This window comes from Anguilla anguilla, chromosome 17, assembly GCF_013347855.1.
Source record: "Anguilla anguilla isolate fAngAng1 chromosome 17, fAngAng1.pri, whole genome shotgun sequence".
Taxonomy (NCBI): Eukaryota; Metazoa; Chordata; class Actinopteri; order Anguilliformes; family Anguillidae; genus Anguilla; species Anguilla anguilla.
The window spans coordinates 18,814,516-18,936,411 of NC_049217.1; the positions used below are offsets into that span (position 1 = coordinate 18,814,516).

Consider the following 121,896-nt stretch of genomic DNA (forward strand, 5'->3'; position numbering starts at 1 on the left):
CCCTAGATTGAGCTAGACATACAAACGCAGAGACCAACTACAATTGGTCAAAAGGAACTGAGCAATTCACACCCCCTATCCATCTGGGGGCGAATGCGCTGGGCCTCGCTAAGCTCCGCCCCCTACTTTGGCAGGTCCAGGACGGGCAGGTCAGATGAATCAGCCGGCCCTCATCCACGCCTTTTAGCAGAGCTCCGCCCTCACACACCCTGTCAGTCAAACGCACCCACAGCCCCTCCCACAGCTTTCGGAACACAGCAGCGCACACCTGGATCCCACGAGGCTGGCGGGGGGGGGCTGACGCGGCTCGGGGAAACGGGGCAGACAGTCTGCTGGCGGGGTAACCACGGTGGCCGCTGAGCAGCGACACGCCGGAATATTCTGCAGATGCTCTGAATGCTGGCGGTTTCCACAGCAGCAGATTTCTGTATCTGGGGCAACCGGGACTCAAAGCTCTGACTCAGCTGCAGAATCTGAAGCTGTTATGAGATATGAGAGCTACTGCAGTCTGGAGGAGGAGTATAATGGAGAAATATAATGCTCCTCTCCTCCTCCAGAGTTCAGCCGCCCTACCGAAGAGATGCTCAGGGTGTCAGCGATGCCTCAGTCGGGCTAATCCTGAGCAAAGCCGCAATGAGTTACAGGATGTGACATCAAGCTAGCGCAGCTCCTGGTCGCCATGGCGATGTGCAATGGCGCAGCTGTATGGCGGAGAGCGGATGTGCCCTCGACCGCGTCCATCTCATCGTCTTTCAGCTGACCTGGGAGCAGCGCCCCCTGGTGTTCGGGGGAATCTCTGACCCCATTGTGAGGCCTGCACACCTGTGCTGGGAGAGGAGTGCAGAGTGACCCCTCACTCCGACGCCCCGGATCTCTACGCCAGGCGCCAGCACCCACAGGCATTCTGTGCTGTGCGTCTGCACTGGCTCCCACTGGAAAGGGAACACGCCAGGATTGAGAACGAGTCACGATTCCTCAGCCTGGCTATCAGTAGGAATCTCTCTCCCCCTCTCTCTCTCTCTCAAACACACTGCATTCCAGAAACAGTTCTCTCTCTCTCTCTGACTGCTTACTGCTCCCCACAGCAGCTCTGAGGAGACTCCAGCACACCAACACAAGCTATGTGTGTGCTATGCTGTGGACTCAAATCCAAACAGGCCAACAGTGCTCTCTGCAGCTACACAAAGCGGCCTCACTGTGTACAGACACAACTGCAGCCGGGCTCACATGCACACAGTGACACATGCACACGAACATAAACATATGCACACACACAAACACACACACACACGCATACACACACACGATATGGCACAGACACGCCTCTTGTATATCCTAACCGACACGGTCATGCCACAATTATCCTTTTAGTTCTCCGTGTGGAACTGCACCAAAACACTGCGGCTCAAAAAATGCATTAAAAATCGGCCCGTCTGAATATTTAATTATTTTTTATTTTTTTTAACTGGGTAAGTGCAAGTTTATGGTCCATTTGGTTTATCTCTAATGGCGTCTGAATCAGTGTTAGTGCAGCTCTAAGCCTCTTGCAGGACAGATGTGTGGTGCAGCGGAGCCACCGCAGGGGGCCGGGCAGATCAGCTCCTGCAAGGACGAGCACTGAGGGTGCCATTACATCATAATTTATTAGCTGAGCTGAAACTCTCCAGAGCCAATTAGAACACCTGCCATTTGCACCAAGTTGAGTGAAATATACAACCCACTGTAGTGTGCTCATGTGCACACCCACTAATAAACCAATCAAGTTTGCTTTTGTCACATGCAATAGGAGCAGCACTAAATCTGCCAAACATAAAGTGCCATGCAGCAGGTTCAGAGATGGTGGGGGTGGGCGGGGGGGGGGGGGGGGGGGGGGGGGGGGGGGGGCCAGGAAGCAGAATTAGAACCTGGCTCAGGCGTCGGCTGGCCCATCTGACCTGCTGAACTGGGTCCAGCGAACCGCGGCGTTAACACACGACCGTGCCTCACAGTCGGTCTGTTCTCTGTCAGTGCTGCCCTTAAATCTGTCTGTTCTCTGTCAGTGCTGCCCTTAAATCTGCCTGTTCTCTGTCAGTGCTGCTCTCAACTCTAATCGGTCTGTTCTCTGTCAGTGCTGCTCTTACCTCTAAGCATATATTTTCTTTCCTCTAAGCATATATTAGCATATATTTCCTAATTATAAAAGCCTTTTGTGATCCAAAATATTAATTACAAATATGTGCATTAATTTCATGGGATATTAAATTGGAGCAGCTTGATGTTTATTAGATCAGACGGTTAGAGGCGTTCAGTAACAGCATGACCGTACTGAGACTCACCAGGAGCTGAACACATACAGGGCAAGAACATGACCGTACAGAGGCACACCATGCGCTGAACACATACAGGGCAAGAACATGACCATACAGAGGCACACCATGGGCTGAACACATACAGGATAACAGCATGACAATGCTGAGGCATGCTGGGTACAGCAGTGTACTGCAGGATCTGGGAAATCACAAGAAGCTTTCACTTCCAAACCATTTTCTAAAGGAATATTTCTCACACAAAGGTATCCAGTGTAACCTGTGCCGCATATACCTGTCCTGCCATTTTATCTGTACGGTAGCTGTCCGTGGTGCTGAAACCATTACAGGGCCAAGAATGTACATTTGACTAGAGTTATTGGTAGAATAATGAAGGTTCATAGCTCAAGCAGAGTATTACTTTTATACCCTCACGCTAAAAGATAAATTTGAATTACAACCGACATCCAGCTACAAGAACTGATTATATGTGAATATATATACACCCTGGACAAGAGTGTAGAGTCTCAGATTTACTGCAGAGAGAGAGCAGCGGCCATATGGAGCTGCCTCCCGTCCCTGCTGACTGACAGCAGGAAGCACGCGGTTACCTGCCGAGAGTAGGGAACAGGACCAGAAAAACGCCATGACGGATGAGGTCATCACCCATTCAGAGTGCAGACTGCACGCTTAGACACACCCCCGGGTGAAAAGCAAGCACAGGCTATGGAGTGCTATGCACTGTTCGGCAGGCAGGGGGCACCGTCTTTCAAAATCATAGCCAATCAAGGAAGCCCAAAGGAAATGGTGACTGCAGGGGTGATATTACTGGATTTCAGGCCAAGAACAGCAATATCAGTACACTACACCTAGTTCACAATGGCTAGTGAATATCGGGCTAGACTATAAAGTATATGAACCAGGCACATTCACATGTCAGAGACCAACTACTGCTCCACCGCAATAAGGTTTAGGCAAAGGTCAAAGGTCAGAGGTGAGGGGACAAACAGTAAACCCCCTTCCGCATGTCTGCCGTGTCAGTGCCGATTCACATCATTGCTTTTTCTTCCCCTCTGCACAATCACAGGCATTTCCATCCCAGCAGCCCCAGGTAAAAATAACACAGCACAGCAAAAGGTCAGTGCTGCTGTGGCTACATAAACGGTCGCCTGCTCACCCCCAGGAATATTCCCACCGGCTTAACACACGCCTAGACTCAATCTCCTCATACCAAGTCACTGCTGGGACAAAGACTGTTGGGTATTAATTCACTGAGGAAAACAAAGTGATCGGTCCTCAGTCTCTGAGCATTCCTTTTTTTTTTTTTACTTTTAGTCATTCATAAAAACACTTCCATTACGACACTTCCGAATGACTCTTCCTGCCTTGGCACAGTGTTTTGCAGAAATATAAATACCTTCCAGCACACAATTTCTGGTAACTATTTCAGTTAGTACTCAAATATCTTCAAGCATCTTCGTTTTCTTCAACTACCCGGTACCACAGAAATTATGTCCCACAGTCAAAGCTGCTGCATCCGGCCAGCACCACAACCCGAGTCAGGGTTAAGCTACAGATCCACAGGCTCTGCCCCTCTGGGCCACCAATACATTGTTCGCACTACAGTCCCTGTAGTGTCATGCGGCAGTACTTTATGATGTAGGATTTACGGTGATGTCCATTATGGCGCACACACAGCTATGTTCACCGCCTGACTAGGGATTAGGGTGCCGGGCTCTCTGAGATCCATAAACATGAAATGTACAAAACACAAAACCGTCCACAGAGACATGAAAGTATGAAATATTGGATTTTTGATAGCATGGCGGAAGAAGCCATATTTCTGCTGCCATTAAAGTGAAATTCATTTGCCCCCAGGGACAGGGTGTCCAGCCAACATGTAGAACTGAGGCCTCCGACCTCAGAAATCAAGGGCTCTGAAGAGTAATGTTTGCCTGTAAGCAACGGTACAGCCCATGCGAGAGGTAAGAAGCAGGAGAGCGAGACTGCGAGCGAGTGTGAGTGTGACTGAGTGTGAAAAAGGCCACAGCAGAGATTCCAGTGGTTACTCTACAGTGCAGGGGCTGTAAACCGCTTCACTGAGCACCACCAGGACGCACAGAACGCGATCAGGACACACCGTCGTTCCAGTCCGATGAAAAATAGCGAAACCACAGCCTGTTCCACTCACACGACAGTGCCACCTGACACAGGCACCTCACAAACAACTCCCTTCTACATTAGATCGGGCCGTCGCTGCTCCACCCACCCCCGAGGGGCTGATAGTGTTGGCAAGGCAACAGTTCCCATGACTATGAGTCACTCTGGAATAAACACGGCCATGTTGGACCTTCAGCGGAGGCCTTCTGCCCGTACAGCAGGACACTGTGCTGCGGGATCGCTGCTGCCTGGGCCTCCATCTGGCTCCGCAAAAGCCCCGCGCCGTAGCCATAGCGATGCGCCAGAATCTCCCGGCGGCCCGTCCGCACGCGCCCCGATCACGCGCTCCGATCACGCGGCTCCACGAGGAGGCTCCGCCCCCGGGGAACCGGAGCAGAGGCGGGATTCCGCCTCGCTCGCCGCACGTTCCCTCAGCGCCGCCGACGCTGGAGATGAAACACTTTTTTTTTTTTTTCCTGACACCCACATCTCCGTCTGACCGAAGACGATACTCGTCATCCGTGAGCCAGCACAAACCGCCCTGAACAGCCATCAGATCAGCATTAATCTCGAGCGGTGCGTTCAGCAAAGCCTGAATATGCAGGACTAAGTGTGAAGTGTCTGTGAGAGGGTTAGCCGGTTACACTGTGCTGCTGGTGTTCCGGAGTGAGAGAACAAAACCGGTGAAATGCAGACATTTCAGGATTTGGCGAGCCCTCCCTTTCTGAAACGGCAGAAAAGCCGGAATCATTCTGTGGGGAATGTCGGGCCTGCGGTTTTCCCTTTTTCAAAGACTGCACACAAACACGCGCGCTGTGCAGGCCTCTTCGCCGCCACCAGCAAAGGCTGCCTGCGGGGCCAACTTCAGGAGCCGAAGCCGCTCCGCACTTTGAACTCAGAGGAGATGAATCCCACGGCGCACTATAATCCCCCGCTTTAATCTGTCAGCGTCAGAACAGAATCAGAACCAGTCTAACAGGCCTCCTAGAAACCCAGCAGATAATGGCGATAACCGCGGACTCTGGGTACAGCCGGAAATTAATGGTTACCAGGAATTCGTCAGTGATTATTCCAGGGTGGCAGGACGTCGGGGGGCTGGCGGGGGCGGGCGGGGCTTATCAGGGAGGCAGTGATTGGTCTGCAGTGTGGAATCTCCCAGGAGTGCTGTGCTGGAATGCAAGTGGTTCCGTGTGTGACTAATGCTCCAGGATTTCAGAGGGAGACGCAGGGAGCCCAGCCTGAAGGAGCTCGTTCACTAACGCGCAAACACGCACGCACGGCCACAGGGTCTCCGTTTTACTGCAGCGCCGGCTTCCATCTCCTCCCGTCACCGCCCAGCTCTCCACCCCTGTTTGCTGCCCCTTAGCTGCTGCTCTTCCCAAGAACCAATCAGGACAATTATCTCTGCTGCTTCCAAGGAAAGCAGAGTCCCCAGTCACAAATAACGCAGCGGCCTGGAGCGCTATCCAGACGGGGCTCACTGCCTCTGGCTCTCTCCCGCCTCTGACTCTCACTCCCACCTCAGACTCACTCCTGCCTATGACTCACAGTCACACCTCTGACTCACTCTTGCCTCTGACTCTCACTCCCACCTCTGACTCACTCCTGCCTCTGACTCTCACTCCCACTTCTGACTCACTCCTGCCTATGACTCACAGTCACACCTCTGATTCACTCCTGCCTCAGACTCTCACTCCCACCTCTGACTCACTTCCGCCTCTGACTCACTCCTGCCTATGACACTCACTCCCACCTCTGACTCACTCCTGCCTATGACTCACAGTCACACCTCTGACTCACTCCCGCCTCTGATTCGCTCCCACCTCTGACTCACTCCCACCTCTGACTCACACTCTCGCCAATGATTTGCTCTCGCCTCTGACTCACACTCCTGCCCCTGAATCACACTCCCGCCTCTCATTCACTCCCGCCCCTGACTCACTCACGCCTCTGACTCACACTCCCACCTCTGATTTACTCTTGCCCCTGACTACCTCCTGCATCTCACTCAGTACTGCCTGGTAACTATTTCGCTGCTAAATATTCAAGCATCTTCTTTCTTTTATCTACCTGGCACCACAGAAATGATGTTCATCAGCATTGCTAAATGTGGCCAGCACCACATCTTTCTTTATAGCTTTGTCCTTCATAAATAGATACAATCAGGTAATGTGAATCACAACACTTCCATTTTTGAAGTTTTGGGTCAATGAGATCAGGCCCTCACAAATCAATACATGCATATTTCTAGTGATCAATATGTGTACCGATTTTCTACATGCATATTAACACTTTACTTTGTAGAAACACACATAGATCAGTGTGAGGTCTCGCCCTTCATTAGATGACTAAAGCCTTCGGTTCAGATGGGATTAATCTCTAAAGTAGTGTGGACTAATTAGGATTCAGTTCGACCACAAAGTAATCTAATCAGGGTCCAATCCTTGAACCGAGTCCGATGTCCGCAGACGACCGTTCACATGTAACTGCGAAAATATAAAAATAAAACTCAAAATAAAAAGTGGAGAAACTCGGGACTCTGGGAAAACTGTGCTGAAACAGTGAAAATCCCAGCAGAATTAATTATGCTCAAGAAAAAGAAAACAGCAGAGCGTTTCTTTAATCATAAATAATGAGCGCAGTGGCGTATGCGTCCTCTCAGCGCTCAGCCCCTCCCCCTCTGCTGTTCCGCACCCATCGGCCGTTACCTGAGCCTTTCCCTCCCAGCTGTGATTCATCCTTTCTATTTCCAGAACTCTCTCTTCTGTTTCTAATCGCTCTACGGCACCCCCCATTAGGACAGGGGCGTCAAATATTATCCAAAAAAAGGTCAGTGTGGGTGCAGGCTTTTGTTTTAGCCCAGCACTAACACACCTGATTCTTCTCATCAAGGTCTGGATTGAACCGTGATTGGTTCATTAGTTGAAGCAGGTGTCGTACTGCTGGACTAAAAAAAAAACCTGCACTCACACCAGCCCTTTTTGGATGAGACTGGACGCCCCTGTATTAGGAAAATGGGCTTCTGTAATTTACTTGCCCTTCCCCTAAATTGCTGTGGGTTGATTGGCAGGTACCCTGCACTTTAGCTGTACATTACCAGTATAAAAGCCCAATAGAAGGGCATGTATATTCATGTTACTTGCTTTTTTTTTCACCAAAAAATAAAAACAGAAAATGTACCTCAGGTTACCCCTGTACTACTCACTCCCACAGAAAGGGCATTCCAGGAGAGTGAACACTGACAGAACAGGAAACACGGACAGCAGGGGAGTGAGCACTGACAGCAGCAGAACACTGACAGCAGGGGAGTGAGCACTGACAGCAGCAGAACACTGACAGCAGGGGAGTGAGCACTGACAGCAGGAGAGTGAGCACTGACAGCAGCAGAACACGGACAGCAGGGGAGTGAGCACTGACCGCAGCAGAACACTGACAGCAGGAGAGTGAGCACTGACAGCAGCAGAACACTGACAGCAGGAGCGTGAGCACTGACAGCAGGAGAGTGAGTACTGACAGCAGCAGAACACTGACAGCAGGAGAGTGAACACTGACAGCAGCAGGAGAGTGAGCACTGACACCAGAAGAGTGAACAATGACAGCAGGAGAGAGAGCACTGACAGCAGGAGAGTAAACACTGACAGCAGGACAGTGAGCACTGACAGAAGCAGGAGAGTGAGCACTGACAGCAGGAGAGTGAGCACTGACAGCAGAAGAGTGAACACTGACAGCAGCAGGAGAGTGAGCACTGACAGCAGGAGAGTGAGCACTGACAGCAGAAGAGTGAACACTGACAGCAGGAGAGTGAGCACTGACAGCAGCAGGACAGTGAGCACTGACAGCAGAAGAGTGAACACTGACAGCAGCAGGAGAGTGAGCACTGACAGCAGCAGGAGAGTGAGCACTGACAGCAGCAGAAGAGTGAACACTGACAGCAGCAGGAGAGTGAGCACTGACAGCAGGAGAGTGAGCACTGACAGCAGCAGAAGAGTGAACACTGACAGCAGCAGGAGAGTGAGCACTGACAGCAGCAGGAGAGTGAGCACTGACAGCCTGCGGGAATGGGCATGTCATTGGGGCTCTGTGCCTTCTTGGTGATGCCACATTGTTATATTCCTGAGAGTGATGTACCCCACTCCGCTACACCTGCTAAGGGACCTTAAGGTAATGAGCTGGGAGTGGCCAAACTATGGAAGGACAACTGCGTCCTGAAACCTTTTGTGCTTCCATATTGACAAGGTCTTTTTCCATCCAATCTGAATGCTAAAACGTATCTGCATTATATAGCATAAATCCAGCATAATTTCAAGGTCAAGGGCATTGGCTGTTCTTTGTTCAGGCAGCAGTAAGCATTGGGGCTGACGATTGGCAGACAGCAGACAGCGATGCAATCTCAGACATGCAAACACACACACTGTGGCCATAATTTGTGCAGCTTTTGGCAGCTGTGTCCTGTACTCTGCTTGGCTATTTGTTCCGTTTTCTCTCTCCCTCCAGTGATCAGGTTTGTCTGTCAATCACTGTGCGGCTCTTTGAGCACTGAGCACTACAGCAGATGAAAAGCACTGCTTTGTGTGCTGAGTCCACAGGCAGGTCCATTACTGCCACGCTTGATAAAGACAACCAAAAAACTGCTGCATAAAATAAACAACACAGGAAAAGAGCTGCCTCACATAGCTCAAAAATGGGAAAATAATATTCTTTAATGCTAAAACAGTTGTTTAGAGGAAAAAGTTTTGATTTAATACGGAATCTAGAAGGACCTATAGGTACATGTACGTGCAATATTCAGGCAAACATAAATTTTAAACCAATAACCAGAAGTGATTCGTTGAGAGCAGTGAGATCACACTCGTTGTATTGAAAAGATTTGGTTGAAAAAGATAGGACCGTCAAAAATAGCAAGGGGGCAGAGCTTATAAAAAACTTTCTTCCTCCACACCACATAAAATTGCTGTATAGCACATCTATGACAAATTACCACTGCACTAGCTGCATACCTGCAGTTTTTTCCCCATTAGGGAAACAATGCTTTCAAACTATTGTTTTGCCAGGAAATCCAGCTTTGAATTCCCACTGTGAGCTCTCAGGCCATCTTCTAAAGGGCAAGAGATAAAAGAAAACGATCTTAGCACAGTTAAAGCACTTTGAAAATGCAGCCACTGTGCTACTGGAGGGCCGCTAAGCTACTGCAGGGCCACTATATTACTGCAGGGCCACTAAAATACTTCAGGGTTACTATACTACTGCAGGGCCACTATACTACTGCAGGGCCACTAAACTACTGCAGGGCCGCTAAGCTACTGCAGGGCCACTAAAATACTTCAGGGTTACTATACTACTGCAGGGCCACTATACTACTGCAGGGCCACTAAACTACTGCAGGGCCGCTAAGCTACTGCAGGGCCACTAAAATACTGCAGGGTTACTAAACTACTGCAGGGCCACTATACTACTGCAGGGCCGTTAATATACTGCAGGGCCACTAAACTACTGCAGGGCCACTAAAATACTGCAGGGCTACTATACTACTGCAGGGCCGTTAATATACTGCAGGGCCACTATACTACTGCAGGGTCACTAAAATACTGCAGGGCTACTATACTACTGCAGGGCCACTAATCTACTGCAGGGCCACTATACTACTGCAGGGCCACTAATATACTGCAGGGCTACTATACTACTGCAGGGCCACTAATCTACTGCAGGGCCACTATACTACTGCAGGGCCACTATACTACTGCAGGGTCACTAAAATACTGCAGGGCTACTATACTACTGCAGGGCCACTAATATACTGCAGGGCCACTATACTACTGCAGGGCCACTAAAATACTGCAGGGCCACTAAAATACTGCAGGGCTACTATACTACTGCAGGGCCACTAATCTACTGCAGGGCCACTATACTACTGCAGGGCCACTAAAATACTGCAGGGTTACTATACTACTGCAGGGCCACTAAAATACTGCAGGGCCGCTATACTACTGCAGGGCCGCTATACTACTGCAGGGCCACTAATCTACTGCAGGGCCACTAAACTACTGCAGGGCCAGTAAAACACTGCAGGACAGGCTGGGGCATGCTGGGTTTGATTTAAGAAGCACAGAGAGCCATTGTAAGCGGACAGACGGTGGCCTGCCTTCGATCCCCACTCTCAGGCAGGGCGAAAGGGGCGCGCTCTGACTCGTTCCCCGTGGGTGGCCCCGTGGAGAGGCAGCAGACTGACTGCCCTCCTCATTAGGGGCTTCCCGTTCCTCAGTCACACACAGCCCGTCTAATGAGCCCCACCGCTGCCCACTGTCTGGACCTGTAATTGTGAGTCAAATGACTGGATACAATTGAAAACATTTGTGACAGGTTTAGCATATTGTACGTTATTATTAGTAGGGCTGTACAAACGCTCTGTCTGCACACGGGCCACTGCAATGGCGAGGGATGTGACTGGAACCCTAATGCTTCAGGGGCATGGCTGGGGCCCGCCCCATGGTGAGGTGATGTGACTGGTACCCCTGATGCGGAGGAATGTGGCTCGGCGATGTCTTAGCGGCGGATCAGACCCCTAAAATAGGCCACGAGGTGTCAATCACATGGCCATGTTAAAAAAATTAGGATGGCTGATGTAACATTCACCGTCGATTCCCCTCTAAAAATGGTGAGCATTTCCCAAGCGGATACAAAACTTTATATCACCAACAGGAAGCTACAGACAATTTAGCAGAAGATTTTATATAACTGGGTCAATTGGGTGATGTGGGTGGGTGATGTGCTTATTCGGGGCAGGTGTGCATAGCACCTATTTATACAGCTGGGCAGAAGTACCTGTGGGAGAACTTGTTATAGTTCTTAGTTAGAACTTTACCTCTTCAAGAAAAATCCTTTTTCTAAGAGAGTAGCATTTGAAACACAAACTGATTACTATCTGATTACATTCTGATTACTAGACCAGTCACGCATAAAACGCCATACAACATCTGCAACTACTGGGAACCACAAACAAAACATGTTGAAAAACACTGCTGTAACCCTGAGCACAAAAACAGCTGAGCACAGCTACTGTGCCTCAGACCAACAGCACATCTTAGCACAGCCACTGTGCCTCAGGACAACAGCACAGCTTAGCACAGCCACCGTGCTTCAGAACACTGTAGCACAGTTGTGCACAAAAACGGATGCGTGTGTAATTACACTGTACACAGCTGAAAGTGTAAAGGGGCAATGTGACCGTGATCAAGCGTGTAAAGAGACAGAGAGCATGATCACACGTGTAGAGACAGAGAGCATGATCACGCGTGTAAAGAGACAGAGAGCATGATCACGCGTGTAAAGAGACAGAGAGCATGATCACGCGTGTAAAGAGACAGAGAGCATGATCACGCGTGTAGAGACAGAGAGCATGATCACGCGTGTAAAGAGACAGAGAGCATGATCACGCGTGTAGAGACAGAGAGCATGATCACGCGTGTAAAGAGACAGAGAGCATGATCACGCGTGTAAAGAGACAGAGAGCATGATCACGCGTGTAAAGAGACAGAGAGCATGATCACGCGTGTAGAGACAGAGAGCATGATCACGCGTGTAAAGAGACAGAGAGCATGATCACGCGTGTAGAGACAGAGAGCATGATCACGCGTGTAAAGAGACAGAGAGCATGATCACGCGTGTAAAGAGACAGAGAGCATGATCACGCGTGTAAGGGAGTGCAGAGAGAGTATGATCACGCGTGTAAGGGAGTGCAGAGAGAGTATGATCACGCGTGTAAAGGAGTGCAGAGAGAGCATGATCACGCGTGAGGCACTACGCACCCCTCAGTGCATTGATCAGCATCAGCCCATCTCAATGTGACCTTCATGTGAAAGTTTCCTACACTGACCTTTAAATAGCTCCCTGTGCAATACAATCTGCAGCCCTTAAAATGTTGAAGAATAGGAGTTAAATTAAGCGTTCTCCCTCACAGGAAATGTGAGTTCTATTTCTGACTGCTGCTATTTCTGAATCATCAAGTCCGTTTTTACTTGAAACCCACATATCCCTGACAAACACCGCCTGTCTCATTCCGCTCATGAAAGGGATATGGCAGGAAGTGTGTGTGTGTGTGTGTGTGTGTGTGTGTGTGTGTGTCTGTGTGCTTCTGTGTGTGTGTGCGTGTGCATGTGTGTGTCTGTCTGTCTCTGTCTCTTTGTCTGTGTGTGCGTGTGTGTACTTGGCAAGGCTTGTGTTTTGATGGTAAAGCTGACCATTGACTTTGACCAGGATGGCTGTTCAGGAGGAGTCTCAGATCAGGAGTGCTGACGTAGGATCAGTTTTATTTCAGCGTATAGCGGATAAGGTTAGGACACGGCCGGGGGAAACCTGTTCCCAGATCAGCAGAGTTTTACGAGGGCCGGGGAGTGTGCAGCGCTGTCCTGATGTGAGCCATGTTAGCTCCTCCCACAGACGGCAGGGTCAGTGAGTGAAGCGCTTCTCCACTGAAAAGCACAGACTGTCCTGAAGTAGCAGTCTGCACTTCCTCAGAGTCAGCGACAGCACTGGAGGGCTGTATGTGCCTCAGCCGCTGAACTACCATGGGTGTGAAGGGCAGAGTGATTACACACAGCTGGAGATACAAGCACAGAGATTACACACAGCTGGAGATACAAGCACAGAGATTACACACAGCTGGAGATACAAGCACAGAGATTACACACAGCTGGAGATACAAGCAGAGATTACACACAGCTGGAGATACAAGCAGAGATTACACACAGCTGGAGATACAAGCACAGAGATTACACACAGCTGGAGATACAGGCAGAGAGATTACACACAGCTGGAGATATAGGCACAGAGATTACACACAGCTGGTGAGAGAAGCACAGAGATTACACACAGCTGGGGATACAGGCACAGAGATTACACACAGTTTGAGATACAAGCACAGAGATTACACACAGCTGGGGAAACACGCACAGAGATTACACACAGCTGGGGATAGAAGCACAGAGAATACACACAGCTGGGGATACAGGCACAGAGTTTACACATTGCTGGGGATACAGGCACAGAGATTACACACAGCTGGGGATCTAAATTATGGAGAAAACAGTGGGAAACTATTTAAACCAGACCAGGTCAAAACCTAGTATATGGCTGCACCTAACACACGTGACCCGGTGGGCACTGTATATGGTATATGGTGGGCACTGTATATGCAACACACATAATATATAAACTATATATACATACATATGTTGAGCTGTTTGTCAATGTATGCAGAAAAAACTTTGTCCCTGGCCAATAAGGTCAAAGCAAAGAGCAAAAAAAACCCAATCAGACGAGCAGACACATTGCACAGTGGTATTATCTGCGACATTGTCCCCTTTCTACAGGCGAGCATATCGGAGAGTTCGTGCGACTGGAAAAACACTTTTATCAAACCAACACAAGACACCGGAGTTAAAATGTGCCATTTATCACACATGACCGCCTTCAACTCTGTGTCAGCAATTTCACGATCCTTTTAACTGGCAATAGGGGCCTACACAAGGATGACCGGCCAATTAAAGCAGTTCAGAGATGATAACAATTCATTAAATGCGGGGGGGGGGGTGACTTTAACTGGCTATTTCTCATTCGGTGGATTAGTCTGCCATTGGCTAACGCGGCTTTAAATGTCAAATGAAGCAGCAATCGGGTAATAAAGCGGAGTTGCCGGCAGAGGGCCTGGGGGCATGGCAACCAACATGGATTCATCTCTGAATAAATACGCACAAGCGCGACTCCTGCTTTCTCATCCTGTGGGTGGGAGATAATCAGGGAAATGCAAACACCAAATCAGCTGCAGAGGCAGTCTCTGAGAATAAAGACGATTAACCATTGGGCAGCCACACCTGTTCACCTGTTCACCTGTAAACCTACACACCCTGCTGTACATCACAAAGCCTGCAGCGCACTTCACAGGAACTATGTGCATTCAGTAAGATTAAAGCAGCGCCACAGTGATCATTTATAGCCTGTTTGATAATGCGAATGATTGGAGGGGACAGTGGACAGCGCACACACGGTTGGTTATACCATCTGCCGATGCACTTGCTGTAAAGGACACAAATAAACTGGTTTTTATTTTTTGTTTGTTTTTGACGACCAACATCATCAGACAAGGAGGCCAACAGGTTCGCTTTCTGTTAGAAAACTCCACTATCCAATATTCCAGAACCTTCACTGAAGAGATTTAACCCATTTTGTACATATATATAGATTTTATCTAGATGTGGAAAAATCGTTTTTTTGATTATCTGGCTCACAGCAGCACTGCTGTATAGTATATCCATATCTCAGTGTGTGTGTGTCGCAGGCTGCGAGCACTTTGATCCCAGGACCCAAGGGGTGGGGACTGATGGGAAATCTTCACAAAGTCGAATCAATAGGCCTAGCTTTAGCTAAAGGGAAACAATCAGCAGGCCTCTGTCCCAAATATCTCGCTGCTCCACACACACACCATCTCCCTGTATCACACACATATAATGGTTTGGATTGACCCGGCAAATTGTATGCACACACGTACACACACTCACACACATATAGAGAAACACACAGGCATACACACTCATGCAAACACCATAAGCGAGCTACACTCTCCTTTGCATACAGCAAGCTTTGAGCTGAGCGGTTGCTTGGCAACCAGGTAGTTTCTTCTGACTGCCTTTCCTTGGAGAAAACCCCCAGTCCGTGGCACGCAGCGTAAGGCTGAACACTCGACCAGACCTAGACCGCGGTCCCTTAGACCGCTTGACCAAACGCAAGTCAAACTTTCCAAAAAACGTTAAAACTTTCAGTGGAGCTCAGAGATATTCTTTATAACCGCTCTTATAATGACCGCAGTTCCACAGCGGACTGGACCGGTGGTCGCCGGAGTGAGGCGGCCGGCTGTCATTCAGCCTGTCACACACGACGCACAACCTTCCGGAGGCTTCCGGGGGGCCGGTGGAAGCTGTGGTATGTACGACTGTTCTTCTGAAACGTCAGCAAAGTCCCACCCTGGCCCAGTGCCCGTGTTGCCACGGCAACCTCCTCTTCTAGCCAACACATTCACAGTAGTAGAAGTTTTTTTTTTTTTTTTTTTTTTTTTTTAACAGATGCAGTTTTTTTATTTATTCATTATTGCATTACATTATTTATTTGCTGTGCAGGCATCCTCATCTGGGAGAACATCCAGAACACGGGCTTATATTTTACACATTGAGCATCCATGCATTTGGGCTTCTGGAACATAGGCTCATATTTTACATATTAAGCATCTGTGAGTTTCAGTTCACAGAACATAAGACTTATATTTTACACAGTAAGCACCCGTGCCTTTGGGCGATGCCACATACAAGCAGCTTGTGGCAAGTGGCTTGCTGCAGGAGAGCAAACCTGCAACCTTCCACCAACAACTGCGATCTGAACCCGTCGCAATCTCGACCATCGTGATCCCGACTCATCGCGATCTCGGGCCACCGCGATCCTGGCACAGTGTGATCTCAGCCCATTGTGACCGTGGCACACAGCGATGCCCGTTTGTGTTTAAGGGCTTTGTATTCCCGCACTCGCCGGGCTCCGGGGGAGGGCCAGCGTGGTCGGCTCGCGGCCCTGACTGGCAGAGCAAACAACCGGCTGGAGGCTGCGTGGCAAGGGCGCTTCAACCACGGGTACACACCACGTCAGGTTGCCTAGCAACGCCGACTTCAAATAACAACCGAATGTTGCACAAATCAAACAGACTGAGCATGCCATTACCATTTATTGAGTTTCCACATTTTGATATTTTGAAACATGCTTTTTCTTCGCGGCACAATGGATTCTGGGTGCTTGTGTTTGGAGAAGGGGGGAGGGGGACTTAACAGATGCTAAAGCAATCGGGGAAATTTACTGTAATCCTAAAAACACAGATTGTGCCAACATGGTAATCCAGAGGGACTGCTACATTTACTGCCGCACTAAATAAAACCAACATTACTTTAAGTAAACCGCTATAGGAAACTAATTAAATTTATTGATATTATAATATTGGCTAATAAAATAAGCCATGTGATTCATTCAGTGAAGCATTTCCTGTTGTTTCCATGCCCTCCCAAACTCAGCATAAACAAAGCCCAGTACACCTCAGAAGCTGGGAGTAGAGCTCTGCTTTGAGGCATCTGATCTCAATCTCAACATCACAACGTCTAACCTTAATCCTAATCTTAAACTCATCTCAATCACAGCATCTAACCCTAACCTTAACTTCATCTAAACCACAATCCTTACAGCAAAGAGCCTGTTTTTAGATAAACCTAAATTCAAATGGGAGCTAAAACTATACAATGATGAATACTGCACAATTGCCATCACTAAATAATGAATTCAACTTTATAATGATTAAAACTATTTAACCCACTACATGGGCTTTTCCCGTTCCTACATACAGCACCAATGACACAGCTTCCCACAGGAAGCCAGACCCACGCTCACATCCCCCAGTCGGCCACGCCCCACCCAACCGGGACTGTCCACAATGCCAAAAATCCTCAGAGCCGAAAGAAGACACAGGCCAAGCCCAGCCCTGGACTGCAGCGGGGGGGCCGTGAGGACGGGGGGGGGGGGGGGGGGGGTGAATGCCGAGGCTGAGGAGTCAATGGCCGCTTCCGTTTTCATTTACACTCGCTGTGTTTACCGCTGGCAGCGGAGGACAAATCAGCCCCAGGGACTGCGCTCGGCCCCGTCAGACACAACACAGGCTGATATTTACTGGGCCCTAGCAACAGCCACGCACACACCTGGGCGGAATACCTCCCACAGACAGGCAGGAGAGCACGCGTCTCGCCTCACACGGCTCCTCCCCTTGTTTTCCACCAGACCGGGAGCTCAGACCTGGGCCCGTGGGCATAAAGAGCCTCAGAGCAGGAGAGCTGCACCTTGGGCCAGTTTCCCTGGTCCATATCCATGACCTAATAATCCAGTATGAGCCAAAAGACGAAGCTGATCCCTAGATCAGCACTCAGCTCTGAGACGCTTAATTAATACAGGCCCAGGTCTCTCCTAACACTGCAGGTTCTACTGCATGACATGAGCAGGAGACCAGATAGGACAACAGAAACAGGAGATGAGTCGGATTCACAGAGCAGGAGTAAAACATTTTAGAGAAAACGAAGCAGAACCCATTGTCTCCAGAACAGAGCTATTCTGCCCGAAGTGCCATGGTGCACTCCTCAGCGGGGGGGGGGGGGGGGGGGGGGGGGGGGGGGGGGGGGGGGGGGCATTAAAATCCCCCTGGGCTTAAAAGGGCGTACGTACCGCGGGATTACAGAACCCTAAGAGCGGCTGCTTTGGGGAAGGAGGCTTAGTGATCTGTCCTTCCCCAAGGACAAGCAGAAGCACCGCTCAGAGCGAGGGGGAATCAGCACGAGCGCTGGTGGAGACGGCCGATCAGAGATCCAAACCAGCAGCTTTCAGTCCCCTCCTCCCTGACATGCAGACCAGCGCTGCGAGCCTCCAACAGCACCTGAGGGTCTGAGCTTTCACCCCAGCACATCCCAACCCCCCCCCCCCCCCGCGCACACACGCACACGCACACACAGACGCACACACACACAGACGCACACATGCACACATGCACACACACACACAGACGCACACATGCACGCATGCACATACACACACATGCACACATACACACAGCTCGTTACCTTTCTCTGAAAATCTGATAACTCGCATTACAGTGCTCTGGAGGAAAAGGACTGCTTGTTTTTCGATTGAATGTTATTATAGTTTCAGTTTGTAAATGTGCATCCAGCTGCATGTCTTTTTAACACCATTATTCAATGCCTTTCATATGTTTGTTCTTCCATCAAGCAAAGAAACTAAAAGTTAAAGGATCAGGATCATGGAAGAATGTTGGAGGTAACATGAAAGAGGTAGAAGCAGATGAATCAGTAGGTAATAAATAGCAGAAGAGGTATAGAGAGAGAAAGAGGGAGACAGAAAGAGAGAAGGAGAGAGAGGGAGAGGTAGAAGGAGAGAGATGGAGAGACAGAGTTCTACACTCGGGGTTACGTGGGTGAAGCTGGCCTTAGTATTAGTGACTTGTTGCCACGGTAACTGCTGCTAGTTTCCCGAGAACCTGCCTGGATGGTTTACAGGAGCCCCAGAGATTTAATAGCAACAGCAACCATGGCGACGGCCACGGAAACAAAAAAAACATTTATATTGTTGTCATCACTACCATGCAACGGAGGAGGGATGCCCCTGGCAAACAGCCGCCACCAGACCAGCCTCCTCAAATGTAAGGTTGCTGTGACACCCCCGCACGCAGGGGCAGGAGGGGGTCCGGCTCGCCCCCGCCTCCCCCCCCTCCACGCGACTCCCGCTTCTGCTTTCACAGCTCGTCTCTGCACTGAATAAAAAACTAAAAACTCCCCTGATGCTCAATCACTTGTCAAATCAGTGTGTCCAACCGTGTCCAGAACTCCCGGTAGTGTGCTATAACAGCAGCTATTCAAACCCAAAAGAGATGCTCCGATGCTCACACAAGAGGAGGAGAGGAGAGGAGAGGAGAGCAGAGGAGAGCAGAGGAGGAAAGAGGAGAGGTTCAAGAGGAAAAGAGGAGAGAAGAAGAGAGGTCAGAATAGAGAGGAGGAAAAAGGAGAGGAGAGGTTTGAGAAGACAGGAGAGGAGAGGAGGAAAGAGAGGAGGAGAGGGAGGGTCCGAGAGGAGAGGAGAGGTCCGAGAGGAGAGGAGCTCACACTGTGCTCCGCCTACTGGCCACGCTCCTCTTTGCTCCCTCCTTGTGAGGCGCAAACCCAAGCTGCTGTCGCTCCAAACTCAGATGACTCAATGACTCACTGTACAGAGGAGGCCACTCAGACTGCCTCCCTTCTGCAGAGCCGTGTGTGGAGGAACACAGAGCAGCGCTGGAGCGAAGGACAGCCTGCCTACAGCAACAAGCACACACACACACATGCCATGCACACATGCATGCACACACGCAGTCACACACGCACACACACACACAGATGCTCACACTGACGACAGCCTGCCCACAGCAACACGCACGCATGCATGCGCAGAAGCACAGCAAGTTTCTTCACTCACATACAGCAAAACTCGTGTCTTCTCCTGGCTCTGACGACTGCTGCCATGTTTGGCAGTACTCCCTATGATCACACATTTTACAGAATGTGAGCTTGGCTATATCATCACAAATTACCACCTGCTTTCAGTTCTTAAAATCAAAAGAGGAGAGCTGCAATGTTTTAGTAAATCAGACTGATTACCAAAGTGACCTGATTTACAAAAATCTCCACTGCTTCAGCACGTTCTCCCCAAGTATCCATATGCATGATCGCATTCAACTCTGTTCAAATGGCAAGTCACAGTGACTATAGTGATTCTGACCCACTGCAACATTCAGTAAGCGCGACATTGATATTGTAGCATTGCAGCGACTGCACTTGCATTTGAAAAATAAACACAATCCTTTAGCAAATCTGGCCCTGACACTCCATATGGCCTTTTGGCTTTTATCTGCAATCTTCACTCCACGACTCCCCCACCCCCCCAACCCCCCACACCAGCCACTTCTGACTACAGGAAGTTCCTGTGGTTTGTCTGAGAGGGACAGAGCCCAAACACTCCATTCCGCAGTCACATGACTGAGGTGCCAGATTCTCCTGAATGATGGAGGAAATTCATGGCTCTGACATGTCAGAAGGAAACACCACTGCATGCTAAAATGGAGGTGCTGTGTAAAAACCATAGATACACAACTCAACTAGTGAACACACGTAATGCACACACATACACACGTACGCACGCACAAACATAAAAAACATGTACTCACACACACATAACGTACATGTAGACACACATTCACATAACATACACACATACACACACACATGCACACAAATACGGGTTTCACATTTGTATGTATACTTTATACTTCAGCCATTCCAGCCTTCTATGATTAACAAATAGCATCATATGAAGAAAATCCTTTTAGTAGGAATTGTTCTTAGCAATAAACACCATGACTTCAAACAAGAGCTGTTTTTGGAGGCTTGGCAAGGAAGTAACTACTGGCTGAAATCCTGAGTTGTCCATGGCGCTGAGTAAGGTGCAAAACCCTTGCACTTTCAACGGTTTGCTCTCTCTCTGGGGTGATAGAGATTGACACTTACCAAAAAAAGAACTGCTACGCTTCTCCAATTTACTCACTTCATCCCACAAAAGCCCCTCTGGACAGGCTGTTAAATCAGCTGCCGGTTAAGCCGCTGGGAAGTCATTGCTTTTTTAATGAAAAGGGCACACTTCGGGGTTAAGCAGCCTGCCACCCAATTTATACCCCCCCCACAGGAACAAATCAAGCCCCATTACCGACATCTTTGCCCATTACAGAGGCTGGGAGGGACAGAGCACCACAAAGGCCCTGCTGATAAAGACAGGAAATAACAAACTTCCTGGATACTGTAGAAATCAATGAAATTCATCTGTTCACCTGCCAGACCTGAGAAAAATGAGCGTGGCTGCAGATCACAGGACAGGTGGGCTCAGATGGCCCAGGTGTCACGCTTCCTGGTTTCAAAGCCAGGCGACGCCTAACCCTTTAAGGTGTGAGACGTGTGACTAGAATGTTTTTAACTTTCTAATACAGATGTAACAATCACCTCTGGTAACTGAAACCAATATAGTTCTAGAACACATAAAATTTTAAAAAAACATTCCAAAAACCAATTCTTGATAGGGTTAAAGGCATACCATTGCAGGATTTTTATCATTAAAATATTATAAAATAACCATGCCCAGTGACGTCTATGCACTGGCAATCTCTGTCTCTGCACAGGTTTGTCGAATCCGTGCTCCTCTGACTGCGTTTCTTCTTCTAAGATGTGTTCAGGGCATTTCTGGACATGACACTCTTCTCTGTGTGGGGAGGGGTGGGTGTGGCTACAGAGACTGTGGAGTAGAACCAGGCTAGCTAGCTACTGCAATGATGAAGGTGAGGAAGCACAAGTACAACGGCAGGCAAAATGACAAGCTGACAGGGCTCATACAAAAACCAGAGAAAATCGTGTAATTGCTTTTCCTCTATGGTGACAGCTATCAAAAAATTTTAATATAAAAATAAAATAGCATAATAACGAATATAAAATATAAAAACAGAGATAAGTGGGCAGGGTTGAGGAGGAGGACACTTCATTGTATACACAGGACTGCAGCAAGGCAAAAAAAACCTACATAGTATGCCTTTAAATACTTTTTGACAATTATATTAAGAATCAGATTCAGAAAATATTACACTTAAATTGGCTGCATGTTTTGGAAGCATCTCAAGAATGATTTGATGTCCATAGAAATCCCAGAGGTAAAGTGTATTTTGAACGCAGCAGTGCTTCAGTGAAAGTGAGATTTCATGAACCCCATGTTGGGTGGAACAACAATGAGCTGCCAATCATAGACTTGTTCAAACCAATAAAAAGGTTTTGCTCCCCACAGCAAAACGCTATGGTTGGGCTCAAAGCATACACAAGCCCAGTAGTCTGTGTGTGGTGTGACTAAACGTCATTTTACCAGTGGTGTGCCTCCAAGCACAGATGCAAAAATAACATTGAGAGGAAACAGCAGTCGCCGAACGGGTGTCCTTTCACACGCAAAGCTGTCAGAAAACTACAAACAAAAACTTGGTTTACAGGCGACGCGTTTCTGGGTGGAAAACAGCGGGCACTGTCTGTAACTCAGAACTGACCTCAGGCTCAAACAGCACTGTCTGTAACTCAGAACTGACCTCAGGCTCAAACAGCACAGGCCGTAGCTCACGCTGAAACAGTATCAACAGGACAATGTTTCATATGGCAAGCAGTCGTAACCTAGTGCCATTGGAAATTAGCACACTAAGAGCACAAGGTACAGAATAAATGTACACATTTCAAATAAACGTTGATCTTATTAAAATATCTAAACGTGTATAAATGAAATATGTGCATGTGTGTATAAGTGTAAAATGTGCAAACGTGTATAAGCGAAATATGTAAACATACGTGTGTATATAAGTGTAGTAATTTACATTTACATATGTGTGTGCATATAAGTGTAATATGTAATTATTTGTGATATTACACTAATATACACCTGTGTACATATTACACTTATACACGTGTGCATTTTACATTTCAACACACATGTACATGTAACTCTTTTACACACATTCATAATATGTAAACGTGTGTTTAAGTGTAATGTGTGCACACACTTCTGTATGTAAGTGTAATGTGTCCACATACGTGTGTATAAGAGTAATATAAATATTAGTAACTGGCAGCACGTAAGTTAAAGGTGCAGCAGCTGCCTGAAGAGGGACCGGCGCTACTCAACATCATAATATTTATTCAAACCACGGCCAAGACCACCAATGCGAGAGAAAGCACTCTGGCCAGGACACTAACAGCCAGTCAGAAAAAACATGATTGAAATGCACGGCTACGCTCCAGCGAGCCCTGGGGCGTGGCAGGGCCGGCGAGCCGGGCCACCGCCACTCACGCTAGCGAGCCACTCCCTAAAACGCGCGCCGACACCCAATTAGGAACACGAACCCTCCCCCCCCCCCCCCCATTACTGGACAGCCCATTATGTAGCAACCATAAAAGCACTTTTAAGCAGGTCTGTACTGTGAACTAATTTGTGTGGTTAAGATTTATTCATTGCAAATAAAATGGATTACAGCACTGGTACATGTTACTAAGCTTAAAAGACTTATGTCCTTTTATCAACACTGCCACTGATCACAAAATGACTGATAAGGACACCACACGGTAAAATTTTCAGTGTTAAAACACTTCTGACAGAGTACAGTTTACATTAGAGCAGGAGACGTTCCACCATTTCTAATCCAGGGACACCCCACCTAGGCTCAAGGGCATCCAGGGGACTCACATCAAGGTAAAAGGGTTACATTTTTTTGTAAAAACTTTATACATTTTCCCAAATCTATATACTGTAGTTGCATATCAAGTGTGGCCAGGGAACCCCTACAGTTCCTTCAAAGGCCCCCAGGTGTCTGCCGACACCCTGTCAAAAGATCAGGCTTTAGAGTACTTTTAGACTCATATAACCTCAGAAAGACTTTAACATTGAACATTTTACTGCACAGCACCCAATTAGTTTTAGCAGTCAAATGGACAAATATCACACAAGCACAATTCAGAACCCTCTTAAGTCAGGAATGAAAAAAGAGGCCAAAGGTAGCAAACCGTAATGTGGGTCACTTAATCACAAGTATCCAATTACCCTTATAGCTATTATGCTCGGCTAAAAGCCGCCAACTTTGCTTGGCAGGGACACGGGGGTCATCTTTACTGAGAAAACAATCATTTATTTAGGACATCCAGCAAACCCGCTCTCAGCTGGTGTGTTTTGCATCTTCATGTCCATATGGGAATATTTGCCGTTTTATTTATTTATTTTATAGCAGCTTTTACTCTAGTAAAATTTCTTATGATTTTTTTACTTGCACCTGAGCTTGTAATTGGCCTGTGCAGGAACTTTTAAAAGATCCAGTGATCTATGGATTAATAAAAGAGCAACCCACTGTGGCACATCCATTTAAATCGCAGTGAGACATAATATGCATTAACGAATCAAGCATGTACGGAAGAGCCTGTCTCGATCAAATATCTGCTTGTCTGAACACTACAATCAGATACATGTACTCATTTTCTAAATCCACCCCGCGCGTTCTCAGCGCGCAGCGATTAAAACTCTTTTAACACAAACGGCGGCACGAGGCAAACGCGAGCGTTACAACTGTATCATCAGCGGGTACGAGCGCAGCATTGACGGGCATGGCCACAGCGCAAAGGATATGGGTTACAAACCAGCCTCAGACACCAGCTGCGAGGGCGCGTGGTCTGTTTGACACAGAAGAAGACCACGGGCGCAAGGGCCGGATAGGGGGTTTGCTCTTCGTCGTCCGAGACCAGATCCGGGGTTGGATCGCGTCCGCCGGATTCCCGAAATACAGTCCGCTCGGGAATAGGATTTCTAGCGGTTCCCTTTTCTTCGTCATCCCCGAGGTCTTCGCCCTGATCCGGGCCCTGATCCGATACCGATATAGGTACCCTCACCTCCTCGGTCTCCAAGTAGTGAAAGTGCTCTCTCCCCTCGCCATCAGTCATGATAGTGCGGCTGGCAATGGGACCCTGTAATAGCGCAGGTGAGGGTCAAACAGCACCGTGGTAGTAGGCTTCTATCGTTTGTCACGATACATTCGTAAGTCTTCTTCTATTCTGCCCACATACGGTTAAGTTTATTGTTTAAATGTCTATGATAGATTCATTTGTGCGTACACACATCTTAACTTGCTTGGAGGGTCTACTCAATTTTTTCTTTAAAACGAATCCATAGATAGCATCATAAGACAAAAAGCAGTGAAAGATAACACACCGCAAAACAATAAACACATTTAAATGGAATTTAATCTTTATAGTATATTATTTCAATGAAATGTTTACATTGTAATCATTAAATTAATTAATTATATCCTTAGCTGATATGAACAATGAAACAATGGGGACAAGTGATAGTCATTCAATTGCCCCTTCCAATTAACTGATAATTACGCATTAACCAAGCGTAAAAAATTAATTCAAAGTTGATTCTGTGAAATTTACCTTACAGTTGTGGAGTGACAAGTTCCCGTAATCATTGCGTTTAGTGTCAATGCACAGTAGTCAAATCCCTCCCGAAGCAAAGCAGTCTTTTATCACAATCCATCTGCGCACTCCAATAGTTTTTCTTGCTTTAAATTGAATGTAGATCCAGCTGAACTCATAAGCGAGTGAATTAAAAAGAAATAAATCACGCACAGGTTGCCTGTGTCGTGTGGATTCTGAAAATCGTACCCATTATCAACGAACTGCCAGTAGCGTCGAGAGAGCGTCTGTATCCACCGCGGGTTCCTTCTTGTTCTGAGATGCCAAACTTGTGTTTCACCAAGAGCTCGGGCACGTGACGCCGGGACGGTGAACGTAAAGACTCCTGGGGGATTCCAGCACCAGCTACCCAATGGCTGGGGTACTTCAGCTTTCCGTCTCTTTGTACTTTAAAATATAAAATACCGCAGTCCGAAGATATTTAAGAAGTTTGCATGTTCAGCACTCTTACACAATAGAGGAGGAATCAGTAAAATCTGAGTAGCCAAAACTGCTGTTGCTGTTTGTGTATTTTACGCTGACTACTGCGTTGGATACGACCCTTTTCTCTTTTTTTCAGAAAAACAAATAATTTTTGGAATTACAACACGTACCATGTAACCAAAGGAGCGCAAACAAACACTGTACTTTCCCGTTTGTGTTAATATATAGCATTTTAGACAGAACTGTTAAGGCGCATTTCATTTGTCAAATGGGAAGGGATACTTCCATCGAGTTTGGTCGTTATAAGATTTCGTTTAAAACGCACACTAGGTATCTATATCGCCCTTAGACGAGGAATAACGAAGAGCTCAATAAAAATACAAATATTTATATTTACATTGACACGCGTACTATTACCTGGGCGCATATTTTCAGTATGGATAAACCCGCGTGCGTAAAAAGACTCCGGCCGCCCACTGCTAAACTGACTGAGATAATTCGGTTTAGCCTGATCAGTAGAAATAAAGACAGACTGAGAGAACACAGCGCCACGAATGTCTGAAAAACGAGCTCGTTTCGTGGCTGACAGACTCCCTGGCCTCATTTCCTCTCGCTTGCTACACCTCCGCTTTTGGAGAAGAGACCAGCATGCAGCTATTTAGCTTTTTTTTTAACTATTAGTATTACATGACACGAAGCGCATTCTCAGAGTCATTACTTTGGGGAATAAGTAGGCTGTAACACTGTTTTAATTGCAAAATGACACGTGCCATATTTATTCCTTTAATTGTTACGAGATCGAGTAAACAGAAACAAGCAGCCTTATTTCACTCTAATGATTGTTTTTGTCTTCGGTATGTCATGGCACACTGATACTGAATTAACACGTTGTAATGATGTATTCTCAAATCTTCTAATAAAAGGGGAAAACATAAAATATAGTAGGACTTGACGAAGTCCAAGAAAATGCTGGCTTAGTTTTGCTCAACATTGATTTGTTGAGTTAAACGTTTGAGGGAACAGAGACAGACTCTAAATGAGAGAATGAGCAGAGGTATGGGATCAGAGAATCCATGATATGATTCAGTCCTACTTGTTCTACTTTAGAAAGCACCCTATTGCCAAGCGTATAGAATTCTACCTACCTTTAAGTTCAAAAGCTTATCACTGGGGCAGTACTGAAAGAGGAACACATATTGCACTATTTAGTAACCAAAGGAGACAGATAAATAAATAATGCATAAGTACCAGATGAAAACTTATTTAATGTACCTTGCTATTCAGTGAACTTGCAGGAGACCAATAAATGTACACAGTATGTATATTAAATTAATGAAGTTCTATTTTCTGTGGGCATTGTTCCTTATGGGTGTTTTTTTAATTTTTTTTTACTGCAGTTGCATTTTTAAGGGTGTAGACCACCTATATGCGGTTCATGAATTTTCACATTCCCATGGTTACTGTAAATTAGATGACATTGTTTTGTTCATTAACGCCCTAGCCCCCCCCCCCCCCCCCCCCCCCCCCCCCCCCCCTCCCATGATAGCCTAGCCAGTTTTTGCTTAACACCACAGATTAGCCCTGGTAAAAAGCACCTGTAAAATCACAGCATAAACCAAGATAGTGCATTTATGCGGAGTGTAAACATGAGTAATATGATAAATGTGAGCTTAAGTTTTCTGTGCTGAAGGTTCCACCTGCACACATTCTAAAGCCCTCCCCCAAACACAAATGAGCTGTACCAAAATACCCAGCATACACCAGACTTTAAGGGGTATACCCAGCATTCCCCAGGCTTTAAGGGGTGCACAGCTCATGGATGACCTTTGAAGCTTGGCTTGTCCTGCAGCTCCTGCCACCTGCTGTTATCTGCTCTTTGAAGGGACAGCAGTGTGTGTGTGTGTGTGTGTGTTGGCTCTCCATGATGTAGGGAAAATAGACATAAGAGAGCAAGTCTGTCCAAGTCAAGCGTGAAGTGTGTGATAAAGAAAAATATTCCCTGTGTGGGAGTGTCACTTACTGCTAGTATTATTATTATTATTGTTGTTGTTATTATGTAGACTGTAACACTGGAGGAAGCTGAACTGCAGCTAACTCTGAAGCTTCCTTTTCCTCTGAATTGACCATAAATAAATAATTTCCTTTGAGTACAAATCTGTTTTCTCTGGGGGAAACGGCCTCTGCATAAAGACTGTGAACCCCCCCCGCCCCCATTTTGGATAAGCTCGGGGGGGATTTCTTGTGCTGAGTCTGTTACTCAGCATAAGACACAAAACTATTTTATTTATAAGTATGCATATCACAAAGAACTGAAGGAAAAGACCATTCAAGTAGCACCACAGTGTGGACTGGGAGAGCCCAGAGTGGGGTCCCTTGTAATGTCACTCTGAAAATACAGCCACTGTCACACACAGTTTGAACAATGCTCATTCAGACAAGCCATTAACAGCAGGACTGCAATAATTTCCTGCAAAGAATAAATGAAAAAATGCATCCATAGCATTATAGCAATGAGCATCGATATCCTCTCCTCGTTAAGGTGAATCAGCATACTACTTCAGTACTTCAGTATACAGTGTTCCCATCTTCAGCTGCCCCACCTTGACCCTTCCCCCGTGGCCTTGTGCTCTATTGATGTACAAAATTCAATTAGCTTTTACAGCATCCAGCATTCAGGGAGCAAAGAGGGAAATCGAGCAAGCGTGCTCCTGCTTATTTGAGTAGTCAAAAATGCGGAGAATGGGAATACAGACGAGCAAAATACAGACGAGCGGAAGAGCAGGAATACAGACCAGCAGAAGAGCAGGAGAGCAGAAATACAGATGAGCGGGAGAGCAGGAGAGCGGGAATACAGACGAGCAAAATACAGACGAGCGGAAGAGCAGGAATACAGACCAGCAGAAGAGCAGGAGAGCAGAAATACAGATGAGCAGGAGAGCAGGAGAGCGGGAATACAGACGAGCAGGGATACAGACGAGCAGGAGAGCAGGAATACAGACCAGCAGAAGAGCAGGAGAGCAGAAATACAGATGAGCGGGAGAGCAGGAGAGCGGGAATACAGACGAGCAGGAGAGCAGGAATACAGACCAGCAGAAGAGCAGGAGAGCAGAAATACAGATGAGCGGGAGAGCAGGAGAGCAGGAATTCAGACGAGCGGGAGAGCGAGAATACAGATGAGCAGGAGAGCGGGAATACAGACGAGCGGGAGAGCGAGAATACAGATGAGCAGGAGAGCGGGAATACAGACGAGCGGGAGAGCGAGAATACAGATGAGCAGGAGAGCGGGAATGCAGATGAGCAGTAGAGCGGGAATGCAGATGAGCAGTAGGGCAGGAGAGCAGAAATACAAATCAGTGGGAGAGCAGTGGAGAGTGGCAGCAGAACTGGAACGCGGGCGAGAGGAGAGGACCAGGCGTCTGACGCCTGTGGCCATGGTGATTCTCCTGCTCTGCGACATTTAAAATCCCATGTTTCCCAAACAACACCATGCAAATTCCATCAGCTGCCACAGACGGCCTGTTTTCTGCCCTCTCTTCAACCTCTCTCCTCTCTTCCACCGCTCTCTTCTTCTTTTTCCCGCTACTGCTCGCACTGAGCGGTCATTTTGGGTTTTAAACCACGACCGCTGTAAATCAGTTCCTCCGTTTTACCGCTGTCACTGTGCTCTTATTGTAATTGCTTCCCAGTATATCGTGCCGTTTTGATCTGTACCGACGGCTGCCTGAAAGCCATTCGCTTTCCATTTGAAAGCAGCTCATTAGGAGCCCTTTCCATTACTCATATAAATGTGACAGACAGGAGAAGAGAAGGCACAAGCCCTGTGCCGCTGTGGCTAAACAAGTGAAAGGAAAATGTCCACAGCAGCAGTAGTCCCCCTGGACTTCTCCCCCTGCCCTCTCAGACTTTCAAGACACTGCCAACCTTCTGCCCTCGTAGCACCATTAATGTTGTCATAACTCTGTCTTAGCCACGGGTGCCTTTCTGAGGAACAGCTGGGAGGTCCACAAAGCTGCTTTAACCCTTGAAACCTGATCCACCCCACCCCCCACACCCCCTCCCTCCCACACACACACTGGCTCTCATCATCCCGCCAGCCCCGCAGCCATCTGGACGGCGAGTGGTGCTCGTCAATACGCACACTGCCCGTCGTAGGATGGGTGAGGGCTTCATGATCTGTCCATCCTTGCCCATAAAGAGTGTGGGTGTGGCGGGGGGTGTGTGGCGGGGGGCGGTACGATGGTACGAGCTGGACATTGATCTGGCCACCACTGTCCATAGAGAGTGCGGATGTGGCGGGGATTCTTTGGTATGAGCTGGACATTGATCTGGCCACCACTGTCCATAGAGAGTGCGGATGTGGCGGGGATTCTTTGGTATGAGCTGTACATTGATCTGACCACCACTGTCTGCAGAGAGAGTGGATATTGCAATGATTTCTTTGTATTAGCTGGACATTGATCTGGCCACCCCTGTCCATAAAGAGTGTGGATGTGGGGAGGGGGGGGATTATTTAGTATGACGTGGACATTGATTTGGCCACCACTGTCCATCGAGAGCGCGGGTGTGCCAGAGATTCTTTTGAAGAGGAACGGCAAAAAAATAATCTACTTTCACTCCACAGTGCATTTTTATAGCGTGATTCAGGCTAATGTGTTATTGGTGCAGCGTGTGCTTCAGACTTGTACGCTATTGGTGCATAGCGTGCTTCAGGTTAACGCAGTATTGGTGCACAGTGTGCTTCAGGAAAATGCACTATTGGTGCATAGCATGCTTCAGGCTAATGCAGTATTGGTGAAGCGTGTGCTTCAGGCTAATGTGTTATTGGAGCATAGCATGCTTCAGGCTAATGTGCTATTGGTACATACATAGCATGCTTCAGGCTACCGTGCTATTAGTGTAGATCATGCTTAAGGCTAAAACACTATTTGTGCAGTTTTTAACAGGAATGTTCCAGCTTCAGATCAGGCTGATGTCACAGACCTGAAAAACTGCCACCACCCCCTCCCTCCCCCTCTTCCTCCCCTCTCCAACCATCTCAGAGCAGCTTTTCTGTTAGCTTTTCTGGGTCTTTCTGCACTGCTCTGACAGGTCTTTTTACAGCTCTCTGTTGCCATGCCTGTTGGTTTTTGGCATTTCAACACTTGGGAATTGTATTAGCTGCTGTAGTGCTGCTGTTCCATTTTCAGTTCCGTGTAGCAGCTAACGTGCGGGTCCGGGGCTGACACTTTTATTTCACAGTTATGTTTGACTGGATCCCATTCGATGTCCGTTGACGTGATTCAGTTTGACTTGATTGTATTAATTCGTCTGATGCATTTGCTCTCCTCAAAGCGCATTTACTGAGTCCGTATTTAACCGGGGTAGATAAAGGAGGGCTGAGGAAGCACTTGGCTTGGGTAGAGACCTGGCTGCTGCTGGAAGTGCTGGACCAGTAGGGGGCAGTATTCCCAGGTGCACAGACAAGGTGACATCACTGAGGGAATTACTCCAGGTCTTGATTCTCCATTCTCACGGCACAAAGGGCCCAACCTGGCTCTCTGAATCAGGCCATCTGACACCGCCCCCTCCCCCCTCCCCCCACCCCCTTCCACTCCCTCAAACTGCTGAACACCACCCACCCTGCAGACACCCCCAAAACTGCTGATAATCCCCCACCCCACCCTCCAAACTGCTGATCACCACCCACCCCCCACCACCACCCCACATAACTTCTGATAATCCCCTACCCCACTCTCCAAACTGCTGATCACTCCTTACCCCCAAAGCTGATATTTTGTCCGTATTCTGGAAAAAAAACAGAACCTGTTGCGCAGGTGAGACCTACGCCTGAGGCTGAGCTGAATCACCCCCCAGTCACTGTTATGTGCTCTGAAAGCCTAAATGTAATCACTTATAGGCAGACATGTCAATAGTCTGGTTATCTCACAATGTTTATAACTGCTTCAATGAATTAGATTGGCGAATATAGCAAATCTGCAACTATCAAATTACTTAAGCATTGCAGCAGACCCAAGAGCCGCAGTCAGTGGTGCTGTGTTCCTGAATCAGAGAGTAGATTTCATTTTAAAGGCTGTAAGCTCTATTCCCCATTGATTGCATGGACAGAAAAGGAAAAGCATTTTGGTTTAGGTAACTGCACACAGAAATAGAACAGAAAACTTTATTATCCATTTCTGTAGATGTGTCTTTGGTTTTGCCCTGGCTGCATTGAGAACAACAAAGAGATAAGAGAATAAAGAATTCTTCAAAACACCCATGGCTATATTTTCTGGCCTTTCTGCTTGATACAAATCTTTCTTGCAACAGAATTGTAGCTTTCTTACGCAGAAATGTTTTGAAATCAGTTTACTTTGTTCAGCCCCTTGGGTTTTCATGTGTATGGATTCCATAATTTCCCTTTTTAACGACCTCTTATTGGTGTCATAACCTCTTCTGAATGAGTGAGACTATTTCCAGGTCTGCAGAGTAGAAGTATTGGTCTCTGGCAAGGTAATTACAGTCTGCCACTCTTACAGAGTCTCCGATGGTCTTACACACAGTCTGCATTTCCTTTTCCATCATAAAGAATGTGAAGATGAGAATTACACTAAATGAATATCATCAGAAAATACGTCTTACCTGCATGTGGGTGTGTGATGGTAAAAGCTCTGCACAGGTAGTGTTACAGGTGGCACACCTGTCGCACCTGTAACAACCTGCAGGGGGCAGATGTGAGAGTGTGAGCATGATGGACAAACACATTTTCGCAAGCTGAGCGACAACTGTGTACACTTTCATCTGTAATAAGTTTAAATCCCTGTGGGTCATGTGCTTTAGAAAAAATGGTGACCTTACTTATGAGACACATTGGATTACATTGGACATTTATGAATATATTAAGACACATGGAGTGTGGCACAGCGGGTAAGGAACTGGACTTGTAACCGAAAGGTCGCAGGTTCGATTCCCGGGTAAGGACACTGCCGTTGTACCCTTGAGCAAGGTACTTAACCTGCATTGCTTCAGTATATATCCAGCTGTATAAATGGATACAATGTAAAATGCTGTGTAAAAGTTGTGTAAGTCGCTCTGGATAAGAGCGTCTGCTAAATGCCTATAATGTAATGTAATGTAACATTAAATTATATCTAATTCATTCGTTTTGTCGAGTATTCTTCCCAGTTTTATCCGCATGCCCCTGGAGGTCTGTCATAGGAGTCTGCCAGTTGTGCCTTTCTAAAACAAGCCACACTGGATTTTTACCAAAAATGGATATGGTCCGTGTGAACAATTACCCTGAAGTCCCAAAATAAAACTGTGTTTGCAAAGTTCTGCAAGTACGGAAGCCTTCATACATTTGAAGCTGCAGTCCTGCTCACTGCATTTTCAAGGGTACTTTGTGGCATCCAAATCATGTGATTTGTTTGCCATTTTATTTACAAACCTGAAGGTTTTCGTTAAAAGGAAGGAAGATAGCAGTCATGTTGGCCAAAATGAGCTTGTGCTCTACAAAAAAACAAAAGAAAAAACTGTCAGTTTGCATGTTTGAGGTGTGGTTTGTCTATATTCTGGAGGTGGGGGGGTGGTATTAATTGCCCAGAGGGTACTTGGCAATGCGGATGGCGAAGAGGGGAAAAGGCGCAGTATCAACTGTCAGCCCTCTCCTCCGGTCGCCATGAACCAGATTGGTCCTCCCGAGTCAATCACCCCAATCAATCATCCCCAATCATCCCCAATCATCCCCAATCAATCACCCCAATCAATCGGCTGCAAGCCACGCGTCACCGCCCCTCGCTGCGGCCCGCGAGAACCACCCACCCGGAAAAACAGCATCAGCGGGTCGGCCCGCTAATCTGCGGCAGGTCCTCGAGCGCGAGGCTCCATCGTGAATCTCTTCACATGGAGTGATTACGCAGAGAGTGCACGAGGCGAGGGTCGAGCCGGGGTCAGACCAATCAGCTGTCAGTACGGCGGTGGAGGGGGGGGTGGCGGGTGAGGAAGGGGTCAATGACCTGTACAGATGCACAGCTGTAATTACAGCCATAGACACTCAAACATGTGTTGGAGCGCAGCGGAAAACCATGGTCCGTCCACTCAAACTGTAATCAACAGTGCAATGTCACCGTGGGAGACATTTGGAATGGGCATCACAGGGTGTGGTCATCAGCAGAGCCATGTTTTGGAGGGTGGGGCTGGCACAAGCTGGCAAATCCTTCCCCTTTCCTGTGACTAATCGAGGGGGGTCCCTGCTGACATCATAATAACCCTTTAATGTGTGATCACAATTATGTGATTAATAGCTGAACATTCTAACGCTGATGTAACTACCGGGAGCAATGGAGTTCTAGAACACTGACTTGGAATTTTTTTTTAAACTTTCCAAAAAACCTACTCTTCAAAGGGTAATGTTGCAGTGTTCACTTACAAACTCACATGGGTAGGAAGGGTGTGGAGTTTCACACATTGAGTGACCTGGAAGTGAACTGCGGGCGGGGGGGGGTTGGGGTGCTCAGTCAGAGCGTTAGGGAGGTAAGACCTGTTACCGCCACCGAGGGGGTGTGCTGGGGGGCATGAGAGAATAACACCGTGGGGAAAGTTTTTGGTTGGATGCACCAGGCCTGGATGAATCAGTGGTGGCAGCAGAGGTGATTAGATGCGCGCTCAGTGTGTGCAGCTCAACACCTTCCCAGGGGCTGGTTTCGGAATGGAAGCTGACCTTTGTGAGGAGATCGATAAATGGATTTAAATCCTCAAATAGATGCTGAAGCCGGACCGTGGCGTTGAGGCGCACCGCTGGCCTGGATGGCCTTTATCTCTGCCCTCTGCTCGATCGGACCGCCCAGTCAAATCCGCGGCTGCGTCGGCCTCCCATCAAAAGATTTAAGATCTAACGGCTGAGCACTCGATGGAAGACAGGCACATGCCTGGACCGTGATGTAATGGCCGCCCCCCAGCACAAACAGCGCTCTCTCCTAGCATCAGGGGATTATGTCTATTAATTACTCTGAGCAAAAGCCCCGGAAAAGATGGGCAAATCTGCACATCATCAAAGTAATGGGTGAGTCAACAGCCGTGTCTCAGGGCAGTGCACTATCAGTACACTGAGTATAGCACACTCTCAGTACAGTATGCTCTGATTACAGCACACTCAGTATAGTGCACTCAGTATAGCACACTCTAAATATAGTACACTCTGAGGACAGTACACTCTGAGTACAGCACACAGAGTATAACACACTGAGTAAAGTACATAGGTTGTAGCACACTGAGTAAAGCACACACAGTATAGCACACTCTGTAGCATTTGTTCTCTTTCCAAGGGTGGATATGCAGTAGCTGGGGTCCCCCCGACACTTGTGGAACAGTAATGACATTCACAGTCCCCTCTTAACCTTCACTCCTCAAATGACACTGTAAAACTGGTAGCTACTTCATTACAGTGAGGTACCATTCTTTTCTCTTGCTACAAGATATCAGGTGTGCACACACACACACATATATATACATGTAAAGTATGCTCTGAGAATTTTAAAGTAAAATTATCTTTAAAAGTGAGTCAGTATGGTGATCTCACAATCGATGTACAGAATGGGGCATACTGCTGTGGGTAATAGGGGTGGTTAATCTATAGGAAACTGATACACACTCATATTTTTATCGTCCTATCACAACTGACTCTGGGATGTTGTCACCACTGCTCACCGGTGTGTAGAGCCGTATTCCTGCTATCCCCACTTTAACCGCATCGTAATGACACTTCTACCTCAGGCCAATCTTTCACTCATTTTCAGTCACGCAGTTCTGGGTGCACACCATCGGAGGTGCATAAATATGCCAGCTGCTCAAATCCTCATTTGCAACTCCGTACCAGGCTTTCTGCAGGACTGTCAGTAATGCATGCATTACGGAGACGACTGTTGCATGTTTAAGCACGAATGCACGCACTGCAGAGATGATCATTCTCTAAGGAAACCCTTTTATGAAAAACGGGTGCCATATCAATCTGTTTGATTAATCCATTAATGGCTGAAGCTGACACGTGCAGTGAGCAGAGACGAGTTGCTCTGGTATTTGACATGCAGATACTTGACATGCAGGCCATTCCCAAGGTGCTGGTCCCGGAGGGAGGGCCCGCAGGAGCTGAATGATGACTCCATTTCCTGATAAAAGTGTGTCTGTTGTCAAAGAGATGAAGAACCCCTCTGCCACCAAGCCATTAGACGCTTTATGAGACTATTTTCTGCCAGGCCACCTGCCGGATTTATACTGTAACCTCAGAAGAGCAGATTGAGTACATGAGGCAGTGGATTTATACTGTAGACTCAGAACAGCCAAATGAGGACATGAGGCAGTGAGTTTTACACTGTGGACTCAGAATAGTTAAGTGTGTACATGAGGCAGTGTGACACATCGGTAATGAGCGGGAGAGATGAACACAGCCCTCAAGGCCACCAGCAAAAAGTGTCCGTTTGCCAAAATCCCCCAAGGATGGAGTCAAACTCCCTAATCACAGCTCCGAGGTTAAGCAAGCTATTAAGCGAGGGGGCTCACGAATTTGGTGATGAAAAGACGTGGATTCGCGGCACGGCAGGATAAAACCATCACTCCTGCAGCGGTGCAGCGAACTGCCGCTCAGCGGCCCTCTGAACGCCTCTCAGTCAGACGTGTGGCGCAGGACCGCGGATCGCGGAAGCTCTGGATTGGTAGAGGGCAGCAGATGGTGGAAGGAACATTCGCTCTGCCTGCGGAGCAACCCGACTCCCCGAGCCCAATTAGAACTGCTTCAGAGACAATCTTCATCGTGTAACATGGGTGACCTGAGCGACTGATCAGCTGTCTGTGTCCGCCTGGGGGGGATGTCTCCATTAACGCCCCCCCCCCCCCCACCCCCCCCACCTGTGGCTTGAGGTGGAGCAGGACTGGCACTAAAGGTGTTATCCCCTGGGATACGCCTGTAAAACACTGCTACAATGCTAAGTTCCCATCACTCACTGTCACCATGATACTCTCCCAGCTGAGAATAAGAATTATGCCAGAGAGAGGGAGGGGGAGACAGAGGGAGAGAGCGGGAGAGAGAGCAAGAGAGAAAGAGAGAGCAAGAGAGAAAGAGATCGAGAGAGAGACAGAGAGAGAGGGAAGGGGAGAGGGAAAGAGAAAGGGAGAGAGAGAAAAAGAGAGAGGGGCAGAGAGAGAGAGCAGCTAACATAAATGAAATTCTCATCGATTGTCTGTGCTGTGATAAATATATCATGATGAGGAATAGAATGACCAGTTTCAGAGGTGAATGGGAGGCGTTGTATTGAATAGTTCCATAGTTCTGTTTCATGCTACTCACTCTGATTGGACTGTCTTTTGTGATGAGTTCACACCCCCTCACATTATCCCCAGAGTCAGACAGATACGCTCACCTCCACAAGCTTCTTCCTTACAAACAGAGACCCCATTAAACAGCCAACAGGCAGAAAACAGCAACAGCCACAGAATACATATTAATTCATATTGAATATGTTCAGTAATTTCTTTGTGAAGAGAAATGGCTTTTTTTTAAACTGACCAAAAACGAATGAAGCCATAAAACAGTAATATAGCTGTTGGAAGGGAATATAATTTTTTTGTTGTTTACAAATATACTGCATTATGCACAATATTCTCTCTCTGTCACATACACACATACACTACACACACACCACTCACACCCCTCGCTCATTCACTCACAGACACACACAGACACAGACACACAGTTTTTCAAAACCAGGTCTTTCAAAACCAGAACCGTAGACAGTACAATTATTAAAATGGTGCGACTTTTCCACATTATTCTAGGGATTGTCTAAATGCATTTTATTTTTTTTAAACCGTGGTAGAATTGCACTGTACACTTTTTATGAGCAATTGTTTAGAAATGGAAGGAGATAAACTTTTATAGTTATATATTAAAGTATCAAGAATCCCTTTGAAATATGTATCTTGTGTATTGTGCTATATAGAAAATTGACATTTGTTAAGAATAAGAAGCCCACTATTTGGAAGGGAGTTACAGTCGCACATAGTTTGATGTTACAGGCAGCAAACAGGGGTGAGGGGAGAGCATCCCACTGCAGAGAATGTCAGTTATTATTTAAACTCAAAATCAGGGGTGTCCAATCTTATCCAAAAAGGGCCGGTGTGGGTGCATGTTTTTGTTTTAGCCCAGCACTACGACACCTGATTCAACTAATTACCTAATCATGGCCTTCAATCAAAACCTTGATAAATAGAATCAGGTGTGTTAGTGCTTGGCTACAACAAAAGCCTGCACCCACACCAGCCCTTTTCAGATAAGACTGGACACCCCTGGCCTGAAGAGGGGTCGGTCAAAGAGGCTTCTCCTTCGACTGAACAGCTTCGAAAAGCGCTTTTATCTCCAGACTGTGACCTAAAAGCCATGCAGTGTGGATCTGTGACCAGCTGTGGAAAACAAAGAATTAATCACTAATTCCATATATGTAACGCCCCCCCCCCCCCCCTCCCCATTCTCTAGATTATTGGGGTGAGCGTAGAGCAGCAGTGATGGACGGGTGACATGGAGCAAAGTGACACATGGAGGTTGAGGGTTCTGATTCAGTGGCGGGCTGAGTGACAGCTAGGCAGCCATGATGTAACTGTCAGAACAGAGAGCAGGGCTCGGCACCAAAGAGACGTGAGCAGAGTGTGGGGAAGGAGATGATGGCTGGTCTCTGTGGCTGAGTTACTCACAGAGATTAAAGGCATCACCGCTGAACGGGCACTTTATCAACTTTATATTCCTTTAACCTGAAAATACTGCAGCCTTGGGTCAACAAAGAATGCCAGAAAAATACACACACACACAGACACACACAGACACACACAGATACATAGACACTCACACGCACTCACTCACACGCACGCACGCACACACGCACAGACACACAGACACACACACACACGCACGCACGCACGCACGCACAGACACATAGACACACACACACATACACATACACGCACCCACACATAGACACACACAGATACACACACGCACAGAAGCATATGCACTTAACACCTGCCAGACTGCCACCTGTGACACCTGCCAGACTGTCATGCTTTTGATACTGGAGAACAGTGTAAACATACGGTGCTTTTGGGTTACAGGTCACAGATTACATCACCATAGCATTCTGTCTAATCCCTCTGTCGCTGATGGGTTTGTGAGGTCATGCAGCTTCCAGAGACCAGGTGTGTCACACCTGTTTTTCATCCAGAAGGTGAGGTGCACATGCCCCTCCCCCACAAGCAGCACAGCCTCCACTGGCTGCCCTGGGGTTCGCAGGTTTGTTCTGAAGCACTTCCTATCATTACCTGGGGTAAATTTAATCAAGACCCGGGGCACCTCTCTGAAAAAGCCATCAGCAGGTACAATTACCATTTAGTGAGCGTGTCTAATGGTAATTCTGAAATGAATGAAATTTCTCCCGGAAATAAGTAATTATATGGAACTGAACCTCGGGGAAGGCATTTAGTTAGACTTGTCAAGCACGTTTCGAGTAATTGACTCATCCAAAGCTGATTTGGCTGGTTGTAAATGTTCAGCTTATGGCCACACTCTTTTTATACGCTTCTTTTCTTGGATTTTTTTAGGCATGGGTTAGAATCTGGTTATTATATCACTTGGCACACTACTGACACCAAGGCAAACAGTAGCCACTTCAAGTGGACAAGTCTTATATTAAGACATAAGCCCTGAACTTCAAAAAATCTGCTCCAGCTGGTAGAGTAAGCTGGAGGTCAAACTGGTGGACCAGCTGACTATACAGACTGGTCAGCTAGTGAACAGCTGGTCAACCAGCTAAAAGCACAGAAAACACAGGCTAAACCAGTTTAGGCTGGCTTGAGATGAAATTTTCAGTAGGGATGCGCAACACCTTCATTAGCATGACATTAAAGATTATCAACAGTAGTGTATTCCTGCTTTACGAAGGCATGGTGGAATTCATGTTAACAGTGAAAGAGTTGGCCTTCCAACACTTCATTTCCCAACAGGAAAACCCCTCCTTAAATCTCTCCCAGTTCACTGGCTGGAAAGCAGAAATCTCCCCTCAGTCCCCTGGGAGAGTTACTGTGGAGCAGTGGGCAGGATCTGCACAATTCACCGTTGCCAAAACATGAAATGGACATTTCCCTCAAAAAAAGAGGAAGAGATGGTTTAAAACGGCAGCAGTGATGGCAGAGATGACGAAGGCTCCTGAGCATGCGAATACACGCTGGCTGTGCTACCGAAACGCATTCATCTTTAATGCTAATGGTGGTCCTGAGGAAAGCCGGTGAATGCTGCCTGTGTCTGATCAGGGAGTCGAGGTGACTTGGGAGTTCGCATCTTCCCGGAAAACATCTTAATGAGACCCGGTTTTCTCTCAGCACAACCGCTCCACATGGAAGGAGAGGTTTCCTGACAGCCCCCAGTCACTGGGCCCCCCCTGGGAGGTGCGTGGGGGGGCGGGAGGCGCGCCACGGAGATGGGTGACGTCAGCCGGACGCCCCAGCGGAACAGAGAGAAGCCGCACGCCGCACGTCTTCATGAAGATTTAAACGCGGGATTTCCCACACACCGAAACGTAAACGTGCGTGCATGTTCTGAGCCGCTAACAAAACGCTCCCAATGCCAATGCTGCGCCTAAACGTTTCCCTCAACAGTGGTCTCTGATTCTCAGTTATTACCACATTTTCATTCTGCTGTGCAGCAGGCCAGCTGTGACATTCCTCTAAGTGTGTCTTCATGTCACACACACACACACATGCATATACACACACACACACACGCATATACACATGAACATGCGTACACACGCACACACACACGCACGCACGCACTCACACACACACACACACACATGCGTACACGCACGCACGCACGTACACACGTACACACACACGCACACGCAGATGAACATTACATGCAGTTGTATGCACTTACGCACACACACATCACCACTCTACACACACCCCTCCCACACACACTCTCAGGAGCCTAGTATACACTGTCATACACCCTCACACACGCCCTCACCTTCATATTCACCATGTTCCAGGTCTTACCTCTCCTTCACCACGCCCCTCCCAATTCCCTGCCGCAGCAGTGCCTTACAGGCGCTCACCTCAGCATTCTGCTTTATTAGCACTCACGGACGGGAAGTCATTAGCCCTGTTCATCATGGGTGGGCGTGGACGGCAGCACTGAGTGAACCTGAGGTAACTGTACTCCAGTAATGCGCATCCAGGAGGGCGAAGGCATCAGCGCTGCCTGTCTGAGCGGCCCCGCCCATGTGTGGCCGCGTGCACAGCTCTGTCCACGTGCACGATTACGTTATTTAGAGACAAGAGCGGTCTGTTTCCTGAGGGAATGTGCAGGTGCAGAAGCTAAGCTGGATGATTCTGGTAAGGACACCCCTGTCAGACTGAGGGGGGGGGGGGCGGGGGGGGGGGGGGTTGAGCTCACCTCTGTCCTTTTAATCAAAGTGATCAGCAGCTTAACTTGCGAATATAATTTAGCATGCTTACCTGACGGGACAGGCACTTTCACTGGGGTTTAATTTTCGCAGGGCCAAACCAGATCTCACTTAGAATCCAGGTGTTAAGGGCAGAGGGCTATAAAAAGGATAGGGGATCATGTTGATCCAAGAGAATGAGGGAGAGAAAGAGAAAGAAGGAAGGCAGGAGGGGAGAGAGAGAGAGGAAGGGGGGAGAGAGAGAGTTGGAAAGGGTAAGAAAGAGAGGGTGAGAGAGGGATAGAGACAGTGTAAGAGAGAAGGACAGAGAGGGAAGGAGACACAGAACAATGGGTACGACGCTGATGCTGGCATGACGTAGCAAATCTCTGCCTTTGGAAAAACTTTAGCATTGTGAATGCAATCAGGAGTTCAGTCAAAGTTGCTTAGCAACCCCTGTCCTTGACAATGCGTCACTTTCTTTTCTCGCATGGATGTTAAATCAACATATCATGCTGAAACATCACCTTCAGTGGAAATATTGTACTCACAGAATCATCCCCTTCAGAGAGAAGTAACGTGCTCACAGTAACATTACCTTCAGGTGTGTTATTGGTGCTGTGCCACACAGTAGCTGGCCTGTGTTACTGGTGCTGTGCCACCCAGTAGCTGGCCTGTGTTACTGGTGCTGTGCTACACAGCGGCTGGCCTGTGTTACTGGTGCTGTGATACACAGTAGCTGGCCTGTGTTACTGGTGCTGTGCTACACAGAAGCTAATAAAATAACATGCTCACAGAAACCTTCAGAGAGAAAAATGGCCGAAATGCACGTTACACGTTAATTATTCTAACAATACACATGTAATCAGAGCCTTGAAGCCTAACTCAGATGTATCCCTGTTACGGCTTCAGTTATTCGCCGGAGTTGTTTTCTTAAGGATATAATTTACACTTCAGTATCCAATCTAATTAAGCATTTCAATTTGGAGAGAAGCCCTCGGAGTTTACTATCACAGCGGCATCAATATTTATCTGACAGGGTTTATTTGCCAGTGGGGCGATGCCAGCTAGATGATGTGGTTCAGACTCTGGAGCGGGCCTGCACTGATTGAGTGGCTAATGCTGACTCAGGGCTCTATCTGGAGCACCAGACCGAGCCCAGACAGTCCCAGATGACACCCTCCCCCCTTCCCTGGTCTGGGGCCATAGGACAGAATTACACCGGACGCAGAGCGTTCGCAGAGCGGAAGCGAAGTCAGGTATGCGACACACGCTATCCTCGCCTGACCACGGTTTGTGCAACAGCTGTAATCCACTAGCATTGGCGCCGAAGGAACGCAAGCTCCACATCACTTCTGCTGCGGGAACGCTCTGCCAATAGGCAAGCCCCGGGACATCTCAATCTCCGGTGGGCGGAGTCAAACAGCACAGCCAGTTTGGCCCCGCCCCCAAAGACCCCAATTACAGAACGGTCACATGCCAATTACAGCACAGTTACGTTGTTATTTTGAGGTACCGGTGAACATTAGAATGTTTGTTCTTTGCTTAATACAGAAGATGCTACTTTTTCTACAGTCCCTTTCAAACGCCACTGCTCTCCATGCCAACGCCATTTTTCTTGCTCCTGGAGAGTGGTCTGAAAAACCTAGGTCTGTATTTTAACTACCGCTCAGAGCAAACTGGCCATGCGGAAAAGGATCCGATGAACACCACACGTGTGAGAAATGAGAATATTAATATTGCATATGAATGCATTTGCACGGAAGCTTGAGAGCAATAAAATTTGCGACAGAGAGAAGTGTGGCGGTTGGTATTTTGAACGTGAGTGAAACTGGGACAGATGGTTTGACAGGAAGGACGCTGATTGATGGCTCCTGTTTGTCAAAGTCGCCAACAGCGTTTAAACAACCCGCTGCCAGCTCGGCAGGACCGTGAATCATCTGGGAGCTGCTACAAGTCAAAGCCTCAGAATTGGAGTGTGTTTTATCAAAGAAGCCTTCACACGAAGGGAGAAAAACATCGAGTTTCAGAGTGAAAATGCACATTACATCTATTTGGCAGGCGCTTTTATCAAAAGCGACGTACAATAAGTGCACACCGAAGGTAATTGGAACAACTACAAAACACAGGTCCGATAAGGTACAATACTATTATGTAACAGTTATCCATAGCCATAAACACATTAAGTCCAGTTCACACAGTAAGCATAGGCTAGGTCAGAAAGTTATGGTAAGTCAAACTAGGAGGCATGACAACAAGCTCCAACATCAAGTTAACGATACAAGTGCAATATGGATATATAAGTCTAACATGAAACTGCTAGAGGAACGAATGAGAAGGATTCAAGTGATAAGAACGATTCTAGATTGGGAGTGCTCTGCAGAGTACTAATAGTTAGTCCGGGGGCAGTCGGAAGAGATGTCTTCAAACCACGGCGAAAGATGGGCAATGATAGACTGGTTCCTTGAGGACCATTTCGACAACGACTCAAGTAGCTCCACTGGATTTAAGCAGGTATTTCAGTGTGCCTTTCACTGTCTCATGCTTAACTTCTAAGGTGATTGTAGAGCCAGGATGTTCATAAAATGAAGCATGAGCCATGTGTGTAAAAGGACATGTATAAAAACACGTAAAACAATACGCTGTGCAAATATTCAACTGGCCTTTCATTTGATTCTCTACATGAACGAGCAGTTGCACTGTCACTAATAAAGTTGGATTGAAAGAATTTGATTTGTTTTGAGAGAGGACTCCCCGGGCCCATCTACACTGATCAGTTCAGTGCACAGTGCACTTACAAGGACGGATGATGCTTCTCTCCACATGGACCGCCACTCCTTCACAGACCCCCACCTGCCATCAACAGCCTTTCTGAAACAGGAAAAGAGTAAAATGTTTGACATGAAAGGTCGTGAAGGATCATGTGAACGGCTGAGGCATCACGTGAATGGCTGGGGCATCACGTGATTGGCTGAGGCATCACGTGAACGCTCCACTCACACCAGCAGCTGGTGCTTCCCTGCTCTGCAAACTGGTCATCTTTTATTCAAGCTCTAAACCCTATAAATTATTCCCTTTTTGTTGCCACTCTGTTGATTATGACGACAACTGTTAATACCAGTATATAAAGAGGGCCGGTGAATTGTGGAGGGTTATACACCCAGTGCATGCGAATCTCGCAACACACACACAGACACACGCGCACAACCACAATAGAATGGATTATGAATGGATACCAAACACACATCTGTGCCGATATTCAAATCACTTCATTTGATATGAGGAGCACAGCCAGGGGCTGGGCGTGCAGAACTTCAATGGCATGCAGAGAGAGGGAGAGAGAGACCAGTGGGGGTTTCACCGCACCGAGCCGAGATCTCGTGTCAGATATGAAGAGACAGCGCGTGGGCGTGACAGGGGCTACAGTCACACGGGCCCCCTCCCCACCTCTCTCCTTCCTGCATGAGATTTCTTCCACTCAAGGCATTCAGAAGGGTAAGAGAGGTGCTGGAAGATTAGCAAAACCATCCTCATTAAAACTCTCATATAGATAGGAGAATCTTTACTGGGCATGAAAACCCTCTCAAAATGAAAGTCCTCTACATGAATCACAGAGGTTCACGACCCAGGTTCTAAATTTTGCAATCAGCCCGGACGAGGCCCTATTTATATATTCAGCCCTCAGCCCGGTATCGATACGTGGGCAGCTCAATTTGATTTAATAAAGCTCATTTACTTTCCCGTCAATGCAATAATATTAGCACGCAATGCTAATGACCGTGATAGTGCCTTATGCAGTGTCATCTAGTTCTCTTCAATGACAGGACAATAAAGAGGTTTAATTAGTCTGCATATTGGGATGCAGGGTAATGCAAATTGACTGTGGGTTGAGAAGCATCCTACAAAGGAATCCATGACTCACACGCAAATGTGTGATGGGAAATGGAGAGCTGGAGGAATCCTGGGATGCGTGCGTTTAAAGGTGTGGGGCAGCAGGGACCAGGGAGGAGTCAGAGAGTGAGCAACATCTTTTATTTATGAGCCATAAATCAAGCAAGATCAAATCCATCCTTTGAAAGTGAAACAGATTCTGCAACTACTACACCGGACCGTCGTCCGGGAAACTAATCAGCTGCTGCCTCACGCTGACGGCATATTCTGGTACCCTCAGAATCAGCTCACACAATCTTCTCATATTTTACTTACGCTGCACATGAAAGAAAATAGTGTTTCTTTAGCCTGGGGGGGGTAAGGGGGGACTTCAAGGGCTTTGTGACTCAAAGTCCTCAGTTCTTTTTCTTGCGGTACAGGGCAGTGGAGGATAAATTCTGTTCTCTTTGTCTACACAGGCAGATAATACCAGTCAGACGTAGATTAAAAAACACACTTAGAATTAAGTGTTACCTGAATGCTATGCCACTGCTCTATTTACACAGAGGTACAGAACAAGAACATGAGTGTTTATATTCACCAGGTATTTCACAATATTGTGAAATACTATTGCCAAGTAACTGCCAGTGGCACAGTTACTGAGAGCTATATCCATCTAATGGAATATTCTTCCATTTTGCATTGTTCAGAAAACAGGGGGCTCAGATTTTTGAAAGGGAAACATGCACACACAAATACACACACACATTGACACATGCACATACACACACACACACCCACACACACACAAATGCAGGAAGTGAGGAAGAGTCAAAGTGAGAGATAAGGTTGTTAAGTTACACAACTGTTAGATATAATAACACAACACAGTTCTCCATCCTTTTGGAAACCTTGGAACCAAACTTCCACATGATATCCATATAAAATGAATTGTGAAATCCAGGTTTGCGGATATACTGATGCCATGTTTGGTAAAAAAAAAATATATTAAAATTACTTGCATGATTCCTGGTTCACTTGTAAAGTTTGCTGGTAAATTATTAACATATTGTTTTTGTTGCTATGACTGCTAATGTTACCCCTTCAAATCCCATTGATAATTTCGCTTATGCATTGTGCCTTAAATATGCCAGTGTCGTTACACTGAGCAGGAGTCTGTATCCAGGGCAACCAGCAAAGCATGAGAAACACAAAAGCAAATAGAATCCAGAAACGTACACAGTTGTTGTAAAGGCATTTGTACATTATTAATATTAAGATAAGTACAATGAATATGCATTTCAGATTAAAAACAAGCCCAATGAGTTATTAGGGAAATGCGTGCATAAAATAAATATGCATTAGCCGTAGCACGCACGGAGACGCATCCTGTAAATATTACACTGCGGTCTTCCTCCGCATATCCTTTCCTGATAATGGAAAGGCCTAATTCCACCATAATCCTTCAGGGCAAACATTACTATGATATTAACATGTGGAATTGATCCCCGACACACATGAATACACATGGTCACAGTAAAATGATGTCATCGTAAAATGTTGGGGTCCCCACACACACACACACACACAAGCTCAGAGGGACCAGAACAGCCAAATCAGAGCCCTGTCATTAATCAGCACAGCACACAATCCTCATTTCTTCTTAGGAATGGCAAAGTGTTTTTTTTCCATAAACATTTTAAAGACATGTACGATAAAGAGGTTCACGACTGCATTCAACGTGCGGAAAAATAGGGACATGAAAAGTTTTTGTACGACAGTGTGAGTCCAACCATAACAGCCTCGGAAGTTGTTTTGGGTAAGGTCACCGGACTGTTAATGAAACACATCTACATAATCTCCTATGCTGTGGATGGGGAGCTGTTGTGTCTTTCAGGACCTAGCAGTTTAACCCAGTGGAAAGCTCAAAAGTTCAATGAAAGCACAGCTGCACCCGCATTCGCTGCTCTTCATATAATCAGCCAGGTCTCACCGGAAGGGGAAGCCATGCTTATGTTCAGCTGCACAGAGTTTGGGACCAGCACAGCCTCAGTAAATATCCAGATATATTCATATAGGGGATATATAAATAAAGCTGTCCAAACTGCCCTCAATAAGAGCTAGAGATCCACAAACAAAGTACAACATGAAACCACCTGTTCTAACACACACACACACACACACACACACATGCATGTATACACAAACTCACACACACACACACACACACTCAAACACAGCTCACCCTGAACCTGAACTTCATTCCTGATGGTAATTAAATGTATTTAACTACGTGTGACTGTGTCGTATCCAGGCGGAGTTTTAAAGCAGCATTTGTTCCAATGTTGCATAATTCGCTGCCAATGAGCTGGGTAAGTTTGTCCTGCCATTAATCCACTGTGTCTATATGAGCTGTGAATAGCTCTCACCGAGGACAATGAATCAAGTGAAGACAAAGAAACATTCTCTTTGCTGCGCAGCTAAGAAATTGCACTTGGAGACATTAACCTGTATGTGGGATATCTCCGTTTCTATGACTTACAACTATTCAAGTGGTAGCTTTTGGATGTGTCTACTACATTAATCTGATAGGGACTAACGATAAGACCCCATTTCCCTCTGAATGTTGCTAGAGCAACAGCAACGTCATAAAAATGGTTCACTTAATATACCTGTCAACAGGATGCAGCATTGATCCACACAACCGTGTCACACAGAAAGGGACAATGACACTCCCCACCACCATCACAATAACCTCCCCTTTCCACCTCATTCATTTGCTTTAAAGATGGAGGTATAGAGGATGAGAGGGGACAGAGATTTTACAGAAAGTATATGTACCCCTCAGGTGGGTTATATTACAGAGAGCAGATGTACCCCTCAGCTGGGTTATATTACAGAGAGCAGATGTACCCCTCTGCTGGGTTATCTTACAGAAAGCACACATGCCCACTCTGCTGGGTTATCTTACAGACAGCACACGTACCTGCTCTGCTGGTTTATCTTACAGACAGCACACATGCCCACTCTGCTGGGTTATCTTACAGACAGCACACATGCCCAATCTGCTGGGTTATCTTACAGACAGCACACATGCCCACTCTGCTGGGTTATCTTACAGACAGCACACATGCCCACTCTGCTGGGTTATCTTACAGACAGCACATGTACCTGCTCTGTACAGAAGGGCCTATAGGGAAGGTAAAAGAGCAGCAGCATCTTTGTGCATGTTTAAAATTTATTTTTCTCCAAGACTTGGTCCAGAGAACAAAACAAAATTTAATCATTTGAACGAGAGCCAGCCAAACTATTACAAATTTAATGTTGGGTTGATTTACCTCAATCCTCAAACACGGTCATCTGTCTGTGTGACAGGCAAGAAAGGCTTGGAATGGCTTTGACTTTCTTATTCTGCCCCCTGCTGCCCCACTCGGGTGCTAAGAGGGGGGCAATTTATGAGGAAAAATAAATAACACTGAAATGCAAACCCCTGTGGAACTAAACCCTGTTTTTTTCCAGCCATCTTTGTTCACTGTGACTGTCATAGTGTTTGGAGTGTTACTGAGAGGGTCAACAACCCAAAGAAGCTCTACTACTCGGCTCCATAATAATTAGCTGTGAAAACTGTTTGAAATTCATTTTTAACGTCCAGTGATCTCCACATTTATATTACCTCAACGCTGAATGGTGAAGACTCTTCATTCTGACAGATTTCAGAACAGGAAAGGTGTTAAATCCTTCGAGCAGGAACTGTCTGGTTGCATAGCAACTAATTTATCGGACTGGTCCCCATTTCCCCTCGTACAGCCTCAGCCTGGGAGGAGCGGGTTTGACTGACGTTTAATACACTAACCTGTGAAAAGCCATTTTCTCTTCGTGACAACTGCTTTTCTCTTTCCCCAGTACGACGAGCCTCAGATCAACGGACAGGAAGCGCAGAGCGGTCGTCACGCAAATGTGCTCTGCTTCGTTCAGAGACGAACAGAGGAACGGAACCTCTCAATTACTTGGTGACAGTTCACAGGGCTTTAAAAACCCCTTTGAACCTTCCTGCTCTCGGAGTCGGCCTGGACTGCAGTCCCCGTCGTAGCGGTATGCCTCTCTGGGTGCAGGCACCGTTGGTTTTTGGAGACATGGTTCTGGTGTGTTGGCAAGCAAAACTTGAAAATAGGTCTTTTCAGTACATGAAAAGGTTTGTTGTGGATCTGAATGTAAAGATGGAAAGAAGACCCCCAGTCCTATCCATTATTTTTTCACCAGAGCCGTGGATGCAATGAAAAGAGAACCCCCCCCCCCCCCCCCCCCCACATTCATTATGGTTTCATCCCAGCTGTGGATCCCAAGGAAAGAGGAACCCCCCCCTCTCCATTTTGGTTTCAACCCGAGCCGTGTGCACACTACCCTGTGAAAGAACTGGCCTCCTGCTGTCTATCTGCAGTGAGCACCTTATGTAACTCTTCTGCCTCTTTCAATTTCAGTTAAAGAGGATTCCTGTTCTTTTGCAACTACACACACTTGAACTGCACTCAAGGATATCTTGAAGGTAGGCGATTATTTTGCACCTCACTGAATGCTTGTGAATGAGTCAAATGGAGACATATTATATTGGATTTCGACGTGAGACTAGCATCCCTGTTCAGAAGATTCTACCCCAAGGACTGTGTCATGTTTTTTGTGAAACAACATAACATCAGGCTGAATATCCCACAACAGCACTGTTTCCTTACACACACACACACTCACACACACACACATGCCTCAGGCTAACAGGGGGACATAATTTCCTTCAGGGAACTCTGGGAGGTAGAGATGAACCCTTGCCTGTGGGCTGTAACGTTATAACTGAGAAGGGAAATCAAAGCGGCATTCTAGTCCAAGACCTGACCTTTAAAATCAGACACAATATTTAAGAAGTGGCTTTTCACCGCCCCAGGAATGCAGCCAAAGCTGGTCTACTTCTCATGTTGGCCGATCCTGAAGGACTAATGCACACATTCATCTCCATTAGATAAGGCTAATGCAGAGTCCCTCTCTCTGGTCTTCCAAAACACACTCTTTATAATGACTGCAAATTACTCAAAGTGGTGCAGAAAAATACTGACATAAACTAAAAAAGATCTGCATCATCTTCGTCCCTGTGCTTGTGAAGTCAATTTAAAAAAAACTTCACTTCATGTTTTTGAACCTCTCATGGGTCCCGTATTAGAATACATAATTGGTTTATAAACAGGATACCAGCTTGAACTGTACAATCTTCAGAAGTCAATGAACATTCGCTTCCTAATGTTCATCCCTGGCAAAGAAACAGAGAAGGAGGACATGAGATGAGAACACTTGAGGAATAAATAAAACCTATCAACACGTGGCAAGCTTCAAAGAGTATGGGCGAGTGTCTAGTGAAATACAGATGTCAGGTTTAAGGGTCTCTGCCCGTCCCAGCTCTCCAGTATTGGCCTTGGCCGTTTATCAGTGCATTTCTGGAGGGAAACCAGCGCTTTGAGGCTGAGGATCTGCTCATGAGAAAGGATTACAGGGACCCTTTATCTTTAAGCCTGGGTGAAAATTTGGCAGATGGAAGGGTTACATCACTGCACCTCACCACAACTGACCAATCAGAGTCTGGGCCTCAGTATGAAATGTCATCTGAAGGACAGCACCTCCAGCGGTACAGCATCCCCATGACTGAGGGAGCCCGTCTGTGCTGTACTGTTCCACAGCACCGGAGGTCTGCCGCTTAAGTACTTTTTTTATGCCTGTGTATAAATAGAAGTAATATCAGAGTCAACCACCCTACTGATAAAGGGATTCTATCATTTTATAAATGGTCTTTATAAATGGAACCATCTTAAATGACACACTTAGCCTGAGACAGGTGGCAGGGCCAGACACTTGGCCTGAAAGTGATGGGTTGGTGGGGGGAGGGGCTGATGGAGACAACGAGAGCCCCCTTCAGCTCTTCACATCGCCTGATTACTCTTTTTTGGAAAGGAACAGGGAGGCTCCACTCAAGGCTAAAGCAGCACAGACAGTGCCCAGTCCCACAGACCCCGTCCCACAGAGGACAGCTCAAACTGGGACAGACGCTAACGGCCCCGTGCTGCGACAGCGAGGCCCTGTGGGCGGGGCCACGCTGCGCTTCACGACCCTCGTGCATTTAAAGAGCACCCAGGGCTGTTTTATCGAACACTGCCCTATATCGCACCTCACACGTGTGTCATACTGGCAGCCCTGTAATATAACAGTGAGTGGACTGGGCGTGCAGGTTCAATCCCCTGGTGGGTCACTCTCCTTGCACCCTCGAGCAAAGTTACTTCATCTGAATTGCTTCAGTCAATATGTTTAATGTACAAATGGATTCTGTGAAAACAGTCTGCTGTATAACTCACTCTGGATAAGAGCCTGTAAAAGGCACAAATTTTATGAGACATTATATGATTAAACAAGATGAATAAATCGGAATGGGAATGCCATATCTCAGGTATTATTTCAAGACAAACCATCTTAATAGAGACATGCAGATCTTCACTTTGTGTGTACAATTCCAGGAGGGTTTCCCATCACAAAAGATAGCTGTGCAGAAATCAGAGCAGGCAGTAGGTGTATAGCAACAGACATAACTGAAAGTGAGTCTTAAGTGAATATTTCATGAGATGAAATGTATAAAAATGGCTTATTTGTCACTGTCCCTTTTATATCCATCTGGAATGTGCAGTAGAGGTGTGGCGCTTTTTCCTCCATTTTTATATCGGAAAGGAAAAGAATCAAGAAGTCAACAAAGGAAAAGCTCCTGACAAACACAACCTTTGGGCTGTTGCCATAGCAGTTTATTCATCCATGTTGTGAATGGCAAGGACCACCTCCACCTTTTCTAATTGGGTGGTGAAAAATTAACGGACAATCATGTATAGACTACTGCGGACTGTCTGCTGAACTCCCTTCAATGGACGAAACCACAGAAAAATGACAGGATGGCCCTCTGCTCTCTCAGGCATCCGTTAGTGTTTGGACCCCACAGAAAACAAACTTTCTTCATTCGAAACAAGTGGCCGCCCCCTAAAGCTTCGCTCATGCAGACACTTTCAGAGTAAAGCAGACAGGTTCTGGGTCAGGGTGTATGTATTCGCCAAGCGGCTATGCCCCCCCGCCCCCCTTCCCCCCACCGCCCCACCCCCACCCCCGCCCTTAATTCCCAAATAACGCTCTTCTGGCAGAGCAGTGGGCGGTTTGTTTGCTCAAGCCAGTTACTCTCCACCCTGATACTCAGCCAAAGCCACAAGAGCCTGTCAATAAATAGTGAGAGATAAGGAACGCAAGGACAGGAGAGAACAATGACAGCTGCCACTGATATTAAACCAGCACAGCTCTGCCACTGCCTTTGTCACTCCCTGAATATATGAATAATGAACAAAACCTGCAGTTCACTGTCAAACTCGACAAAACTCAGGGCTTGCGTACAGAAAATCTATATTTATTCACAAAAACACTAATCTTTGGATAAACACAGACAGCTAGACGTACAGACACACAGACAGACAGACACAGGCAGAAAAGTAGATGGACAGAAAAAAATGAATGCGGCACCTGAATTATTTCACCAAAAACATCCAGCAACAATAAATAACTTGAGACGTAAGCCATCTATTGGGGTGCCTCAGCCCCAAGTAATGGAGGGCAGCAGCATCTGCAGATCCTTCCCCACAGCCAGCCACTGAACCACCTTGTGCAGTTAATCACTGTTCTGATTGGCCCAATTTAGCCTCCTTCAGGGAATTAATGTGGGCTGGACCCTCCATGGAAAGGGTTAGTGGCAGTTTCCCTATTGCTGATGGCTGTTGACTTGAACCGCCTTCCTAGATAATAAATGCACTTTACGACGTTATATGATTTAACATGATTACCAGATTTAAAAAAAAAAAAAAAAACAGAAACACGCAATTTCTACATCCTGCATCGCCAAGTGAGTTTGACAAAGGTCATCATGCTAGAGTTCCTCACAGGGTGGCACTGCAGGAGCATAAACAATTTTGACAGGATGAAAAGACGCAGTACGAGAAGACATTCTGGAGGAAAATTGCTTCTGACTCTCTCCATTTATTGCCGGATATGATTTCACTCATTGATCAATGATTTAACATAAAGGAAGCGATAAAATGTACTTATGGTGCACTAGTGCCATCTGGCGCAAATGCGATGGTCTGCACTTATTCGCCTTCTCCCTGAACACAAGAGATCCTGGTAACGGAAAGGGAATGGCCGGATATATTCCAATTGCTCGAATTGAACGACTTGTATTGCAAAATTTATACATATAGGCTACGGACATGATTGGGTACGCACGTTGATTTATCGGTTGTAATTGTTTTCTTTTCTTTTTCTTCTGACCAGACTACTTCTCCGTATAGATGTTTGTGAAACGGTCCAAACATTTTAGGACTATATTTTATAAACAAAATCCCATAGCCTAGAACTGCTTTCACAATGTTGGCTGTATACATACACCCCACTAGCTAACAAAGTCGCACATAGACTGTAGAAAAATAGCTGTCACATTGGTCAAAACGGATTAAGCGACGAATGCGGTCAGTGACACATAGCGTCAGTAAAGCGGATTGTTTCTATATTGAACGGGCTGCATTATATCAATTTCAGGGTGAATTGCGCATGATGCAGCCAATTAAGCCATATTATCTTTGCTTCTTACATTTATCAGCTAGCTGTCTAGCTAACAGCATTCGTACTAGCCTAACTGTAAGCAAGTTGCTGTTTGCATCATCTCTGGTTTATAAAGGTAGTCGTTTGTAGCCTACAATAGCAAGCTAGAATTCTTGCTTCCTGCACGAATTAGCTCGTTAGCAACATAGTTAAAGTGACGATTGCAGTTTCCGCTAAACAGCGCCAATATGTTTGCAACAAAGTAGGTATGCCAGTACTAGGGCTACTGCGATATCTAAAACTTCGCCGTGGGACACCAACGTGGGGGGAAAAAACAAGCATTTATTTAGTGTAGATTTGCCAAAAAAATAAATTGAACCACACTATTAATGTTATACGTAACGATGGTAAATGAATTAAAAATATCTTCGATAAAGTTGTATTTTCCCTTCTACAGTCATTCCACATTGCCTTCAAATGCCTTCATCAACAGCTTCAATGATTTTCAGAGGCGCAGTACAGCTTTCTTCTGGGTGTTTCTCATCTTAGGTTGGTTGCTATGGTTGGCGTTTTCTATGTGTAAGTGCGTGTGGTCATTGGTTTACAGTGGACTGGGTCAACTGCAGTTTGTTTAGCTCCAAGTCGGAAAGTCCAGGGGTCAGAAAGTAAATGTCCTGGATTTTTCATCTCTGGTTTAGCTGGAGTTTAAATCTCATATTTGAATCCTCAGACCAAAAAACTGTATTACAAAATGAACACCTAATCCTCATTTCAGATTTGGATAGGCCTCGCGGTTATGGTTGCAATGCAGTTTTGTAGCCTAGAGGTTTAGTTAAGGGCGATGCAATTGTCCCCTTATGTATGCGCTGGACTTTAAAGCGGGTATTTAACGACGGAGACTTATTTGGCAAGTAGCCTACTGAACGAAGCAATAAAATTACAACCGCCACCGGCGTGGTTGCCGTGACCGCTCAGTAGCCGTGAGCGCATGACCGTCATCAGGGGTGGACAACTTGGTAGATTATCCCAAGCCCGAGAGGAGGGGACTTCAATGGTTTGTAAACCATAAGTAATAATATAACAACATAATTTTGTCTCGGGCCAAGGAATTTCACCCGGCAGCCATGGGTGAGCGTGTACGTTCCTGACTATTTTACAATGGTGTGGTGTGAGGGTACGGTGTGATTCACGCTCATCTTACCTTTCCGAAGTTTGTGACCTCTCCCTTTGTCGGTGCTTCGCTGTGAAATTTTCAACTCGTAAAATAAATTCCCCAAAGCATAGCTTACACGGTTTAGTTTAGTTAGAAATTCACAAGGTGGGGCTGACTACCGCAACTGGAAAACATGGCCCGAGAGTGAAATAGCATTTCCATATTTCCTGGCAAATTTAATTAGTCCAAACAGCCTTCCTTCGGTCTTTTATCAAGGGCTATTCAGCCATACTGGCCCGTCATCTGGGTGAGGCATCACTGACCACAGCGTCACCCTGAGAAAGTTTCGGTCGGCAGGGTAACCCGGTCTCATCACTCTCTGAATCGACCAGGCCATTGCTAGCTGCCTCGGACCATACTTCAGTCAGTTAGCCCCCGGTAAAGCATCTCACCCAGAGTTTGCGGCGGAATTTCGGAGGAAGTTGTAAGATTATGTATCAGAGGTGGTACATGCTAGCGCAGCACAGCCATGGAACACACTTGGTAATTTCATGTCAATCCCAAGGCACTCCTAGCTAGTAAAAATACATTACATGAAGAGTTTCTTAATGCAAAACAAAGCTTGGAAGTATGGACTACCGCTATACAATTTCGCATTGAAATAAATACTTGAGGCATTTATGAAAATGAACTCATGCATTTTATAAAGCTGATGTTTGGCACAGTAATGTTAGACATTGTGAACCTGGTATTGAGTGCATTAAGCGTTAATATTTGCCTTCTGATGCAGTGTTGTAGAGGCTGTAGGTTGATAAAACATCAGTAACACATTACACTCCAATTAAGTGATACAATTTATTTGTTTTTTGACCAATGCAGCTACAGGTCCTTTATCGCTTGCTGCTGTTTAGATGCGTTAAAACATCACATTACTCATGTGACCTTCCTACAAAACCATAACACAGAAATAAGATACAGAACAATATGTTACAATAGTACAAATGATAAATTATATTATACAGTTATAATGCCAACATGTTGAGCACATATCCATAAGGAAAGCAGCCTGCACCAATAATATGAAACAGTTTGGTAAATATACAGACACGGTAATGTGAAGAAATAAAATATGTTTATGCATGTCCACAAAGTTAGCCCCGCACAATAAACGCAGGATTAGCCCATAGCGACAGGAGACTGGGAAAACCACACCAACGGTTACGGGAAAATCAGACATGACACACCGAGCTACAGACCACCTGTAGTTCAAGGAAACGCTGCCAATGTCAGCATGTTTTGCCTTCCAATGCACATTTTCCTCTCTTAGCATATTTAACGTCCAGTTTTGCATATTTTTGTTAGTCATTTGCAGGGATTAGACCTTTTCACAAGACTAAAGCCTGCTGAACTTGACACACACAACAGATTAAAGTTAAAACAACACAGCTTAAAGCTGTCACCCTCTGCTTTGCATTTCTGCATGTCTTAGTTGGTATATGCTTGCGAGTTGGATGCTTAAAATCTCGGTAGGCATTTGCTACAAAGCCGTGCACGGACTGCATTACCACCACATGTCCAGCAGAGGGCGCAAGCTGACAATGTCCAATTTAAAAAAATGGCAGTGATTTGCAACAACCTAAAACATTTGGGCCTGAATCCTTTTTTTATTTTTTAAAGTTTACATATCAGTATTAATGTAACACATTACAGCACCTCCATGTGAGTAAACCCTTGACACTTTGGTAACTAAACGTTCTGAAAGAGATGCTTTAATTGTGCTTGCAAAGACCTTGAACTTTATGGCTGTATGTGAAAACTGGAGTTTGACCAAGCTCTGCAAGAAACTCAGTAGGTGCCTTTGACCCTTGAGAAGAGGGACAATCTGGTTTCTGTCAGTTTTCGAAGTGGGTTTTCTTGCATATTTCTCATTTTTTCTCGCATAGAAAGGTAAAGCACAGTGTTGATCAGTTTACACTCTGTCTTGAACCCCACATGTTCATCCTATGAGACCCATTTAGTCCTAAATCTGGTCACACCTACAAAAACGGACCAGATAGATCAGATTCGTGAGCTGACCTTAATGCATATTACAGGTGAGTAGTTTGACTTTAACATTTAACCTACACCTAAAAAAGCTCATATCCATTCCCCTTGAGAAAATCAGGTATGTGGAAGTGAGTGGCAGGGATAAGAGGCTGTATGGATGCCCCACGCATACGCCGCACAAACAGCCTTCCTAAGGCAGATTTTTATACACTCTCTCTTTCGGCTGGCACCCAGAGGCCTATACAGCTCCGAGACCCCCCCCCCCCACTGCAGACACAGCGCCCCCTCTAGGACTGGAGGTGAACCTGCAGAAACAGGGACCCCTGATGCAGGAATTCTTTTTGAACCCTGAGGCTGCAGACAGCCTTATAAACTCATAAACAGGGTTCAGCTGCTGGTAGAAAGAAAGGAGAAAGCTTAAGAGTTGAATCTCACAACGTGTCCCCCCAACCCCCACCAACTGTTTTAATGCTATTCCTCCAGAGAGGCCACATCTCCCACTACGTACAATCAACAAGTCAGCTTGTTATTAAGGAAGCAGTCCGTCCAGTGGAATCTAACCCGCAGGAGTACTCTCTCACACAGACCGACCGACAGACAGCCCGCCCGTTTCTCTAAAGGTAAAAATGTGTACAATAATATTTACTACACATACACACGCGAATGTAAAAGTATGTATCTGAGACCATACATACACACATACATGAGCGTGTGTGTGTGTGTGTACATACACGAGTGAACACACCAAACGTACACAAACACTTGGATCTGATAAGTGAACAATAAAAGGAAAGCCAAGTGAAAGAAGTGATATTGTAGGTTGATCATTACAGCAAGACGGGCCAGGACCTGCCCCTTTCAAAAACAGCACACACACACACACCTGCTTCTCTGCAGGAAAACAGCACACGAGCCAACTTCCCTTTGTTCCTTGTACGATAATTAATATTTCTCTGCACACAAACACACAGGGTCGACTGACCAAAAACAAAAAAAAACAGGTTTCAGATTGCTGAACATTTCCATCCTTATAGCAGGACTCAGAGGCTAGGTGGTCGAACACTAAACTGTGTTAATTCGACATTAGATCTGTATTAAAACTTAGAAAAAAACGAAACAAAAACCAAGAACCTGTGCAGAGTGAACCGAACCACAGTAGGGAAGTTAAATGACCGTTTGCTCCAACAATCCCTCCAGATTGTGTGCTGTACAAAATGGCGGCTTTTGAAAATAAAATGAAGAGCCACCCGCTTAATATGTGCGAACCAGTTCCTCGTCGGGCTTGAGAAAGTTCTTTTAAAATCCCAGGGTACAGGGTTCATCTTCCAAAGGTGTCTGGATTGGAACCAGTCAGACAGGAAGTGCGGAACCAGTCAGACAGGAAGAGCGCATTCTCCCTGAGGGCGGCGAGTGCTGACAGGGCGTGTGGTTCATCGCGCTTCGCAGTGACGTGGCGGGCCCTCGTTTCTGCTTGCCTAAGGACTAATGGTGAGCCAACAGTCAAAGAAACCAAAACTCTGTGCAAAATCCCTGCGTAGAACATCGAAAAAACAGTAAATGTAAACTCGGCGAGTTCTGTGGACCGCGTGTCTGCTAGTGCACCGGAAGCACACACAGTGTCTATGAGCGGACAGGACTGACAGGTTAATTTGATTAAAAAAGAGTTAGCTTTAGTGAATACACCGCTTTAATAGACTAAAGTAGAAAAATTAAAATTGGAGCAGAATTTCTAATTAATCACAAGCCTTTGATAAGATTAAAGCAATCAAAGGACAGGTTGTTAGCCACCCCCGCCCCCTCCCCCTCCCCGTCCCCCAGAGCGTTATGCCGACGTTCAGAGAGCGTCTGAACCGGTGACAGGTCATCACGCTCAACGACACGCACCAATAAAACCAGAGGCTTCATTTTCAGAAATCTTGGGGAAAAGAAACATACCAATCCCTGTGGGGCTACCGACCTCCAACTGGGCTGAGTATGTTCTGCCTTAAAAAAAAAAAATACTCAATGTCTTAAAATAGCAAACCTGTCTGAAAACAGGATGGAAACTGTAATTGTCTGTGGGGCAGGTAGGGGGCGCTCTCCCGCAGCGGCGGCCAGGGAGCGCCTCTCACAACAGGAAGGGGTTGGTGGTGGTGCCGGCCTGGCCAGCGGCAGCCGGCGGGAGGCCCACCGTGCTCATGAGGGGCTGTGGCAGGGACAGGGGGCCCACGCCCACGTTCATGCCCGGCACCATGTGACCCATGGGGCCCGGGGCCGGCATGGAAGGCAGGAGCAGGTTGGGGGGCAGGGAGGAGAGGGGCAGGGGGTCCGAGCTCATCTGGGCCCCCCCGCCAAAGCCCTGCGCACTCAGGCCCATCAGGGGGCTCCCCCTCATCTGGTTGAGGGTGGGGGGCTGGGGCTGCAGCACCTGGAAGGGGTTCACCTGGGCCGGGGGCGGGGCAGCGCCTCCTCCTGCAGGGGGAAAACTGAGCATCACAGCCTGGACACGGCCCCTGTTCACTGTGCAGCACTTTCACACCACAAGGTGAAAGATGCTATATGAAACCCATTAGCATTGTCCAAAACGATTAATGGCTACACTTTTATTTTGAATTTTGTGCACATCGTACAAACAATCCTAATGCAACACAAGAGCAAGCCAAATGCAAAATATAAGACACAAAAATAAATATAATAAGCATTTTGACTTAGGATCAGCAGAAAAATAATCAGCCCTTCAGAGTACGAGAGATTAAAATAAACCTGCTTCTTCGTTTCAGAAGGCTTTGAGTGACAGGCCTGTTCGGACAGGTCCGGGGAGCTGACCGGGTTCGGTCGCGGTCATCGGGAACGCACCTGTGGCGAGGAAGGGGTTGGAGACAGGGGCCGGTTGGAGGGGCTTGGTCACCAGGGAGTCCAGGTTGACGAGCGCGGCGTTGGGCCCCAGGAAGGACTCCGGGGTCTTCCTGCTGGGGCCTCCGGGCGGCAGGTCGAACAGGTCCAAGCTGCCCGACATGCTGGGCTGCGAGGGGAGGGAGGAGCTTCCTCTGGCCTCTCCTGCCAATCACAAACAGTCTCTCATCTGCTCACCCTGTGCGAGGCCAATGAAAACGCAGCCGACGCCTGCTGACACAGCGCGCACAAGTAAACTGGGACAGACTGTGCGCCCCGTGCCTCTGCCTTTCTCTCAGGGGATGCACTGGCACCGTGGCGATGCACTGGCACCATGACGACGCATCACTGTGATGAATCACCAGATCATAGACAGATCATACGCACACCAACCAGTGGCTCAGTTCCATATTCCTAACAATAAAAGGTCTATATCTTTTCAATTTGTTGCATCTACTGGAAATTTCATTAAGGGGTGTGGCCAAATATAGTAAGGTTGCAACAAACTTTCATAAGAAACATAAGAAACACCTGTTATTAACCGGAACTTCCTTGGTTTACAAAAGGGAATGACATGCAAGTAGGAACTGAACATCTGGTTAATCTATAATATCTGTGGTATCACTCAATGAGGTCTGTAAACAGAGCATGTGATGTCACAGAGATGGAGACTCCCAAGAGATGTTCTCTACCTACCGGTCATAATCGAAGAGGATCGAAGCCTGTCAAAATCAGAGAAGTCCTCCCTGGAAGTACCATTCAGTGTGCCGAACAGGTCAAATTCACCTGCGGGGAGTAAACACAGAACAGCTGCTCATTTCTGTTTCACCATTGGACAACAGTCTTTAAAGCGCAGCAGTGTAAAATCACTGTTGGTAAACTGCATGTTACTGCTATGACTCTAAGGAAGGAAATGGAATATGATTTAACACGGCCATTTAGTAAAGCCACAAATCTAAGTAGCAATTTGAAAACAATTGCTACACATTCAATCGAGCTGCCAGATCTCCAACAAAAAATAATTTGTCAGCTAGTGTGTGGCTTGAGGCTTTTTATTTCTACACAAAAATTTCACAGGAAGGAAAGTGTCTACATTACTCATTGTCCTACAATGAGACAAAACAATATCTGGTTTCCAACCAAATCATGTACCTCCCTTTGGCTGCTGAATGAATGAATGAATGCAATATATAACACGGAACTGGATTTGTAACTAAGGCCTGCTAGGACTACAGTGAATGAACAAACCACCTAATTATCTAGCTGCACAAATGCGCAAACCCCAAGAGAAGAGATTAAAAGCAGCCGCCCCAGCACAATGCAGCGGCGTCACCGCTGAAGGATGCTGACTCATTATGACTGCTCATAACCCCGTCTGTGCGCTTCTCACCTGCTCCAGAGGCCTTGGGCCGAGTGGCAGGCCCGGCCGCCCACGGGTCGGCTGGGGCGGTGGACGACCCCCAGGGGTCGCTGCTCTTCACGGGGGCCGCCGAGGCCGAGGGGGGGCCCCAGGGGTCAGCTGGAGTGGCGGGTTTAGCGGCTGCACCTGGACGCGGTGAGACCAGCCAGATGTTAGCGCTTACAGCATCAGGAGGAAGAGCGGACGTTCCTAACCAATGACGTCACTGAATTACGCTCAGCTAGAACTGACATCGGCCACACGCACAGACATACACACACGCACGCACGTGCACACACTTGCGCACGCATACATAGACACACACAACTGACAGAACTTATACACAAAGAGAAATCAGACCTCACACTTTGAAATCTGTTAAATGAACGGCAGACAAACAACACGTATCTGTTGGCCGCTTCTAAGACTCTGAGACATTTAACGGGGCTTAAAACATGCACCATGTTGTGATGCTGTTCCTGTCAGAAATGGGGATTTAAGTGCTGTAACCGGGACGCTGGACGCTGACAGAGCCGCTGTGAGAACGTCTTCAGCTGCAGCTGATACCCTACCATTAGACCCACAGCATCGCTGCCTGCTGAAGGCTGCCCAGTCAGCGGGCAGTAAAGGGGAAATGGCAGCTCGGTCAGCCAGTCACGCGCAGTAGCAGAGCGGTGGCTGTGCTCAGGGAGGGTAATGCAGAGGGGCTGCCCAGTCAGCGGGCAGTAAAGGGGAAATGGCAGCTCGGTCAGCCAGTCACGCGCAGTAGCAGAGCGGTGGCTGTGCTCAGGGAGGGTAATGCAGAGGGGCTGCCCAGTCAGCGGGCAGTAAAGGGGAAATGGCAGCTCGGTCAGCCAGTCACGCGCAGTAGCAGAGCGGTGGCTGTGCTCAGGGAGGGTAATGCAGAGGGGCTGCCCAGTCAGCGGGCAGTAAAGGGGAAATGGCAGCTCGGTCAGCCAGTCACGTGCAGTAACAGAGCGGTGGCTGTGCTCAGGGAGGGTAATGCAGAGGGAATGCGCTCCAGGCGCTCCACCTGCAGCGGCCTGCACACCGCCTCTCTGTTCAGCACGCAGGAATGCGCCGCCGCACGTCGGGCCGCATTTCTCAGGAGCCGCAGAGGGGAGAGTGCAGCAGGCGGGCCGGCCAGGAGGGCGAGCCGCCTGAACACGGGCCGGGAGAGACGCCTGAACACAGGGGCCAGGAGAGACGCCTGAACACAGGGGCCAGGAGAGACGCCTGAACACAGGGGCCAGGAGAGACGCCTGAACACAGGGGCCAGGAGAGACGCCTGAACACAGGGGCCGGGAGAGACGCCTGAACACAGGGGCCGGGAGAGACGCCTGAACACAGGGGCCGGGAGAGACGCCTGAACACGGGCCAGGGGAGCCTTAACACAGGGGCTGATAGGAGAGTCTTGAATACAGGAGCCGGGGGAGATGCCTGAACACAGGGGCCGGGAGAGAGGACTGAACACGGGCCAGGAAAGAGCACTGAACACAGGGGCCGGGAGAGACGCCTTAACACAGGGGCTGATAGGAGAGTCTTGAATACAGGGGCCGGGAGAGATGCCTGAACACAGAGGCCAGGAGAGAGGACTGAACACAGGGGCTGATAGGAGAGTCTTGAATACAGGGGCCGGGAGAGATGCCTGAACACAGGGGCCGGGAGAGCCATCTGAACACAGAGGCCAGGAGAGAGGACTGAACACGGGCCAGGAAAGACGCCTGAACACGGGCTGATAGGAGAGTCTTGAATACAGGGGCCGGGAGAGATGCCTGAACACAGGGGCCGGGAGAGAGGACTGAACACGGGCCAGGAAAGAGCACTGAACACAGGGGCTGGACAGCCGCTTGAACACAGGCGCCAGGAGAGCTGTCTAAACACAGGGGCCAGGCACCGCAAGCAACAGGGAAACCAGCTTCTTTACCATGGGGAGCTTAACTAGCTATTATGGCCGGAAGGACTTCCTGCACTGCTCAGGCCCGGAAGTGGTGGTATTCATTATGTAGAATTGCTGACACACTGCCATGCAAAAAGCCCTTTTGCATGACAGAGGCAAGGTGGAACCAGGCTGGCTCACTCAGTTCAGGTTCCCAGTGGTTTCAGTGCACACACACAGACTGTTTCTAATCTTTCAACAGCCACAGTTATGACTACCGTGGCATTATATATAATGTAAGAACTGAATGTAAGCACTGCCACCAATATTATTATACACTGACCAAAATCGTCAGCTGCGTGCTCTTAACATAGAAAGATACAGATAAAAACATTCAACATTCAAATTCAATCCATCTTCTGAAAAAGCACCAAGGATCATCACCTAATTTCAACGGCCATTTGGAAAAATATACATGGGAGGGACAGAAGGAAGGTTGGAGATGACCATCTAGTGAGTGTACAGTATCTGTGGAGCTGGCCCTCTTCAGTACAGGTGAGGAGTTAAATAGCATTAGGTAACAGGACTCAGATCAGACCAAAGTAAATGCTGCCAGAGAAGCAGTGCCCAGGCTTGTGTGTCTGCAAAGGGCTGGCAGAGTGGAGGATGATGGGAGATTGAGTTTACCGAAAGACTGCCAGGGGTCTGAGGCAGCGGCCGCTGCTGCTCCTGCTGGGGCCCAGGGGTCCGTCCCCTGAGCCGCTGGGCCCTCGGGTACCGCCATTAGATCCATGAGCGTCGAGGCACCAGCCTGGGGGACAGACAGACAGCAGGGATTAACTGCAGTTTATCAGCAAACACCTCTGCCATGTTTCATTTCACAAACCAAAGCTCAGCAACACACCATAGTACCGCCGATTAAAGAGTTTTTACAGGCTGGTAATACTCAATATTAAAATGGATTTCACAATTAAAGCTATAAATGTATGAGTATGAAACCACCTTTGCTGTCCAAAGCCTCAGACCAATGGAAAAACTTGCTTTCAGACAAACTTGACCAACTCTGCTGAAAACAACAGAACTACTGAACTACAGAGTGATGGGTTAGGGATGGAATGTCCCATAGCTGCAGCAAGCATGCAGATCCATGCAGAAACCAATCCAGAAGCACCTGGCTACAGTAAGCATGTAGCCTACATCATGCAGAAACCAGGCTAGGTGCCCATGGCTACAGCTGCATGGGAACAGGTCCCTGTTGCACTGTTCACAAACGAACCATCAGGTAAATGTCACAGAACTGGACGAGGTTAACGTGCAGCAGTTCAGAGTGGGACTGTACTAATATGGCTTGAGCACAGACTGGATAAGTCCGTCACAAGGAAAACAGAAAATACTGGAACAGGAGAAGACCTGCATGGTCTGCGTGGTAACTGTCAAGTAAAACTAGAACACCACTGCGATTGGCTGAGGGCTCTCAATGGGTGATCTGAGATTGGCTGAGGGCTCTCAGTGGGTGATCTGAGATTGGCTGAGGGCTCTCAGTGGGTGATCTGAGATTGGCTGAGGGCTCTCAGTGGTGGGGGGGGATCTGTGATCCGGCTGCGCAGTGATTGGCTGAGTGTGGGGTGTGAGGTGGCAGACGGCTCACCTCTTTCTTCTTGACCAAGTTCCCAGTGCTGTTGTTTTTACGGCTCTCCTCCAGGGCCATCTGCAGGCGGAGGTCATCCCCACGGCGCACCCTCTCCTCCTGAAAGGGATACATAAAAGCTGTCACTCTTAGCTCCTCCCACAGGGTGCTGACAGTTACCTGCCATCTGTAGTTTATGTCCTTTTATATTTTTAGGTAGCCCGACATTTACTATATATATATGGGTGTTGAGGATGTTAATCAGCGTTGCCAATATTCACTCATTCATTTTACCCATATTTCATAGTATACAGTTTACTAGCATGTTAGTATCAGAAACATTGTACAGCCAGTAAAGAGGCTATTCACCTCCCCTTGTCTACACTAATAATACTGTCGGCTGTGCCATTTAGTTAATACAGTATCCTGCCAATTTGTCAGCGCAGACGCTCGGCTAGTCCTCCCTGGCAGCATGATCATACTCTACGGTTAAACAGACCAAGCGGATTCCAGTATCGATTAAACGGCCTGAAGCTGCAAAGCCGTTCAGTGTGGACATCAATGCTGCATAACTAGGCCGGGCTTTGTTTCAGGGTGCGAACAAAGCAAACAGCTCTTATTACACACTGGTGAGAGATGCCCCGTTAAGTTTCTCAATCCTTTAAAAGCGTGAAGTGTATTTATCACAGCAGTTAAGAAACACTGATCTGATTATTTAACAACCGTCTTTTTAGACACTTTTGCTCGAGCACCATTACCATTACAAAGCAGAGGAGCTATTCACTCATTATCCAAAGGCTAAAGATTAAAACACATTTCATCAAGAGCAAGAAGCTCTCCAAAGCAACAGAGTTTGGATCAATTTTCACTTCAATTCAGTCAACTCCGGGCCTGAACCGAGCACCGCCCATTTTGTTTTCAGTGGGAATATTTCGGTTTGATTTTGAGTTTGAGCCCAGTACCTGAGCTGACTGAGGAAGCGGGACGGAACTGACCCCGACCGCGCGAGAGAAAGCGCTGAGCCCGGGTGACCACGGCGTCCGGGCGCGCGCGGCGCACACAAACAAACGCCACAATGTCCGCCTAACGGAACTCTCCGGAAAAAAAAGAGAGAGGAACCAGGACAGGACAGCGGCGGATGTGCTGAGAGGGCAGAGAGAGAGAAAGAGGGATTAAAGAGATGAATGGAGGGGTGGGCGGTGAAAGGGGCCAGTCAGAGATGGGCGCGCGGCGCGAGCGGACATCCCACCCCCACCCCCCCCAGGGGCTCCTCAGTTTCCCTGGGAAAATTCCTGCCAGATGTCCAGACACTCTCCACACCGGCCTTCTTAAGAACACCACTGCGATGCTCACACAGGGACGGGCAGCGCAGGGCAGTGCGCCTCATCCCAAACCAAAATTCAGACTTTGATACCGATACCAGCTCAAGTCAGGAGTCTATTTCCATTTGTGATGACCACATTGGAATTACATGTACCTCAATATCGATACCGCAGTCAGTCACTCATAACCAAGAGTTTCTCATAAAATTAAATGTAAACTTAAACGTATCTTTAGAAACATTTTATTAATAAAATATCTGAGTTTTTATATGCCTTAATGCTTTAGCTGACGCTACTAACAATTCTTTAAGATTGTTGTGAAGCTATTGGTGGCAGACTCTGTTAGGCACACCATATGCACACTACTCTGCCTTCGTCCGTGACTCCTGCCCTGATGCACACAGATAAACACCTGTGTTCTGGAGGGAGTCCGACCGGTTAGTCTGCTTCCACTTTCAAACTGAGAAGCTCTGTAATGGAGGGAGGATCTGCTGCACACTCCCCACCCAGGTCTGCAGTTTTCAAATAAATCTCACAGAGACGTCTACTCGGAGAAACGTACATAAAAAGGGTTCAAAGCCGATCGGGCCGGCGGCGGCTGTGCAGAATGAGTGCTGTAAAGTGATCGGGCCGGCGGCGGCTGTGCAGAATGAGTGCTGTAAAGCGATCGGGCCGGCGGCGGCTGTGCAGAATGAGTGCTGTAAAGCGATCGGGCCGGCGGCGGCTGTGCTGAATGAGTGCTGTAAAGCAATCGGGCCGGCGGCGGCTGTGCAGAATGAGTGCTGTAAAGCGATCGGGCCGGCGGCGGCTGTGCAGAATGAGTGCTGTAAAGCGATCGGGCCAGCGGCGGCTGTGATGAATGAGTGCTGTAAAGTGATCGGGCCGGCGGCGGCTGTGCAGAATGAGTGCTGTAAAGCGATCGGGCCGGCGGCAGCTGTGCAGAATGAGTGCTGTAAAGCGATCGGGCCAGCGGCGGCTGTGCAGAATGAGTGCTGTAAAGCGATCGGGCCGGCGGCGGCTGTGCAGAATGAGTGCTGTAAAGTGATCAGGCCGGAGGCGGCTGTGCTGAATGAGTGCTGTAAAGTGATCGGGCCGGCGGCGGCTGTGATGAATGAGTGCAGTAAAGCGATCGGGCCGGCGGCGGCTGTACCTGCTCGGCGGCCTCACGGCTCATGGCCAGGGCCAGCTGCAGCTGAAGCTCCTCCTCGCCGCTGGTCTGGGGTCGGGCCTGCTCCAGCTCCGAGTTTGCATTCGCGTTCGGAGACGTGGCTGAGGGGACAAACACACACCAGTCACACACCCTGCTCCCACAATGCACTGCTGCACATTCAGTAAAACTAACACCTGCTACGTAACAAAACGCACACAATAAACATTCATACAGGACAAGTACATAAACATTTCACACCTGATCACTTACTCTGATGAGTATATATCATATTTTACATTCACATTTCACAAAAACAAGCCAGATATATTCCACAAAAGACTAATTCATAAAAACGACCGATATAAATCAATATGTTAGGCTATACCAAATATATTCACACGTTACAAATACAACAATACACAGCACTGGAATGAGGTCTGCCATTCATCATGTCACAAAGTGGGGACACATCAGTCTCATTCCGAATGCTGTGTGTGAACACCCCAACAAAGAGGCTTTTGAAGCCTTCACACTGAGCATGCCAGTACATCCCACAGCCCTGTGCTGTTCAGCTCATTAACCCGTCTTACTGTGAGCGCAGACCCCGCGATAACGATCATAAACTTCCACCTAGGATAAGGTAGTGTCAAAAAAACTTAACAAAATGTGTGCGCGTGCTTGCGCGTTTGTGTGTGCGTGCGTGCGTGTGTGTGTGCGTGCGTGCGTGTGTGTGTGCGTGCATGCGTGTGTGTGTGTGTGTGCGTGCGTGCGTGTGTGCGTGCGTGTGTGCGTGCGTGTGTGCATGTGTGTGTGTGTGCATGTGTGTGTGCGTGCGTGTGTGCATGTGTGTGTGCATGTGTGTGTATGCGTGCGCGTGCGAGCTTGTGCGTGTGTGTGTGTGTGTGTGCGTGCATGTGTGAGTGTGTGCGTGTGAGTGTGTGTGTGTGCGTGCGTGCGTGCGAGCATGTGTGAGTGTGTGTGTGTGTGCGTGCGCGTGCGAGCTTGCGCGTGCCCGTGGTGGTTCTGCAGGCTGAAGAGTAGTGATGTGTGCACTGTAACCTTCCACCCCACCGCCCGGGGACCTTAATGGCTTAAGGTAAACTGCGTCTCTAATCGGATCTGGACACGAGGCCGACGCAGTCAGAACAGGGTCATCTCCAGGCAATCGTTTCATTAACCCCTTCGCTCAAGCCCCCAATTGGTCGGCACGCCGCATGCCCAGTTTACTCAACACAGACATTCAGTGCTACTGCAACCAAACTATGAGAGGAAACAACAAGCTCTGCGTGATGTGTGTGTGTTTTCTCTGTATTGCATTTCAAATTGAAGGAGAACAACTTCATTTTTGCTAAGTTAGTATTGCAAATGGTACAACTTTATTTAAGCCATTTTCCAAGTCTCTGTGATGCCCACACCTGGAGTAATAAAGCTTTAAATAGGGCACCCCCTAAATGGGCAAGGATTGGCCAGATTTCTTTGCGTTAAAGCACAAACACTTGGAGCAACACACAGGCCTGCAACCCAACCACACCCTGATTCCAAAGCCCTAAATCTGCCTTCCTGAGGAATCTGTCCAGTTCAAATTCCACACATAACAGCACACACTCTCGCACTAAACAGGTCTAATTTACTGTGTCGTGGACAAGTCAACACCAGTCCTTCAGTTAACACTCTTTAAAAATGACCAGTGAAGTGAAAGCAGAAGTCTGTAATAACACAATGAGAGCTGCTGGTAGGAGAGGACCTGCTTCTCCACCGCACAGCATGGCCACAGTAAGCAGAGGATTTATGATCCCAGTGTCTGACTATGCTGCCCAATGCTATGGTCACACTTTGTTTGTGCTACCTGATGCAATGCAAACATTGTTTGCCTGTGCTGCCCAACCCTAAAATCACACTGTGTGACTGTGCTGTGCAGCCAGCGAAAGCCTATCAGAGAACGGCATATCTGTACAGTGGGAGGTCTGAAAATATTTCAATTTGACCTACATCCCCACAAGAAAAAAAACAATTAAGTCACATTTTTAAAACTCAAATACCTCAATGCTTTGATGTAGGCTACCTTAAACTAAAATGGCTTCTCATTGCCAGCTAGTTGCAGCGTGGTACTGAAGTGCACTGGAACAGCACAGAAACCCGCCAGTACTGCCCCCAGATCAGAAGGGAAAGGAATCACTGTGCTACGCTCAGGTCAGAAAGGAAACTTCCGTCCACTTCTCCTGGCCCAGTGATTGGGTTTTCAGTCCCTGCCCTTTCCTGCTCGTGATTGGACAATGACTGTGAATGACATGCAAGGAGCATGCTGGGATGCAGGGCCATTGCATTCTCACAGACCCACTAATGACAGGTCTTAGGCCTCAAAAAAAACCTAACTGCCTCTTAGCCGCCCCTCAGACCGCAGCGCCACACGCCAGCTCAACCACGCCTCGCGCTCCTCGCTCTACAGCCATTACCGAATAAGAGAGAGGGAACAGGAATACAGTATGACTGACTGTTTAAAAGAGAGGGAACAAGAATACAGTATGACTGACTGTTTAAAAGAGAGGGAACAGGAATACAGTATGACTGACTGTTTAAAAGAGAGGGAACAGGAATACAGTATGACTGACTGTTTAAAAGAGACGGAACAGGAATACAGTATGACTGACTGTTTAAAAGAGAGGGAACAGGATTACAGTATGACTGACTGTTTAAAAGAGAGGGAACAGGAATACAGTATGACTGACTGTTTAAAAGAGAGGGAACAGGATTACAGTATGACTGACTGTTTAAAAGAGAGGGAACAGGAATACAGTATGACTGACTGTTTAAAAGAGAGGGAACAGGAATACAGTATGACTGACTGTTTAAAAGAGAGGGAACAGGAATACAGTACGACTGACTGTTCAAAAGTGATGGAACAGAACTACAGTATGACTGACTGTTTAAAAGAGATGGAACAGAACTACAGTATGACTGACTGTTTAAAAGAGACGGAACAGGAATACAGTATGACTGACTGTTTAAAAGAGAGGGAACAGGAATACAGTATGACTGACTGTTCAAAAGTGATGGAACAGAAATACAGTATGACTGACTGTTCAAAAGAGATGGAACAGAACTACAGTATGGCTGACAGTTCAAAAGAGATGGAACAGAAAGTATGACTGACCGATCTCAGCATTTTTAACCGGATAGGAAAACGCTCAACACATCCTGTGGATTTTTAGCTTTGAGGTCATCCAGTGTGAACAGGTTCATTTTGGCCTGAGTCTCTTATTCCAACCACATCAAGAGGCAGATTTGTAATGCTGGTACAGTGAAACAGATTTTAGCGCTGGTGTCTTTCACAATCACGGATATGAGGCAAACTCAACGCAACTTTTTTGCCTAATCACACTTCCTTGAAGGCGTGGGCGTTTTATCGATAAACCCCAGTGATTTTAGAAAGACTGAACAGCAACTGCCCATTCAGCATAAAAGACTCATTTCCCCAAGGTTTGTATTACGAGCCCACAATGACATACGAGCAGAGCAGACGTATTAATGCTTACAGAACCCGGACTGTCTTGGCCCGTTCACGGTCACAGAGGGAAAATGTATTACATTTAACAAATGCTAATCATTTACTTGAAAGGCCAAATTACCCAAATAAGAAAATATAAATAATTAGCCCAATTACTAACATTAATAATTGTCAACATTACAGTCTAAGCTATGTTTTAGAAATCATTTTAACAAGAGAATGCAGGTACCACTGACCAATACCACAAAGGGATGTGAACCAGGTGACTGCACTTCAGAAGGACACTGCCCCAGTGCCACGGGAACACTGCTCCAGTGCCATAGCAACACTGCCCCAGTGCCATAGCAACACTGCTCCAGTGCCATAGCAACACTGCTCGAGTGCCATAACAATGCTGCTTTAGTACCATAGCAACACTGCTCTAGCGCCACGCTCATTCAAATTGCCCAAGATGAACAATGGCAGGAAACTTCCACAGGAATCTGAAACATTTTGTCACTCTGCCTTGTTAATTGTAACAATGACATACTAAAAGCAGCCCAGCTCAGACAGACAGCTGACTTAAACAGTAAAACCAATATTTACTCAGGCAAAACAGTCTATTTAAAAAGAGGACGAACACCGTGCTGGCGCTGTTCACCCTGGCTGTTCCAGGCTGCGCTGGTGCTGTTCGCTCTTGCTGTGTCAGACTGTGCGGTTCACCCTGGCTGTTCCAGGCTGCGCTGGTGCTGTTGGCTCTGGCTGTGTCACACTGTGCGGTTCACCCAGGCTGTTCCAGGCTGCGCTGGGTTCCTGCGTTAGACGCTGCTGGATTTGTCGGGGGAGGGGTGTAGCACGCACGGCACAGTGACTCACGGCGTAGTCATGCACCTTCAGGAATTCAGGAATTTGGAATTCCGGGACAGAGGGCAGACAAGGCGAGGGGGGCAGGGGAGGGTGTGGAGGGATGGGGGAGGGGGGGGGGCTCTGGAAGAGGCCGGGGCTTGGGCTGGTGTTCCCCCGGGGGGATTACGGGATTACCCCCCTCCGCAGCCCCAGCCCCGGGATGGAGGCAGAGCCTGTGGGCACGGGCGCGGGACGGGTGCGGGAGGGGGCTAATCAGGGCAGAGGCCAGTCTGTGTCCAATTAACCTCCCGCAGAGAGGCCTGCCCAATCCCCAACTGTCCCGTCCTAACCTGCCCAGAATGGCCAAAACCCCCTCACTCTGCAACACTGATCACGTACCGCGCCTAAAATATGTACTGAACCCAAATTATGGGCTGCACCCCAATTATAGACCGTACCCCATTTGACCAAAAGGCTACACTACATTGGCCTTTCCACAGGAGATAGCATTGCAGTGGGGCTTTCTTTGTTTTCCAGAGCCAGTCCCCTCCCTAAGCCAATAAACCTCACACAGCACTCTTCCACCCCAGTCATGGCGCTCCTGGGCCTCACCGCCAGGCAGAATGAGCTATGCTGGCAGCCCTTACCAGAGGCCTGCCGGACCGGGACGACTGACTGCAGACATCCATGCTCTGTAACTGAAACTTCTGTCAAGGATATTTAAGCACTGGTGTATAATATAGAAAACCCACACTCAACCTGTGAATAATTCTATTTAAGATTTCAGTTAATAAACGCAGTTAATACCCAAAATGCAGTTCGTACACCAAACCAACACAAATCTGCTTCGTAATAGCAATGATATACCTTTACATTCAAACTACTTTTTGAAAGGTCATTTCTATTTCACCGCAATCATTGCACCATATTACGGGCGGTTGGGTTAGGGTTAGGGTTAGGGTTAGCGCTACTTACAGCCGTGGTAGGAGGCGGGCGAGCCCTCCGACTTGCCGTACTCCTCCGAGTAGCTGCTGGACAGGTTGGGCTGGCTGGAGCCGCGGCCGAAGCTGATCTGGTTGGCGCTGCCCGCGCTGGTGGGCACCTGCGCCATGCGCTCCTTGGTCTTGAGCGCCAGGCAGCGCTCGCCCTTCAGCCGCTCATCGTCCTTCAGCAGCACCACCAGCTGCTTGGACTTCTCGCGCACGTTGATGCCCTGGTCCTTCCCGTCGCGGTCGATGTACTGGAAGTCCTTGAGCGTCTGGATGGCGAAGATGTTCTCCTTGCACTGCAGGGCCACGCGCTCCGAGCCCGTCTTGATCAGGTAGTCCAGCAGCGTCAGGGCCTTGTACACGTGCCGCCAGTTCTTGCCGTGGTCGTTGAGCCGCTTCCAGATCATGCTCATGATCTCCGAGAAGGCCACCACGTTGTAGGTGAGGTCGGCGATCTCCGACATCAGCGAGCTGGAGGGGCCCCAGGGGTCATTGGAGGTGGCCTCCCGGACCTTCTTCTCCGCCTCGGAGTAGTTGTTCACCATGTTCTTCATCTGCCGGCGGATGGTGGAGCTCGGCATGGTGGCGGCCGGTGCGAGTCGACAGAACCAAGAAGAGTGCGCGAACCGTTCCCTCCCCCCTTAAAAACAGAAGGCCTGTGTCTGTCTCTCTCGACGGAGTCGCTCCGCGGTGTGGTCAGAACGGGACGCCTCTCGCTGCTGTGCCAGCACACTGCTGTGTTCCTGAAGCCTCCAGAGAAAAGGTGTTTAAAACCATTTCCACGCAGGGTGGGGAGTCGACAGAGCAAATGCCTCCATTACCTGGAACATGAAAGTGCAGTTAGACAGGCTGGGATAGGGAACCGTTAACTGTCACGCTAGCTCACACCTGCCAGGCTCTGAGACACACACACTGCACGGCTGAGTACAAAACACAGATTCTGAGACACACACTGCACAGCTCAGTACAGAACACAGATTCTGAGACACACACTGCACAGCTCAGTACAGAACACAGATTCTGAGACACACACTGCACAGCTCAGTACAGAACACAGATTCTGAGACACACACTGCACAGCTCAGTACAGAACACAGATTCTGAGACACACACTGCACAGCTCAGTACAGAACACAGATTCTGAGACACGCACTGCACAGCTCAGTACAGAACACAGATTCTGAGACACACACTACACAGGCTCTCAGACACAGGCAGCATGCAGCACAATGCAGTTCTCAGTTTGGCCTGCATTTTCCACCTCATAAAAACAATGACCACATAGCATGTGGCAAACACAAAAGAATCTCTCTGAGGATCCACAAAAACACACACCCATTGGGTTTAAATCAAATATTCAGCCACGTGGCCAAAGCTTAGGCTGACTGAACACACCGATTGTACGAACTGGAAAAACAACACTGCAGATAGCCTAAGCGACCTTAAGCTTACTAATACATTCCCTGACTTTCACTTACAGCCCCGGACTGTCAAAATGATCCCGGCAGACGGATAAAGAGAAATAGGTCACAGCTGTGCATTTTTATGACCCAGAACACGTCGGCTACCGTGCTGGATCCCAACTTCGCCGCGCTCGCGGGCCACGGGCGCACGGGGGGGGATTCTGAAGCACGGCCAATTTCCTAACGCATACTTTTACCGGAACAGCAGCCTTTGGGCTGAGGAACCGCGCGTTCCCCGAAGTGACAGCGAGCGGGAAGGACAGCGGGCAGGAAGGACATCGGGCGTTGCCATGGGGCTCCGAGACCCTCGCCAGGCTCTGTTCGCCGCTCGCGGCGTCTCGTCGTCGGGCCTCCCGCCGCTGCAGTGTGTTCAGCGGCCACAGCCCGGCGAACGCAAAGCGCCCTCACGACCTCACTGGAGTGCTCTGTCAATCTTACAACACTGGCACGACAGCAGAAACATTCTGAGAATGTTCTGCGTTTAACAGGGAGGCTGCTGTTCAAGGCCCAGAACCAGATCAGCACTGGGGGCCGCCTTCCTTCTCTTACAGCTAAAAACACATTCCAATCCTCTAAAACAAAGAAAGGACTGCACAACAAAACTTTGGAATCTCTGAATTTCAATTGTTAAAGCGGGGAAACTCCTCAAAGAAAATCCTTTGAAAAGCCCCACAAAATTAATACGCCACGTTTAGAAACACTGAACTGAAATAATAGATTGCCATGGAGCAGTGTGTCTGTAGCAACTCGGCTGTTCAGGCACAGATCAGTCCACCAAACTGACATCCACAACAGCGGGTCAGAAGTGCCCGTTCATTTCCACACCGAAGCTCACGAAACATTCTGTTCAGCAAGTTATCATCATACATAACATACACAGTAATATCACATACACAGCAAATAAACACAACACACGCGAACACTGACTGCGTAAAGATACATCAGTTAGCTGCTGACCTCCTGCTAGCTCCCACCAAAATGCTTTCTGGAATCAATTCCACTCATGTACTGACACTAAATAAATGGAGGGTTTTTATCTTTCCAGTAAATCTTAGCAATTGTTTCATCATTTGTATTTACTTTGCTGTGTTCGCTCTGTTCAGTCATCTTTCTGCTAAAAACAGAAATGCTCGTTGAACACATTCAGTAAAAGCCAGACCGTTTATTTTAACAGTCTTCACAAGTCTGATAATCCAGCTTTTTGTTAAGTAATAACAGTGCTTCTTGTTTACTGCATACAGGGTAAAATGCTTCCGAGAGGGAGGACTAGCTTTATAATGAATAACTACTCTTTACACATACACTCAGTTTATTCTAAAACACAAAACCATGAGCAATTAAGTTATTGCTGTTTTAGTTGGATATTCATGGTTGAAACTAAACATGTCATTAAACTGTAGCTGAAGCAGCCTTAACTTTATCCTTAGCACAAAAACATGCACAGTAATGTCATATGGAAACACCCACTCATATTACGAAATGAATCACAAAGGGAAATGTCAACACTGATTCGATGTACTAATCAGACATTACAGAAAACATATTCATACCTTTCAAAATGGACAAGTCTGTGGGGGCTGGTTAAAATGCCATTTCTGACAAGGATCAATATTAAAATTGACTAGTTACAGACATATTGGTTGATCATATAATGCTGCCCCATTACTAAAATCAAAGCAAATACTATCTTAGTTATATATATTAGTGTTTTCAAGAGCAGAAATATGCAATCTGATAACTTTTTGACATAACCATAATCTCTAGTCTGTTATTAAATAAGACCCGCCCCTCACAGGGGAAAACTCATTTAAACTCTGGTGGCTTTTAGCCCGTCTCCACATGGAGCTGATTAATGGTGTCATTTGATTTGCATGGCAAACTCTGACGGCGCTGTAATAACCCCAGCAGCGAGAGACCGAACAGACACTAGCGTCTCTGTCGACCGCCAAATAATCACAAGACAACAGGCTAAACAGCTCCGCGTGTTTCACACAAAATTATGACAGGCCGGCTGCCTTTAATTAATTGATCAAACCGTCAAGAAAATGACAGGGCAGAGCATATCAGCTCCGTGCAGGGATGCGGGCCTGAGCTTAGGCTATAATACAGGTTATTCACAGAGCAAATGAGTTTCCTCCTGTACAGACAACCAACACTCATTCTGAGTATATCACTTGTAATGCTGATGAAAATATATTTGCCTGTTCCCGGTCCCTATCTGAAATGACTCAAATCTTCGCTTTGAATGTCAAATCTGACATTGGAGAGAATCTACTCGGAAAATTAACCCACTTCGCACCGCAAAAAAAGAACGAGAGCAACATGAGCTACATATGACTGTAATTATAATACACCCTGTTATGCAACTATACAATTTCACATTTACAAAAGATTACACAAAATCAGGCACAATGAAGTAGAGGGGGACGTTTCAGCCTGAATGTTCTTACCACATCTGTCACTAATCTGTGTAAAAGGTGAAGGATTTCAAAAGACACAGAGAACTTAATATGACAAGAATTTCAAGCAGGAAACAGGAAAATTTGCCGGGCCCCCCCTGAAGACAAAGCAGTGCTGTATTCAAACACCTGCAGATTTAGCTGGCTATGAACTGGCTTTATAAACTACATTCACAGTGAGAGAGGAGCTTTTCGCATTCATATGCATACGAGTCCATCGCGCAATGCGATTGGCTGCACTGCTGTACAAAGGCAGCGGTTCAGAACACAAACTGACGCTAAATTGGACTCAGCCTCCCTGTCCTCCTGTCTGTCTTCACTGTGAGTTCACATCATTTCCTCTGCCCTGCAACATGCAGACAAGACAAAAAGGGACCAGCTATCGATACTTAATCCCTTTTCTTACCCACCTGCCTTGTAGGGCTGTCAAAATTAGCCAAAATGACATTAGAATGTTCCTTCTAAAAAACACATGTTCAAATATATTACAATTTTAAACGTTGCATCACATGCCAGAATTTGACCAACTCTCAGGCTTTATTAATTGCGTGTTACGTCCACAGGACGGCAAACCAATACAAACAGATATAACTAGCATAGGTACGTTTTATTTGAACATAGACATGAATGCACATGTTCCGATTTGAACATTTCACATTTGAAGATTCATTTTCATCAGCGAGTGTCTTTTTTTTTTTTTTTTACTATTCGAACAAAATTCAAATATCACACCACCGTTTGAACGTGACACCCTACTGCCGTGACACCTCTCCAGCTTCTCAAACTACAACTTTCTCCTCTATTAAACAAACCCGGGAAAATAGACGTTGTGCAAGAAAACCAGAAAACCATCACACCCAAAAGCGCTGCCTGACACTCTGAAAAGTGAATCATATCAGTAGGCACAGATAAGGTTTAGGGTTAAGAATAAATGTGATAATGGTGTGACTGAACCAGAGCTGCTGGGTTCCAGCCCTACCCGCCGGTGGCAGGGGGGGGGGGGTGTACAGAGTCTGGGTGGGAGAAAAGCTCCTGGGGCTATGGGCCACGGGTGCTGCTCTTCCTGCTCTAAAGCAAAGGGGGAGCAACCCAACAAAACGACTTGGCGCAGCCCGTAAATTCATTAGGAGTCGCTGAAATGTGACTCTCGCTGTCCTGTGGGGTGCCTCTCTCCCTCACCCCCACCCCCCCCCCCAACCCGCATACGCATGAATACACCGGAACCCTAATGAAACATCTGCTGCATTAATAACCCATTCACATCCCACAGCCGGGAGGAAGAGTGGTCTGACTAGATCGCCCCGGAACAAAGTACTGCCACTATCCTCTCTCACTGGGGCCACACAACCCAGACCCAGACCTGCCACTATCCCTCTCTCACTAGGGCCACACAAACCAGTACTGCCACTATCCTCTCTCACTAGGGCCACACAAACCAGTACTGCCACTATCCTCTCTCACTAGGGCCACACAACCCAGAACTGCCACTATCCCTCTCTCACTAGGGCCACACAAACCAGTACTGCCACTATCCTCTCTCACTAGGGCCATACAACCCAGAACTGCCACTATCCCTCTCTCACTAGGGCCACACAACCCAGAACTGCCACTATCCCTCTCTCACTAGGGCCACACAAACCAGTACTGCCACTATCCTCTCTCACTAGGGCCACACAAACCAGTACTGCCACTATCCTGTCTCACTAGGGCCACACAAACCAGTACTGCCACTATCCTCTCTCACTAGGGCCACACAAACCAGTACTGCCACTATCCTGTCTCACTAGGGCCACACAAACCAGTACTGCCACTATCCTCTCTCACTAGGGCCACACAACCCAGAACTGCCACTATCCCTCTCTCACTAGGGCCACACAAACCAGTACTGCCACTATCCTCTCTCACTAGGGCCACACAAACCAGTACTGCCACTATCCTGTCTCACTAGGGCCACACAAACCAGTACTGCCACTATCCTGTCTCACTAGGGCCACACAAACCAGTACTGCCACTATCCTCTCTCACTAGGGCCACACAAACCAGTACTGCCACTATCCTGTCTCACTAGGGCCACACAAACCAGTACTGCCACTATCCTGTCTCACTAGGGCCACACAAACCAGTACTGCCACTATCCTGTCTCACTAGGGCCACACAAACCAGTACTGCCACTATCCTGTCTCACTAGGGCCACACAAACCAGTACTGCCACTATCCTCTCTCACTAGGGCCACACAAACCAGTACTGCCACTATCCTCTCTCACTAGGGCCACACAAACCAGAACTGCCACTATCCTCTCTCACTAGGGCCACACAAACCAGAGCCAGAACTGCCACTATCCTCTCTCACTAGGGCCACACAAACCAGTACTGCCACTATCCTCTCTCACTAGGGCCACACAAACCAGTACTGCCACTATCCTGTCTCACTAGGGCCACACAAACCAGTACTGCCACTATCCTGTCTCACTAGGGCCACACAAACCAGTACTGCCACTATCCTCTCTCACTAGGGCCACACAAACCAGAGCCAGAACTGCCACTATCCTGTCTCACTAGGGCCACACAAACCAGTACTGCCACTATCCTGTCTCACTAGGGCCACACAAACCAGTACTGCCACTATCCTCTCTCACTAGGGCCACACAAACCAGTACTGCCACTATCCTCTCTCACTAGGGCCACACAACCCAGAACTGCCACTATTCTCTCTCACTAGGGCCACACAACCCAGAACTGCCACTATCCCTCTCACTAGGGCCACACAACTCAGGCCCAGAACTAGCAGTCCTTTACATTTGAGGCTTATGCTGCAGGGGCTGAAACCTGAACCTTTCAAATGTGTCCAGCACCTCAGGGCTCAGCACTGAAGTGAAAACCTGGTACAGCCCGAGCCCCAGTATGACCCGAGCTCCAGTACATCAGCATTAGAACCTTCATTAAAGAACATTCTAATCATGAATTTGTGATCTCACACATTAAATGGTTAAACAATGAAAGGGCAAACAAGGTGGCTCAGTGCTGACAGGGCGAGGGTTTTATTTGTGAAAGGAAAATTCACATGCCTGCATAGACAGGTCTGGCCATCCAGGCTTCACATAGCTCATACAACCCAAGGCTGGACACGACGACGTGTGTGTGTGTGTGTGTGTGTGTATGTGTGAGAGAGACTGTTTTTTTTTCCAATTGTTTTTGTTCTTTTGAATTTCCATGGCCTTATCACAGCCTGAGTGTGTACAAAAAGGAAAGGAATCAAATGTTCATAGAAACCACAGTGCTCAAAACAGGGTGGGGTGTGTGTGTGTGCGGGTGCATTACAAGGTAAGATTTTCCATCCAGGTAATCAGATATTTCAAGCCAATGTTAGCTTTAAAAGCTAAGCACGCATTTTGCGCCACTATTTTTACTGAATGCGGTTGGCTGCCCACATGGCCTTCTTCATTCACAACGTAGCAGAAGAAATGGAAAACTGTGCATTTAGCCTGAAATGCTAATGCTAGCAGAGCAGACCATACGGCCAGTGTTTCTCCCTTTCAATGTGAGGTCCTCAGATTAGAATATTTTCTGCTCACTTTAGCCTACAGAGCATTCTCTGTTTCATCAAGTTTTTTAACATGTCCTTTACATAGCACCAATCATTAATGCATAGGGATTCCCATTTACTGCTTGTTTGTGTTATTATCCAGATAAGGCCAGACCCATCGTCAGTTCCTCAGCAGATAGCCTGCTTTGTGCTAAAACTTGAGCAGAATGCCAAAAATCTCAAAACATCAACGTCAAAAAGCACCACTTTGAACTTTAAACCAGCACCCATGAAATGGTGCATGTGGGTCAGATTTAGCCAAGCTGTAGCCTACAGGCAGCTCTGAATCACTGCACAGAAGGAAATGTGAAAGCAAGCAGGGACCATGCAGATGAGCCGGTTCTTCCACCTCTGAGCACACAAGGAAACCAACGCAGGAGCAGAGATCGCCATGGTGCTTCTCTCATGGCACCGTGAGCCTGCTTCCTGGAACATTCTATGAAGGGATTTCCCATCAAGATGATGCACAGATTAAGCTCAATAGAGTAGAAGTGCACTGTAGCCAAACCCTAATCTTACTGCAGTGCACTGCAGCCTAATCCTAGTCTTGCAGCAGTGATCTGTAGCCTAATCTTAGTCTTACAGCAGCGATCTGCATCCTAAATTAGCCGAAACTAATGGTACACCAGGTCAGCCGGTCACATGGGGCATCTCCCATTATGCTTCTTATGAATTCTTATGAATATGCTTCTTATGAATTCTTCTATTTAAGAAGTCCATAAGACCTATGAATTCCGCATTAAAGTGGATTTAGATTAGAAAATGTTTTACTTGAAAATGATTAATAACCCTCTATGGTTATGCAACCTTTCCGAGCCAACAATTTGATTAGTTAAACTCTGTTTTCAAGTGGAAAAAACTAAGACTCATTTTTGAACCACCCACAATCATGGGACCAAGACAATTCTCAATTAGTCACTATCCCACCTTCTGTTGTGTGAAAAGTAGCAAATGACACGTGTTTATGCAAGGACACTTCTAACTAAAGTCTCACACCCGCAAACAGCCAGAAAAGTCAAGTTGCCAGACAACAAAAGGCAATGATATCAAACGCAATGATATGCAAATCACTTCCTGTTTAATGTCAGAACTCAAACGACCACTGTTTTTCTTCAGAAAACACCCTTACAGGGAGCAATAATCGCTCATGAATTTGAATGAGGGATTGCTTGTGCCACAAAACATGCTGTCCTTATTCAATGAGGAAGGAATGGACATTTAGTACAATGAACTCCCCAAGTTTAGGATCTTCCAAACCTAATCCAAAGAACCAATAAAATGTATCTGAACTGGCACAGTCATAACTGGAAAGACAAACATGCAGAACTTAAACTATCATATATGACAAACAATTAATTAATCGCACAGAAAAATACTCAAATAGCAACCATGAACGCAAATACTATACAGATGTTTAAAGCCAAACTTTTCCTTCTCAGAAAGTCTGAAGATTAAGCCGCCAAATATTCAACACACCACCTTCACCAAAACTGCACGTTAGCATTTCCAATACTCATGTAAGACAGAAAGACAAGAGACAGACAGACAGGGAGAGAGAGAGAGAGAGAGAGAGAGATTTTATTGCAAGCGCCACGCACCAGGAACACCATTATTAGCCAAAGTATACAGGGCAGCAACAGCTGGCATGTCACACGACTGTCTGTCAGAGATCACTGCATGCTTGCAGGTCCTGCCTGTGATTACTGCACGCTTGCAGGTACGGACTGAGCCCCTATCAGAGGAAACCCAGAGCAAACAAAACCCCAGGTAACAGCTTCTGAAAAGACAGATGGAAAAGAGAATCTGTTGAACCGAAGCAGGGGTTGAGCCCTGCACGCACCGACAAGCCCCAAACGTCACAGGACTCACTCTGTATGGGTGTGTTGGACAAAAAAAAAAACTGAATTCCAAAGCTGCCAGAAAGTTGGCTGCCATGGAAACAGAACAGAGGTGTGGTGCCTGGCGCTCTACAAGGAGGGTGGGAACACTGGGCAGAAGGACAGGTGTCAAAGGTCAGGTCACACCTGTCCGTCAGGACTGCCGGGCCGGGAGCGGTAATAAAGCACTTGGAACAGACCCTCGTGCAGATGGCGCACACTGAGATTTCAGTACAGCAGAAACAGAGCTGCTGGTTCTGCTCTGCACATATCTCAAGGTTAGAACAGGTCCTAGTGATAAATAGAGGCTTGCATAACACGGAAGGCATTCATACGTACAACCGCGCTGCTATTTTCAGGTAATCCAGCCGGTTCTCTCACTTCATAAAAGACCTTCAGAGAATATTACAAATGAGATCTTTACAAACACTGAACATAGAACAACGTTAGGCTAACAGTTCAAGTGCCGTGAATGAGAGCAGTTGTCAGTGGCACATTATTCAAATAACATTTATTCAGTCAAATAAGGATCCAAGCAGCCAACAATGGCTTACTCAGCGTCAGGCCCCTGAACAAACGTTCCCATAACGTTTATTCGGTTTTGTGTGAAGCTGTTTTTATTTATTTTTATTTAAATAATTATTCAACAGCATCTTGCCAGTCTTGCCATAAACCAAAGCAGCTGGTATTTAAAGGGATACGAATAATTCTCAAAGTCCGGAGCTAAGCAGCAAGACACTCCTTCCAACAATCGCCCTTATTCCCATTGTCTTTACAATCACAGTCCCACACAAGACAAAGCCGGGCACCCCGCACGGGAGGCGGCTTCGGACGCATCTGTCACACACTGACCACTACACAATAGGCACAAATCCGCGGTGGCAGGGCTGCATTTAAAGAGAACAAGAGAAAAATCATACTGGAATATCGACTCGCGCAAAAATGACAGAACTTTTTTTTTTTTAAACCGCTAACTGGCTATCCAACTCATCCACAAAAACAAAGTCAACAACATTAGATTGTAACATTAGCATATTAAGCAAGCCAACGTTAGCCACCTGATTGCTAAACATCGTTGGTTAGAGAAACCAATTTAACATGTAAAATAACGATGAAATTTCTCATTTGTCCACAAAGTTTTTATTTCTACCTACAGGTTTGCTGGCAGGTAACAAACGTTAGCCGGTTGTTTGGAAGTCGGTATATAGGTAACCTGCTAACTCTGCAACGTTAACCGTTAGCGAGCTAGTTAGCTACTAGCTACGTTAGCTAGAAAGCTAGTGTAGACTAATGTTAAGCCACAAGTTAAACTAGACTACCTATAACTTTGTTAGCGTAATTTATTTGGGATCTTAGCCGACTGGTTATGCAAGCCAATTGTGTAGCTAGCTAGCCGGCTTACTATAGCAACTAGAGGATTAATGTTAGGTGCAATTATCATAGCATTTATTAACGTTAATGGCTAACATTACATAGCTCATAGAGTTGTTTAGCTAGCTTAGCCACTTCATGTACAAACACTTCCAAAACAAACAAGGCAAATCTCTAACACTGAGTTAATGAAGCAAGCTAAGACTATCCACATTAGTCTCCTGCTTGCAAATGGCTAGAAGCTAAAATACTAAATTGGGAAGCAAATTGCAGATCATCTAGCGAAGCAGGGTTCGATATGGTCGCTAGTCTAGCTGGGTAACTGAAACTTGAGTAAGTTAGACTAATGTTGCTCCATAAATATCACTAAAAAGGCTGAATGGGCACAAACATGTCCACCAGCATAAACTATTCTGATTGCCGACTCTTGCGTTTTAAAATCTAAGGTAACTGGCGAAGTTACCTACGTCAACTTTAGCTGCTTACTTTTTCACGGTGAAACTTAACAGCTCAGCTGGGAACAATATAGGACAGGCTAAGCGCCGCGTTAACGAGCCGGCTAACGCTAGGAAAGCTACTGCAACCAAAGCCTCGGGGCTGGTAGGCCGCACACAGTCCCTGGTACACGGCGGCTAACTCTCTCCCTCGCTGGTGTTTGATGGAGATATCACTGTTAGCATACTCAAGACTCCACTACCCAAAACACAAAATAACTTACCATACCACTCCCGTTTCTGTGGGGACGCTCTTTGTCCCGCAGCAATAACCCATAAGTTCTCGAACGAAGTAGTAAATAAAACTGTTTCTTTTTTGTTTGGTGTCAAGATTAGCTTGTTGCTCTCGTAACCCCGAGTTGGGATTGATGAATAGTTCGCCAGCCAACAGGCTCCCTCAGTACTGTGTGACACCCACACACTCCAACATGGCGCACAGTCGCTCAGCAAGGGAGGGGCCGGCGGCGTAGGGTGTGACCGAGAGGCCGAACCCCTCCCTCCACTCTCCGTTAGCTGCGCGGTAGCTATAGTATGACAGTTAACGCCACACCATATAAATTTATTTTATCTGATGAAAAATGCGTTTTTTCAAAGCACTGTCTATCTGTGTTTCTTGTAACTGGCGTAATTTTGATGTCAATACTTTTAATGGCTGGCCTAGATTTGAATTAATGGCTTACAGACAGTGCTTTGTATGCGTGAGTAGCCTGGCATTTTTCATCAGATATAACTTATTTTTGTACTGTGTTTGTTATGAGTAAGTGATAATAGTAATGCATATAAATGTAGGCTACGAGAGACGTGCATACACATAAATGTGTGCAAAACCACATAGCCTCCATTCTAGCTGAAAGAAACACATAGGCATGGATTCAATCATTTTTCTTTTACCATGACAAATAAATAAAAGCGTACGTCATATTTTTAAGTGGAAGTGTTTTTAATGGGTTATTGTACATGCCAGACCCACTAATTGTTTGTATGTCGGTGCACTTTTTTGTACGTCGCTTTGGATAAAAGCGTCTGCCAAATAAATGTAATGTAGAGTATATACAGGGCTAGCTAACATTATCGGCAAGGAAAAGAAGAAGAAGAAGAAGGGCTGTGAGTCTGGTCATTGTGGTTATTTCTGTAGGGAACCCTGAAAAGTGCCAGACTCAGCGATGTATAGGTGTGGAGCATGCCACACACCTGCCATCCCAATAACAAGTCGGCGATCATGTTAAAGGCATGCTATGTTAGATTTCTAGCTTTGTTGTGATCCTGTATTTGCAATCAAAATACGTCTCCTCCTCTGTCCCCAACCCTGCCCACTCACCTCCGTCTTTATATTGTATATCCGTTTTATACTGTTTTTATATTTTCGTTCTTCTATAGTGTCACCATTGAGATAAAGCAATTCCAAGGCTAAATCTGGTTTTTTAATGGCTTGAATGGCCAACAATGGCTGTTGGCTTGTCCTTTCGCTTTGCTGTACTTGTGCTTCTTCACCTCCACCATCACTTTTCAGTTTTTAAAAATCGTAAATGTTCTGTGTGCTTTCATTTATTGACCCCAGAAAGTTGCCACAAAGAAATAAACCCACAAATCACAACAAAAAAGTATATTTAGTTTGATTGCAGCATGCAGCTGATAATAGTGACTGTTCCAATGTCATTGCACATTTAAGAATAATTTAGAACATATTTTTTACAGTTTTGTTCAGAGAAGTTGTTTCACACACCACAAGGCAAATGTTCATTCCTAGCCTCCAGCTCTCAAAAATCCCATCTGCCGTTCTGCACAATCCAGGTCACAGAAAAATCAGGTTTTCTGAACAACCGATGAAGTGACTGAAAATGACTATTTCTTGTGGAACAAATGAAATTCCAGTTGACTGAAGCCTGAAGTTTCTGCGGTGGATATTAAGCATAGTTTTTGGTGAAGTCAATGAATGTGACAACACGGGGCTCTACTTCACAGTTATAATAATTGTGGAACAATGTTTCACAGATTGAAAAGTATGGATGAGCATTTTGCTATTAAACAGTCATTTCAGCAGAGACATGCCGTTCTTTAACTAGGCTGCTGAGGTGTAGGCACATCTTTGAGTTGTAAACCAGCATTCCATTAGTAGGCTTCTTCTAATAGTGTGTTTCAGAAAAGTAAAAAAGAAAAACGGTTAGTTCAAAAATGGTGGTTTACTAAACAGCTGATCCAATCAGCAGTACATTCATCTGAGGGTACAAATTTTGTGCGTGCTAATATACAGTACAGCGAGCTCCATAATGTTTGTGGCAAAGACATTTCTTTCTTGATTTGGCTCTGTACTCCAAAATTCTACGTTTTTAATCAAACAATTCACATGTGGTTAAAGTTCTCAGCTTTTATTTAAGGGCATTGATACACTGTGGTTTCACCATTTAGAAATTACAGCACTTTTTATACATAGTCTCCCCATTTCAGGGCACCATAATGTTTGGGACAAATTAATGTTATGAAAGAGATCAACCCGTACTGAAGAAACAAACTTCAAAATTCATTCAATTACATGTTTCCTAGGCTGCTCAAAGTGATTATAAAGTTGAAAGACAGGAGCCCGCACATATGTTCTGGAGTTCTGTCATTGAAAGCCAAAGTATAGAGAAATTGTGGAGTCAACACTTCAAAAAGATGTTTAATCATTTCAGTCAGTAAAAAGAAACCCTGCAGTTTGGGATTGAGCTGGCGAGTAATGTTAGAGAGTGTTAGCCAAATAAAACCAAATCTAAGATGGTTCAAGTATCTGCAATAGCATGGCCTCAAAAGTAGGGTTGCCGAAGTTATAATTAGTCAAAACCGGACAACAAGCACAGCAGAAACCGTAATCGCAAACAAAGCCAGGAGCTTTCGTACAGGAACTCGAAGCGACGTGACGTGACATTTCCCTCGCAACCGACGACGGACCAGGGAGTCACTGACACCCGAATTCATTGCAGACTACCGGTAAATTTCTTACATCACTTACTCGGACCGGATATGTACAAATAATTTGAAAACCGGACGTCTGGCAACACTACTCAGAAGTGGCGTAACACACAACTCAGTGCTCCAGTGGAGCATTAAGCACGGTTGAGTGAGTCATCCCTAACAGTGTTATTTGTGACTAGTTCACTGCTACATTAAATCATTCACAGATTTATTACAATATTCATGAAATAGAGCAGTCCTCTCCCAACCTACAGCAAGAGGACCATTTCACAGTTTTGCTATTTTCTTACAGCTGTAACTGTTGAATTATGGTAAATATAAAAAGATTTATGTCTTGTGCCAGTCACTTGAAACACTTTAACATTTTTATCGGAAACCCTTTGCTGTATAGTAAGCCATACACAAACCAGTATGGCTAACCAACTACACGGTTATACAGATATCTGTGGAAAGTGGCCCCATGTAAACCATAATTATTGTCAGGCACTTAACCACAGTCCATGCGTTTAACGCTGCAAGCAACATAGAGATGCAGCTGGGACCAGGTCTTTGGTGGGGCCCATCTGGGATTGTGGGTCCAGGCAGACCCAAACCATACAACAGCATTTGATGCTTGAATCACATGTCCACACTGTGACATTGCATTTAAATAATTTTTCACAAAGCCAAACATGTTTCCAAATAAATTTGACCAACTTTTTAAAATAAGATAAGATAAGATAAGATAGACTTTATTAATCCCCAGGTGGGGAAATTTGGGTGTTACATATACATACTTTCATCAAATATTTTACAGCTTTCATGCAGTACTAACTGCAATCGCTTCTCACTCTTGGACATGTCTACAAGGCAGCTATAAAATCACATTCAACTGAGTTACTTCAAAATAATTACTACATTTGTTGCTTGGAGAAACAGTGTATTGTATGATCAGATAAAGAGAGACACATATACCCATGAATCTAATAATATTTAAAAACCAAAATGTTTTTGCATCCTAAAGTTTTAGTATGGCGATACCTGTAATTTCAGTATTTGTAAGAATTTCATGGTACTTCAGCCTTTCATTTAAATTAATTGCTTGCCCAACTAACTTATTTTTTAGTTAGCTAACAAGCTAGATCATTACAAACATGTCAGTGGCCAGCTAAAAAAAAGAGTAACTTAGTGTGATAAATCATTTCAGGAAATTTGACTTAATTGATTAATTTGCATTGTTTTGCCTCTAGAGGGCAGTATTGTGTATGAACTGTACGTGACCAATATATGTGACAATGTGGTTGTCACATATATGGGCGGAAATTCCATTATCTGGGCAAAAATTTGTCATTATAAATGAAAGATTTACTAATTAGAAATGAGCAAATTCAAATCATTGCTAAAAATCATCTGCCAAAATCGAGAGAGGCTGCGTTCTCTGACAAATGGCACATGGGTTAGGCTAGGTGTGAGGCGGCAGCAGTTAGAGCACATCCCAGGAGCTTGGTGAGAGGGGGTCATGTTACAGCACACCAGGAACTCTGAAACATTCACAGGTTTATCATACGATAATCATTTGACATAGTTTTGCTATTTAAATTAATTCAGACATTCTTGAGCAGTTCCATACGTTTTGCAGATGAAACCCTCAGAATAGTGTTTAGATGGCTGTGCCAAGGGGTCTCAGACAATGGCCCTTAAAACGATAATGTATGGACACCAGACAAATGCATTCAAACATTACATCTGAACACTTTCATTAGGTTTTATTTTCTGACGCAGAATACCCCATTTTGCTACTGTGAGATGAACAGTGAAGACCCTGGAACACCCTAGCGCCTACTGAGTAACGGTGAAGCCACACTATATAGGCTACGCTGAATTTAAAAAAAAAATCTTCCTAATGTATTAGTTGCTAGTTGTTTGTTTTTACCAGCCACCTAGCTAGCTAACCAGATATATAACATCGAAGGCATTAGCTGGCTAATTAGCCAGACAATGTTTTTGTTGTTGGTTGTTACTCACTAGCTGGACATTAGACAGCATAGCTAGGCAGCTGACTAACATCTTTCAGATCTAGGTTACTGCAAAAATGATTTTTATTCAGACAAAAATTGATTCAGATTTTTATACAGCAGCCGCGTATAGTGTGGCTTCACCGTAAGACCCTAGAACACCCTAGCATCCACAAGTTTCTGATCATTTTCAACAGAAATTATTTGAGATTATTGTCAGTATTTTTGACAAACAGAGTGTGAGGGTACAGGAATCGAGAATGAGGGTGATGCACTCCTGTTTCCATGTGTAAGAAAACCCTGCTTATATATTTATGTACATGCTGTCTGTCCCTCTGCCTGTGAATTAGCAGTCAGTGATACTTCACAGAGCTGCAGCAAATCAAGTGCCCGGCTGAAAGGATTCCGGATCGTTCCACTGACCTGTTGCTCAACTGTCACAGAACCCTTGAAGCATGAAACCATGACACATATTGAGTAAGACAAACGGCAAACACAAGTTTAGGTTACAGAGAACCACTGGACCTGGGGAAAGATAAGAGGGGCTGCACACAGTTCAAGTAAAAGGTCAGAGTCTCAAAGTGTGCCATGGCTTAAATATGGATTGGAGAAGACGTCGCTGCCACAGAAAGACACATCTGAAACATCTGCTGTATGGCGGGAATTTGCCCCAGGAAGAGCGACAAGCTTTATCCATTGAAAATGAGGGTGCTGTAAGGTGATAAACGACAGCACAGTTCATTCTGTTCCCTTAAAACTTACCCACAGCCTGCTGAGTGTTTACCGAGGTTGGCATGCACCCAAAATGGAAAACCTCCAACTCAGGAGTTAAAGAGGAAATACCCTGTTGAGGTTACAGCATATCAGTCACATGACTGTCCCCTTGTAATCCTATAATACAGTGGTAACCAACCCTGTTCCTGGAAATATATAATCCTGTAGGTTCTCATTTCAACCTTAATTTGGTACACCTGACACTGCTAATTAACAGCTCAGCAAGATCTCTAGCCGTTGAATGAGGTGTGCTTTGTTTGGGTTGGAGCGAAAACCTACAGGATGGTAGATCTCCAGGAACAGGGTTGATTACCACTGCTGTAATATGTCTTCTACAAGCTACCACTTGGGGACAGCAAATATCTTTTTACAAGAAGAGGCTGGTTTCAGTTGCTGTTCTTTCCAAAGAAGGCCTATGTATATTTGTTTATATGTTTCACTTGAAGGTACCCCATTCAGCTGCTGATTGGTGGGGATTTTGATATCAGTCTCTCAAGCCTGGTCTGTAATTTTTAGATTTATTTCTGATTTTCTTTAATTTGAGGTAGTGATTAGCAAGAGTGATTAGCTCAGAGTTCTCATTCAGCCTGGTTGGTTGAATTGCTGCTGATTACATACTAGCTTGTGGGACTGAAATGCAGCTGGCATAATAGCTTTTTGTCCATTTTTCCAAATAAAATCGTATCAACCCATCAAAAAAACTGTATTTTTTTTTTTTACAAAAGTTACAATTTGAATAGTCTCTGTCCAGCACAGAGACATGGTTTGCTACTGTATTTTCTGTTATAAGCAGTTTTAAAATACTATTTATCTTTTGATATTTTAAATTACAAAGTGCACATGGACAAGGGCAAACAGCACTGAGGTTTGAGTATCAGATTTGGTAGATGCTGTTTTGTTTCCTTGTAGGATTTGTTGTGAGTAAGGTTAGCATGATCAAGCTTGTTTATCTTGAGTGATTTATGGGAATCGGGCAGAACTTCCTTCCCATTTCCATCGTAGCTACCAGGAATGTTCCTTCACACGTACATACATGCTGAACCACGACAGACCCTCAGAATGGGGACTAGGGGAGCAGAGAAGTTTCTGTTTTTATGTAGTAGTTTTTTAGATTGTGTGTTTAAAAATGTATAATGAAAAGAACTATAGAAATACAATGTATTATTATTAGTATTATTATTATTATTATTATTATTATTTGTGTTCGAATGTTATGTGTATGCAAGTTTATTGGTCTGAATACTGAATGGTCAAGCAGGTATAGTACACTGTAAGTCTTTTAGATGAAGTTTCCTTTATGAGCCATAGTTTTATTAAATCTTGTTTTACTCAGAGAAACATCATAATACATGCTTCTCTTCTCTTTTTTTCTGCCTCAGTCTCAGTTTAACTGTGGCTGAATCAAAATCAAAAATATAACAATCAGATGATAAGGTCAAAACTTTGGTTTAAAAGGTTTTACTTTTGTTTTCCGAGAACAGACCAGAGCCTTGCCTACACAGTGGCAGTTAGACAATGAAGACACTTCAGCTTCTCACATCGCCCTCTTATCTGTCACAATTATACATTGATGAGGTCACATCCTCACCCCACAGATGACCACATTCAGACAGGAAACTGAATAGTTTCTCACTCTGTTACCTGCTAAATACATGCACTTTAACAGACGATTTATGAAATAAATTCAAGGTTATAACCGTGGACCTTCAAATTTCCATATGTTATCTATGAAGTAATCAGTTATTCAGTTCAGTGAGGCAGAGTAGCTACCATCATGGCCCCAGCAGAACAGTACCAGCATGCACCACTTACAGCCTGAAGTGTGATACACAGGAACAGGCTTAATACATTTGTGCAGATGGCTGACTCTGCTAAATGTATGGTTTATTCTAGCACTAATTGCACACTGCTGCTAGCTCTGGTAGTGTTAATGAGCCTTGAATGCAATTTTCCACTTTGTTAGTTGACTGTAATAACAGTTCAGTTTATTGTAACACTTGGTATTACACTGTTACTTGTTCCTTTGTTTTGTGAACTTCTTTAAATAAGTGTGTTTACAATGTGGATGTGAGGTAAAGCAACAAGATAGAAACAAAACAGTTATCTGGTTCTTTTTTATCTGTCCCTATCCAAACCAGCTCCTCTACCTGTCATGCACGCCATCCTATACCCCTGTCCAGGATCCCCTAACATCCCCTGGTCCCGTCCCCCAATTCCATCCCCCCATCTCCCCATCCCTGGCCTGAAGGGGGCCTCCTCCCTGTTTCCTCTGTTCCCCCATGCAGGGCTACGTGTTGCCGTGGGATAAATATAGCATCAGGAAAGCAGTTCCCCTCTTTGTTCCTCAGGGCTGCAGTTAATGTCTTGCATTTCACTGGACTGCAGTTTCTCTGCAGCAGGACAGGAGCCTATTTCTGCGTCGTACCTGATTTGTGATCTCACATCCTGGACACTTTGCAAAGTAACAGTATTAGCCATAATTTATTCATTAATTTATATCAGGTGGTTAAGACAAGGTTTTTTTAATAAAAGTTTGTGATTACCATGCCCAAGAAAGAACTTCTTTAAAAAGAGAACGCAATCCCAACATCTCTTTCAACTGTCATTCTGTAATCATAGCCTGTAATCAGTCCTTTATCAGGTCGCACGATTGCGATTGACACATCATTGTATGTGTGGTTTTGCTCCAAAATGTATTTGAGACTCCCTCACAAGAACTCACTTCATTCAACTCAAACCCACATTAAAACAGGAAAGGACCATTTACCAAAAAATCTTCAACAGACCCCTCCTTCCACGCACACACACACTCGCACATACACACACGCCTTTCTGCCCGAGTTACTAAATTTTTCCTCTGACTAATAATGATGACTAGATTCGACAGTTCCCAAAAGTTCCTCAAAGAAGCAGCTGGCAGTGTGTGTCCCTATGTGTGTGTGTATGTGTGTTTGAGTGGGTGGTGTGTGTGTGTGTGTGATTGTGTGTGTGCGTGCGTGTGTGTGTGTATGTGTGTGTGTCTGGCTTTTTCTTTGAAGTTCTTGACCTTGTCAGCCTGAGTGTGTCCAAACAGGAAAGAAAAGAAATGTTCAGTTAATAGAAACCACTGTGCTCAAAACAGGGTGGTGTGTGTGTGTGTGTGTGTGTTTGTGTCCACTACAGGGAGCTCTATGATAGGCCCTCACAAGTACCCTTTTTTAATTTACTTATTCTCAAAGTTGGTGACCAAGCCATCGTCTTTATCTGATCAACGCTGAAACTTCCGTTTTACAGCCCGTACGTTGAAAGTAAATGAATTAATAAAGCAGGTTAAATTGAACTATATTGACCTTTCCTGACCAATATAAGGCAGACAGCGCAGAAAAGCACACAACGGGTGGTTTCCAACCTGAATTCTGGGGAAAGAGGCTCTTCAACGTCATAATTCCAGCAATCGTCTAAATTCCTTCGGTCAGTGATTTTACATGATGGTAAAAAGTGATGTTTCCCCCAGGTCACTGCAGTCCTGAGGAAATACAAGAACAACTCCCACCACTTCTCATTTACTCTGATAGGCTGAGGATTTTTATTATTATTCTTTAATAAGATATATTCCTGTAGACTGACAGCTTAAATGTGTAAATCCTTCATTAGTTATAGGCTTTATTTTCTCCCAATTCTGGCACAATATGTAAGCCTTCTATAAATATTTGAGTTGTTCCATTTAAAAATTTTCTTTAAAAAAAAGAATTGTGATGGTTTCTTGAAGACTAGATCTAGAACTTTACATTCTAGACATACATTGACTATATTAACGCCATAACTGGTTGCTTTGTTTCACTTAAAATAATTCCAGGCTCCAGCTGATTAATGAATAACAAAAACCACACTGTGGTTGAGGGATGGTTTTCAGAAAAATATTCTGCAAGAGATTGTGAAGCGCAGCACGTCTGTGAAGCTGAGAAGATGTGGTGTCGCACAGTATCATTACAGAGCATTTTAAATGATACTTTCTTCTGATATGTGTGAGTTGTCCCTCAGAAGAGCAACAGAAAAGCATTGCAAAGAGCCCCCAAAAGCCACGTCTTCCAAGGTCGCTGCACACACAGCTGGGACGCAAAGGGCGTGGGCGAGCGAAAGCGGAACGTCAGCGCCATCAGTGCCACCAACGCCCTTCCCCGGTAGCGTTAAAGACGCTTGGATTTCAACCGATGTCATCAGAGAGGGCCTCCCCTTCTCCTGCTGAGAACTGGGGACCCGAGCACCAGTTCTTCGTTAACGTTCAGGGGCGGGCTCAGAGAAGCCAGTGAGTCTCAGCGAGTGGTGGACTAACTCCCAGCCACGTCTAGGCTCCTGCAGAGAGATCATTTATAAAAGTGCTCCCACAATGTCATGAATTAAACAGCACCACTTTAAAGACGGAGGGAGATCAAGGAGGATTCTGCAAACTTAACCAAACAACTGCAACCCTAACCCCCCCCCCCCCCTCACCCCAGCTGGTCTCGCAGGGCTTCAGTAGCCCCAGACTCACAAGTTCCCTCCTTTTTCACTTCTCTCAGATGTTCCTCTCTCTCCCTTTGGGGAATTCTCTCTTGCAACTTCAGACACACACACACACACACACACAAGCATACACACACATGCACAAACATACGTACATACGCACACATACACACAGATGCACACACGCACACATACCCACACACACACACACGTACACAGATGCACACACACACACACACACACACATACACAGATGCATGCACACACACACACACACACGCACACAGGCAGGCAGACACTACTGTTTGTGTTCTAAGAGGGGCATCATTGATCAGTCCACTCTGCTGCTCAGGGGAACTTTTCTGAGGGCATTCAGAGAGCTTTTTTTTCCCTCCTTTGTTTGTTCTGGTTTCCTGTTTCTGTTCAGTTCCCTGAGTAAGCGACAGGAACTACCTCCCCCCATCTCTCTCTCTCTCTCTCTCTGTCTCTCTCTCTCTCTCAGACGGTGCTGACCACAGCCAGTAGGCAGCAGGACTTGGCTCCTTTCTCTCTTTATTCTTCTCTCCTCCTCGTCCTCAGGCTTATTATCCTTGACACCCTCCAGTCAATACGAAGCTGCGGACTCAGCTGTCTCTGGCCTCCCTCTCTCCCAGGGGGCAAGCAGGACAGCTCCGGGGGGCACACAGACACAGCTCCGGGGTAGGGGGGGGACACAGGGATGGAGGCTCTGGCTCTCTACACTTTCCGAGCCACGGAGAGCGATGAGCTCAGCTTTCAGAAGGGAGACATCCTGAAGGTAAGGCACGCAGACACACGAGCCCCAACGCACTCCCCCCGCCGCGCATCTGCTGCTCGGACACTCCTGCAGCACGGCACTGTGCAGCACGCGAGCATCAAAAGAAACGAAATCAGCGTTCGGCTACGCGGGGAACTTTGGGGGGGAAAACCACGCAGGGAGTGTTGCTCGATCTTCTGAGACCATGTTGAGTTTAAACGCCCTGTACAATCGCTTGTTTTGACTTTTGAAATGTTTATTAAGCCAAAAGAGAAAGAAATGTATACTTTAAAAAAACTGGAAAATAATGCTATTTCCTTAATATTCCAAATATTAAGTCAAAATATGTCTGAACAGGAGAGCTGGAGGACTGAGGGAACATGTTCTTCCTGCAATTAATATTCACAATAGTGCCATTTGACAGACACCCCACTAAATTCATGTTAGTGGTTTGTTAGCTATCTAGCAGGAAATGGAGAACAGTATGGAAAACAACTGATTTTTTGACAATGAGGAAACCAAAGCCTACTGAATCAGAAGTTCAGCTGTAGGCTAAATGTTAGACCTAGTTAATCCCAGTGACCCACCACTGCCTCCAGAGTGGTTGATGCTGTCACTTTGGCGAATCAGACGCCGCTGCTGTCTGAAATGCTAGCCATCTAGCAAACCAGCAAGCTAGCTAATTTAATTTCTATCTGATAATGAAGTCATACAATAACATAATTGGTGATGTTATTTATTCACTGTATGTAGTCTACACCCGGCTTATAAACAGCCAACTTTCCATTATTGTTGAAAACAACTTGGGCAGCATAATAATTATTTTTGCTTTCATAATAAAAATTTAAAAAATCTTTCCAACACTCAGTAGAATGGCAAGTGCTTGATGTCATAGAAATTATTTTCTTCGATTCTTTTTATTTAACATGATGGTTTTGATTGCACAGGGTCTTTATGCTCTTGATTGTTCAGGCTGCTTATAGATCTGTTGTCATGGTTACAGATCACCAACATGGAGGATGACCCTAACTGGTACACAGCTGAGCTGACGGGGCACAGAGGCTATGTCCCCAAGAACTACATCAACGTGCGACCCCATGCGTGAGTACTACCGTCCAGGTGAAACGTGCTGCTGTCAGCTAACGCAGTAGAGGTGCATTATGGGGGTGGTGGTGCTCCAGCCAACCAGACGATTGTGAGTTTGTATCTCAGTTACGGCTCTGCTGGGTACTGTAAACTGAGTTGCTTCGCTGAGTGTCCTGCAGAATGATCCACATGCATAAGTGAACAGTAAGCTCTTAAAAATAATATTGTGCACATCCCAAATTAACAATGGAAGGGGTTTAATATAATGTGCTGAAAACTATATAGACAGAGGAAGAGAGATACTTGTCACTATATTTTGATTTCATTCACAATTTAAATAAACACTGATACAGAACTAAGGGAGCTTGTCAGTAGGGTTGAGGCCAGCTGGGATACACAGAAAAATGTCCAGTGTTAATTCGACTCTAACCAAGTATATATGGTCAGTGCGGGCCCACATATACATTATAAGAGCTGATTTAACACTGGGCATTGAATGGTGTAGTTTGCAGATCCCTTGCTTAGGGTAACCACGGGCCCCTTGTACAGGTGGTTTGCAGGACGGGTCTCCAGACAGGTAGCCGAAGGGCGTCTTCGACAGCAGGAGTGCGGGGCGTTCCTCGTGCGGGAGAGCGAGAGCGCTCCAGGGGAGTTCTCCATGTCCGTCAGGTGAGCTATCCACGGGGACGCTTAATCACCACGCACCCCAGTCTCCCTCGGCAACAGCTCAATGCGGTTCAAGTACAGAATGCAGGTCATCAAGGACTTCTGACAGGAGAGATAAGGCATACAGTGCGTATGTGACGGATGATGTTTACACAGACGTTTGTTGCCTGTTTCACTGGCTGTGTATTTCCACGCATGTGTGTGTGTCTTCTGCGTGTGTGTGTGTGTGTGTGTTACTACTCCAAGGACACAAGGCCTTGACGTCAGATATTTTTTCCTCTGTGCAGCATATCTGCTGACGAACTTCCTAAAGGGTGAGACAGACACAGACAGATGGCCACTAACACAATACAGAAATAACTCTTATGGAAAAATGCATTTATCATTATATTTTTGAAGAATGATAAAAGTCCACATATTAACACTACATTGCAACATGCTCATTTTCGGTAAGAGTGCTGAATCTCTGCCAGGTCAGCTTTAACTGGCCTCATAGTTTTATTCTGTTTCCCCCGGCGATGTACTTATTTACTGGTAGTCTGCGGCCTTGGTCATGTGCTCTGTGACTAAGGGAGGGGCTGAGCTTGCAGTGAAAGCGGCTATTTAAAGCTAGCGCAGGATGAAGCAGACAAAACCTCCCCCATCGATGAATTCATTTGGTTGTTTTGCATTGAAGTTATAAATATCGCGCCTCTTCACCCAAACTCATCCCCGGGGACAGGAATATTTCCATCTTAAGTAAGTTCTGATGCTTAGTGTAGAAGAACAGACAGAATAAAAAGTTTATCACAGATGTGACAAATTGAGAGCTGGAGAGTACGTGACTTTATGTATTGTTATTTGGTTCTGTGCAGAAGGGACCTGCTTCATGGGCCTCTGACTGTTTTCAGATTCATTCAGTTAGCAGGGGCGTGTCCAATGGGTTGGCCACTGGCCACCTCTGGAATTTGATCAGCCACCCCAGGTGCCACTCTTATTTTTCCACCTAAAATAGTCCATTATTATTGGCTAATATAGCTGTTGGAGATAATGTGGCCCCCCCTTAATGAATCTGTGACCCCCCTGGCAACCTCATGAAGAAAGACCCTGTGTTTGGGGTCATTGTCAGACCATATTTCCCTGTGTTTGGGGTCATTGTCAGACCTTATTTCCCTGTGCTTGAAGGCATTGTCAGACTGTTTTATCCTATGCTTGGCATCACTGTCACACCTTATTTCCCTGTGTTTGGGGGCATTGTCAGACCTTGTTACTCTGTGTTCGGGAGCATTTTCAGACCTTGTTACTCTGTGTTCGGGAGCATTTTCAGACCTTGTTACTCTGTGTTCGGGAGCATTTTCAGACCTTGTTACTCTGTGTTCGGGGGCATTGTCAGACCTTGCTACTCTGTGTTCGGGGGCATTGTCAGACCTCATTACTTTGGGCTTGGGGGCATTGTCAGACCTCATTATCCTCACATTGCCCAGTTTGTAATGCCCGCTCTTACACGAAGGCCCATGCTACCTGCTGACATGACTAGCCCCGTCTGAACGGGCGCTGCCAGCCTCACAGGTGTGCAGGAAGGGAGCCTGTGACCTTGCGCCAGCAGATAAGGTTTCTAAGGCGCTTCTCTCGGGGTTGATGGGATATCGGCTTTGATGAGCCAGCTGCGAAATGCCAGACAAACCGTCTGTTCTCTTCTGCAATTGGGCTAAATAGTCCGAAAAATACCCTCAAGCTGCTATCTATATGTGCTCCAGCAGGAGGCAATACCGCTTAGAAGTTTCTTTATGATTTAGCTTTATGCACAACATAGAAGAAAGAAATAGCATTTTCCTTTTTTAATGAAAACAGTTCTAACTACTTTTTGTATTCACCTCTGTATTGTCAATCTGTGGTAACTAGTTTTGTAGCAATTGCTTATTTGTGTGTTTGCGTGCGTTTGCACATTTGTGCATGCATTTGTGTGTGTATGAGTAAATGTATATCTACTGTAATAACTCTCATAGCAGTATTGGCAGAACAAACTGCACTACCCACAAACTCCCACAAGGGGAAGCTCGTGGCAGCTCAAGGCTGATTTCACAGGGAACTGATGAGATCACATCAAAATCTCCCTCAAAGCTACACAGTAACCTGTAAACCTCTTTCGGTTCATTCTGGTACATGTGGAGACATGAGGCCCCATTCCACAGACCTGGGTCATACAGTTATCTGATATAATTTTAACCATTTAGACACCAGTAATATTGCAGCAGATTTCTAACAATATTTTCATCGGTATTTAGAAGAAAGATTTGTCTGTCCTTAGTAATAGACCTTACACTCCTGAGGTATCTGCATGAGTGGTTTTACATGTTACCAGCATACAGGGCCGCCAATGAGGGGGATTGGGACACAGGGTGTAACTCTTTTTAGATGGGGGCGACATAGCTCAGGAGGTAAGAGCGGTTGTCTAGCAGATGGAGGGTTGCCGGTTCGAACCCCACCCTGGGCGTGGGTCCCTGAGCAAGACACCTAACCCTTAACTGCTCTGATGAATGACAGGCATCAGTTGTAAAGCGCTTTGGATAAAAGCGCTATATAAATGCAGTCCATTTAATCTGCTACAAAATATTTTTTCCTGGGTCTGAGAATTCATAGCTGTGGCCTTGCCAGCATATTTATAAGGAGTTTAAGGATTCCAGATCCAGGTGAGTTCAGGTCCTGTCCATGATTTCAGTCCTGCTGTAATGTTTAAATGATTTAGCTAATCAGGCAGCCTCTGCACAGCGGGAGTCACATGACCGAGAGTCACACCACACGCTCTCATTGTCTGAGGCGACCAGCAGGTAGACTGCACAAATTTGTGTCCCCGGGAGGCCCCCGATGGGGCTCCAGGGGGCCAGCCAATGCTCTGGGGAAACTGCTGACACCCAAGGCGGGTGATTGAGAAGCATCTGTGCTTTACTCAGAGGGCAGGGAGCTGGGAGAGGTTTCCTGGGCTCCCTAAAGTCACAGCTCACCGCCCCTGCTTCTGAGGGCCTTCTGAACCCCTCCTGCACCTCCTTTCATGCGCCCTTCTGTCTTAAAATTCACGTTTATTTTAAGCATGACATTTTTACAAACATATTTCTCTGTCACCTGTTCCATAGTGTGCAAAGCTGCGTGAGGGTGCACGTCTGGAAGCTGGCTGCAGGCTATAGCAGAGTGGGATTGCAGCATTATCTCACAGAGTACCATGGGGAGATCCCTACAAGGAGCCACATACGAGCCTATAGAAACGATCATTTTGATTATCCTTCTATAAGAAGACTGAGCTTATTGCAGGCTGTCACAGTGGATCCTCATTATTACAGCGACGCAGTGATTAGGTGCATTTTCTGTCAGACTTCATTTCAGCTACCGCCCAAGGTGATCTTGGGCTGATCTTCCTCTCTTCCTCTTCACGCCTGGTCCTAAGAGCTCTGAAGGGGTTATAACTCCTGTGAGTGAAAATGACAAGGAAATTTTTCTTTCACCTCAGCAGTTAAGAAATACTCGGCTAAAACCAGGCCCAGAGCAAAAATTTTGTATTCATTGTAAAATATATTTTTAATATATGTAATTCTGGGCAACGTACTTCAAAATCACAGGCCCTTTGCTCCTCATCGTTGTGTCCCCATCGTTGTGAAATATATATATTTTTAAATAACTTTTTTTCTCAGCTGTTTATAATGACCCAAAATGTGAAAACATACAGGTACTTATTGTATGTCTGCAGATTTTTGGCTTTGATATGTGGCCTAAAAGCTCCCTGCATCTCAAGCAGACATTTTGTTTTTTGTTTTTAAGTGCTCTGCTATTTCTTCATTTCTGAACAGATAAGAAGAACTGTGTGACTCAGCTCTAAACATGGTTCCTGCCTCAACCTATCAGAGAGCAGGACCAAATGTGTGACACATCTCTCAACTGGGCTGCCAACAAACCTGCCCAGCGACACAGACACCCACTCGCTGCGATAGCCCGCCAAAAATTAAAACATTAACTTTTCCTTTGGGCCATCAGACGTGAAAAGACATTAACGTTCAGGTTGCTGCTTGCCTGTCGGCTGTCATTAAGAAAACACACACCCAGAAACTGTAACAATGTTAAACTGTTTGGGGTGATTGGAATGTCACTCCACTGTCAAAAGGAGAAAGAAGTTGATTTGGCTCAACCACAAAATAAAATATCAATGCAAATATCAATTTGCACAAAACCATTTTATTAAATCTCTGTTCCATGTGAAAACATAATTTATGGTTGTATTGCCTATGAATTATATATAATCATGTGTTAATGTTATTATTATTATTATTATTATTATTATTATTATTATTATTAATAATAATAATAATAATAATAATAATAATACATTTTAATTATCAAGTGTTCCCCCTCACTCAAGCCCTAGTAATCTTTGCGTCCTATGCCCTGTCTTTCTACCATGTTTAGTACTTTGAGATTTTGCATGAACATTTTGTAGTTTTATATATTTTTGTAGCTTTAGAAACAAACCTGCTGCGATTGCAGTCTTCTTTTCTCCCCTAGCATTGATTCCCAGCTGTTCAAAAGCAGGAGTCTAAATACCCCATCAGACGCAAGGCAAACTGCAGCTTGCTGGCCAGGGGAACATATTTAAGGAGGGACAGTGCATTGCTGTCCTCTGGTGATTGGCCAGTAAGGCACAGACGCACAGAAGTGAATTCAGCCATAGGCTGTGCTAGCAGGGCGGATTCTCTACACTGGAGCCATCTTGGCAATGTTGGTCTGGCAAATCTCTTCAAAAATTCTCTCTGAATGCATTACTGCAGTGTTTCTTTGTGACTTATAAATAGTAGAATCTGCAGTGTCCATTTTACACTGACAGAGCACGTTTTGTTGCGTGTAAATTTTCACAAATTTTACTAAAATATTAATTTCACTCATTTTTGAATGCAGGTGCACGTTTACTGAAGCCAGCCGGGCAGCTTGTGAGTTACGTCGCTCAAGGTTGTAACAGCAGTTCCCCACCTGGGAACCGAAGCCGTAAACTGTAGCCAACAACGTCCACCCGCCAAACCGCCGAGCCACAGCCGAGTTCTTAAATTCACTTCTAAGCACAGCATAGCCCGGCGAACTGCAGCACATACTGTAGCTGTGCTCCTCGAACACATTCATTTCGCTCCATGAATGAATGAACGTCTATTGGCCTTCTGAGCTGAACTGGGCTTTGCTCCTGCCACCCCAAAGCATTGTTTACGCTCATTCATAATTCTAAGAGAATTCCCCCTACAGAAACGAACACACTGCAATACAATTAGACTAAATGTATTATCACTGTCATAATAAGCTTAAACACGTCTGCAGATACACAAATGGTTTTTACACTGCTGTAAAATATAAGTATCATTATATGTTATATAATATAATGCAGTACATGTAACTTTAATTACTTCTATGTCATTCAGTGTTGCTCATTTTAGCTAGCTGAAGAGCAGCAGCTCTCATTTGTAGCATTCTTTGAGTGGGCCATGCTACTCCTTTTGTGTTTAATCAGCATAGCTCAATACAAGCCATATATTTACTGCAGGATTTACTGAGCTGTAATTCCTCGTCAGTAGACAAAAGCGACACTGGGAGAAATGTGATCTATTTGGCACTGTGTTGACAGAGAATAAGTCCTTATGGGAATTCTTCCTGTGAGAACGAGGAGTCCAATAAGAATGTAGAAGATCCTGTTATTTAATTTCCTGTTAGTTTATATGCGCATCAGCCCCATCAAAATCTTACATTCTGTGAAAAGCTTTAACGTATTTAAAAGTGAATTTGTGCATGTAAGTATATGTATATGTATGTGTGTGCACATGTTTGCCTATGAGAGAAAGCAATACAATTACCATTTAACCTCTCGCAACATAAAAAACAGCTTGTGTGTGTGTCGCTCTGGATCCGTGTCTGCTAAACTGATAAATACGAATTATAGGCTGGCAATCCAGTTTCTATGCGGCTTTATGCCAATCGAAACACAAACCAAACAGAGAACACGGCGCTGTTGTACGATCGGACGTGCCAATCATATTTTGTACTGTGTGACGGTAATAACTGATACTTCTGTGAGGACGCAATGGCTGAACAGAAAATGCCGATGCTCACTCTTTCAATATATACACAAATGCAGAAATCAAAGTGTATGATTTTCCACATATCATTTATTTGTTTTGTTTTGTTTTGTTTTTGTACATTAATTAACATACAGTACGGTGCCTTCAGAATGTTCACTGTCATGTTCAACTTTTTTCATAATTTGTCTTCTCAGGTATGTCTTTATGAGATCAGCATATTTATATATATTAATTTTTGCCGATTGCTCCATGCGTATTTAACAATGAATGTTAATATACAAAGTAAATTATATGAATAGGCATTACAATATATTGCACTTTTTTTTTACTGCACTCATCCTTATTTGCCGTCCTCTGTCTGTCTCTCTGCCGCAGCAGTTATGGGGATCATGTGCAGCACTTCAAGGTCCTGAAGGACCGAGAGGGCCAGTACTTTGTGTGGGACGAGGCCTTTGGCTCCCTGAACCAGCTGGTGGACTTCTACAAGACCAACAGCATCGCCAAGGAGAGGACAGTCTTCCTGAGGGAGGGGAAGCTCTCGCCAGGGGTAAGGAGCAGTGTGGGGTCACGGCGTTGCCAGGGGTGATGAGCAACACGCCTCTCTAACACCTGACACTGAACACAGGGAGTGTTACATACCCCTGCTCATGAGAGAGAGATGCACTGTCTCCTCTCACCGGATTCTCACATTCTTACAGGGTTACTAAGACTGTTCTCCACAAAGAAATCATCTATTATACAGTCATCACTTAATAATTACTAAACGTGGAGTGAAGCCAGCTAGTGTAATTGTACCTCAGATTTTTCAGTTGGACATGCCCAAGCGCACAGGCATCTTATTGTCATTTATGACAAATTAAACATATTATGCATGTAAAATGAAACGGGGAGTAATCAGACAGATTCCGTGATGACCAAGGAATAAGATAGGCAAAACTAAATGTGAATGAAAGGACATTTAAATAGCTGGCAATTGAACCTCCCTCTCATTTTCTGTCATTAAGCATAATTCTTTCTGACAGTCAGACACTTGCCAAGCCAGAACCCTTCATTGTTTCCTGAAATATGAGCATGTTCAAAAGCTATGCATGGAAGGCAGGTTGTTCTTTGCTGGAATTTGGTATCTGAGCCAATATTCAGATTGAATACACATAAACAAGTTTCCCAAGATCAATTCCTACAAAAGCATCAACAAAATTGTCATTTTCAACAATAAAGGGTATTAAATAATATAATTTCATTCAAGTTGCTAACGTGCGGCAAAAAGTATCCCTTTCCTACGTTTTAGTAGTACATTAAATTAGAAGACCTGGTGCACATAAATTGGTTAGTGGTGTGATGAAAAATAATCGTGGAACCCGACAAGTTTCTCATTGATTAGTTGTTGGTGTGAGAATTCTGATTAGGTCGTTGCTGATTGGCTGTGAATGCTGTAAAACTGATTGCGCTCTCTGTCACCCACAGAAAGCCCACCATGGCTATGCCCTGTTTGACTTCAAACCCCAGCACCCCTCCCAGCTACACTTCCATCGTGGTGATGTCATCGACTTCCTGGACTGCTCTGACTCCCAACGGTGGAAGGGGCGTTGCCATGGCCGCGTGGGCTTCTTCCCCCCAGAATACGTCCAGCCCATCTATCACTGATACCCCCCCCCCCCCCCCCCCCCCCCCCCCCCCCCCCCCCCCCTTCGCCAGCCTCCTTAACTGAGGAGGGCGAGGATGCAGCAGACCAAACTACACAAACTCCCACTCCCAGAAATGTATGAATATTTATGGAAGATTTATGGATATCACATCGTTAGTGAACAGAGGATCATGGGACCAGCTGTGCTCACCGACCACAGGCACTGCAGGAGAGGGACAGCTGGGGACCACCTGGAATAAGGGTTTGAAGGGGGATTGGTGTAGTGACTGACGACAGAATGTTCTCACAAACTACCCATGACCTGACAAAATAAAGGCAACACACCTTTCATGGCTGTTTCACAGAGGGAGGTCTTAAAAACTGCGTGTAAAAATGCGCAAAGAACCACTGTGAAAAGCAAAAACAAATCTAAAGACAAAAAAATGTATCTGGCAAAACTTGCTTAAGAGGCACTAAATACTCCATTAAGATTTGAGCAAGAATCGTATAAAATTGTTGATGTTCATCTTTAAAATCCATGCCCTAGATACGCTGAGAAGTATTACATTTCAAACACAGAATGACAGCTATACTAAAAAAAATGAACAACAAATAAATGAATGCATTGATGATTATAATGATCAATATTTGCAATATGTTGAATTTTCCATTTTCAATGTTTTTAACATCTGACTCACTCCTGCTTTTTCAAACACAATTTTTTGACTGCATTGTTGAATCAGCTGAGCCATTTCAACAGACAGCTTCTTTCAACTTGCTTAGTGTAAATACTCTATTCATATATAAATGTACAAATTAATATTCTAATATTTAACCATGCGGGTGAAGAGTATCTTTATTCTTGTATCACAGCATGGTCAGTATTTCCTGAGATAATTATTAGCACGTGTACAGTAAACAGAAGGCAGATCACGCTTATCACTACAGGCTCCCAGTGTCCATATGCTTTTACATCATAACCGCACACTTATTATGCCTGATAATTGTAAAGATATCATGAAAATAAAATTTTACTTGACATAATACATTGTCAGTGTACTATTTGGAACAAGCAAAACAAAAACATCCACCGTCCAGGTGAATAAGTCTGTAATCATCCAGGGTACGGTTTAAAACTTCCATCTTCAATTGCATATTTTTTACGTTAATCTTGTCAAAATGATCTCCACAAACTTTAACATGTACAGCTTTCCTGGGGCCAAACTATTTGAGCTAATTTGAGTGGGAGCAGTCTACAAGTCTCACTGTGCTGGTTTAGGGCAGGTGATCATGGTGTGATTTATGCAAACGGCCAAATCAGACCAGCTAAGCAGCAGATGACGAAATTGGTGCAAAGTGCACTGACTGTAATGTGAAGGTGCAACACTAGGCAATTTATCCCTCATCTAATCCTGTCTTTTCAAATTAGCATTGCATTTTTCAGTTTAAGGGAATTAAATGCCAATATAACAGCAAATAGTAATACAATAACAATAATACAAAAAAATTACAATTAGAAAACAAATAAAATGAAAAGAGGAACTGAACAAACACATTGGCCATGGCAGTTAAAAAGAGGAAATGCACACAGCTGTATCTGTGTCAGCATTGTTCTTCAGAGAAGGGCATAACAAGGTCTAAGTCAAAGAAGATATAGCAACACATGGAAACAAACTGCTTTCATTTGGAGGAGCACAGGAGCACTGAAAGAAGCGATTTTCAGAAGAGATATGCTTTTCAATGCTCAATAAGTGAGCAACTGTCCTGAGGTCTTTCACTGGCAGTTGCACGTGCTCCATGGTCAGTCTAAATTTCCCCATAAATCTCCTCCTGGGTATTTATATCCCTTCTGAGTGAACAGGGGTGTGATTACAAATTATGACCTGGTGAGCTACTCTAAATCACACATTAGTGAGATATGACGCTTTATTTCCCTGTGTTTACATATGAAGTATCTGCCAGCATGCTTTTCGTCGTCAACAGATCAACCGTCATGATCGTGCAAGTTCAGAAACACGATCCCGACGTTGTCAAAACACTGTATCTCATGATCTGAACCTTAACTTTACTGTAACGTTGTTGTGACAACATACTTCGTTACCTGGGTCGACGTGTTAAGTTTGGATCCACACCACACGCGCCTTACGCAACCTTTGGAATCTTTTTTTTTTTCCCTTAATGTGAAAATTGCTTTGTATTTATAACATTGTGCGTACATCATTAGATTGTCTTTAAGTTTTATTCCGGACCTGATTTACACGCTGGAAATGGGTGGTTAGATTTAAAAAAATACTATGGGCATGTGTTTCGGATAGGGGACCATTCCCTTTAAAGATACTGTTGTAAAAACTGAAACTAAAACGGTAATGATTGTGTATCTTAACTGAAGATGCTTAAAGAGGTGGTAGGAGCGAACGTCCGAAGCTGGTAGGCGCAAAGCCTTGCACTGCCTAGATAAATTCGGCTATTAAAAACCATTTAGGCTATGGCACTGACATCATTATAACCTTTTGTTTTGATTACACACTACAAGCCTTAATCTTACGGAATGTATTCACATTTACACACGATGAGCCATTGCGCACGTTAACGGATTAATACCTACTTGGCTGTTAAAATTCATCAGCTGGGGCAGGATTTCCCCGCCGACAGAGCCAGTGACGGGATGTACTCTCCCGTGTCACGTGATACAGGTGTGTCCTGCCCTACCTGCCCATTTCAGTGTAACCGGAAATGTTGGACGCGCAGGTTGTCATGTCAGAGGACTGGGACGCTTGGAGGCGCAAATGATGAATTATTAACTTCACAGAGCATGGCAGACCGCTCCAAAACGTCGTCACGTGGGGGATTTTCACTTCTCTGAATTTATTAAGAGGAATTTAATTATTTAGTAGCCTGTATTCACACATCAAACATTTTTTATTACTGTAGTAGAATTCAAATGTACTCCACAGGGTTTGGCTTTTTGAGTGGTTCTACGTTAATTTTGACAGAACAAAGTTATTTTAGTAAAACAAAAAACAATGGCTCTGTCGCAGGTCGAGTGTTTGGATGACAACCATGAGAACTTGCCTTTGGAGGATTCCAAGCCTGAGTTCCTCTACAGCGAAGACCAACGGCTGGCTTTAGAAGCCCTCATTCATGGAGGGAGAAAAGCCTTCCAAGAGTATATCCAGGATCACAGCGTGCGCCAGTTCTTGTCAGAGCCTGAGCAGAATCAGCTGACAGGAGCTGCTGTGGCACACCAGCCGGAATCAGAGGAAGAGGGAGCGAAAAACGGCGAAGATGTCGCGGGATCCCTGCAATATTGGCCGGACCGCTCCGACTGCTCCATCCCCGAATTTGACATAGGTTGGCCAGATCGCGTTTCTTACCGAGGAGTGACCAGAGTCAGCGTGTACACTCAACCACCAATGGACGGAAAAACGCATATAAAAGAAATTGTCAGAAAGACCATCACACTGGCACAGAAGGTATGGCTGTAGATTTAATTCGCTGTCTTTTAAAATAACATGTTTGTATTCAAAATTGCAGGTAACAAAAATGCAAACATCACTGCATCCATGAAATAAAAAAATATATGTAACCCTACACTGAGATGGTAGCAATGTAAGTAAACAATAAAAGGATTAGATCATGAGTATGCAAAAAATAATACATAAAAAGTACACAAGTTATCACGGAATCCGTAGGATCTTTCAAAATTATCTAAAAACATTTTTACCGTTGTCAAAATGAGATACTTTAAATAAATAAGAAAAATATTGTATATAGCCTACTTTAGCGATGTTCTTTTGTAATTCTAATTATGAATAAAGTATTCAGATAAAAGTACAATAAAATTGGTAATAATCTCAGTTTTTTATTACAATTATATGAGAGTAGCAGACAATGTCTTTCAAATTAAATTCAATGGAAGAGTCCATTATTATTCGGGTCCTCACGACGTCCACAGAATGAACAAGTGTCATCAACAAATCATCACAATATTTTAATGTTATAGAATTATATGGATATATGTTGTGAAGAATCGTAAAGTGTATCTCTTTATATTTATTTGGCATGGCTAATTTGTAAGGTACTATCCTTGCATTCTCCAGGTCAGTATTAGGAATAAGAGTTCGAAAGAACATTTCCCCTCGGAGAGTGGGAAGCGTTTGTCTGATGTACTTATTATTACATGACTTTCTATGAAAAAGATTTTTTGTCGAGGGTAAGCTCCATGAGTTAACAAGTATTTATGAATATAAATTACATTTGACATTAATTGTAGCACACCAGAGGGAATTGCCTTAGTTACAGTGATGAAATCTCGAAAGGGAATTGGGAAACTATATATTCTCATAAATAAATCATAGGATAGGATATTACCCCTTTTATCTAGCAAGTCAGAAACAAAATCAATATATTCATCAATGCAATTTTTTAGAAATAAAGATTTTCCTTTGATAGTAATGTCACCATTATTCCATAGCAAAATTTTGTGGTGTGAATAATTATGAAGAAAACATATTTTCCATGACAAGATGTTGATGGAATTTTGACAATTTTATTGGTCATTTTTTTCGTGATATAATATAACACCTCATCAATATATAAGAACCCCAACATGTTATTAGGGATGGAATACAAAATTGGCTGTATTTAATAGGCACCCTTGTAACCAATTAACTTTAAATGTAACATTATCATCAACAAAATCAAGAACTTCTAAGTCTCCTTCTGATCAACTATATGTGCAGGACCCCCCTTTTTAAGTTGGTTGGGCTTATTCTTGCAAAATATTTTGTTCATTTTTTGCATGCCTTGTCGCTTGGGCTTGGTGGCAAAGGATGAACAAAACATGATAAGCGTTCTGCTTTGGGGGAAAAAACACTCTACCAATTGTGGAAAAATCTCTTTGAAGCCAGTTCTTAAAGTTAAAGTTTTAATCAACTGTCCGCGAGGTTAGGTAACATTTATTTGCGTTTTTGCAGTGCCAGACATACCTATGGACCCGTTGTGAATATCCGTAGTCATACATTCGGGCTGTAATGCACAATCCATCCATTCATTATTTAAACCCGTGCTGTGCTCCTGGCCAGGGTAGCGGGAAGGTACTGGAGCCTATCCCAGCATACAGTGGGCGAGAGGCAGGAATACACCATGGACAGTTCGCCAGTCCATCGCAGTGTAATGACATACGTACGGCGAATGAGATGGAAAATTCGAAATATTATTAATAGTACGGAGTCGATATTACTGGATTACGAAGACTGGCACAAAAAAGTGTTTGCAAACATCAAAAATTAATAGAACAACGTTTCAATGAGAAACATAAACGTTTCCAAATTGCCTTGTTTGTTGAATACAAATGTCAGTCATGCTTGCAATGAAAACTGCAGCCAAAACTATTGTAATCATCATCCCAATATATTGCCCTACATTTATGTATTCTGGTGTAATTATGTAATTATAAATAGTCTTAATTTTAAAAACCTAGGTACTTTAAACTGTTCTTGGCACACACTTCAGTCATTCAGGGCATCAAACATACATTGCCGCAAGACTTATGCTGAATTCAATTTTATGGTGTACTAAACATTTATCAGCCGGTATGAATTTGCAAGACCAGTCTATCAAATACCGGATGCAGACACTGGCATGGACAGCTGCTGGCCGCCAGTGCGTCTCATTAAAGTGGTCCACTGACCCCTGTTGCTCATATCTGAAGGGAAGACATGCTGACAAATAATTAATAATTAAAGCATTAAATATGATGTCCTATTACATGAACGAACATGAACCTCAATATTGTGACTGCAGATCAAAGCCATCGCTGAACTTTCAAAACAGGTGTGTTAAAAACAACACATGAATGTGTCATTTTATAACCCGCCTCCATGTCTAGTTAAGGACAACACATTCTGTGTCACTTTCAACACAGTCTGTGTTAAAAAAACTCTCCCTTTGTAACACATAAATTGTATCTGTAGCACAAAACTAGGGACACAAAAAATGTGCTGCTATTAACGCATCCTTTCTGAGAATGAGGAGCATTTAAAACCAGTAGACACTGAGCGGCAAAGAAAATGCTGATTTTTTGTCAGAGCTCACAAATGTATTTATTTATTTATTTATTTATTTACTTATTTATTTTTAAATAACCACAGCAGGCACGGCTCCTGCCCTGTGTCTCTTTATCCTCCCACACCTCCAAATGAAACTTGAGCTTGAGCCTCAGTGCAGATCAATGTCTGAAAAGCCTGCGGCTTCTACTGAACACATTGCATTACACAGATATCTGTCTGCGTGGTCCCATTGTGGAAATGAGTTATATGACTGCGTTACAGCTTACAATCATCTCACCTTGCTGTTCTATGATTATAGCGCGCTCGTTAATAAATTATTGTTCAGACCTATATCCTGAAAAGCAGGGTTTAAACTGTATTCTGTAATATTCCTCGTATTTCATTGCAAATGGAGATTAGCATTCTGTCCTTGTCTTAAGAATGGTGGGCTAACGTGTATTTAACATTATTTATATCTCATATAAACCACACAAAACTGTTTCATAGTAAAGCTTACATACAGGTTGATGGCTGCCTATCAGCTGAACCTGATTAAAACGAGCCCACTGGGTACCTTCAAATTTGAGACAGATTGTGAGAACAAAAAACAGCATTTACAGTACTGACCCTCATGTACAGGCAGTTCGTCAGTCCTACAGCGAAAGGTGGGAGTCTGTGGTACAGTGTGAAGCAGGGCATGGAATGGACCTAACGTCAATCTGTCATTTACAGGTCATTGCCGTGGTGATGGATCTGTTTACAGATGTGGACATTTTCCAAGACCTTCTGGACGCCAGCTTCAGGCGAAGGGTGGCCGTGTATATCATACTGGAGGCCACCGGAATACCGTACTTTCTGAGCATGTGCAAGAAGGCAGCCATGCACCAGGGACACCTAAAGGCATGCCATTTTACCTCCGCCGGCCGCCAAAAAACGCTTGCAGACCGTTTCACACCAAGATAGGGTTTTTCCCTTTCACTTTATTCTGTTTTTTTTAAATCGGGGACTGCCCCGGCTCGTACCCCAGGTTCCATTGTCCTATGAGGGGGAGGATGTAGCTGAGCTGTCTGCTCCATGTTCAGGATAAGCTAACCGACTGCTAGGTGATCTGGTTAGCTGATCTTTAACAGCTATGTTAGGAGCCCAGCTGATAGCAGATAAGGGAGATGCCAAGGATCATGCAGACATTCCTGTTCTGTAGATTGTAATCTGATCCAAGGCTGTGAGGGCTGGGAGTGGGGTGGAGGGGCTGAAAATCTCGATACACTTTTAATTCTGCTCATAAATACACTACATGGCCAAATGTATGTGAACACCTTACATCCAACATCTCATCCAAAATTATGGGCATTAATATGGAGTTGGTCCACCCTTTGCTGCTATAACTACCTCCACTCTGCTGGGAAGACTTTATACTAGATGTTGGAGCATTGCTGCAGGGATTTAATTCTATTCAGCCGGAAGAGCATTAGTGAGGTCTGGCACTGATTGAGCGATTAGACCTGGCTTGCAGCTGGCTTTCCGATTGATTCCAAAGGTTTTGAATGGGGTTGAGATCAGGGCTCTGTGCAGGCTAGTCAATTTCTTCCACATTGATCTTGACAAAACCATTTCTACATGAACCTCATTGTGTGCCTGGGGGGGTTATCATGCTAAAACAGGATAGAGCCTTCCCATTACATTACATTGCATTTATTTGGCAGACGCTTTTATCCAAAGGGACATACAATAACTGTGGCAACTTCCCCAAACTGTTGCCACAAAGTTGGAAGCACAGAATGGTCTAGAATATCATTGCATTAATATTTTCCTTCACTGGAACTAAGGGGCCTAGCCCAAACCACAAAAAACAGCCGTGGACCAAGAGGTGCCCAGACACTTTTGGTCATATAGTGTATCACGTCTTCAGCGGTGCAAACAAAGGCAATGCTGAGACAGCAGAACAGGGGGATATTTCGCAAAGCAGGATTACCGAGTTAGCTGGATAAGTGAAACCCCAAACAGCTCTTTTTACTGAAGCCCATGTTCCCGATTTGGCAGCGTTCCGAGTTTTGCTCAGCACAGTTATCCAGCTAATCCAGTAATCCCGCTTCATGCAACAGGGTCCAGGTGTGCGACACGAAACTGAGCAGTCAGGACGGCGGGCGCAGACCTTATGAGAACGACAACACGTTATGAGAAGAGGGGCGGGGCTGGGTGCGGCATGTGACGCAGGTGTAGAAAAGCAGGTGTTCCTGCCCGGGGTGGGAGCTCTCCTCGTTAAATTTTTAATTAAGAGGAAGCAATACACTTCCATTTAATGTGTCTCTCGCAGGGCACCAGGTGCCTTTGATCAATAGTTTGATTCATTAAAAAGTACCGCTGTGGCTCATGGATATGTCCCAGGATCTCAAAACAAATCCAAATCCTGTCCCAGCGCAGACTGTGGCCAGTTTTGCGGAAATCCCTGGGAGGGAGGAGGGATTCAGTCAGATAATTGCTCCTCAGTGACCCCTGCTAGTGAATTGGGTGCCTGCGGTCTTCCTCTCACTCATGTCTGTGCAAGTTTGTTTGTAGTTTGTAGACTGCAGTGTGGAAAGAAGCTGCAGCTCAACATCATGACGTTGAGAGAAGAGCACATGCTTGTCCAACCTCCCCCAAATTAATAGCGCCAGTTGCCCCAGTGAGAATGTGTGTGAATACAGTTAGCATATTTCAGCTAAAATCATACTATATCTTGCCTAATTTCTAGCCAGACTAAGAACAATGTTGATATATAAGCCATGGAAAACTGCATATGGCTGCTTTTCCATTGAATGTAAGAGTTTTGGAAGTGTGTGTGTTAGTGCAAGATAGTTGGAGGTAGGGCTGGGCGATATGACCTCAAATTTATATTCATATATTTTGGATTTTGGATGGTAACGATGTAGATCACAGTATATATTATTCTCCTACTTTCAACAGAACATGCTTTAAAAGGAATACAAGACTCAGGGCTAGTAACTGTTCCCTGGATTTTATAAGGTTATTATTAAATAACCATTGTTCTGTTCATGTAAAAGGGAAGCATACACCCACGTTTTATTAGCCTATCAGTGATGTTGCCTGAAGTAACAGCCGTAAGGGTTAGCAGGCAGTGAGGCAATCGGTGTGAACAGTATCGTTTCCAGGGAAAGACATTAATAATTTTTTCATCAGTGATTTTTTCATCAGTGTTATACTTGCCCCAGGTACATTTCCACTGACCTAGCTGCCAAAATAATTACACCCATGTTTTAAAGGAGATTATACAGACTAAATGTTTAAAAAAAGTAGTCCTTTATTAAATATGAATCTGCCAATCACTGCCACGATCAAGTTGTAGCACAGCCTCCCGGATGGGAAAGAAACTATTCAACCCAGATAAGACTTACTTAGGGTACTTGCTCAATTGGTCAAGTGACAAATCAATCAACTGGCTTGAACCAATCTCATAGTAGCCCCGGGCCAGTGGGCACTCTAATATAACCATCAAAAGCCACTCTCAACAGGTATAGATGATATAGCCAAATTCATACTGTGGCACATACATACAGTTTATACCACCCACCCCTAGTTGGAGATGTGTATATACAAGCTCAAGATTCGTGGAGGTGTGTGTGTTAGTGTTGGTTGGACCTGCCGTATAAATCCCTCTGACCACCTGCTCCATTGGACATGCAAGAACAAGCAAAGCCAGTGGGCCTTACTAGGCTGGATCTGTTAATACACTGGCATGTCAATCAAACACGTTCCCAGGGTTTTCTATTTTCTCAACAACAAAAAAAAAACACTTAGGAGCGAACCAGGTCACTTTCACACCCTCCACACTCCTGTCAGTTTTGTGTCAAGTGGCCCTGTTTCATTTGAAGTCAGGAGAGACAGAAGACATTTACAAATAAATGTCATTTGGAATCTTGATCTCTTGCCATTTGTAAACAAGTATTTTCCCCATCACACTTTATATAAGGCATCATTAGCGTGAAGCTGTGGAAGGTGCTTGTTTCTGGCGTGCAGGTGCTGTAAGCACAGGAAGATTTTATAAGCTTCACTGACAGGTTAATACTCTTCACGCAAATCCAACACCAAACATTGCAGGCAGTTGCAGGTATATCTGGAATTAACATCTAATGCTGCATAGACAGTTCCACAATGGCAGAAGACAGAAAGCAGGTTTAACAGCGTCCACTTGCACCCGGGCGTGGTGGGGTCAGTGGGAGTACAGGTGTGCACAGGCCCTTAGGAATTCCTTTAGATTCTCGGTGACATTTGGACCAAAGCGGCATGCCCTGAAGCGCTCGTACACGTGTGTTCCAGTCATTCGTCAGGGTGTGTTAGCACAATACCACTCCCCTTTGGGACTTTTCCACATCGAGAAGGTCCTCTACAGATAAACTCCGCCTATCTGTCATAACATCCTAAAAAAAAAAATGTTTTAATGTGTAAAATCGTGCTCAAACAGAAATTAACTGGCATAACTTAAGGTGCGAGGGGGGGAAGTGAGACCTGCAAAGACTGAGCTTTAAAAGTAGTTTAGCTGTACATACTGCAGTCCCCCTGAGAGTCTGAGCCATAATCCCCAGAGAGATTATGCTCAGAGCACATTTCACGTGTGCAAAGGTCAATATTCCCCATCCGTGACCCAGCTGTAAAGAAAATTGTGTTTCTCATCACCAACTGAAAGCACCCAAGTTTCTGGGAAACCAGTCCGCCTTTCAGCAGCAGGTGACGTCTTTGTGACACGCAGTACTTAAAGAATGACGATCAGCATTGAAATGGTGATCGCAGCCACAGGGCTGAAAGGGAAAGTGCAAACATCCGTGTGCTGTGTTCTCTTTTAGAACCTGCAGGTGCTGTGTTCCCTCTTTTAGAACCTGCAGGTGCTGTGTTCCCTCTTTTTAGAACATGTGGGTGGTGTTTCCCCTCTCTTAGAACTTGGGGGTGCTGTGTCCCCTCTTTTAGAACCTGCGGGTGCTGTGTTCCCTCTTTTAGAACCTGCAGGTGCTGTGTTCCCTCTTTTTAGAACATGTGGGTGGTGTTTCCCCTCTCTTAGAACTTGGGGGTGCTGTGTCCCCTCTTTTAGAACCTGCGGGTGCTGTGTCCCCTCTTTTAGAACCTGCGGGTGCTGTGTCCCCTCTTTTAGAACCTGCGGGTGCTGTGTCCCCTCTTTTAGAACCTGCGGGTGCTGTGTCCCCTCTTTTAGAACCTGCGGGTGCTGTGTCCCCTCTTTTAGAACTTGGGGGTGCTGTGTCCCCTCTTTTAGAACCTGCGGGTGCTGTGTTCTCTTTTAGAACCTGCGGGTGCTGTGTCCCCTCTTTTAGAACCTGCAGGTGCTGTGTCCCCTCTTTTAGAACCTGCGGGTGCTGTGTTCTCTCTTTTAGAACCTGCGGGTGCTGTGTTCTCTCTTTTAGAACTTGCGGGTGCGCACTGCTGGAGGGACGGTGTTACACACACACTCACACAGGAAGGTGTGCGGGCAGTTGAGCCAGAAGTTCATGTTTGTGGATGGAGACAGAGCCGTGACTGGTTCTTACAGGTGGGTGGAAGTTCCGTAAAGAGAGACACCACAGTGGCCTCCTCAAAATCTGTGATTTTTTTAGCTGTTGAGAGAAATTCCTTTTAAAATATCTTCAGCCTTCTGCTGCAATGCATGGGAAATTCGTAGCTCCAAAGAATGCCCGTCAGAGCAGGGCTTGGTTCCAACTCACCTCACAATTAACAAGTTAAGCTGTGATTTGAACAACTCTACCTGAAGTGCAGTCAGCATTTATCTGCAATGATCTACTGTACGCTGTAATATATTGTAAATGCAGGATGTTCCATGTATGTAAGGGAAATCATGTTTAGCAGGAAACTGTTTAGTTGTCGGTAAGTGTTACTATGGATTTGAGGTGCAACTGAGGCTAAATATCTTTGCTCCAGGGCATAACAGCGGTGTCCCACCCTAAATCATGACACACCAGCCTCAGTATTCCAGAACACAGGAATTATTATTCAGTTACTATTTCTCAGCATTTACTGCTAGGATAACAACCTTATATTTTACATACTGCCTGTCTATATAAGCGTATGTACACACCAGTACATTTACACAGCTGGAAATTAATGACCTTTTTTAAAGTAGCTCAGACTGAGTACCAGGCCTACAGACAGAATGTGTCCTGTTTAATTAATGAAACAATCAAATTAAATTGGATGCATCCTCAAGAAATTAAGGGCAAGGCTCACATTTTTATCACAATCTAGTAAAGAAGGGTATTCCCATCACTAACATCCAGCCATCAGGGTAAATAAATGAATTGTGAGCTGAGCTGTACACTCGCTTGTTGGTTCACGGTGGGATTTATCAGGTTTAGAGTAATTTAGAGGCATTTCTGCAGGTTTGCTCTAATTTCAGACTAGTCCCCAATGCACCTGGTGTGCCATGTAAAAAGTGACACCATGATGCAGGCAAACCGCAACGAGCAGCTCTGGAATAAACTGAAACCAGATCACAAAACCACACTTCCCATTTACAGGCATTCCCAAATGCCTGTAATGTAATGTAATGTAATTTACATGAGTATGAACAACATAAACAGATAGAAATGTTGACTCCTCAAAAGACAAGGTTAAATAATTCCCCTTTAACAAAACCACTACTCATTAACAAAATCTAATAAACATCAGTTTACGAACAATATTGTCATGCATACTGTATACTCTAATTCGTCATTATTTCCATTTCCTCTACGCTTTCTTAAGTAATCCAAAATTCTCAGAATTTACAGTGGTTGGAGCTATAACACGTGTTGTAACAAGTCTATTTATTTAATTCAGAAAAAAAACACAATAATAACTATGGCAACAACATGAAGCTGAAAAATTTGTTTTAACCACAAAATGCTGTAGGCTACAAAAAACATTAAGATCTTTTGCGTCTGCTTGTTTGGGAGAGCTGTTTTTGTGTGCTTGCATGTGTAGCTGGCACATCTGGCCTGTAGTCCCTGTAGATTGTTGTGGATGAGGTGCAGATCTGAAAAGCCAGAATAGGGTGTGGTTTCAAAAGTTATATAAAACTACTGATCAAGAGATAATAGTTAACATTCAGCATCTAATTAATCAAGAGTTTAGGCTGGACCTGAGCCAGTGCGCAAAGGCAGATACTTTTTCAGGATCAGGGATGGAGATCGCTGGTTTACAGTGGCTTAAATGAGGACAGGATTGAGGCTTTATCGCCGTCTCATTTGCAAATCTCTTTCAGTTACACCTGGATGGCTTCCAGACTGGACAGGAACTTGGTCACAGTGCTGACGGGCGAGGCTGTGGAGACCTTTGACAGGCAGTTCCGTGAACTCTACCTCCTGTCTGAAGGAGTGAGTCTTAGTGAGATTGGCTTGGAGGCGGAGCCTGAGCTTCAGCTGGCCTCTCAGCTGGCAGTCCCGTCCACGCCCTCCCCTACCACGGCTCGAAAGGACATGAACCCCAAGTATGCCCTGCTAAGCACCAGTACCAAGGGCAGCACCAACTCCAGCGGTGTCCAGAATGTCTCGGAGAGGAGTGGCACCAGGACCACTGGCTTTCCCAGGCCTGCGGTGAAAATCCTGCGTCAACTCAGGGAGGTAGCAGAGCCTCCAATCCACCCGGCACTGCAAGACCTGGAACGAGCCAATATGATGTACTACCTGACCACCTGGCCAGAGCCTGACCCTTCCATCGATGTCATCGAGGACTGCAGCGAGCCACCACAGGCCCATCTGACGCAAGCCGAGCTGGACGAAACCTCGCAGCCTATCTGCTTCAAGGACGCCCTCGTCCACTCCACAGACTCTCAGGAGGTACCAAAAGAGGCAAAGGAAGTTTCCAGGATCTCCATGATGTCGGAGGAACATTGCAAGAACCTCAAAACCGCCAATGGCCCAAACGCTACAGATGCTCAGGGGGTACAGAATGAGGCAAAAGAAGTTTCCAGCATCTCTGTGACCTCAGAGGAACATAACAAGAACCTCAGAACCACCAATGGCCCAAGTGCCACAGATGCTCAAGAGGTACAGAAACTGGCTAAAGAAATTTCGAGCATCTCAGCAACATCGGAGGAACATAATGAGAACCTCAGAACTGCCAACGGGCTGAGTACCACAGATGCTCAGGGGGTACAGAAAGAGGCTAAAGAAGTTCCCAGCATCTCTGTGACCTCAGAGGTACATAACAAGAACCTCAGAACCACCACAGATTATGAGAACCTCAAAACAGCCAAAGGCCTAAACGCCACAGATGCTCAGGGGGTACAGAATGAGGCAAAAGAAGTTTCCAGCATCTCCACGACGTCAGAGGAACATAATGAGAACCTCAGAACTGCCAACAATGCAAGATCCACAGACGCTCAGGTGGTACAAAACGAGGCAAAAGAAATTTCCAGCATCTCAGCAATGTCAGAGGAACATAATGAGAACCTCAGAACTGCCAACAGTCCAAGTTCCACAGACACTCAGGAGGCACAGAACAAGGCAAAAGAAATTTCCAGCATCTCAGCAACGTCAGAGGAACATAATGAGAACCTCAGAACTGCCAACAGTGCAAGATCCACAGACACTCAGGAGGTACAGAACGAGGCAAAAGAACTTTCCAGCACCTCCACAACATCGGAGGAGCATCATAAGAATCTCAGAACTGCCAATTTCCCGAGCACCACAGATGCTCAGGAGGTTCCGAAAGAGGCAAAGGAAGCTTCTGGCATCTCCGTGATCTCAGAGGAACATAATGAGAACCTCAGAACTGCCAACAGTGCAAGATCCACAGACACTCAGGAGGTACAGAACGCGGCAAAAGACATTTCCAGCATTTCCGTGACGTTGGAGGAACATAATGAGAACCTGAGAACCGCCAATGGCCCAAGCACCATAGATGCTCAGGAGATACAGAAAGAGGCGAAAGAAGTTTCCAGCATCTCCATTACCACAACTGCCAATGGCCCGGGTGCCACAAACACTCAAGGGGTACAGAAAGAGGCAAAAGAAGTTTCCAGCATTTCCGCGAAGTCGAAGGAACATTACGAGAACACAGAACCTGCCAAGTATGGCTCAGCCTGCAATGGGTCAGTACAATTAGAACGAAGTCAGGTTGATGAACTAAACGCAGCCAGGGCTTCCCAGCCAATGGTGGAGCAGCAAATGCAGGAGCAACCACACCCACAGCATGCAAGCAGGGTCCTCTCAAAGTGCTCAGAAGAGAAGCAGGAAACAAGGCAGACACACAGACAGGTACAGACAGACAGATGGAAGGTAAGGGTTAAACTGTGAGAGATGAAACCAACTTATCCATACCATAGAATGGTACCTCCCTCCCTGAGTCAACCAGTTCATAGGAATATATACTGGTTTTTAAGTCACAATGATTAACTGTCAAGTGTGCATGTATATCTAGTCCTGTCACAATAACCGAAAAGATGAGTACAAGGCCAAAGGGCTTGAGATGCAGGCATCGCCCTGTTAGGGCAGGGCCGTCACTGGTGTGCTTGACTTTCTTGGCAAGCAGGAGATGTATGAATTATTGCCTGAGATAAAAGAGTTTCTGCATCTTCATAACAAAACCATTAATGCTGTAAATACGTCACATTACCACAGAACATTAAGGGAACTGAACTAAACTCTTCTCCTTTGTTACCAGCCGATTCAGACTTCATCCAGACCTCCAGCCAGCAAGGTCCATTACCAGCAGGAGGTCCCAGTTTGGGGATCCACCAACACAGCAGGCACCAGGTTGGATGGCCACATCCAATCACCCAATTTGGCAGGGGGCATCACAGGGGGTCACCCGTTCTGGAATGCCAACCAACTGGCTCTTAGCAGGCCGGGGTGGGGCAGCAATCCCCCTTCGCGTGATCAGCCGTCCAGCGTCCGTGGCTTCGCCTCCAACTGGCCTGCCCAAACTCAGCTGGGGAGCCAGGCTTACCACGCCCCCAACAGGCAGCTCCAGGGATGGCCCCAGGGGCAACTGGGCTGGGCCAGACCCACTCACCAGGGCCCCGCCCCTGCACACTGGCCGCCGGGCCCTCAGGGGGACGCCCGTGGCCACCCCAGCCCGCTGTTCAACAGACACACCCTGCATAGAGCCGTTAACGGGAATGAGCCGGAGGCCCAGCTGTGGATGAGATGAGTGCTTTTCAGTGCATTCATCTCATCCACAGATTTCCTCTGGTCATGTAACTAATAATAGCTCATCATTCAACAAAAGCCAGAAGCATCTGTAAGACCCTGATTAGGGGTTAATGTGTTTGCTGCAGTTAGACCTTGATTAGGGCCTAACATGTTTGTTACAGTTAGACCCTGATTAGAACAAAAATATGGTTGCTGCAGTTAGACCTTGGTTAGGGCCTAACATTTTGTTTGTTACAGTTAGATCCCCACCGTGGAGCCCCAGTGTGCTTTTCCAGGGTAGGATGGGACTGAACATGCCACAGAGTGAGCGCTTGCAAAATCACAGAAGTCTCAGTTTTCATTAAAAACGAACTCTGATGTTTTTGCATGTTTTCTACCTGCTGTGGCATAAACGTTGAAGGCAATGCAAAGGAAAACGCACAGGAATATGCACGCAATATCGGCGACAGGTGTGTCAGAAAGCATTGAAAGAAGTGAAAACACAAATATGACAGTATGGAAAAACTTAATATCTCAAATGAACGGAGTTAACGAACTGTGAGATAGCAGCCTGGATTCAACCAATGTTTGTCATTTACTTTGACATAATCATATAAGTTAATTATGCATTTGAAGAGCAGCAGGCTGTCACTATAAAGCACTAAATACCAGACTGCTGGAAAACGGTCGGTTGCCAGGTGAGAATTCTACTAGAGAAATAACATGCTGCTTTTTGTGTGCAAAAAAAAGAAAAAGAAGCCATTTTGTAGAATGGCGCCACCACCAGTCTGTGCCTGTACAGTACTGTCCAGGTGTGGGGGGTCATATCCAGTGCTGCAGAGGCCCAGGGCTTCTCCTAATTTTTTTGTGGGTTTCAACGATCGAGTGAATCACTGATTGGCTAAAGAGTCCAGCCCACACACCTGGACACACAGCTTTAACAAGGAGTTGCCTAAAACTGCCCATTTAAGTGGTGAGCAACAGCATAAACCAGCAGACCCTTGGCCTCTCCAGGATCAGGAGAGCAGACCCCTCCTGTATCAGGCCCACAAAACCTAAATCCAGCGTCATGTCTGTCGGCTTCTCCCCTTTTCTCCTTCTCCTCATCGCTTAAGAGCGTAGATCCGTGCTGTAAATTAGAACAGTTCGCATCTCACCAAGGTGACAGTAAAAATGTCCCACAGCTCAAACGGAATAAGCCAGCGCGGGGCTGATTAAATTATTTATTTGTGCATTTTATTTCTGTACGGAGACACTGGGTTTAGAAAAGTGCCTTTTAAGTAAAATGTATTATTGTTATGATGACTGCTGCTTCCAGCACTGTAAGCTACAGAGTGCGTGGCGTGTGACGCCATTTTGATACGACGGACTGATGACCCGTCTGCTGAAGCTCAGGGTGGAAAGTTAAACCAGAGGAAATGGTGTTCCTACTGTTCCAATGAAAAGCTATAATCAAATATTAGATAAATATATTAAGCTATAAAATGTTTCATGTATATGCATGAGAATAAATGGCAAAATATGAAAATTGTTGACACTTAATCTTGTTTAACTTGCAATTTAAGGATATGCTTACATGTGTGAAAGCAAAAATAATGGGATAATACGTAACATACACAATACGTACAGTACACAAGATTTTGGTATCCATGTTTGAAGACTCATTTTTGTCAGCCAGCATCTGTTTATTGTTCCATTGATCAAAGGTTTATATTTTAGGAACTGCCTGCTCGCAATGTG

General features: G+C 45.8%; 4 protein-coding genes across 9 annotated transcripts in view; 2 read left to right on the forward strand and 2 right to left on the reverse strand.

The window, feature by feature from the left end:
* Nucleotides 1-26,046, reverse strand: part of LOC118216698 (voltage-dependent T-type calcium channel subunit alpha-1H-like) — a 98,011-nt gene extending 71,965 nt beyond the window's left edge. The window contains exons 1-2 of one of the 4 annotated variants that reach the window (XM_035398103.1): nt 25,337-26,046; nt 24,300-24,634 (exon numbers count right to left, since the gene is read on the reverse strand). In XM_035398103.1, coding sequence (XP_035253994.1) covers nt 24,300-24,610 — 311 coding nt within the window. In that variant the 5' untranslated portion in view covers nt 24,611-24,634; nt 25,337-26,046. Of the gene's footprint in view, nt 1-24,299; nt 24,635-25,105 lie in introns of all 4 variants that reach the window. The other 3 variants (XM_035398102.1, XM_035398105.1, XM_035398104.1) reach the window with 3 other exon arrangements.
* Nucleotides 26,047-55,539: 29,493 nt separating this feature from the next.
* epn2 (epsin 2) lies at nt 55,540-84,011 on the reverse strand. The gene is made up of 9 exons (XM_035398111.1): nt 83,789-84,011; nt 72,303-73,137; nt 66,998-67,116; nt 64,547-64,645; nt 63,586-63,709; nt 61,011-61,166; nt 60,317-60,406; nt 59,585-59,785; nt 55,540-59,200 (listed from the first exon to the last, which is right to left on the reverse strand). Exons 2-9 carry the CDS (start codon nt 72,895-72,897, stop codon nt 58,857-58,859), a joined length of 1,728 nt encoding a protein of 575 aa, XP_035254002.1. The 5' UTR covers nt 72,898-73,137; nt 83,789-84,011; the 3' UTR covers nt 55,540-58,856.
* Nucleotides 84,012-94,068: 10,057 nt separating this feature from the next.
* Nucleotides 94,069-104,034, forward strand: LOC118217356 (GRB2-related adapter protein-like). Of its 2 annotated transcripts, none has more exons than XM_035399292.1 (5): nt 94,069-94,559; nt 95,542-95,639; nt 96,174-96,293; nt 102,746-102,917; nt 103,835-104,034. In XM_035399292.1, exons 1-5 carry the CDS (start codon nt 94,482-94,484, stop codon nt 104,012-104,014), a joined length of 648 nt encoding a protein of 215 aa, XP_035255183.1. In that variant the 5' UTR covers nt 94,069-94,481; the 3' UTR covers nt 104,015-104,034. The 2 variants fall into 2 exon arrangements, with proteins under 2 accessions (XP_035255183.1, XP_035255184.1); XM_035399293.1 differs by having other exon boundaries at nt 94,079-94,559; nt 102,749-102,917.
* A 2,506-nt stretch (nt 104,035-106,540) lies between these two features.
* On the forward strand, nt 106,541-120,904 carry LOC118215943 (protein FAM83G-like). 2 transcript variants are annotated; one of them, XM_035396915.1, is made up of 6 exons: nt 106,541-107,467; nt 110,777-110,944; nt 115,453-115,577; nt 117,285-118,567; nt 118,778-119,301; nt 119,687-120,904. In XM_035396915.1, the coding sequence occupies exons 1-6, from the start codon at nt 107,018-107,020 to the stop codon at nt 120,173-120,175; spliced, it is 3,039 nt and encodes a 1,012-aa protein (XP_035252806.1). In that variant the 5' UTR covers nt 106,541-107,017; the 3' UTR covers nt 120,176-120,904. The 2 variants fall into 2 exon arrangements, with proteins under 2 accessions (XP_035252806.1, XP_035252805.1); XM_035396914.1 differs by having other exon boundaries at nt 117,285-119,301.
* The last annotated feature ends 992 nt before the right edge of the window (nt 120,905-121,896 follow it).

Excerpts from the sequence above, each read along its gene's own strand:
- epn2 (XM_035398111.1), bottom strand. The coding sequence starts at position 72,897 with ATGCCGAGCTCCACCATCCGCCGGCAGATGAAGAACATGGTGAACAAC. Across the intron at positions 63,710-64,546 it reads ACTTGGTCAAGAAGAAAGAG|GCTGGTGCCTCGACGCTCAT; the intron begins GTGAGCCGTCTG and ends TCTGTCCCCCAG. Across the intron at positions 61,167-63,585 it reads AGACCCCTGGCAGTCTTTCG|GTGCAGCCGCTAAACCCGCC; the intron begins GTAAACTCAATC and ends CACCGCGTCCAG.
- LOC118217356 (XM_035399292.1), top strand. The coding sequence starts at position 94,482 with ATGGAGGCTCTGGCTCTCTACACTTTCCGAGCCACGGAGAGCGATGAG. Across the intron at positions 94,560-95,541 it reads AGAAGGGAGACATCCTGAAG|ATCACCAACATGGAGGATGA; the intron begins GTAAGGCACGCA and ends TCATGGTTACAG. Across the intron at positions 102,918-103,834 it reads AGGGGAAGCTCTCGCCAGGG|AAAGCCCACCATGGCTATGC; the intron begins GTAAGGAGCAGT and ends TGTCACCCACAG.
- LOC118215943 (XM_035396914.1), top strand. The coding sequence starts at position 107,018 with ATGGCTCTGTCGCAGGTCGAGTGTTTGGATGACAACCATGAGAACTTG. Across the intron at positions 110,945-115,452 it reads TGCACCAGGGACACCTAAAG|AACTTGCGGGTGCGCACTGC; the intron begins GCATGCCATTTT and ends TCTCTCTTTTAG. Across the intron at positions 115,578-117,284 it reads GCCGTGACTGGTTCTTACAG|TTACACCTGGATGGCTTCCA; the intron begins GTGGGTGGAAGT and ends AATCTCTTTCAG.